The sequence below is a fragment of the Eubalaena glacialis genome, chromosome 7, assembly GCF_028564815.1.
Source record: "Eubalaena glacialis isolate mEubGla1 chromosome 7, mEubGla1.1.hap2.+ XY, whole genome shotgun sequence".
NCBI classification, from domain to species: Eukaryota; Metazoa; Chordata; class Mammalia; order Artiodactyla; family Balaenidae; genus Eubalaena; species Eubalaena glacialis.
The window spans coordinates 61,419,400-61,563,578 of record NC_083722.1 but is presented as its reverse complement, the minus strand read 5'-3'; the positions used below and the strand labels follow the sequence as shown (position 1 = coordinate 61,563,578).

Genomic DNA, 144,179 nt, shown 5'->3' with positions numbered 1-144,179 from the left:
TATTAAATGTTAATAACTAAATTAAGAGGATTATTAAAAGAAAGATTTAGAGTTTCCAGACTTCTGGTTCAAGACATGTGGAACATCTGAAAGGTCAATCTAGTTTATTTTACAAATCTTCCAGATTTGTTTTGGTTTTTTTTAACATCTTTATTGGAGTATAATTGCTTTATAATGGTGTGTTAGTTTCTGCTGTATAACAAAGTGAGTCAGCTATATGTATACAAATATCCCCATATCCCCTCCCTCTTGCATCTCCCTCCCACCCTCCCTATCCCACCCCTCTAAGTGGTCACAAAGCACCGAGCTGATCTCCCTGTGCTACGCAGCTGCTTCCCACTAGCTATCTATTTTACATTTGGTAGTGTATATATGTCCATGCCACTCTCTCACTTTGCCCCAGCTTACCCTTCCCCCTCCCCGTGTCCTCAAGTCCATTCTCTACGTCTTTATTCCTGTCCTGCCCCTAGGTTTTTCAGAACACTTTTTTTTTTTTTTTAGATTCCATATATATGTTAGCGTACGGTATTTGTTTTTCTCTTTCTGACTTACTTCACTCTGTATGACAGTCTCTAGGTCCATCCACCTCACTACAAATAACTCAGTTTCGTTCCCTTTTATGGCTGAGTAATATTCCATTGTATATATGTGCCACATCTTCTTTCTCCATTCATCTGTTGATGGACACTTCGGTTGCTTCCATGTCCTGGCTCTTGTAAATAGAGCTGCAGTGAACACTTTAGTACATGACTCTTTTTGAATTATGGTTTTCTCAGGGTATATGCCCAGTAGTGGGATTGCTGGGTCGTATGGTAGTTCTATTTTTAGTTTTTTAAGGAACCTCCATACTGTTCTCCATAGTGGCTGTATCAATTTACATTCCCACCAACAGTGCAAGAGGGTTCCCTTTTCTCCACACCCTCTCCAGCATTTATTGTTTCTAGATTTTTTGATGATGGCCATTCTGACCGGTGTGAGGTGATACCTCCTTGTAGTTTTGATTTGCATTTCTCTAATGATTAGTGATGTTGAGCATCCTTTCATGTGTTTCTTAGCAATCTGTATATCTTCTTTGGAGAAATGTTTATTTAGGTCTTCTGCCCATTTTTGGATTGGATTGTTTGTGTTTTTTGATATTGAGATGCATGAGCTGCTTGTATATTTTGGAGATTAATCCTTTGTCAGTTGCTTCATTTGCAAATATTTTCTCCCATTCTGAAGGTTGTCTTTTCATCTTGTTTATGGTTTCCTTTGCTGTGCAAAAGCTTTTAAGTTTCATTAGGTCCCATTTGTTTATTTTTGTTTTTATTTCCATTTCTCTAGGAGGTGGGTCAAAAAGGATCTTGCTGTGATTTATGTCATAGAGTGTTCTGCCTATGTTTTCCTCTAAGAGTTTTATAGTGTCTGGCCTTACATTTAGGTCTTTAATCTGCTTTGAGTTTATTTCTGTGTATGGTGTTAGGGAGTGTTCTAGTCTCATTCTTTTACATGTAGCTGTCCAGTTTTCCCACCATCACTTATTGAAGATGACGTCTTTTCTCCACTGTATATTCTTGCCTCCTTTATCAAAGATAAGGTGACCATATGTGTGTGGGTTTATCTCTGGGCTTTCTATCCTGTTCCATTGATCTATAGTTCCGTTTTTGTGCCAGTACCATACTGTCTTGATTACTGTAGCTTTGTAGTATAGTCTGAAGTCCTGGAGCCTGATTCCTCCAGCTCCATTTTTCTTTCTCAAGATTGCTTTGGCTATTCGGGGTCTTTTGTGTTTCCATACAAATTGTGGAATTTTTTGTTCTAGTTCTGTGAAAAAGGCCATTGGTAGTTTGATAGGGGTTGCATTGAATCTGTAGATTGCTTTGGGTAGTATAGTCATTTTCACAGTGTTGATTCTTCCAATCCAAGAACATGGTATATATCTCCATCTGTTTGTATCATCTTTAATCTCCAGATTTGTTTTGATTCTACAGAGACCCACTGGCCATCTACTCAGTTCCTCTTTGGGAAGCTAGGAGGAGGTGAGAACATGTCCCAGAATGCACCTGTCATGTACATTCAGCCCCATCATCTGGGGTGGGGGGTAGGAGCTGCTCTTCCCATTGGCTGCCCTGAGGAGCCCCAATTGCAGTGGGAGGGAAGGACAAGAGGACTCAAGGTGGGGATGGCATGAGAATATTACCAGTGTCAGGAAGATCATCAAGGCAGGCTGAGGAGGTCTTACCCAAACCCAGTCAGAAACTACAGGGGGTAGGGTTTTTGACCCACATGTCTTCAGCTGAAACAACCTTCACATTTCGCCTTTATCATCACAGAGCATCCTGCAGTTTTTCAAGCATCATCCAGGACTGCTGTCCATCTATCCTCCTGAGGTATTGCTGGTCCTGCCACCAGACTGTCTATCTGTTTCCATCAGACATTGGCCTTTTGGCTATAATAGCTAGTGAAAGCCAAGCATTGATTTTCTGAGCCAGTTATTAGCTCTGTCTCACCGAAAGCCATATCGTAAGCCCTGTATCTGATAAGCACCGTTTTTTTCAGTGAGAAATTGGAGACTGTCATTATCTCTGAGTATACAGAGGAGCCTCTGCCCCCACTGAAGCCATCCAAAAGCCAGAAAAAAGCTGGAGAAGCACCATTCTGGCTGCCATTATCCTAGCATGTTCAGTGGACTAACCTACTCTTCAAATCCACCAGTGGAGATTTCAAACCTGGGTCCCACTTATGTAATGAGAAGGTCCTTTGTAACAGATGGACTCCCTCTAGCCCTCTCCCACTCAGGCATTGAACCCCACAACTGGGGAATACAACCTGAACCGGCCAAACTATCATCTGACCTTTGGCATTTCGTCTTCACATTTCTGTCTGAATCCCAAATCTAACTGAGGGTGGGGGGAGAAGCAAGCATTAGATTAATAAGATTCATGGGGAAATAATGATTACCTAATTTAGCAGTGAAGAGAGGATGGGAACAACCTTCAAATGTCATCATCCAAGGCACTGTTGAAATGCCTCCTTTCTCTGACACAGTTCTGTCAATTAGCTGAGCACAGCAATTACCATTCCTTTCTCTTTTTTATTTGCAAAGAACCAAAACTTTGTAAGGATGATAAATGACTCCCTGGAAAATTCAATGCTGGTTCTGCTAAATTTGCACTTTCCATATTGTAAGGGTTTTGGTGGATTTTTTTTCCAGTTATTTCTCATAATCAATAGGGTGAGCAGCTAGGGGAAAAAAAAAAACAAAAAACCACCTTGTGTAGAATTCAGAGATGGGGGCCTTACAAGAAATCAGACACACTCAGATCTGTCCAAATGACCAGCAAATGAATACCTATCTCAGTGTAATTAGTACAGTCGAGGACATTGTTAGCCAAATGATGAAGTAAATCTCATTTTAATTGTTTTGAATCCTATTCCCATTCCCCTAAAAAGAAGAAAAGGAAATGTATTCAGATTATGACCTTTGAGAATTCTGGACTCATTAGCGTTTCATGTAACACAGCACAGAATTAAAGCGGGAGCGAATCCACAGTGTTCCCCTCACTGCAGCGTGTACCTCGTTAATGGCACATAATTAAGGAGGTGTCAGTGTTGGTCCCGGGTCTCAGTTGACAATGTCTCACAAACAGCATCTTCAGTCCAATGCAACAGCCAGCTTACAGTGGTTAAACCTGTTCGTTAAAAAGAAGACAAAGGAGACCTAATTTTGCTCCAGTGCTAGGACAGGGGACAGAAAGAATAGGGAGGTGGACACTGAGACATATCCTGAACCGGGTTTCAGAAGTTTCTGTAGCCTTGGGGGCTCCCCACAGCAATAGAAGAGGAGGAGGCAAGAAGGAAGTGAGGAAAACCAGGCACAGATAGAGACCAGGGAAGGAATGGTGAAGGAGAAAACTGGAGAGAAGAGAGAGACAAGGAGACAGAGGCCATTCCGTCTGTCATTGCCCTCTCGTGCCAAGACAGACTGCCCTCCACAGGCTACAACTAATGTCACAGTAAAGGAAGAGATAACAGGAGAAACTGGGCAGGCAGAGCAGCCTAGAGATGTCTGTTTCAGAGACTCTCCACCCAGAAGAGCCCAGCAGCAGTCCAACTCCCCACATCATCTGGCTGAAGAGGTCTTTTCCATTGTCCACTGCTGTATCACAAACCACCCAAAACCAGTGGCTTAGAACAATGACGATCTATTCTTCTTCATGATTTTGTTGGAGGGATGAGTTCTGCTCCAGGGGGTGTACCTGTGGTCACTCCTCTGGCTGTGTTCAGGCAGACTCTGGGCTGGGGCTGGGACTTCCAAGATGGTCCCTGAGCATGAAGGGTGTTGGTCCACATGGCATCTCATCATCTCATCAGGTGGTCATCTGGAGCCTCTTTACAGCATGGTGGCCAACTGCCAAGAGAGGCTTCTAAGAGGACAAGCCCCCAAAGTGCGAGCACTTATCTAGCCCCTTCCTGCTTTATGTTGACCAATGACCCATTGGCCAGAGCAAGTCACAAGGCCAAGTCCCAGGTTAGTGCGGGAGGGGATGCCCAAGGGTGTGCGTTCCAAGATCCATGGTTCACTGGAGAACACCAGTCTACCACAAGGGCACAAGCCTTCTCAGAATCAAAGCCCTTTCTGAGGCTTCACCTCCTTTCCACTGATGCTGCTGGAAGGCATGTGACACAGCAATGCTGTAGAAACTGCCATGGATTTGAGGTTTGCTCACACACACACACACACACACACACGCACGCACCTCCAGTGTTTCTTTGCTCTGTAAATGGTACCACAATCCATTCCACTGTGCATATCAGATCCTCTCTTGATATCACCCTCTCCTCCTCACACCCTAACTCAGTCCATTACCAAATCCCCTTCAGGGAAGGACATCAATTTAGGGAGGACACTATTCCACCCAATACAATTTGCACTAAGCATGTGGCAGCACTGAATGAGTAAATGGACAAACAGACCAATGCAGGAGTGGATGGTCAACCAGGGGAAACCAGCTACCACCGCATGCCAAGGCCACCAGATGGGCCTTTGTGAGTCCCCGCTGGACACTGATCTGTGAAGGGGAAAGCTACCTTGGGCCTCTGGCCTCTCTTTTGGGATGGATGTTCAAAATACAGTGTTTTTTAAACACTGCAGAAAGCGCAAAGACACCTCTCAAAGTGAAAAGGCAACGACGCTCAGAGTAGTAAGCCTCCAGGCTTCATGGAGGGGGATCTTCGGAGCACACAATGTGTCTGACAGGCGGCCACCCCCCGGTCTCTCACACCCCCGAGCTCAGTTCTCCCAGACTATCATTTTTCTTAATGAGGCCTGAATTTGGGTGCATCCAACATATGACAAGTGCCCAGAGAGCGCCCATCTTATTTCCATGCTCAGCCCTCATTAGAAGTCTCAGCTAAGAAGCTGCTAAGCCCTGACACTGCACATTTATTTAGAACTGCAAGCACCTGTGCACTAGCAAACCAGGCCAGCAGAAAGTCTGGCCTCCTAGTCACCACTCCCGTCCCCAGCAGCCTCTATTCTCAGGGTCAGCCTGTCCTTCCTCGCCCCCATCTCAGCCCAGCCCGAAGCCAGAAGTCACAGTGATTCATGCACTTGATGAAGGCAGAGCACCCCCCGCCCCACACATGAGCACCTGGACAGACAGCCTTATCAGTGCAGTCCCTCCCATGCTAAGGTGCTTCCCACCAAGGCTTAAAGAAGAAATCATTATTGTAGGGCTGGGAGACATAGGAAATAGCATTAGCCTAAGGAGGAAGCAGATTTCCTGAGCCCAGCTGAGAAATACAATTAAGGTGTAATATTTTGTCAAGGCTTGTCCTCCTCCTGACTGCTTATCAGTATTAAGAGACAATTTATACTTTGCAATTCTCTGGGGTGGTAAGTATACCTCACAGCAGGCAGGTGAGATTAAACTGTCCGTCATGAGGCGCTGGCCTTCCCATGTTGCTACACACACACAGCCGGGGAGATGCCAGCCCCTGGCCCTCGGTGGAGCTGCTGACCTGGAGCCCTAACAACCGTAAGCAGGACGCACCATCTCCCCCTTGACCTTAACTATTGCTGGGAAACTGGAATCAGGACCAACAGGAAGATACAGGACCCTCCTTACACATGGGGCATGGGGGGGTTCCCCTCTTCAACACACAAGATAAGATGTCTTAGCTTTACTCTCAAGGGTCTCTGGTCCCCCAACAAGTTGAAAGTGGGGTCCATTGGGGGCCCCCCTTCCCGCAGGGAACTCTGTCACTAAGCTGAAGGCACCCTGATTAGCTCACTTCCTCATACAAGTTCATGTGATGAACACATTCAAATAAGTTCATGCATCTCCGAGGGGACACATTTAGCCTGTCTTGAAATCCAGTCATCCTGGATTTCTCTCTCTGTTATAAAGGGTTTCAGCACATTGAATAGCTGAAAATCTGTTGACTCTCCTTATCTTCCTAAGTTTTAGTCACTTGAAAATGAATGCTCATGTCCACAAAAAGACCTGCACAGGAATGTTCATTGCAGCTTTATTCAAAATAGCCCCAAACTAGAAACAACCCAAGTGTCCGTCAACAGAAGGGATAAACAAGCTATGGTGTGTTCATACAATGGAATACTGCTCCTCAATGAAATATGACAAGCTGCTGACACATGCAACAACGTGGATGAACCTCACAGACATTATGTGGAGTGAAAAAAGTCAGACCCCAAAAAGTACAGACTGTATGATACCCTTTCTATGAAGTATAAGATCAGTCAAAACTGATTTTGGTAACATGTCAGGATAGTGGTTATCTCTGAAGGGGGGTATTGACTGGACGGGTATTTTCTGGGGTGATGGAAATGTTCTAGTGGTCACACGGGTGTATTCCTTGTAAAAAGTCATCAAGTTGGACATTTAAGATTTGTTCATTTTACTGTATGTAAATTAAACCTCAGTTTTAAAAAACTTCTAAAATTGACTCATGGTGCCATTTAACTTGAATTATATCTTCCCCTCCAACCTACCAGACTGTCCCAACCTTCCAGCAGTTTGCTGAAAATAAACTTCTCAGCACTCTGGGACTGTTGGCTCCTCCACCAGACCATGAACTCCCAGCTCTTTATGCGGCCCTCTGATGGCTGCTGGATGAATGGGTGAATGGGTGGATGGATGCTGGGAGATGACCAGTCAGTGTTAGGCTATGTGATCAGATGACAGACTTAAGTTAATGGGTCCACAAGACGATGAAACCATAACTTATCCCATTCATCTGAGCTACTGGAAACCATGTTTAAAAACTGTGATGGAGGAAAAGCACTAACTTGGATAATCCAAACTTAGTCCAAAAAATGACTTGTATGTGTCTCAAAAATTGTTACTGTTGCCTAATTGTTTAGTTCAAAATTGTCTTACTTGCTAAAAGGCTACAATAGGCAGGAAGCAAACCAAATTAGCTATGGAGATGGCAGGCTGGGAAAAATCTTTTATAGGCAATTAACATCTGAGAATCCAGTTCCAGTGCAAATGCAGTTAATCTTTGGGTCTCCATTATTGGGAGTATCTTGTTTAGACTGAAAACTGTCCATCAGGATCCATGTTTCTGCTTTGAACCAGATTTTGGAGTCTTTTTCCTTTTAACTCTGAATGTGTGCACAGGATTCTTTCCTCAGAGGGACAAGAAAAAAAATCTTGGCTATAAAATGCATTCTCAATTACTTTACACACACACAGAGAAAAAGAGAGAGAGAGAGAGAGAGAGAGAGAGAGAGAGATCAGATCCCAAGGGAAGGGATGAAGGGGAGAAGAGGAGGGCTGTCTTGCTTCAAAGAGGGGTTCTTTTAACCTTTTGGGGTGAAGCTGATTCAAATACCTGAACGGGAGAAAGGTTACACATGTGAAAATGTTAAAAGATTGACAGTTAATTGTTTAAAGTGCTAAAGTAATAAAGGGCAAATTTGCCACCATTTCTCTCTGAGTACGGGGTCTGGGATATTCAGATACAACTGGCTAGGCTTTCAAAAACGAAGATGATGTTGTTCTTTAAACCAACAGAGCATGCAGCCGTCATGGATTAGACAACCGCCAGAAATCTGGCCCTGGCGAGTCCCTGCCTGTATTTACAAAGCCACCGATGCTGATGCAGGGCATTGTCCTCCGATAGCCAGGGGCTTGCGGCCTGCAGGTTCTGAAGTCAGTCAGGAGACTAACTTTAGCAATCCCCTTAGACAAGAGCGCGCGCGCACACACACACACACACACACACACTCACACTCACAAACCGTCCAGCCCCGCCAGCATCTCATCACCAGGATCCAGAAAGCAACACCTCTAGCAGTTGCCCTTGGTCCGAGTTCCCGCAGGCAGTTTAGGTGAAGACCTCTGAAGCTTGTACCCATAGCTCCAATCCACAAACCCAGTTTCCCACAAAGCCTTCCTCCCCTGATCCTGGAGAAGCCCCATATCTGGCTTGTCCGGACCACACCCTGGGGCTCTCAGTGGGAGGGTGGCCACGAGTGGGCCTCCCCCAATTCTTTTTCCAAGTTTCACAAGTCTCTGATGAGCACAGCTACAGAAGGCTGGCACAGCCTGCTTCACATTTGTCTCCTTAAAAAATCCCACCCTCCCCCATGTGTCATATTCCCACAGGAATATGAGGACGTGACCCACAACCGTGGATGACACAACCACAGTTTTGTTTCACAAGCTGGTGTGATGAAGGGACTGAGCCAAACTGAAATTTGGGGACAGCCAATCTGGTCTGAGAAGAGGGGCTTACCTCCAGAATGAACTGAGGAATCGGGGGACCACAGAGCAGGGGCAACAGGAAAGAGGAAAAAAACCAGAGGCCACACTGGCATCCGCAGTCTTGACTCTCAGCTTTAATCCCAGCTTCCCGCCCGTTCTAGACCTGGCCCAGGCTTCAAAAGAGGGATGGTGATGAGAGCTGCTCCAGATGCTGGGTCCAGAAGCTCGACTCTCAGCTCTGACACTCGGCACTTGGGTAACACTTAGGAGACAGTGCAGCTGTGGGCCTGGGTTTACCCATCTGTAAAGTACAGGTTATCGTGGTCCCCACCACAGGGGAGGACCTGTGTGGAGGACTAAATGGGTCATGTATGTAAGGCCTAGAGCATCACGCCCAGCACATGAGGACTACTCAGAAGTATATTACACCCTAGTGCTAACAGTTGCATGATATCGGACAATGTACATAACTTGTAAGGGTCTTGATTTCTGAGCTGTAAACTAAGGAAGTAAGATGAGCTTTGTATTCAATAAAGAAATTTAAATACTAAAAAAAATAAAGCAGTCCACGACAGGTTAACATGAAGATAAATAAGGAGTTCAAAGGATTTGGAGGGCCGCTCTAGGCCCAGAATCCCCACCACCAATATTGCCTCCCAGAGAGAAGGCACTAACCCCATGCCTGGCTCTTTTGCTATCACCTTCTGAGGGCAGCATGGGGACCCGCCTCAGTCTCAGGGCTGGGTCAGGATGTCCCTAGGTCTTCATTATCAAGATCCATTTTTCCTCCATGTGAGAGGACTAGGAACAGGAAGGAAGGAGAAAAGGGGGCATTGCTGTGACCTTCCTACTTTGTGCTGTTACCACGTCCTCACTCAGAGGCTCCTACTGGCCCGCCACTCAGAATCCAAGCCTCACTGCCCTTCCCACAGAAGGCCTGAGGCCAGGCCTGCTCTCAGACGTGGACGGCTCCCTCAGCTGCGTTCTCGACCCGCTCCCCACCTCCACCACCACAAGCCCATCCTTGGAGCCCAGGAAAGTGGACGCCTCTGTAGTCAGGACACCCGGTGGTTTCCAGGCCCTGTGTCAGCACCTTTCGACGAGCTCGATTCTATTTTTAGTCAAGATGGAGCTGAAAGAGCCAAGAAATCTCCCGCCTACATCTTTCTCCTGCACAAGGTCCTACCTAGAAAAAATCCTCTTGTTCTCAACCTGAAAAACAGAGTGTTGGAACCTGAAAGTTTATGGGCCGGATGAGAGCTAAAGAAGATGGAGACAGGGAAAGAGCGACACAGAGCAGACTTGTTATAGGAGGCTGAGTCCAGCGTGGGAGGGAGAAGTCTGCAGAGTGATGGATAAAAGGAAAGTAGTTAGGTGGGGTTGGGGGCGGGGGGTAGTGTTCAGGCAGGGTAAGAAGTCTGGGGGCCCAGGGTAGGCCAGGGAAGGAAGACACAAAGGTAAACATTAGGATGGGAGAAGCCCAGACCAAACTCCTGAATCTCTCCCACACACTCCTCACCCAACTGCCACCCCATCCCAATGTGACAGAAAGCACTTCATAAACCTGCATCCATAGAGATGTTTGTTATGATCCTAGCTTCATCTTTTGCCAGGACTCCCCCTCCACTGGCTCCTTTCCCCATGAATGGCAGCTGATTCCATAAACTAAGGGTGGTTTCATTCCCCAGAAAAACCCATCCAAGAGCTCTCCATGCCCAAGGGTTGATGGCATGCCTTCAGGTTTTCCTCTTGAAAGAAAGGCTTTTGCCAAACATTTGTGAAAGGCAGATAACATAAAAAGGGAAAACGCTGAAGGCAGAGATTAAGAGGAAATAATAAAGAAAAGATGGGTGAGGAAAGCAGCTTCTGCATCCTAGTGTCTTCCATTAAAGATGGGCAAAACATCTCCCAAATGGCCAGAATGCTCACACCTTTGGATGCACAAACTTGCTTTCCACACATTCTAGGGAGTGACACCTGTGCAGAGGGTGCTGGAAGGTTGGAGTAGCCCCTGTTGACTGCAAGGCACCAAGAGTTTCTGGAGGACCCTCAAGCTTTCTACTTCCCATCTTCAAGACCCCACTTTATTGAACTACCCCACTACTCCCCTTAAACCTGTTTGCACCTTCATCCTCAGAGCCTGTCACTGGGGACACACCTCTGAGCTCAGAAAGTTCTCATGTACTTTTTTTTGCAAAGGGGGGTTTAGGGATTCAATTTCACACACACTGATAGGCTGCTGATGTAACAGGTGTGGCTATCTGGCTGACCCAGCAACCTTCAGTTCCCTGCTATGTTATACATGAAGAAGCACTGCAAACAGCGGCGACAGTGAGCAAACAAGTAATCTAAAAAGACAGCACCATTTACAGCAACATGGACGGACCTAGAGACTGTCATACTGAGTGAAGTAAGTCAGACAGAGAAGGGTAAATATCATATGATATCGCTTATATGTGGAATCTAAAAAAATGGTCCAAATGAACTTATCTACAAAACAGAAATAGAGTCAAAGATGTAGAAAACGATCTTATGGTTACCAGGCAGTAAGGGGGGGGGAGAGATAAATTGGGAGATTGGGATTGACATATACACACTACTATATATAAAATAGATAACTAATAAGCACCTACTGTATAGCACAGGGAACTCTACTCAATACTCTGTAATGGCCTATATGGAAAAAGAATCTAAAAAGAGTGGATATATGTATATGTATAACTGATTCACTTTGCTGTACAGCAGAAAGTAACACAGCATTGTAAATCAACTACTCCCCAATAAAAATCTTTTTAAATAAATAAATAAGTAAAAAGACACCAAACAGGGAGCGGATGAGAACTCTCCCTTCGGTGGGAGAAAACACAACAGTTTGGAGGCATTTGGTGCAAAACTGAGTGCAATTCCTCAAAATGGCTCCCGAGCAAAGCCACAGGAGATGGTGCTGAAGGTCAAAATCAGACAAGCTTCATGATATTCATGCAACAAATGATGTATTGCATATATTTGGAATTCCTCATTATGTCTCAAAATCTTTCTCGAAAATAAGTATTTTTCCATTTCTTTGTATCTGTTAATAATGACTTCATTTTCAAAGAAAAAAAAAAAAGAGCACTAGGGCAGCACAATGAAACACTCGCCTTTTTAAGAGATGAAAAGTCCTAACCCTCACCCTCCAGAAGCAGCCTGTGAACGTCCAAGATAAACCCAGTACTGAAATTCAGGTAGGAAAGGCTCTCTCAAATCCTATGTGCTCTTACTGAACATGGAATTTTAACTCCCTTGGCTCTATTCATTTCCAGACCCATAGGAGCCAAACTAGAGAGAGTCCTCGTAAAGGCAAGGAAACAGACATGAGAAATACATGGAAGGGAATGTGTGCTGCAAGTACCACAAAATGCTGTCCTAATGATGACCTGAGGTCAGCATAAACAGGGTGAATATAAATAATCTGGGGTAGAGGGAAGTGGGGAGTATAGACAAAATAAAAGGTGGTCATGAATTGATCATTGCTGAGGCTGGCTGTGGGGTATATACAGTTTATTATATTATTCTCTCATTTTTGTATATGCTTGAATTTTTCCATAATAAAAAAAAAGATATTTTATGGGGAGTTCCCTGGTGGCCTAGGGGTCCAGATTCTGGGCTTTCATTGCTGTGGCCCAGGTTCAGTCCCTGGTCGGGGAACTGAGATCTTGTAAGCCACGTGGCGCAGCCAAAAAAAAAAAAAAAAATTATTTTAAGGCTGAATTGATCTTAGGGTACTCTGCTTTTAAAAGGTGGAAATCACATCATATGTTATAAAACCATTCTTTTCAAAAAACAATCCAACAACATAAGAAGGTACTTTAAAGGATATACTCTAGAAGATATACATTTATCTGAAAATACCTCATTTCTTGGCAGTAATTTCTTTATGCACAGGGAAGGAAGTGTGTGTATGTCAAACTCTCTTGCCTCTGCTAGGGCCCAAATCTATTCTTTCCGCACTGATAACCTCTCTCTCCACATAGACCAGCCAGCCTTAAAATGTGCAGCCCAAGGCACGAGTAGCTATGGCCATGGGAGGCAAAAATGCTGGGCCTCCTGCCAGATCCTGCCAGAGGAGAGGCGCCCTCCCAGGCTGCCCACAGGTGCCTGGAACCAGGATCTCTATCCTCTGCTGGCTGCCGGGGTAGCCTGGCCATGGCCGAGCTGGATCCAGGCTCTGAGATTTGGGCTCAGGCACACATGCATCACCACTGGCCTCTTCCTGGAGCCTGAAGGGTTTCACCTCACCCCCTGGGTGTCAGCCATTAGGGAAGATTGGTGCTGCAGAGCAATGCACTCTCTCAGACCAAAATTAAATTGAATTTTCAGGAAACACAAGCACTCGAGTCTGAGGGGGGATCCAATCACTCATTCCAAAGCAAGTTAATTTATTCTTCATTTGTTCACATCAATGATGTCTCAATGGCTTGAGCTCAAGAGCCGTGGGTAGGAGACAGCAGCCAGCCTTGGCATTCCAGTGGGCTTCCTTTGGAGGCTCCAAATTATTTCCTGTTTTTGAATACTTAGAGGTGCCAGCCTTCTCTGCATGTTCCTGTCAAGGACCATTTGATATGATTATCCTTGAGGGAACAGTGCATCGAGATAGTTAATGACTTATGAACAGACAGTCACTCAAGGCACTAGTGGCCATCCACTATTTTTACAGAAGCCCCCATCTCACAAAATGGTACCATCACCCATCTTATTACTCAAAACAAACCTGGGCACCAGCCCAAAAAGTACCCTCTCCAACACATCCAAGCCAATACAGTCCATTTTCATTCCTAAATTTCTCTCAAATCCACCCAGCTCTCCATTCCTACCTCCAATACCCTCATCCACTCTAATTTCCTTGAGCTTACTGATATCTGTGAGAAAGTTCTAAATGAGGCCAAGCAACAGAGGACACACCTCTGAACCCCAAGAAGGAAGATGTGCCTTCCCTGCAGGGGAAACTTGGCATCGTAGAATATCAAATTCTCCCCTAGTCTCAGCATCTGTCTCAACCCATCCCCAAAATTGGAGCCAATCAGGCCAGCATCGATGAGGGGGATTTGCTTGAGGGGTTGTCCCTGAAAGCCACTCTGAGCAGCAAGCAGAAAATCAAAAGCCCTATCCCAAGAAGAATGAGAAAGGAGTTTGGGGACCCAGTTAAGAATTTCCCATGGGGTTACTAGCATAAAAAATTGACGGTTGAGTCGTCAGGCTGGTTTCATGTGAAACTCATTCTAATTCTTGAGGGACTCAAAGAGGCAGCCTGTTGACATGACCAAGAGCAGGTTTTGCTCGAGGTGTTTAGTATTGGACTTAAAGGCCTTTAGCTGGAATTTTCCATCTGCATTTCGCCCCAGGTCCTACCACACCTGACAGTATGACATCTGGCCAATTTACATATTTCCGCAACCTTCTGAACCCTCAAGGCATTTAATTGCTTCACCCCCATAACATGAGCATAAATGGCAACAGAAAGCCCCAAAGGAGCACACTGTAAAGTGTGTGACACTTCTCTCCCTGACCCAGCGTCTCTGGAGAAGGAGGGAGCCGGGAGCTGCTCCAGGACCTCTCGCCAAATCCAGGGAGGGAGGTAAACCAAGTGTCCATCAGGTATTCACAGACCGCTCAACTAGAAGGGGAAGCCGAGAGTGCTGGAAGCAGACAGGTGAGAGGCAGGTTGTGTCTCGAGCTTCCACGGCCAGGCAGAGGGGAAGTGGGGGGTCAGAGCCATCGTCCAGCTGAGGGCTGCGCTCTGGGGCCGGCTGGTGTTCAGCCTCCCTGGTTACCAGCGCATGAACAGTTGAAATGGAAGCAGCACTATGGAGACCACCACGTGGATGGCTGCAGTCTCCTCCATGGACCCTGCTCAGGCCTGTGCCTTCCTGCCAAGAGCAGAGCAGCCCTGGGTAAAAAGGCAGCTGGATAGCACAGGGAGATCAGCTCGGTGGTTTGTGACCACCTAGAGGGGTGGGATAGGGAGGGTGGGAGGGAGGGAGACACAAGAGGGAAGAGATATGAGGACATATGTATATGTATAACTGATTCACTTTGTTATAAAGCAGAAACTAACACACCATTGTAAAGCAATTATACACCAATAAAGATGTTAAAAAAAAAAAAAAGGCAGCTGGAGGGTTTGGGCTGCAGCTGAACATCCTCTGCAGTGTTCACTCCAGAGGAGACGCCACTACCTGTGGGTCTCATGGAGCAGGAGGCCACGGTCAAGTCCTTCCTATCCTCAGTGGAGCTCCTCTTGGCCAGCAAGGCCCTGGCATTTCTATCTCCTGCCCTTACAAAGAAGGGGTTCAATCCAACTCTTTACGTTTGAAGCCCTTTTTAGAAATCCAAACTATCCAGAAGTCCAGATGGAGCACACCTCTTCTGGGGTGGCCCTGGAGGAGGTAACAACCCCTCCCCAGGCAGACGTGATGCTCCAGGAAGCCCAGAGGAACCACCCTAGACGGGAGCACCAGCTCAGTTCACCATGAGCTGAGCCTGTCACAGAACAATTCAGGGTTTGCTCTTCTCTGAGTTTCAAATCCCAGACGACATGTCATGTCCATGGCGATGGCTGCTCACTCTACCCGTTAGGAACCATTTAAAAGCTCCAACTGAAAGACACAGACTGGATGAATGGATACAAAAACAAGACCCATAAATATGCTGTCTACAAGAGATCCACCTCAGACCTAGGGACAAATACAGACTGAAAGTGAGGGGATGGAAAAAGATATTCCATGCAAATGGAAATCAAAAGAAAGCTGGAGTAGCAATTTTCATATCAGACAAAATAGACTTTAAAATAAAGACTATTACAAGAGACAAAGAAGGACACTGTATAATGATCAAGGGATCGATCCAAGAGGAAGGTATAACAATTGTAAATATTTATGCACCCAACATAGGAGCACCTCAATACATAAGGCAAACACTAACAGCCATAAAAGGGGAAATCGACAGTAACACAATCATAGTAGGGGACTTTAACACCCCACTTTCACCAATGGACAGATCATCCAAAATGAAAATAAATAAGGAAACACAAGCTTTAAATGATACATTAAACAAGATGGACTTAATTGATATTTATAGGACATTCCACCCAAAAACAACAGAATACACATTTTTCTCAAGTGCTCATGGAACATTCTCCAGGATAGATCATATCTTGGGTCACAAATCAAGCCTTGGTAAATTTTAAAAAATTGAAATCGTATCAAGTATCTTTTCCGACCACAACGCTATGAGACTAGATATCAATTACAGGAAAAGATCTGTAAAAAATACAAACACATGGAGGCTACACAATACACTACTTAATAACGAAGTGATCACTGAAGAAATCAAAGGGGAAATCAAAAAATACCTAGAAACAAATGACAATGGAGACACGACGATCCAAAACCTATGGGATGCAGCAAAAGCAGTTCTAAGAGGGAAGTTTATAGCAATACAAGCCTACATCAAGAAACAGGAAACATCTCAAATAAACAACCTAACCTTGCACCTAAAGCAATTAGAGAAAGAAGAACAAAAAAACCCCAAAGCTAGCAGAAGGAAAGAAATCATAAAGATCAGGTCAGAAATACATGAAAAAGAAATGAAGGAAACAATAGCAAAAATCAATGAAACTAAAAGCTGGTTCTTTGAGAAGATAAACAAAATTGATAAACCATTAGCCAGACTCATCAAGAGAAAAAGGGAGAAGACTCAAATCAATTGAATTAGAAATGAAAAAGGAGAAGTAACCACTGACACTGCAGAAATACAAACGATCATGAGAGATTACTACAAGCAACTCTATGCCAATAAAATGGACAACCTGGAAGAAATGGACAGATTCTTAGAAATGCACAACCTGCCGAGACTGAACCAGGAAGAAATAGAAAATATGAACAGACCAATCACAAGCACTGAAATTGAAACTGTGATTAAAAATCTTCCAACACACAAAAGCCCAGGACCAGATGGCTTCACAGGCGAATTCTATCAAACATTTAGAGAAGAGCTAACACCTATCCTTCTCAAACTCTTCCAAAATATTGCAGAGGGAGGAACACTCCCCAACTCATTCTACGAGGCCACCATCACCCTGATACCAAAACCAGACAAAGATGTCACAAAGAAAGAAAACTACAGGCCAATATCACTGATGAACATAGATGCAAAAATCCTCAACAAAATACTAGCAAACAGAATCCAACAGCACATTAAAAGGATTATACACCATGATCAAGTGGGGTTTATTCCAGGAATGCAAGGATTCTTCAATATACGCAAATCAATCAACGTGATACATCATATTAACAAATTGAAGGAGAAAAACCATATGATCATCTCAATAGATGCAGAGAAAGCTTTCGACAAAATTCAACACCCATTTATGATAAAAGCCCTGCAGAAAGTAGGCATAGAGGGAACTTTCCTCAACATAATAAAGGCCATATATGACAAACCCACAGCCAACATTGTCCTCAATGGTGAAAAACTGAAACCATTTCCACTAAGATCAGGAACAAGACAAGGTTGCCCACTCTCACCACTATTATTCAACATAGTTTTGGAAGTGTTAGCCACAGCAATCAGAGAAGAAAAAGAAATAAAAGGAATCCAAATCGGAAAAGAAGAAGTAAAGCTGTCACTGTTTGCAGATAACATGATACTATACATAGAAAATCCTAAAGATGCTACCAGAAAACTACTAGAGCTAATCAATGAATTTGGTAAAGTAGCAGGAAACAAAATTAATGCACAGAAATCTCTTGCATTCCTGTATACTAATGATGAAAAATCTGAAAGTGAAATTAAGAAAACACTCCCGTTTACCATTGCAACAAAAAGAATAAAATATCTAGGAATAAACCTACCTAAGGAGACAAAAGACCTGTATGCAGAAAATTATAGGACACTGATGAAAGAAATTAAAGATGATACAAATAGATGGAGAGATATACCATGTTCTTGGATTGGAAGAATCAACATTGTGAAAATGACTCTGCTACCCAAAGCAATCTACAGATTCAATGCAATCCCTATCAAACTACCACTGGCATTTTTCACAGAACTAGAACAAAAAATTTCACAATTTGTATGGAAACACAAAAGACCCCGAATAGCCAAAGCAATCTTGAGAACGAAAAATGGAGCTGGAGGAATCAGGCTCCCTGACTTCAGACTATATTACAAAGCTACAGTAATCAAGACAGTTTGGCACTGGCACAAAAACAGAAATATAGATCAATGGAACAGGATAGAAAGCCCAGAGATAAGCCCACGCACATATGGTCACCTTATCTTTGATAAAGGAGGCAAGCATATACAGTGGAGAAAAGACAGCCTCTTCAATAAGTGGTGCTGGGAAAATTGGACAGGTACATGTAAAAGTATGAAATTAGAACACTCCCTGACACCATACACAAAAATAAACTCAAAATGGATTAAAGACTTAAGTGTAAGGCCAGACACTATAAAACTCTTAGAGGAAAACATAGGCAGAACACTCTATGACATAAATCACAGCAAGATCCTTTTTGACCCACCTCCTAGAGAAATGGAAATAAAAACACAAATAAACAAATGGGACCTAATGAAACTTAAAAGCTTTTGCACAGCAAAGGAAACCATAAACAAGACCAAAAGACAACCCTCAGAATGGGAGAAAATATTTGCAAATGAAGCAACTGACAAAGGATTAATCTCCAAGATTTACAAGCAGCTCATGCAGCTCAATAACAAAAAAACAAACAACCCAATCCAAAAATGGGCAGAAGACCTAAATAGACATTTCTCCAAAGAAGATATACAGAGTGCCAACAGACACATGAAAGAATGCTCAACATCATTAATCATTAGAGAAATGCAAACCAAAACTACAATGAGGTATCATCTCACACCGGTCAGAATGGCCATCATCAAAAAATCTAGAAACAATAAATGCTGGAGAGGGTGTGGAGAAAAGGGAACCCTCTTGCACTGTTGGTGGGAATGTAAATTGATACAGCCACTATGGAGAACGGTATGGAGGTTCCTTAAAAAACTAAAAATAGAACTACCATACGACCCAGCAATCCCACTACTGGGCATATACCCTGAGAAAACCATAATTCAAAAAGAGTCATGTACCACCATGTTCATTGCAGCTCTATTTACAATAGCCAGGGCATGGAAGCAACCTAAGTGTCCATCGACAGATGAATGGATAAAGAAGATGTGGCACATATATACAATGGAATATTACTCAGCCATAAAAAGAAACGAAATTGAGTTTTTTGTAGTGAGGTGGACGGAGTTAGAGTCTGTCATACAGAGTGAAGTAAGTCAGAAAGAGAAAAACGAATACCGTATGCTAACACATATATATGGAATCTAAAAAAAAAATGGTCATGAAGAACCTAGGGACAAGACGGGAATAAAGACTCAGACCTACTAGAGAATGGACTTGAGGACACGGGGAGGGGGAAGGGTAAGCTGGGACAAAGTGAGAGAGTGGCATAGACATATGTACACTACCAAATGTAAAACCGATAGCTAGTGGGAAGCAGCTGCATAGCACAGGGAGAGCAGTTCGGTGCTTTGTGACCACCTCGAGGGGTGGCATAGGGAGGGTGGGAGGGAGGGAGACACAAGAGGGAAGAGATATGGGGATATATGTATATATATATGTATAGCTGATTCACTTTGTTATAAAGCAGAAACTAACACATCATTGTAAAGCAATTATACTCTAATAAAGATGTTAAAAAAATTTTTTTTAAAATAAGGGAGTCAACAGAATCCATCCTTCCAATAACTAGTTATTGAGCATCTTCTAAGTGCCAAGCACCATGCTGGACCCTGGAGATATACTGGGTAAGCCAAACAAGTCCTGGTCCTGAATTCCTGTAGCTGATGGGTTAGCAGGGAATTTCCCTAATTGTATTATGTGACGACTTAGAGCAGGAAGAGAGGCTATCTTAGAATGACCAGAAAACTCCCCTGGATGTCAAATCCACACCCTTGAACCCAAAGTCAACCTTTGACAAACCCAAAGGCTGAACCGGCTACAACACAGCCCCGCCATTCCTCCAGCTGGATGTCTTCTGGCCCCAGAATTCCTTGAGGAAGCAGCAGCTGCTTTGTCCTGTGGAGAGTTGGATGCTTTTTTGGGGGGGTTGGAGTGTAGTACAGAGGTGAGGGGACCAAGTCAGGAAGATCACTGAATTATGTTAAAACTCAAATCACGGACTTGTGGTGGGATTAACATCTGTTCCCAGGCAAATTTACCGATGATAATTCAGAACTTTACGTTTTCTGGGCAACGAGACTCATTTACGCAGAGCTTTTGAAAATTCTGTTGTTCTGTCTCCCCAGCCTGTGAAGGGCGCAGAACGCAATCTGCACTTGCTTATTTTGTATCTAAGCAACTGTCAGATTCCATATCCACTAATAAGAAAGGGTATAATTATACCATGATACTTTAATTAGTAGCAGATGCCTGTGTTTGTGAATAAAATGTAAGATTTTGAGAGACCCGGAAGCTCAATTATATGCAAACTTCAGGTGCCTGATGTTTAAGACTCTAAACCTTCCTCTTGGTCAGCGAGGACACAGATGCCCAGACAGTGGCCTTTACCAGATTTGGCCGCAGTGAGGAAGGTTAGGGGCCTATCTGCATGCAATTTTCATATTATTGAATATCACTGTGTAATAGGAACAGACTTTCTCTAGCACTTTTCTGGTTATGGATGGTAATGTCTTTATTTTTAATTCACCACCTCTTTCTACCCACAAAACCTATTCAACTAATAAACCCTAAAAGAGAAAGAGAGGTGAGAGCCTGGAGAATTCGGGCAGACTACCATAAACTGGATTACAGTTTGGACAGCATCACCCAGACAGTATTTTTGAGTTTATCTATTGCAGAAGGTGTATTTCGTCGGGCCAAAAAAAAAAAAGTCTTGAAGTTGACTAGCTTGATTTATTTTCATCCTCTCAGAATTCAAGGCAAGTTCCTACAAATAAAAAAATAAAATTTGCTTCCTCAGGTCTGAAAGCACTACGTCTTGTATCCAGGCCTATAGGGAGGACAGAAGTGATCAAACATGTCCTTGGAATTGCTAATACTGCTGCTTACTTACTTCCACCTGGTAAATGCAAAGCCCCCGAGGGCTTAAAAAAAAATCATCAAAATTCAAAAAAAAAGAAAAAAAAGAGGAAGAGAGAAAGAGAAAGGGAAACTAATATAATAAGAAAAAAAAGGGGGGTGGGGGCAGGAAGCCATTCTTCCATACCTGTATCCACCACTCACCATAAGGCACCTGGGCCATAAGCTGATCCATAAACTGATAGAGACTGTATTTCAGTCTCTTTGTTTGGCCTCGGTCCCTGGCACAGAGTGGGCCCTCATTTAAGGTTGCCAAAACAAACTGAATGGAACTCTCTGAGCCTCAGTTTTCCCATCTGAACAAGACAGGCTGGGGACAGGACAATCTCTAACATCTATTCTGTAATTCTACAACCCTACAACCAGTAGGCTTGCAGACTTCTGCAGGGGTCAGCTGTCCAGCCAAGCCTAAATTTTGGTTAGAGATAGAGAATAACTTGAAAAAGTCCAGACCCTGACCTTAAACACTGAAATCTCTAAGAATAATGTGTCTCCACCCACCTGAAAACAACTTCAAGGTGTTTTCAGATGGCACTTCCACCAAATAGTCAGGAAAACATGACTGTCTCTGAGCGGATTTCCAACGAAGTGCTCCAACTTTGGGGTCCACTGACCAAATGAGAAAGTCTCTGGAACAAACCACTATAGGATAAAAGAAGCTGGACTCTATATGGTGACCTCACAATCTGGGGAATTTCAGGAGACCTCCCTTTGCCCTTGTTTTCTTAGAAACCAAAGATGGACTCCAGTCCCTCAAACATGGGGGGCCACAGGGCTCCACCCTAGAGTTTAGTCCCAGGGAATCTATGGAGGATGAAGAAGAGAGAACCTTAGGAGCCAAGATAACCATGTATATTCTTTTCCCCAGTCTGAATTCAGCCAAACAGCTGGACACAGGAGGAAAGCAGATCTGCGCTCTGTCCCCTACAGAGCTGGAGGGTGTTAGCAGAGCCTCTGGGCAGCGGGTGGGCCTATCCTGCAAGCCCATTGCATGGTGGGAAAGGATGCTCTCATTCCCTGCCGGCCAGCTTTGACCAACCCACACTGCAGACTGGCTGCCGCTGCCTCCCTGACCTCAGGGAGCAGAACAAAGTGCATTGGGAACTTTTTCCCACTCTTAATTCCCTTCAGCTTCGCTGTACCCAGCTGCTGACATCCCTCCCGGCGGGAAGACTGTGTGTGTTTAACATAGCTCGAGGCAAAAAAAGAAGCAATTACTCTTGCCCAAATCTCTGATTCCACAAAACAGCCTTCCCAGACTTGCTGGTGAAGTCTCAGTTTCTTTAATATCATCCCAACAATCTCCTTTCACGACCCAACCGTGCTCAGCCACCCCTACCCACGCCTTTATCATTTTGTCTTGACCCTTGGCAGTGACAGCGCGGTGCCTGCTTTCTGCCGATGCCTGTCCATCCACTGCCACCTAGCGTTCGCACGCTGTCAGATCCGCCCGACTCTCAGGCAGTTCTGTTGAGAGCATTTCCTTGAGCAATTCTGTTCGTTCCCCTGGAAAGAAATACTAGGAGTGGGTTTGGCTTTGTCCCCTACTCACAGGGGAATTTCTGACAGTGGGGACACACGGCATGGAGCCTGTTGGTGTCACCGCTGTCCCAGGCCTCGTTTGGAAGAAGCCACCTGGACATCTCTAGAGCAGGGCTTCTCAAATTTTCACATGCATTCCTATCACAGGAGGATCTTGTTAAAATGCAGATTCTGATGCATCAGCTCTGGAGTGGGGCCCGAGACTCTGCATTTCTAACAAGCTCCCAGGTGATGCGGACGCCGTTGGTCCAGAGACCACGCTGAATATCAAGGTACTAGAGAGGCAGGAGGGACTCATCGGCATTAATTAGCAGCTACGTACGTCCTCAGCTCTGTCTATGAATTGCCCAGCGCTGCTTGTACATCCCCCCCCCCAACCCTTGCCACAGTCCCCAGGACCCCCTGCTCCAGGGCGGGGTTGAAATCCGACTCTACCACTTATAGTGTGGCCTCGGGAAAGATGCTGACCCTCTCTCATCCTCAGTTTTCTCCTCTATCAAATGAGGACAATGATACTCCTCAGGGATAATACTCATAAAGCAATCATTCGTCCCATGGTTGGTGCTGAATGACTCCATCTTATTCTCATTCATTGTCAGGAAAGCTCCAAGGTCCCTATCCTGCCGCCCCTGGACAGTTACTTGTTCTCTAAGAGATGATGAGTATTCGAATAGGCAGGGGCTTCCGGAGGCCAAAAGAGCAGACCCTGATATTAAGAAAAGCGGGGAGGTGGGGAGGAGGGGTGTCAGAGGCAGCCAAGGTAATAACTGCTGCTGCCTTTTGATTTCTGCTGAAGCCTCTGGAACCTGCTTTGTCACTTGTGAATGGCTCTCCAGGGAACGCGACGAGTGATGGCCCAGCTCAGGGGCTGTCATCAGGCCATGCACACGCACCTCCTCCCCACCCTGCTTCTTGGTGCCGAAGGCTTTTATTTCTGCACAACTGGCCTTGCTCCCACCCCATGGGCACGAGGCAAGGGAGAGGCAGGCAGCCAGCACCCAGCCCTGGGAGGCTTTGTGCCATCCGGGGGACAGCAGCAGGTGGGGAGGGGGTGCACTAGGACAGAGGTGGGCGGCGGGCAATCTTGCTCTGTTCCCAGGCTGAGGCCCCAAAGGGCTGACAGTGAGGAGTTAGGAAGGGCAGGAGTTATTTGTGCTTATTCCAGATGATTGTTTTGACCAGGCTAACCTGCATCACAGTTCCCACACAAAGGAATAAAAATCACAAACTTTTTTTAAAAAATGTATTCCGAATTCCAGCTTCCTCAATCTGATGGCTAGAAAGTGTTTTCTGCCTAGTACATCCCTTTGTTATTTGAAGCCATAATCAGCCATGAGAAACAGCCATAAACCGAAGTGTTAGAAGCAGAGAGGTAATACATTTGCATTGTTTTGATTCTTCCCGAGGACTTTTCCATTCTATTTTTCTATATTTGAATGGCAATCCTAGATAAAATAATCTTATTTAAAAAAAAAAAAAAAAAAAAAAAAAAAGGCTGGGACTTCCCCAGTGGTCCAGTGGTTAAGACTCCGCGCTCCCAAAGCAGAGGGCCCAGGTTTGATCCCTGTTCGGGGAACTAAGATCCCACATGCCACAACTACAGAGCCAATGCACTGCAACTACTGAGCCCATGCACTCTAGGGCCCACGCACCACAACTAGAGAAGCCCGTGCACCACAATGAAGAGCCTGCAACGAAGACCCGATGCAGCCAAAATTTAAAAAAAAAAAGGCTGCAAATCTTTGGCAGGCCTGGAGCATTTTATAATAAATCTCCAGAAAAGCCTTAGGAAAAATGACTTTGGGGTTACACAGAGGGGACACTGAGGCAAGCCCTTCAAAGCCCTGGTGTGAGAACTTCTCCTTGGGGTGAGCTCAGAGCAGGCTAGTCTTATCTGCCTTCGAGAAGATGCCAATGGGTGGTCCCCTGCTGAGGATCTTTGGAGATACCCCAAGCTTCCCCAGCATTTCCTCCCTACATGCCTTTCTGTTCTTGAACTTAAACCATGTTCCTACTGACTCGAAGACAGCTTCCTCCATCGTTACCACTGACAACCTTCTGAAGTCATTGCACGGAAGACACTGCCAACTGTCTCTCCAGAAGCAGCCTCATCCTGAGGCCTGAGGGGTAAGAGCAGCTCAAACTCCAGGGAGGGAAGGGTTAGGTCAGAGGAGCACTGCTTACCTTGAAGCCCTTCTGGCAAGAGGGGAAGAAAAGAGGTTGCAGAGGTGCACGCCCTCCCCCATGCAGGAGGGCAGCGTGGCTGGCATGCAGAGAACCAGGTGAGTGGTAGGGTAGGTGAGGTCACAGAGACTAGAAGCAATATAATCTATCCAGAGACTGGTGGGCCAGAGCTGGGATTATTGAACACTCCTGGCACGCCTGCCTCAGGGCCTTTGCATGTGCTGTGTGCTCAGCTCTCAAAACTCTTCCCTCGAGATATATAAGGCTCCCTCCTTCACCTTCTCGGTCCTCACCCAGAAGTCTCCCTGACCACCCCCACAACACCCTTTATCCACCTTTGCTCCTGTATTGTTCCTTCCTAGCACTTATCGTTACCTGCTATATGATATATTTCCTGATTTGCCTTGTTTATTGTCTGTCTCCTCTACCTGATTTCAGCTCTAAGAGTGCAGAGACTATTCAGTCCCCCGTGCTTAGAACAGTGCTTGGCACTTAGTAGATGCTCAATAAGTTTGTGTGGAATGAATGAATGAATCAGTGAGCCTGGGTTCACGATCAAGTCTAAACCCTCAAATCACATCAAGGAGTCACGGAGTGCTCACTGTGGGCAAAGCCCTGTGCCTCGTGCCACAAGGAAGTCAGTGAGCAATAATGCAACATCCCTGCTTCAAAACTCACACAGCCTATTTGGAAGACAAGTCATAAATGTCAGGAAAGGTAAACAATAACAGAGAATTTCACCTTTTGTGACCTATTGAGATTTTTCAGTCTCTAAGACAAAATCCCTGTGCTGTAGAGTGCTGGGCTTTGGTATTACGGAATTAGTGATTCCCTACTTGATGAAGAGTCCTCCATCCTCACCAAATGACACAAGCCTCTTAATATGTATCCAAGGCTGTCTTACACACATGATAGGACTAGTGCATCAGTCAAGCGGCCGAAAACAGTGCAAGGAAGATACATAAAAGTTCAGTGTATTAAGAGTTAAACAGAGGACAGACAGCAGAAGCAAGAAGAACTACAATCCTGCAGCCTGTGGAACAAAAACCACATTCACAGAAAGATAGACAAGATGAAAAGGCAGAGGGCTATGTACCAGATGAAGAAACAAGATAAAACCCCAGAAAAACAACTAAATGAAGTGGAGATAGGCAACTTTCCAGAAAAAGAATTCAGAATAATGATAGTGAAGATGATCCAGGACCTCGGAAAAAGAATGGAGGCAAAGATCAAGAAGATGCAAGAAATGTTTAACAAAGACCTAGAAGAATTAAAGAACAAACAAACAGAGATGAACAATACAATAACTGAAATGAAAACTACACTAGAAGGAATCAATAGCAGAATAACTGAGGCAGAAGAACGGATAAGTGACCTAGAAGACAGAATGGTGGAATTCACTGCTGCGGAACAGACTAAAGAAAAAAGAATGAAAAGAAATGAAGACAGCCTAAGAGACCTCTGGGACAACATTAAACACAACAACATTCGCATTATAGGGGTCCCAGAAGGAGAAGAGAGAAAGAAAGGACCAGAAAAAATATTTGAAGAGATTATAGTCGAAATCTTCCCTAATATGGGAAAGGAAATAGCCACCCAAGTCCAGGAAGCACAGCGAGTCCCATACAGGATAAACCCAAGGAGAAACATGTCAAGACACATAGTAATCAAACTGGCAAAAATTAAAGACAAAGAAAAATTATTGAAAGCAGCAAGGGAAAAACGACAAATAACATACAAGGGAACTCCCATAAGGTTAACAGCTGATTTCTCAGCAGAAACTCTACAAGCCAGAAGGGAGTGGCATGATATACTTAAAGGGATGAAAGGGAAGAACCTAACAACCAAGATTACTCTACCCGGCAAGGATCTCATTCAGATTCCATGGAGAAATCAAAAGCTTTACAGACAAGCAAAAGCTAAGAAAATTCAGCACCACCAAACCAGCTCTACAACAAATGCTAAAGGAACTTCTCTAAGTGGGAAACACAAGAGAAGAAAAGGACCTACAAAAACAAACCCAAAACAATTAAGAAAAAGGTCATAGGAACATACATATTGATAATTACCTTAAATGTGAATGGATTAAATGCTCCAACCAAAAGACACAGGCTTGCTGAATGGATACAAAAACAAGACCCGTATATATGCTGTCTACAGGAGACCCACTTCAGACCTAGAGACACATACAGACTGAAAGTGAGGGGATGGAAAAATATATTCCATGCAAATGGAAATCAAAAGAAAGCTGGAGTAGCAATACTCATATCAGATAAAATAGACTTTAAAATAAAGAATGGGGGGTTTCCCTGGTGGCACAGTGGTTGAGAGTCTGCCTGCCAATGCAGGGGACACGGGTTCGAGCCCTGGTCTGGGAGGATCCCATGTGCCGCGGAGCAACTAGGCCCGTGAGCCACAACTGCTGAGCCTGCGTGTCTGGAGCCTGTGCTCCACAATGGGAGAGGCCGCAATAGTGAGAGGCCTGCGCACTGTGATGAAGAGTGGCCCCCGCATGCCGCAACTAGAGGAAGCCCTCGCACAGAGATGAAAACCCAACACAGCCGAAAATAAAGAAAGAAAGAAATAAAATTTTAAAAAAATAAATAAATAAAATAAAATAAAATAAAGAATGTTACAAGAGACAAGGAAGGACACTACATAATGATCAAGGGATCAATCCAAGAAGAAGATATAACAATTATAAATATATACGCACCCAACATAGGAGCACCTCAATACATAAGGCAACTGCTAACAGCTATACAAGAGGAAATCGACAGTAACACAATAATAGTGGGGGACTTTAACACCTCACTTACACCAATGGACAGATCATGCAAAATGAAAATAAATAAGGAAACAGAAGCTTTAAATAACACAATAGAACAGATAGATTTAATTGATATTTATAGGACATTCCATCCAAAAAAAGCAGATTACACTTTCTTCTCAAGTGCGCACGGAACATTCTCCAGGTTAGATCACATCTTGGGTCACAAATCAAGCCTCAGTAAATTTAAGAAAATTGAAATCATATCAAGCATCTTTTCTGACCACAACGCTATGAGATTAGAAATGAATTACAGGGGAAAAAACGTAAAAAACACAAACACATGGAGGCTAAACAATACATTACTAAATAACCAAGAGGTCACTGAAGAAATCAAAGAGGAAATCAAAAAATACCTAGAATTCAGAAAGAGTCATGTACCAAAATATTCATTGCAGCTCTGTTTACAATAGCCAGGACATGGAAGCAACCTAGGTGTCCATCATCGGATGAATGGATAAAGAAGATGTGGCACATATATACAATGGAATATTACTCAGCCATAAAAAGAAATGAAATGGAGGTGTTTGTAATGAGGTGGATGGAGTTAGAGTCTGTCATACAGAGTGAAGTAAGTCAGAAAGAGAAAAAGAAATACAGTATGCTAACACATATATATGGAATCTAAGGAAAAAAAAAAAAAGGGTCATGAAGAACCTAGTGGCAAGATGGGAATAAAGACACAGACCTACTAGAGAATGGACTTGAGGATATGGGGAGGGGGAGGGGTGAGATGTGACAGGGTGAGAGAGTGTAATGGACATATATACACTACCAAATGTAAAATAGATAGCTAGTGGGAAGCAGCCGCATAGCACAGGGAGATCAGCTCGGTGCTTTGTGACCACCTAGAGGGGTGGGATAGGGAGGGTGGGAAGGAGGGAGATGCAAGAGGGAAGAGATATGGGAACATATGTATATGTATAACTGATTCACTTTGTTATAAAGCAGAAGCTAACACACCATTGTAAAGCAATTATACTTCAATAAAGATGTTTAAAAAAAAAAAAATACCTAGAGACAAATGACAATGAAAACACGATGATCCAAAACCTGTGGGATGCAGCAAAAGCAGTTCTAAGAGGGAAGTTTATAGCTATATAAGCCTACCTCAAGAAACAAGAAAAATCTCAAATAAACAATCTAACCTTACACCTAAAGGAACTAGAGAAAGAAGAACAAACAAAACCCAAAGTTAGCAGAAGGAAAGAAATCATAAAGATCAGAGCAGAAATAAATGAAATAGAAACAAAGAAAGCAATAGCAAAGATTAATAAAACTAAAAGCTGGTTCTTTGAGAAGATAAACAAAATTGATAAGCAATTAGCCAGACTCATCAAGAAAAAGAGGGAGAGGACTCAAATCAATAAAATTAGAAATGAAAAAGGAGAAGTTACAACAGACACTGCAGAAATACAAAGCATCCTAAGAGACTACTACAAGCAACTCTATGCCAATAAAATGGACAACCTGGAAGAAATGGACAAATTCTTAGAAAGGTATAACCTTCCAAGACTGAACCAGGAAGAAATAGAAAATATGAACAGACCAATCACAAGTAATGAAATTGAAACTGTCATTAAAAATCTTCCAAAAAACAAAAGTCCAGGACCAGATGGCTTCACAGGTGAATTCTATCAAACATTTAGAGAACAGCTAACACCCATCCTTCTCAAACTCTTCCAAACATTGCAGAGGAAGGAACACTCCCAAACTCATTCTATGAGGCCACCATCACCCTGATACCAAAACCAGACAAAGATACTACAAAAAAAGAAAATTACAGACCAATATCACTGATGAATATAGATGCAAAAATCCTCAACAAAATACAAGCAAACAGAATCCAACAACACATTAAAAGGATCATACACCATGATCAAGTGGGATTTATCCCAGGAATGCAAGGATTCTTCAATAGATGCAAATCAATCAATGTGATACACCATATTAACAAATTGAAGGATAAAAACCATATGATCATCTCAACAGATGTAGAAAAAGCTTCTGACAAAATTCAACACCCATTTATGATAAAAACCCTCCAGAAAGTGGGCATAGAGGGAACCTACCTCAACCTAATAAAGGCCATATATGACAAACCCACAGCAAACATCATTCTCAATGGTGAAAAACTGAAAGCATTTCCTCTATGATCAGGAACAAGACAAGGATGTCCACTCTCACCACTATTATTCAACATAGTTTTGGAAGTCCTAGCCATGGCAATCAGAGAAGAAAAAGAAATAAAAGGAATACAAATTGGAAAAGAAGAAGTAAAACTGTCACTGTTTGCAGATGACATGATACTATACATAGAGCATCCTAAAGATGCCACCAGAAAACTACAAGAGCTAATCAATGAATTTGATAAAGTTGCAGGATACAAAATTAATGCACAGAAATCTCTTGCATTCCTATACACTAATGATGAAAAATCTGAAAGAGAAATTAAGGAAACACTCCCATTTACCATTGCAACAAAAAGAATAAAATACCTAGGAATAAACCTACCTAGGGAGAAAAAAGACCTGTATGCAGAAAACTATAAGACACTGATGAAAGAAATTAAAGATGATATCAACAGATGGAGAGATATACCATGTTCTTGGATTGGAAGAATCAATATTGTGAAAATGACTATACTACCCAAAGCAATCTACAGATTCAACGCAATCCCTATCAAATTACCAATGGCATTTTTTACGGAACTAGAACAAAAAATCTTAAAATCTGTATGGAGACACAAAAGATCCCGAATAGCCAAAGCAGTCTTGAGGGAAAAAAACAGAGCGGGAGGAATCAGACGCCCTGACTTCAGACTATACTACAAAGCTACAGTAATCAAGACAATATGGTACTGGCACAAAAACAGAAACGCAGATCAATGGGACAAGATAGAAAGCCCAGAGATAAACCCACGCACCTATGGTGAACTAATCTATGACAAAGGAGGCAAGGATACACAATGGAGAAAAGACAGTCTCTCCAATAAATGGTGCTGGGAAAACTGGACAGCTACATGTAAAAGAATGAAATTAGAACACTCCCTAACACCATACACAAAAATAAACTCAAAATGGATTCGAGACCTAAATGTAAGACTGGACACTATAAAACTCTTAGAGGAAAACAAAGGAAGAACACTCTTTGACATAAATCACAGCAAGATCTTTTTTGATCCACCTCCTAGAGTAATGGAAATAAAAACAAAAATAAACAAATGGGACCTAATGAAACTTCAAAGCTTTTGCACAGCAAAGGAAACCATAAAAGAGACAAAAAGACAACTCTCAGAATGGGAGAAAATATTTGCAAATGAATCAATGGACAAAGGATTAATCTCCAAAATATATAAACAGCTCATGCAGCTCAATATTAAAGAAACAAACAACCCAATCCAAAAATGGGCAGAAGACTTAAATAGACATTTCTCCAAAGAAGACATACAGATGGCCAAGAAGCACATGAAAAGCTGCTCAACATCACTAATTATTAGAGAAATGCAAATCAAAACTACAATGAGGTATCACCTCACACCAGTTAGAATGGGCATCATCAGAAAATCTACAAACAACAAATGCTGGAGAGGGTGTGGAGAAAAGGGAAGCATCTTGCACTGTTGCTGGGAATGTAAATTGATACAGCCACTATGGAGAACAGTATGGAGGTTCCTTGAAAAACTAAAAATAGAATTACCATATGAGCCAGCAATCCCACTAGTGGGCATATACCCAGAGAAAACCATAATTCAAAAAGACACATGCACCTCAATGTTCATTGCAGCACTATTTACAATAGCCAGGTCATGGAAGCAACCTAAATGCCCATCGACAGATGAATGGATAAAGAAGATGTGGTACATATATACAATGGAATATCACTCAGCCATAAAAAGGAATGAAATTGGGTCATTTGTTGAGATGTGGATGGATCTAGAGACTGTCATACAGAGTGAAGTAAGTCAGAAAGAGAAAAACAAATATCGTATATTAACACATGTATGTGGAACCTAGAAAAATGGTAGGGATGAACCGGTTTGTAGGGCAGAAGTTGAGACACAGATGTAGAGAACAAACATATGGACATCAAGGGGGGAAAGCCGCGGTGGGGTGGGGATGGTGGTGTGATGAATTGGGTGATTGGGATTGACATGTATACACTGATGTGTATAAAATTGATGACTAATAAGAACCTGCAGTATAAAAAAATAAATAAAATAAAATTCAAAAATTAAAAAAAAAAGAGTTAACTACCGTACAGCGCAGGGAACTATATTCAGTACCTTGTAATAACCTATAATCAAAAGGAATCTGAAAAAGAATAGATACATATGTGTAACTGAATCATTCTGCTGTATACCTGAAACTAACATTCCATTGTAAATCAAGTATACTTCAATAAAAGAAAAAAAAGAATTTTAAATCATCATGAAAGATATACCATGAGCAGATATGTTTAAAGTTACCTTGTGGCCTCTAGAGAAGATTATTACAAGAGAGTCGGGGGCAGCAGGGGTCACTTGGGGTCACTTAGTGTCACTTAAAGCAGGATGGGTCAGAAAGGAAGCACGTTTGAGCCAGAATCTCGGTTTACCAAGCCCACTTGAACACGGCCTATTGAGAGACCTGGGCTCCCTCAGAAGAAACGAGGGGATTTCCCAGAAAGGATAGGAACCCTCTTTCCCATTAAGAGGAAAATCCCAGAACACCATGCTCTGCAAGTTTCCCTCAGAAGCCCCCTCTCTCTCAGGAGAATTTCAACACTCGGAGCACCCACGCAGAGCTTGGTTTCAGGGGAGCAGCCTTCACTCCCAGGCAGTTTCCCTCTTGTCCTCATGAATAAGAAGAGGTGAGCCTCGGGGTGACGTCGGGACTGACTTACAGCTCCCAGCTGGGGGAGCAGGCCTGTCTTGTCACCCACTGTGTCACTTTCCTCCTTCATTCATAATTACTCTCACTCCCACCACCAGGCTCAGGGAGCCGCTGCCTGGCAAGGCGCTGTCGTTCTGGAAGTCTCCAAATGTGAGCAGGTGTGGTGGTCAGGGGGAGGGGAAGGCAGTTATCTCCTGAAATGTACAGCCACCAAAATAGCAAAGTGGTAAGTCACCAAAAACTGCCAACCATGAAGATCATGACAGTGATGTCATCACAAAGAGGAGGAAATAGGAGGAAATACTCTCGAATTCATCTTCTGAAAAGAGGTGGAATATGAAATGGGGGTGAGAGGGCAAGAAATCGCTCTCAGCAATGAGCACGACACCTCCCCACTTCCTACCAGCCCTTCTACACCCTCTCCTGGAAAAGGGGTCCTTGCTGCCCTAAGGGACTGTCTTGAGATGATTCATTCAGCAGACACTGTTCTGCACCTACTATGTGCTCAGATGAATCAAGTGAGCATCCAAAACAGTCTTTGCAAGGCACTCGCTCGAGTCCGATTTCAAAATTCCTCACAATCTCATCTCTTGACCGTTTTTATCTTAAACCTGCCTGAGAAAGAGCTGCCACCTAAAAATCAATGCCATTCAACTCAGTTTCCAAAGAGTACAGCCTAATCTGCCTCTTGGAAGAATTTGTTACATCCTGTACATGACAACACAGAGCTATAAGGGGAAGCGAGGGCTCCTTTAAAAATCTAACAACAGAATAGCTGGGTGCCGGCAGCTCTCTGCACCCTGGAGATGGGGGGATGCTGCCTCATCCAGCTGTCCCCTCCTCAGGGGTCAAGACAGCAAAAGACAAAAGCTGCGGCCACACTGCGGGGCCTCGTAGAGCCAAGGAGGGCCCTTGCCCGGGAAGAGTTAGACCTCAAGGTCACCACCCTCTCTTGGGAACATCCTTAACATCCTTCGGTTCCCTCAATAATTAATAAGTTTAACAAATCTTTGACACAGTTTCATTCTATATTTGTTTGAGTGGCATTTTTAGCATTTTGAAAATTATATATTTGACAAATCCAATAGCATTAGACAGCATAGAAGTTCCAGTTTGGGTTTGAACCCATTCACGTGAAGGTTTGGGAATATTTCTTGGTGGAGGAGGAGGCGGTAGGGATGCAGCTGAAATGCATGGTTAGGCTTTGGGGGACGGGAACTTGACCGTAGCAGCTATTCACGATAGTTTGGGATTCACTCGTCAGGCACTACCAAGCTCCTTTTATTTACAATCCTCCTTTAATTCCTTCCTACCCTCCAAACATCTCAATCCATCCTCTTTCACAAAGAAACTTACTGTAAGGTCCTGCCCTCTTTTCACGGAGGAGAAAGGAAAAAAATCATATTATTTCCTGCTTGGAGATTTATCGGAAATCCTAGAAGACAAAATTACATCCAAGATCAGTCAAAACCTCAAACAAAGCGAAGAAGCAGATTGCAGGGCTGAGGCCTGGAGGGAGCCCTGCTTGCCGTCTGGGGAACAGAGGGGACTCAAAGGCCAGGAAGCCCCACCAGGGCCCCCATCCCTGGTTCTGAAGGGGCTGTACATTCTGTCCAGGGCCGCCTCTCTGTGACACTGTTAATTTTCTTCACCTTGCTGTGATTCATGGTTTCTGATGTGTTTCTGTGGTCTTTTCTCACCACCTCTCCCTCAGCAGTGATGTCAGTGATAGAAATGAGGAGTTAAGAACATGCCTATTTGAAATAAGCTGAGGATGGTCTTGGTGGGTTGTCAAAGAATGGCAATTAGCAGCTAAGTGCCGTGTCCTTCCTCTGTCATTTTCCTTAACTCGGTAATGAATAAATTAGGCTGCTTTGGGATTTTCTCTTTTCATTTTCAATTACAAGTAGCTGAAGCCTAAAATGTCACAAATACAAAAATAACATCTCTTTACATTTTGCCACTGAAAGGCATTTCAGAGGGAGAACTCTATGTTCTGTTTATCTACACGTGTTTAGCTTACATCATTCTTTCCCACCCATGTCCTGCTGGTATAATCCCTGATTTCTTTCCGGTCCCTCTGGTTTTGCTCGCTTTTCCATCTTCTGCAGGATTTTTCCTCTCTCAACTTCCCTCTCTCCTCTGGTTCTAAACCTGCCCACCAGTCTCCCAGCACCACAGCCTTTAACCCAGGAGTGCCCACCACCTTGTGCACGGGACCCAGGTTCCTTAGCTTATGAGATCTTCTAGCTCTCAAACCTGCCCTGTCAATCTCTGGGCTGATGCCTGGCCTACAGTTGCTAGAGCTGGGGCTCGGGTGACTGAGGACCTGGGCCCAGCTCCAACGCCATCATTTATCCGTGAGCGGACAGGAGCACATCAATGGCTTTGATCCTGTTGCCTTGTCTACACAATGTGAGTGACACATCTCAGGGGTGTAGAGGGGACCAACAAGATGATTTGTGAGAAAGCACATCAAAGGGTCTGGAAAGCACTAAACAGATGCTAACTCTGGTTTTCTTTCACCAAATGCCTGGCCATGATTTCTCTCACTCAGAGATTTCCTGCAAGGTTTTCTAAGACAATCCAACAGGACACCTGCTTCTAGAATAAGGCTCTGGCTGATGCCTAGAGGACTTAACCCTGGCCTCTCAGCAACTGTGTGGCTCTGAGGAAGCACTGATTCTCCCAGGGCCTCAGCTTCCTCATCCATACAGTATGGGTAACAAACACCTCCCAGTCTTTCTCGCAAGTTATCAGGAGGATCAAATGAACATTTTTTGAAATCATAAACGTTATAGAAATGAAAGGCATTATTGTTTCTTTTTTTTAAGATTTTTTTGATGTGGACCATTTTTAAAGTCTTTATTGACTTTGTTACAATATTGCTTCTGTTTTATGTTTTTTGGTTTTTTGGCCACTAGGCATGTGGGATCTTAGCTCTCCGACCAGGGATCAAACCCCCCCTGCATTGGAAGGTGAAGTCTTAACCACTGGACCACCACGGAAGTCCCCATTATTGTTTCTTAATTTGTAAAAAGGAAGCAGCGCTTGGCTTCAGCTCAAAAATTTTTCCCATGATCTCCTACCTCTCCTTATGGAAAATCTGACTCTTAGAAGATTTCTCCTAAGAAATCTCACTCATTCATTCACTCATTCAGTCATTCATTCATTCAGTCAATCAATCCATCAACAAAAATTTCCTGGGACTTCCCTGGTAGCGCAGTGGTTAAGAATCCGCCTGCCAATGCAGGGGACACAGGTTGGAGCCCTGCTCCAGGAAGATCCCACATGCCACAGAGCAACTAAGCCCGTGCACCACAACTACTGAGTCTGCGCTCTAGAGCCCGCGAGCCACAACTACTGAAGCCCGCACACCTAGAGCCTGTGCTCCACAACAAGAGAAGCCACAGCAATGAGAAGCCCGCGCACCACAACGAAGAGTAGCCCCCCTTGCCATAAGTAGAGAAAGCCCGCGTGCAGCAACGAAGACCCAACGCGGCCAAAAATTAATTAATTAATTAAAAACAAAAACAAAAATTTCCTGAACACCTCCAATGTCCCAAGACCCTCCGCCAGGCACTGGGCATCAAAGTTGAATGAGACAGAGTGCCCACTATCAAGACTCGTGGGAGACAGACAGGTACCAGCTGAGATGGGCTTTGATGGAGCAGGACAGGAATCTACAGAAGCACAGAGGAAGGGGGCCAACTCCATAAGCCCTCTCTGGTCCAGAGGGTCCTGGTGTGAAAAATAAGGGGCCTGAACAAGACAAGCCCTAGGCTCATGAAGATTAAAAATAATAGGGTTCTAAGACTCAGGACGCCTGTATGCTCTAGTCCAACTGAGATACCACACACATTGAAACATTCTCGCTCTCTCTCTTTCACACACACACACACACACACACACACACACAGGCACAGCCCCCTTGCTTTGGGAAGGGATTTGGCACATAATTCATAACAAGGCACATTCCATCTAGCTCCCCCCACTCTTTTGCTCATGGCTGAGGGCACTGCAGGGGTTTTCTGGATGTAGCTTGAAGAAATCCAGGTTGGGCCAGCCTGGCACAAAGCGGCTGAAGTTAGTATGGAGGCTATCCAGGTTCAGGAGGTGGCTCCAGAGCTACTTTTAGACTTTTCAATATGCAGAGCTGTTGCTTCACAATTTCCATTAACCCCTCTGAGGTTTTAGCTGTCAGATTAATTTCCCAGGTCTCCAAGGAATGCTGGACCTTTATTAACCCCGCTGGACCATTTTCTTTGGGGGTTCTTTTCTCTGTATGTGGAAAACACTCGACATCTTCATAGATCTGCTCAATTTACCTTGTGCTTCTTCAGCCAGAAAAGTCAAAAAGAGCTTCCAGATTTTAAGACTCCTAAGCACCCTTCCCCAAACACCTTTCAGAGCAAACAAACTCACCATGGGGGCATGCAGTTAGGAGAAATGATGCATGATCCATGTATAAGCATGGTGTCTACATACACAAATAAATGGTAATACGTATGACTTCATAAGTATTTATGCAATCAAACCACAAAAAAGACTATCTGTATATATGTGCCACATCTTCTTTATCCATTCATCTATCGATGGACACCTAGCACAGGGAGATCAGTTCTGTGCCTTGTGACCACCTAGAGGGGTGGGATAGGGAGGGTGGGAGGGAGGGAGACACAAGAGGGAGGAGATATGGGGATGTATGTATATGTATAGCTGATTCACTTTGTTATAAAGCAGAAACTAACACACCACTGTAAAGCAATTATACTCCAATAAAGATGTTAAAAAAAAAAAAAAAAAGAAGACTATCTGTGTGACCTGAGTTCCAGTTCTAGCTCTGCTGCCAAGTATCTACATGACCTTGGGCTCAGCTTTCTATCTCTTTGGGCTTAAGTCGCCTTTTGTATCAAATAAGGGAGTTGGACTAAATCAGTGATTTTCAAAATTTTGAGCAGCAGAATTCTTTCTTGAGACCAATGAGATTGTAGAGGTGCTCAGTGCATAAAAGAGATGTTCCAATACATAAGGGAGATGCTCCAGTGGGTCGTGCAGGTCCTGAGTCCCACCTGGTGGGCCTCTCTTATCCCCATCCTGGAGCCCTTTGGGATCGCTGGAGCACAGTTTGAAACCCCTGAACTGAATGAGTGTTAAATCCTTACCAAATCCCAAGCTGTGTTATTCTCATTGCCAAGTTCTTGCCTCCACTGGCCCAGCCACCATCTTAGGCTGGTCCGCTGTTTTAAACAGTTCAGATCTACAAGCAAAACCTTCCTGACAGAAACTCATAACGGCCACTTCACTTACGGTGACGCTGCATGACTCAGTGAGGTTCCCTCACCCCATAGCACTGGAGCAGAAGTGACCCACTTCACAGGAAGATGCCGTCGAGTGGGGAGACTGGACAAATGGCTTGAGATCTGCAGTGATAATCCAGACCTCCCAGCACACACAGAGCACCTCTCAAAAACAGGGGTTCACCCCGTGGCCACCAGGCACTAGCAGAGAACGCAGAGACGAAGGTGAGTCCTCAGAGGAAGTCACCTCCACTGGGAGACATCCAGCTCTGAGTATCAGTAACTTGATGGGAGAACCTGGCAGCTGTGGGCAGGGCAGAGTGAGTGCCATCCTGAGGGCCAGGGCCTGAAACCCAACCATCCTAGATGGGGAGGGGCCACTTTACCTTCCATCCCAAGGGCGTGGCTCACAGATGAGAGTCTCCAAAATTCTGGGAGTTCATTGATCCCTGTAGACAGTACCCTTGGTCAGGAAATCGATTTCAGGAAGTGTCTGCAGGCTCCACTGACTGTTCCACCAGGCAGACAAGTTCCCACAGGACCTGATGAGGAGAGATAGCAACTCATCCTCTCCTTCAACAAATACTAAATGCCCACCATGAGCCCTGAAATGCACCAGGAATTAAGCAATATGCAAGACAAATATTCCCTGCAAAGCCACCAAATCCAACAGACGTTTATCAGTCTTTATGTCGTGGAACTTTCAGCATTTGACATAACTGACCACCCCCTTCATGGATCACTGGTTTTCCATGGATTTTACAGACAAAACTCACTTTCCCACCTACCTGCCAGGCTTCCCTTCCAGCCCTTCTTAGCCTTATCCTCCTCTGCTTGGCCCAAGACCCTATCCTAGCATCCTAAGCACTCTCTTCCTCTTGATTTAGACCAAGGGTCTTAACCTGGGGTCCCCAGGCCCCTAGGGGGTCAGTGAACTTGGATGTGAAAAAAACTGCATCTTCATTTTCACTTTCCTCTTACTGACATTTAGCAATTCCTTCAATTATGAATGCAAACAACAAACCACAGCAGTATTAGCAGGACCTGTCACCTCGTCCCCAAGAAAAATTCCAGGGATCTTCATCCCACACAACAGCTGTAGCAGACTTCTCGAAATCTGTATTCATCACTACTTTACAATTATAGTAATTATTAGAACTGCCACTGGGTATTGTTATTTAATGAGTTAATAAAGAAGCATCTATACTTCTATGTCACAAATTTATTTTTAGTATTTTGATAACTGTATTTCAACATAATTGGTTTCCATTGTTATCTTATACATTTTATCTCACACATTTAAAATCATAGGCATTCCCAGACTACCAAAGGAATCCAAGGCACACAAAAAACGAAGAGCTGCCACCCTTCATATGCCACCCCACAGAGGGTCATATGTATGACTGCAGCTTTAGTTATGACCACCCCACATCTTCAGCTCAGACCCCTCCTCTGAACTCCAAACCTGTAAAGCTGCCTGCTCAAGAGAAACTTTTGAATATCTCCAAGTTACCCTAAACTCATCATGTTCAAAGCCAAGTTCATGGTATCCCCCAACCCAGCAGAGAACACCCAGTCTAACTCCCCAGGCTTGTGCTGTAACAGTGTCCGGCCCTCTGTCTCTGCCCTCCAGCCTCCCTTGTCAGTCCTTTGTACCCCACATTCTCCCTCCCACCAGAAGTGGGGTCACAGCTGTCTCACTCCACCCCCTCCACCCTCCACCTCTGCCTAATTGACACTTACTTTCCACATCTCAGACCACAGCAAAACCTTCCCTGCCCTCCTACCTGTCAAATTGCCCCATGGCATCATGTAACCCTTCTTTGTAGAACTACCTCCACTGCAATTTTACTTTTGCTTTGGTAATTACTTCTTAATGTTGGTGTCCCCATCTGATTACAAATTCCCTGAGAAAGGAACTGGGTCTATTTTTATCACCACCCATATCCCCAGCACCTTAGCACAATGCCTAGCACAGAACCAGCATTCAATAAACATTTGGTAAATAGATGAGTTAAATAATTAAAGTCCATGGAGTCTACAGTCTAGGAGAAAACAGATATGACACAAACATTCAAAATAATAATTATTTAATTCCAACTGTTGAAAGTGCTACTGAGAAAAGAATAATGTGCACTGCGAATTTATAACTGGAGAACCTGATCTACTTAGTCCAGATTAGTCAACGAAGATTTTCCCAAAAAAGCAACATGTGAGCTGAGACCTGAAAGATGACGACCAATTGTCCAGCTGAATGAAGGAACAGCATTTCAGGCAAAAGGATCAGCACGTGTGTAGTCTCGGGAGTGGGAAGAGCTGGGCAGATTCAAGGGACTGAAAGGAGGCCTTTGGAGCTGGAATGCCAAGAAGGAGAGGACAGGGACCAAATCACAAAGAATTATATAGGCCAGGGTAAGGGTTTGGGGCTGTGGTGGGTTGCAAAAGTGGCTACAGTTATTCCCCTACCAGGGTCTAGCCCCTTTGCAATGTGATTTTGCAGCTCCTCCCATCAAGAAGTGGAATCCACCTCCCCATCCCTTGAATCTGACCTGGACTTTTCTCTTGATTGAGCCAAAAGAATGCAGAGGAAGCGATATGCCAGTTCTGAGCCTGGGCCTCTAGATGCCTTGAGCCTCTACTCTCTCTTTCTCTTAGAACACTTCCCAGATGCTGAAGCATGAGAGATTATGTGGAACAAAGCCCAGCCATCCAAGCTGAGTCCCTCCTAGACCAGCCAGTTCCCAGCTGACCCTAGAATCAGGAGTCAGCCCAGACAAGCCCAGAAGAAACACCCCGACGAGTCCAGACCAAGTTACCAATCATAAGCCATAAATGCCTGTTAGTATCTATGTTTGGCATCATTTGTTAGGCAGCAAAGCCTAACTGATATCACAGCTTTATCCTGAGATCCATGGGACGCCTTTGAAGGGATTTAACAGCTGAGTGACAGGGTGAGATGTGCCTTTGTAAGAACTACTCTGGCTGCTGTGTGAACATTGGGTGGAGAAGGGGCAGGACTAACTCAGAGACCAATTAATGAGTGCTGCTGCCACCGAGGGGGAGGGGATGCCGCCCTGGCCTAGGAGGTGTCAGTGATGTGATGAGAAGTGGACGGGCAAGGGAGCGCTTTGAGAAGTGATAGCCACAGGACTTGGTGACTGATTCAGTGCTGTAGGTAATGAGAGGGGATGACGCCTCTGTTTCTGCTTGAGCAGCTGGGAGGACAATTGTATTAGTCAGGCTTCTCTAGAGAGACAGAATTCATAGAATGTGTATAGAGAGAGAGAGAGAGAGAAAGAGATTTATTTTAAGGAACTGGCTCATGCAATTATGGGGGCTGCAGTACAGGTCTGCAGTGTGGGTGGGCAGGCTTGGGACCCGGGAGAGCCGACGGTGCAGATAAAGCCCAAAGCAGTCAGCTGGAGAATTTTTTTTACTTAGGGAAGGGTCCGTCCTTTTGTTCTACTCAGGCCTTCAGCTGGTTGGATGGGGCCCACCCACACTACAGAGGGCAATCTGCTTTACTCTACCAATTAAAATGTTAATCTCAGCCAAAAACACCCTTGGAGAAACATCCAGAATAATGATTGACCAAATATCTGGGCACCCTGTGGCCCAGTCAAGTTGGTACATAAAATTAACCATCACACTGGTGCTGCCAGTTACTGAAATGGGGAGGCTGCAGGAGCAGGCTTGTGAGCTAAGGTGCAGAGCTCAGGAAGCACGAGGCTTGACGGACAGAGGCTGTTCTGGCCGGGACCAAGGCAACCCAGGGAAGCCTGAGCAGTGAGGCTGGTTGCTTCCGTCCTTGCAGTCATTCCATCACTAGATCCTGATGTGACCCTAACGGCTGAGCAGCCATTGAAGAGACCACGGCGAAGCAGACGGCACAGCCCGCACCCCGGCAGATCTTGACAGTCTAGTTAGAGGAGAAAAGTGGAACTCAAGGACACTGGACCCCAGCTGGACTCATGGAAGAGATCCTGGGGCCGCCCTTCCAAAGCAGGCCCCCACTGCAGCCGTGGGCCCTGCAGCGGGCAGCCCGACTCCATGACTGCCCTGCCTCGTGGCCTGTGGGCCTGTGTGCTGCACACAAGGCCCTCCAGGGTCTGGGGCCTATCAGCCTGCCTCTCCAGACTCGCCTCCCCTCACTCTGCCCTTCCAGGAAAAGACACCCAGAAAAGGGCAGTGGTTAGGAGCACGGGCTTTGCTTTAAGGCTGTCTGGGAGCAAACCTTCACCCACTGGTAAACGGCTTCAATCCCTTAACCATTCCCCAGCGTCCTCTTCTGTGAGGTGGGGATAAAACAGGACAGACTTGCACGTGTTGAGAATTAGGTGAAATAACGCTTAGCACGGTATCTGGCGCTTAGTGAGTATGCAGTGAGTGTTAACTACTATTGTTAGATTCTTGCTGTCATCACTATCATCACTATGGGCCTTAAGGTCCAACAAGCCTGGCCCACTCCTTACTAACTACTAATTAATGATGAATCCTGGCTACGTCACTTAACCTCCGTGTGCCCCAGGCCCTGAACTGTGAGATGGGACAATGGTTCTTCCTTCTCAGGGATACTGTGAGGACTAAAAGAGATGGAGCATTGAAAGCACTGAGAACCTTCCCCTCCCTGGTGCTTGGTAAGTGAGGAGTACACTTTAACCTGCAGCAGCACGGGGTATGGTAGTTCTCAAAGTGCGCCATGCTGCTTGGCTCCCCTGTGGCTTTTCTGTTCGGACACCCCTGTCCATCGGCCAAGCATCATTCATCTCGTGAAGCCTGCTCAAGCCCCTACTCCCCTAGAAGCTTCCCGGACATCTGCCTCGGCCCAAGCATCTTCTCCTGGGTATACCTGCTGTCAAGGATATGCCTCTATCACTTCCCATGTCTCTTCACATCGACGGCACCTGCTTACATGTCTGCTTACATGCCTGGACACTGCGGGACCTCCGGAGCCCAACACAGGGCCTGGTACGCAGCAGAAGTTCTGTAAATGCTGGTAACACTGAACCAACTTGGCAAGAGAACATTCTGCATTCATAAGAGGTCTGCAGCTGCAGGTCCACAGCCCCTCAGACCTGTGGGTCTCTGAGAAAGGCAGGGAGACACCGAGACTTCAGGGAGGTAGCCTCTGTGCCATCTTCTCCCTACCACCCCACACTCTCTCTTTCCTCCAGCCTCCCCTGGAGCTCCCCCCCACCCAAGAGAGCAAGAGGGAAGCCACAAAGAAGGGAGAGGATGGGCAGGTGAGGAAAGGCCTCAGGCCTTCGCTCCTGCTAAGAGGCCTGAGTTTGCAGGTTCCCTGCGGCCCCAGCCCAATCCTTAATGAGTTGGCAAGAAAAGATGCCTCGCCCAGTTTGCTGGTCCTGCTAGAGTCAAAAAATGCTAACTGGCATCGCTCTGCTCCACAAAGTAGGAGGGTCACGCTGGGCCTGCCACGTTAGATGACACGCCAGCAGCCTGGGACTCGTGTGAACCTGGCCACACCTTCCTGCCACCTGCACTCCCGGTAATTGGACAGGGCTCTCCAGCAGGCCCTGTCCCCAGGGCTAATGGCCTCACAGCCTGGCCCCGCCGAAGGCTCTGTGCACTCTCCCCAGAATTGTCTGCAAAAGCTCTCAGGGCTCCCCTTCACCGTTAATTCAAAGCTCCTTATGTCCACACAGATCCTGGGAGGTGGGCCTGGAAGCTGCAGCCTTCACACCAGAAGCCACCCACCTGTCCTATTAACTGTCTCGTCAGAGCTACTGCACGCGGGAAGGAGCCGTGGGCTGGATGGCACGGGGCAGAGAGATATTCGCTGTTTACCTGAGAAACCTCACACAAAACGGGAACTGTTCATTCACTCATGTATTCTTTGGAAATTTACCAAGCGCCCACTATATGCGGGGTTCTGTGTTAGATGCTAGACTCCCAGTGGTGAGCAAAGCAAACACGATTCCTTTTCTCCCTGGTGGGGTCCGCATGCTGCTGCTGGGGCCAGATTTGAATCAAGGAATCACAAAAACAAAAGCTTGATTCTACTCTGCGAAGCTGCTACGGACTTCAGAGTGACAGCCTGTGTTCTACACTACAGGACAAGGGACCCCAGACTGAGTCGGGGGCTCGGGATTAATCATCTCCAGAGATGCTTAAAAGGCATGTAATGAAATTACATACATTCTTAGGATGATTTCATTCTTAATAAAAAGAGGAATTTTTTGAGAATTCCCTGGCAGTCCCGTGGTTAGGACTCCATGCTTCCGCTGACAAGGGTCCGTGTTCAATCCCTGGTCGGGGAACTAAGATCCCATAAGCCGCATGGCATGGGCACCCCCTGCCCACAAAAGAAGAGGAACTTTTTTACAGATTATCTTACAAACCTTTAGAAACAGTTAGTTCTCCCCAGGTTTCATCCTTTCTTTCTACGGTAATCAAACACCTGAATATTAGCTGGGTACTTGGCTACCTAGAATAAAATTACATTCTCCCAGCTAAGTGTGACTATGTAACTAAGTTCCACACAATGGGATATAAAGCAGAAATGGTCTGAGCAACTTCCTGGACATATACTTACAGGGAAAGAGAATGTCCCTTTTATTCCCTTCTCTCCTTCCTGCTGCTGGAAAAGTGGTCATGACTCCTGGAGCTGGAGCAGCTGCCTCGGACCACAAGTGGAAAAGGAACATTGTAGATGACAGAACAACAACAGTTCATTCTAATTTAAACAGAATTTGGTACCTGCAGGTGGGGAGCCTCAGATAGCAAAGCATAAATGAGACGCTGTCCAAGTGGAGCCGCTGGGACAGCCGATGGCAAAGGTGCAGACGTGATATCTCATCATATCTAAGGTGCACATTTTAACATTTCTGAAATTGATTTGCATCTTATAATTGAGGGCACATTACAATCGCCACGGGCCATTTTTTACATTTTAACATTGTTGAGTAAGAGGTACCCAGCAATTACTAACATCTCACATAAAATATGGCATCACAAGCTGGTCATATGATGACTTGTTATTCCACACAGAGCTCTTGGTTAAACCATCACTCATGGTACCTTGGAAGACAGACAACCTTCCAATGAAGGTGAAGCATTGGGGAAAATTCCAAATTTTGATGGACTTTAGCTGTCTTTTTCTTTCCTTCCACCCAACATTACAAGAGAGATTAACTCAGTCTAAAGCCAGCCAGTCACAAACACAGATGGAAGAGGACATAATTCTGCTAGGAGAGGTACTTTCTGTCTGTGGCTAGCAATCTAAGTTGACTGGAAGTCAGTACATTTATGGCCTTGAACAATAAAAGACAAGGAAGAAAGTTGCCCACAGGCAGAGCTGGGGATTTCAGAGGACAATGACTTTTTCCCAGAGAGCAGAAAGAGGTGGTCCAAATGGACTAACCAGTGAAATGTGTTCTATAGCCAGAAAAGGGAATATTTGTCATAGCCCAGTGTAATTTCTGCCATGGACCAATGTCTATCATATCTCCCATTTTCCCTTTTCAACATGGAGTTCCTGTTGTGATTAATCTGTGTCCACTGAGTTACTACATATTGGCCATGCTGTGATTAGATCATTTCCCTTTTAAAGAGCACCAGATCAAGGGAAGACTATCTTTTTGGGAGGATGGGTGGGAGATGCTCTGAGGAAACAGCCTGCTTTCTGTTGGCCCTCAGATATCTCCACCTAATGAGTCTGTATGATTTGTGCTGTGACATTCAGAGCCAAACCTCTTCAATAAAGAGTTGAATATTTTATATATTTGTAAAAAGTTTAAATTTTTAAATTATTTTGGTTCCTAGCATATATTGTTCCCTCCATGACACAATTAACCTCAATAATGAATTTTATTTTTTTAAAAACAAAACAACTCAACAAAATAAATTATGATTCTAAATTTGATCTTCTCATACTGTGGACTGAAAAAAAACTTAATCTCTTATAAAATAAAGATAGGACCAGCTGACAATTTCTGAAAAACAAATCAAGGGAAGACTATCCTGATCTGATGGACAGGACTAAGCATCACCCACAGATCCTGGCTGTTCACCCAGAAGCTGACCCAAGTGGGACTCTGTTCCCATTAGGGGGTGGGGATGTGCTACACAGGGAAAAGGTACACACACAGATACTTGGCTAGCCCAAAGAATTGGCTATACCGAAGGTTACTAATGATGGATGCTTACCTAATGTAATAGCTATATATCTGTATCTATTTTTTAAACCAGCCTTCCCAGTTTAATGGGAAAACACAAGAAGCACTCCCATTAAAGCCAGGAACAAAATAAGAACGTCCACTATCACCCTTATTATTTACAATGGTTCTGGAAATACTAATCAAAGCAATCAACAATAAGCAGAAATATAAAGTATAAAAAAATTTAAAAGTGAAGGCAAAGTTATTTGTAGTTGGTATGATTATCAACCAATAAAAGTCCAAGACAATAAAAAAATTTTGTAGGCTGGATGGATACAAAATTAATATAAAGAATTTAATAGCCAGTTAGAGTTATCAAGGAAGAAAATATCTTTTATAGTAACCAAGAAGGATAAAATATACAGAAATAACCTAAGATGTGCAAAATTGATGTGAAGAAAATTTAAATTACCCCTGAGGGATGCACACCAAAAAACGACTTGCATTAATGGGAAGATGTGCCATATTCTTAAATAGGAAATACCTCATATGCAAAAAACAAAACAAACAAAAAACTCAAGCAAACTTTTTTAAGAAAAGTCTCCTTTTAAAAGCAACGTGCAGGGGCTTCCGTGGTGGCGCAGTGGTTAAGAATCTGCCTGCCAATGCAGGGAACAAGGGTTCGAGCCCTGGTCCAGGAAGATCCCACATGCCGCAGAGCAAGTAAGCCCGTGCGACACAACTACTGAGCCTGCGCTCTAAAGCCCACAAGCCACAACTACTGAAGCCCGCGCGCCTAGATCCCGTGCTCCGCAACAAGAGAAGCCACCTCAAGGAGAAGCCCGCGCACCGCAACAAAGAGTAGCCCCAGCTCGCGGCAGCTCGCGGCAACTAGAGAAAACCCAAGCACAGCAACGAAGACCCAACGCAGCCAAAAATAAATAAATAAAATAAATAAATTCTTTTAAAACTTTAAAAATTAAAAAATAAATAAAAGCAATGTGAGGGCGTGGAGGCGAGCACTGAGGCCTGGCCTATCTCCCCTCCTGCCCCGGCCGCCATGTGGCCCTTCCTCAGCCGCGCTCGCTTCCCTCACACCACCGAGGCCTGACCCCGGAGGGCTTCCAGACCCCGAGGCCCAGGGCGGGGGGCCTGGTGCCGGGCCTGGAAGACCCCTCTGGGCCCCAGGGCTGGAGACAGGGAGGAGGAGGAGACAGGGGAAGCGGGGGAAGAGGACGAGGAAGACGCGGGCTTCCTGCCGTCTCTCTTGGAGAGGGAGGACCTGGCCGAGTGCCCGGTACCGGACCGGGAGCTGGAGGCCATGCAACTGAAGCTGTGGGCCATGGAGCAGGCCCAGGGCCCAGAGGGGGAAGAGGAAGACGCCGGGGCCCTGCTGGCCGGGCAGCTGCTGAGCCCCGAGCCAGACACCCCAATGGAGACGGTGGAGGCCGACCACAGATCCATCTACATGGGTAGTGGGGGCTACCGGGGCACGGCCCAGGAGCTGGAGGCCTGTTTCAACCACTGCGGGGAGATACACCAGGTGGCCATCCTGTGCGACAAGCTCTCCCGACACCCCAAGGGCTATGCCTGCATAGAGTTTGCCACCAAGAGCTCGGCCCAAGCCGCCGTGGAGCTGAACAAGAGCGTCTTTCGAGGCCGGGTCACCAAGGTGCTGCCCAAAAGAAACAACTTACCAGGGATCAGCTCCACGGACCGCGGGGCCTTCAGGGACACCCAGGCGCCAGGGGGGGACCCTCCGCCCACAGCAGCCTCCAGGGTGGGGCCCGTGTCGGACCAGGAGGGTGGAACCTGGGGCGTGGAAGATTCTCCCCGTGGTATTCACCGTACTGAAGGGAGGACCCGATTTTGAGAGTGAGGCTGCAGCTGGGTCAAGTGTAAACACCTGTACTCCTCGTAGGACCATTTACTCTGCGCAGAATCACTGCCCCACCCCCCTTCGCTCCGCGCGAGGACGGCTCAGAACGCAGGGCCGAAGCCCCCGGTCACGAAACAGCGCACGGGGTGGGCCTGGCACCGGGCAAAGCTGCGGCCAGGTGAGGCCCAGGCGGCGCTGGGTGTGCTCCCGGTCGGCATACTCAGGGCTGTTCGACCAACGCCTTTTATAGAAAAGTAGAATCGTGTGTCTTAATGGTTATTTTTTTAAAACAAGCAATGTGAAAATGGAAATAGACCCACAGACACAGAAAATGAACTTATGGTTACCAAAGGGGAAAGGGGGGTAGGGATAAATTAGGTGGTTGGGATTAACATACACTACTATATATAAAATAGATAACCAACAAGGACCTGCTGTATAGCACTGGGAACTATACCCAATATTTTGTAATAACCTATAATGGAAAAGAATCTGAAAAAGTATATATATGTGTGTGTGTATGTATATATATCTGTGTAACTGAATCACTGCTGTACACCTGAAACTAACACAACACTAAATCAACGATACTTCAATAAAAAAATAAAATAAAATAAAAGCAATGTGAGAGGACTGCCAGATATTAAGATATATTACAATACTACAGTAATTAAGTTAATATGGTGCTGTCACATGAAAGGACAGACAGATGAAAGGAACAGAATTTAAAGCCCCCAAAGATATCCATCAATAAATGTGTGTATAAATAAACATTTAACATATGATAAAGATGATATTTTGAATCAGTAAGAAAAAGATTTTTTTCAACAAAATAAAATAATGTTAGGAAAACTAAATAGCCAGATAGCAAGGCTGCCACACATTGCAAATATTTTTTCCTAATTTGTTGTTGGTTTTTTTACTTTGTATGTGGTGTTTTTTTGCAGTGCAGGTGTTTTTTATTTCTATTTTGCTTTATGTAGTCAAATACATCAATCTCTTTTACTATGACTTCTGGGAAAGTCTTGCCCATTTTGAGATTAAAACTATTTTCATATTTTCTACTAATACTTTATGACCTTATTTTTTTAATACTTAAATCTTTGCTCCATCTAGATCTTATCTTAATGGAGGATGTGACATGAGGCCAAGCTTATTTCTCCTAGTATGATTTCTCAGAGAACCAAGGTGTGTTCAGAAAAGAAAAGTGATTCTTCCTCTGCTTCTAGGACAAGAACCTGCTCCCAACTGCAGAGAATCAAACAGCCTGCACTGGTCAAAGCCACCTCTTCAGCTCTAATCCTGAGAATCTTCACAATAAAACCAGTGGCTGCACTGCCTCCAAGATAAAGGTCAAAGGCAGGCTGAAAGCACTTCGACCTTGCCCTGCTTTTCAGTGCAATCTCCCTCTGGCTGGCTCCCTGCCCCAGAGCACCCTCATTCATTATCTGGATGAAATGCCTTGTGCATACTGGGGTTCACTCTTCACCACATTCTTTGTCTGGCTAACTCAATTTTCAAATCTAAAGTCAGTCATTACAGGGAATTCCCTGGCAGTCGGCGCTTCTGCTGCAGGGGGCACGGGTTCAATCCCTGGTTGGGGAACTAAGATCCCACAAGCTTTGCGGCGTGGCCAATAAATAAAATGTAAAAAAAAAGTCAGTCATTACCTACCCCTGAGCTGCCTTGCCTTACATAAGACACACACACACACACACACACACACACACACACACACGTATTCCCCACCCACATCTCTCCCTCTGGGCCACAGGCACATGCCCCAGACCCCTCCACACACATCACTACCAAAGCAGAAGCCACATACCACATTGTGCTGTCCACTACTGTGTATCTTCCCTGCTGGACTCCAGACAAATGTGCCCGCTGCTTCTGCCCTCCCCCCACCTAGTGCAGAGGGACGCTGAATGAATGACTCCAGAATGAGTGAAGATCTTCCCACCCTGCTCCCTTAGTATTTTTCTAATGCCGAGAATGGTAAAATCATCAGGAAGAATGTGATGTTCATAGCAGTGATATATGTAATGTCCAGAGTAATGCACACTATAAATGCTTCATTTCTAACAGAGTGATACTCAGTCCGCCATTCTGGTATACAACAGCATGGTAGTTTTTGCAAAAATGGCCCAAATTATGCTCTTCCCTGTATCCATACCTGTTTTCAGTGTGATTTTACAGCATCTTCCATACAGAGGTGGAGTCCTTGAGGCTGACCTTGGAACTTGCTTTAGCCAATTAAGCGTGGCAGAAGCCACACTGTTCCCATTCCAAGCCCAGACCTCAGGAGTCCTTGCATGTTTTTTGCTTGTTTTCTTGGAACTCCATCCAGCCATGTGAAAAGTTCCATCTAGCCTTCTGGAAGATGAAATACGTATGGTCAAGTCATCTCCATCACACCAGGTGACCCTGCAGCACCCAGTAGCAGACTGTCTAACTGACCAGCAGCAACCCACAGGCATACAACTAACCCTAGTCAGGACCAGTAGAATCACCCAAACCCCAGCACAAATCGCTGACCCACAGAATCATGAGCTAAGCATACTGCTTTTTTTTAAGTCACTAAGTTTTGGAATGGCTTACTATAGCAAAAGCTAATTTACAACTGGTTATTGAATTGTTGCAGTCCTTCCATATCAGTTAGTAAGTATCCACTACCAAATTCGCCACCACCAACAAATGGACCCTTGACCACTCTACACCCAGCTACAAGAGCTAATGCCAGGTCCAGCAGGGGCCTTCAGTACATGCTCTGTTTCTATAGCCTGGTCTCTTCTGACTAATCGATGTTAATGAGGTATCAGTTGTTAAATATTTTTCAAATAACCTCTGATCAAAGGGGAATGACTAAGTGAGCTATAGCATATCAGAATATTACACTGTCACTAAAAATAACCATATGAACTGTCAGTCCATAAAACCCTGTCTATAAAATACTGTTAAATGGAAAAGAGCAGATCACTACCAATTGGTATGCACCCACTGTAATAACATCAAATGTCTATGTACACAATGACAAAAATGAGAATTGAAATTATAGTACCAAGAGCTTGGTGTTTTTGTTCTCTGTAATTATTTTATTCTAGTGCATAATAAGACAAAAACAACTCTAATCTTTCTAAGTAGAATGCATTTGGAAACTTGTCTTCTTGGAATTGAATTTTCTCAGAGCAAAGTCCTGACATTCAGTAGAATGCATTAAAAAAAAACTATTTCGTTTCCTATAGGCAATATATCCTAAATGTCTACTTAGATTTCTAACTTACTTTTAAAAGCTAAAAAGTCACAAAATGAAAACAAGGTCAATGTGTTCTAGAATAGCTCTTGCTTATTTAAGCAAATACTAATTCACGTGTGGATAACTTTGCTCCATCAGCTTCTGTCCCCCATCCCAACATGGACAACAGCCCTGTTTTTACCAAATCAGCCCTCAAAATTCTTGTGATGGAAAATCTAGAGGATGAGTATACCAGACATTGCCAACTTCTTACCCAATATCTCTTCTTCCCGTCTTTATTAACAGGACCCTGATTTTTTTCCCCAGGGTTGCAAGGTGACAGTTATACTTACTTCCCCAGGATCCCTTGCAGCTAGTGATGACCATGTGATCATTTCTGGCCAATGGGATGTAAGTATCAATCTACTGGATGAGACTTCAGGGAAAGTAATTGTTTTCCCAATATAAAGAAACCATTCAGATAAAGAGACAAAGAAGATGTGGTACATATATACAATGGAATACTACTCAGCCATCAAAAAGAATGAAGTAATGTCATCTGCAGCAACATGGATGGACCTAGAGATTACCATACTAAGTGAAGTAAGTCAGACAGAGAAAGACAGATATCATATGATAACACAGGTGGAATCTGAAGTATGACACAATGAACTTATTTACAAAACAGAAACAGACTCACTGACATAGAAAACAAGCTTAGGGTTACCAAATGGGAAAGGGGGTGGGGGAGGGGTAAAATAGGAGTTTGGAACTAGCAGGTACCAACTACTATATATAAAGTACATAAACAACAAGGTCCTACTGTATAGCACAGGGAACTTTATTCAATAGCCTGTAATAAACCATACTGGAAAAGAATATATATATTCATATATATATTCATATATATATATGAACAACTTTGCTGTACACCAGAAACTAATGCACCATTGTAACCAACTATACTTCAATTAAAAAAAAATTTTTTTTTAAATAAAGAAACTATTCATCAGGCACATGTCTTCTGCCTTTGTCCATTTCCCCTCTTCTGGCCTGGAATGCAAACACGATGCCTACAGACGCAGCAGCCACCTGTGAGAATGAAGAAAGCTACACAGCATAAATGGCAGAGCAGAAAAGCAGAAGGACCTACTGGACCAGCTGTGGAGCACCTTGCTATGGACTTTTTTGGGGGGAGAAAAAGAAACCTCTTACTTGTTTTAGCAACCATAGTGAGGTTTCTGTAACATGTAACCAGACACAACCCTGACTGATATAAAGGTGGGATGGGCACTGAGAAAAAGGAGGATGGAACAGAGGGTATGGACAGAGAGGCCAGGCCAATCCATTTATGAAAGAAGTAGACGAGAGGAAGGAAGGAGCAAGAGAAGATCCAGCCCCAGTCTGTGGTTAGGGAGCCGTGTAGGTGTTGGCACAGAGGCCACCTGGAGAAGCTGAGAGGGGAGAGGAGGAAAGGCCTTTGGAAGTGTTACTAGAGCTCAGGAATCACATCCCCTTAAAGGTCTTCAACAGAGTCCTGTAACAATGGAATTCCTTCTCAATTACCTCTGGCTGCTTCATTTTATTTTTGTGAATGGGGGGGGGGGCGGGGGGGTTGTCTCTGCAGTGACCCAGCCATGTGGAGCCCCAGGATTTACTAGGGTTATGTAAGCATCAATTCAGGGAAGTTTTGAAAGAGCAGAGACAAGGCAGCCGGAGATGTGAGGTCAAGTCCTCATCCTTTCATGATTTGCTGTGGAATCTCAAGCCAGTACATTTCCAAGTGTGGCTTCAGGTCCCCCTTTGTGAAAGAGGGGAGCAGATCAAACGTGCCAGAAGAAGCCTTCCAGCTCGGTTCCTATAGTAGTCCAAGCGTTACTGCAAGAGAAGCATATCTGGACTCCTAGAAGGATATCCCTCCTTTGGGTAGCCTTCCTTTTTGGCTTTGATGGCAATACATGGTGTGAAGAAAAGAAGCACATGCAGCGAAAATGAAGGCCATCCCAAGTCAATAAACATCTGTTGACCAGCTGCTCTGAATTGAGCACTCCGATGAAGATGGCTAAAGGATACAGCCTAAGCTCCGTAGCCAGGGGCAAAGCCCTCCCCACCCAGCCCCCTCTAATCCAGGGCCTTTCTCCCCCTGTCTCCCACACACATCCTCACTTTTGGCACTCAAGCTGCTCACAGCATCCTCAGCCTCTTGCGATACTCCACGCCTCCCTCAATCTCCTCCAGCTATACCCTCTCTCCACGGGAGATGCCTTCCCTTTTTGACCTGGAAAAATCTTACTCATCCTTCAGTGCCCAGACCAAGCATTTTGAGAAAAATAAAAGCAGCTAGTCATTGGCCCAGGTGCTACCAGCTAGGCTGTGATGTTCCCCTGATGAAATTAACAATTTCATAGACTATCAACACCAGTCGAGAACTCCAACAAGACACAAATGATACCACTCGGGAATCATACCTGAATAGAAATTGAAAACAAAGACACTGTGCAACAAGGAGAAGGACCACACCTCCCCTCCTGAGGCTGACGTGAGCTGCCACGGCTTCTTTTCCAAGGACATCTCCATCCCCACTCCATTCATCCCACCTCCTAGACTAAAGGTATTAAGATGCCCAGTCACCAAATTGCCCCTCTTTCTAACAAGACTGACCCAGAAGAGACCTCACTTCCTTGTACTCGAATCAGCAAACAGAAGCCCAAACCTCTATGAAGCCCCTCCGAACCGCTCTTACCCAGACACTTCATGGTTCCGTGGGGTGCATGTTCTCTTTTCACGTAGCAGGTTACAAACCCAAGTTCAACTACATGTGTATTCCTGGTGCCCTTGGCAGGTGGTCAGTGACAATCTCTTCCTCTCTGACCTGCTCCAATCCAGCAGAGCAAACCTCCTCTCCCATGGACATCTACATCCGCTGTGCACACCTCTAGCTGCTGGAACACTCTGCTGTAACATCTCTCCTCAGTTCCACTGTCTCACTACCTCTCTCCCCAAAGCCTGTTCATCCCCTCATGACAGGGTTCACCTCTTCCTCTGCACTGAGCAGGTCCCTCGGGTGTCTGTGGAACAAATGTCCCAAGACCCCACACCACAAATCAGCATGGCTAGGCCCCTGAGAGTCTCAACCCCAAGCACCAAAATGTTCATAACTCTTCCTCCTTCCCGGACCACATATCACGTGGAACCACAGGACGGGAATATTAGAAAGTCTGTCTTCATCAGCACTTCCCATACTGCATCTCATTTTTGCCGTGTGCGCTGTTCTTAAATTTGCAAATTTGCCATCACTGCTGATCTCCCATCGAGGCCACCTCTGTGACTTGAACCTCCCCTGACAGTGCAATGCCACGTTATTGCAAGCAGAGGATTGCAACAGCAGGCAAATAACAGGAACATAAGTTAATGAGTTGAGAGCACCAAGCTCCTTCACCAGAGGGAAGAAAGGAAGAGTCCTGAGGTTTAAATGACGTCCATAAAACATCTGCAAAGAGGAGTCAGAGGGGCTGCTGGCAGCCTAGCAAACAGCAATTCTAGGAAGCAGCCTTTTAGAGATCAGTATGTCCTGAAGTGTACCTTTCTATTTCTTTTTCAGTTAAAACACATCGACGTGGAGGCCAGCTGCATTTGTCCTGGCTCTGGTACGACAGGACACCACCAGGAACGGCGGCAGCAGCCCATCTTCAAAGGCTCTCTGCGAGAAACTGCATCTGCTTTCACCAAGGAAAATGTGATTTTGCTCAGCCTTATGGAATGTGGAACAAATACTTTTTTAAAAAAATGACAGGTTTGGTTGGGGTTTTTCTCCCTCTCCAAAATGGTTCCCTAGATGACATGGGTAGTGCAAACACCACTCACTCACCAAAGCTTAAAATAAAAACTTCTTAAGTCAGACAGAGAGAGACAAATATATGATATCGCTTATATGTGGGACCTAAAAAAAATGATACAAATGAACTTATATACAAAACAGAAAGAGACTCACAGGTATAGAAAACAAACTATGGTTACCAAAGGGGAAAGGGAGTGGGGGAGGGATAAATTAGGAGGTTGGGATTAACAGATACACACTACTATATATAAAATAGATAATCAACAAGGACCTACTGTACAGCACCGGGAACTCTACTCAAGATCTTGTAATAACCTATAATGGAAAAGAATCTGAAAAAGAATATGTATATATACGTATAACTGAATCACTTTGCTGTACACCTGAAACTAACGCAACATTGTAAATCAACTCTACTCCAATACATTTTTTTTAAAAAAGAAAATTTCTTGTCTGCTCCCATTTCCCCACTCACTCCTGCAGTACCAGCCCCCATACTCCAGTACCTCATCAGAAAGGAAATAGGGTCACAGACACACACACCGGAGAGAAGGGGCCCAGGATGACTCTCTGAAAAAGAAGAGAGTTTTTCTTGTTGTCTCTTTTGCCATTGTTGAGGGGAAGTTGAAATATAACAAAATGGCCTCTTTTCTTTTTTTTTCAACAAAAATTAATTCTGCAGCCACAGGAAGGGTTGTAAACCAGATGCCACCTCTCAATAGTTTAAGAAACATGTGACCTGGAGAATCATCTCAGTTTTGTCACCCGTAAAGCTGGGTTCTTTTATCTGACCCCAACATCAAAGGGATGTTATAAGAAACATTGGTACAATATCTTTAAAGTGCTTGTGATTTCTCAGAGAAAAAAAAAAATTGAATATGAGGTGAGACTGTAAAATAAAGCGTAGGCCTGTCCAAAAGCGAATGAAACAAGTTCTTAGACCACATGCCACACTGGCCTTGCTGCTCAGAATGCCAGCCTGGCCACAGCTGGGGGAACACCTGGGCTCCTGGGGAGCACTGCCCAGCGTCCTGCAGAGCTCTGCACCTGAACTGCACTGGAATCGGAGACAAACCTGGTTCCTGAACACGGGTCTGCTTTGTAGTCACAGCATGGAGGGCCTCCAGGGAGTCAGAGGGGAGGGTCCGTCCTCCCACCTCACCACTGAGTCCTCCTGGTGCCTGAGCACCACTGCTGCTGACTCATCGCTTCACCGTCAGCACCAGCTACTCATCATCATCCCCCGCCTAGACTACCAGCGAAGACCCACCATCACTCCACCCACACCCCTCATCACCCACCATCACCTCCCCACCAGCACATGCTGGTTCGCAAACTAACCCTACACACGGAGGGCAGAGAAAGATCAAGGATAGAGGCAGCCACTCCAGATGGGGAGGCGGCAGGTGTGACAAGCCAGGGAACTTGCACACGAGGCTGGTCTTGGGCATCACACATCAAGGGGATCTCCCGCCCGCCTGCCAGAATCTTACAAGTTTATACAGAGGTCTTAACTGGGTTCAGTCACATATACTGTCCAGATGGTTCCAACACCTTACTCTCTCAAGGCTGTGTCCTTGAAACCGGCTCCACTGGGGGACAGCGAGTGGAAGGTACATTCCAAGGACAGGGGAGGTAGGGGAGGGGGTGCAGCTCTCATGTCAACCTCAGAGGAAACAGGGTCCAGGGACCTGAGACCACTGGTCCAGACTGTCTAGTAGATTCACACAAACCTTTACATTTGTCATCAGAGAACATTTAACAAGTTGCCTAGGGCAATAATAATAATAATAGCTCATAATTTTGAGTGCTTACTATGTGTCAGAGACCATTCTAAGAGCTTTTCATGCATTAGCTCATAATAACTTCAGGCAGAAAGTGCCATTACTGCGCCTATTTTGGATCTGGGGAAGCACAGAGGCAAAGTCATTTGCTTCAAGTCCTGCAGCTAATAAAGTGTCAGACTCCCAGCCCCAGAGCCCATGCCTTTGACCACTTTGTCACACTGTCATCTCACAGAATAAATCTAGGGCATGTTAGTGAAGAGCATTTGTTAAGTTCCCCGGGTTATTGGGGTACCCGTGCCAGAAAGCCAAGCAGAAGTTGCAGCCGCTCACACTCTGGCCTACTGGTATTTGCATGCCCCAAGTACACCACACGCTCAAGCACAAAGCTACGATCCTCAATGATAACAGCCAAGCATGGCGCTAACCGTGTACACACTTGGTTTTCTTTATTCTCACAATAATCTCGTGAGGTAGGTGATATTGTTCCCACTTTATACAAGAGGAAACTAGGCTCAGAGCAGATCAACAACTTGCCTGATGGGCATGCAATAGACACACTTGGAAAGATCCTGTTCAGAGTGGTCACCTGGCCCCAACCTGTGCTGAGTTCTATAAGGAGCTAGAAGCCACAGCCTTTGGGTCTGGTCTGTGCTGTGGCCTCAGAAACCAGGACAGAGCCTGAAAGGTCAGCTCCTGTGGATGAAGGCATGCATGCTTGCAGGAAGGAATGAATGACTGAATGAAACAGTGTTGCTCATAATTAAAATAAGAGCCAAATATACCTGGAGAAAACCATAGTTAGAAAAGACACACGCACCCCCAACGTTCATTGCAGCACTATTTACAATAGCCAGGACATGGAATCAACCTAAATGTCCATCGACAGATGAATGGATAAAGAAGATGTGGTACATATATACAATGGAATAAAAAAAGAATGAAATAATGCCACTTGCAGCAACATGGATGGACCTAGAGATTGTCATACTGAGTGAAGTAAGTCAGATGGAGAAGGACAAATATGATATCGCTTATACGTGGAATCTAAAAAAATGGTACAAATGAACTTATTTACAAAACAGAAATAGAGTTACAGATGTAGAAAGTTATCATGATTACCGGGGGGGAAACAGAGGAGAGATAAATTGGGAGATTGGGATTGATATGTACACACTACTATATATAAAATAGATAACTAATAAAGACCTACTGTATAGCACAAGGAACTCTACTCAATACTCTGTAACCTATATGGGGAAAAAAGTCCCAAAAAAGGGGCTATATGTATATGCATAACTGACTCACTTTGCTGTACAGCAGAAAGTAACACAACACTGTAAATCAACTATACGCCAATAAAAAATTTTTTAAAAAAAGAAAAAGAAATGAAAAATTCGAGCTTATATTGAACCAAAAAGTACAGAGTACCCATATCCTAGAGATTATTTAACGTTGTGATATTAAATAAAGCTAGTATTTTATAATTTAAAAAATAAGATAATAGCCAACAATCCTTAAAGGTCAGAAGAGCAGGAAGTGTAACAGAGGTTAATTTTAGAGTCACTGCGGGAGGTGGGAACACAGAACCACCCCGCCCACCAAGTCATTTTCCTCCAGGCCGACCTACTTCGGGGGCGAGTGAGGGTTTGCAGAGCTGTTCCTCTGTCCCAGGCTGACTTGTAAAAGTGGCTGCTGCCCTTTGCAATTAGACACTCTCAGACCTCCATTCTGAGCCCTTAAATATATACAGTGACCTATGCGCTCATGTGGCCAAAGAAGGAGGAACATGTGAAATTGTTCCCATTAAAATCAGCCCTGGGGCAACCACCGCGTCACCAAGTGGCAGGCCTGGCTGGGTCCTCGGTTTGTAGTATAGGATCGCGGTCTCTCTGCGCCTGTAAAGTTCCGGTTTTATAAAGTCCCTCTCTCCTACCGCATCTCCCGCCTCTGCCCCTTCCCCTCCCCCACACAAGTGCAGCCACTTCCAACAGCCGCTGACTTAATGAAAACCCTTCAGCTTTGTTTCTGCACTAACAGCGGATCTGTTCCTACCAGAATAACAAACCAAGTATGCTCTCTGCTTCACAAGTTTGGGTGTTTTTTGTTTGTTTGTTTTTTGTTTTTCTTTGGGCGGGGGGAGACAGCAAATGAGGTGTGGGCACTAAACTAGTTCTCATCTGGTGCCTGGGAGACTCACTTTTTCGCATCACGTCTTCCTGGACTCACAATAAAGGATGCTTCATCTCTTGGCGGGGTATCAGCTTCAGAGCCTCATCACAGGACCCCAATTACGTTGTTAACAGTAAAGAAGAAAGCTTGAACCAATTTTAGAACAAGAGTTAAGAAGAATAAAAATCCCCGCTGTGCTCTTTTAAAGCATTAGTTGGGAAATAGTTCCCTCCTGTGGTGTAAGTGGAAATTGCCGCTCTTACCCATTGGAAAGTTTTCCAATGTCTAGAGGTTAATAAATTTTGTGTGCTGCTATGAACCATATGGGCAATCAGGTAAAGCCTATGGACCTCTTCCCAAATGCATAAAGTAAAATACATAAAATTACAAAGGAAACCAATTATACTTAGATTTATTTATCCAATTATTAAACAAGTGGGGTCTATACTAATATATGTGCTTTTTTGACAGTAAATAACAAGACCTAGTGGCAGGTCTATTTACCATAAATGAAAAGTAGTGATAAGTATAAATGACGTTTTGAGAAATCAGTGGCAACTGTAATGTGATATACAAATAGCTAGGATTTCGAGACGGGACAAAATCACAGGTTCTAGTAATACCGCAAAGGTCAGTTTTTGTCACCATTTATAATTGAAGGAATTCTATATTTCAGTTAGAGCTTAGTAAACACAAAGCCTCAGTTTTTTCCCATTCTAGTAGAGGAGGAAACCTCCTGAATTCCATCCCCTTGGGGACCCCTTTGGGGTTGGTGGAACCCAGCTAGTCTCTCCACCTTAATCTATTCATGGAGCAGTTTCCCCACATGAGGCAAGGAGGTTACCAATTTTGTAGTATTTCAGGGGGAAAATGCTATTGTTACCTCCAGGGTGTGAGAACTGGGGAATCTGAATGAAATGGCCATTCCAACACTTCACGTAACTGAAACAACACTGCTCTGAAAACCAGGACACCAGCTTCTCTTCCATCCTGGCTAAACTGGCAGAAATGGAAGGGAATTTCAGCAAGATAAAATACATATAAGCCTGAAGTCAGAGAAGGGCCAACAATCTCACCAAATTCTCCCCAAGTTATGGGGAGTTTGCAGGTGCTGAGAACAATGATAAAGCCAGCAGCTCTGAGCACCTACCCGGGTCGGTCTTTCAGGCGCTGCTCCTTTGCTGCCGCACCATCAGGGAGATGGAGGCTTACAGCCCAGAATCACAAAGGACCCAGCCCAGGTCAGGCTGCTTCTAACAACCAGCCTTTAGCCTTCGCACAGCGCTGCTGGTGGTTTGTAAATTTGGGACTTTCAGGGGTGAAATCTGAAACTAGCCCCGAACTTGAGGGCAGGGGAAGAGCAAACAAAGCGGCAGCCAGTCCAGATCGTAGGCGGCGTGTTAACAAGCGGAGGAGCTTACCTGCGAGGTCGGTCTTGGGCGCCGCAGGGTGAGTGGGTCTCCACATCCACCCACCCACCAGAATCTTACACGTTTCTGTAGAGGCATACTGGGTTCGATCATGTATACCGTCTAGAGGGTCTCAACACCGCGTACCCTCTCAAGGCTGCATCCTTGAAACCCTCTCCACTGCGGGAACCACAGGTGGCGCGTGCATTTCAAGGACTGGAGGGGGCGAGGAGCCTCCTATTGCCTGGCTCAACTGCAGGTCCCGGTCGCTCGATGACCTCCCCCAACAGCTGCTTCAGTGGGAGGGACTCTGACCCCAGGAGACCCCAGTGATACCCACAACTTGGAATGAGAAGTTGAAGGGGAAGTGTGTCCTCTGGGAAAGGCAGCACGTGAGCAGAACCCGGCGTTCAGCGGAGGGCCTCCCAGCCGTGGAGAACGAGACAACAACACGGGCAACCAAGGACCCCTTGGCTGGAGTGTCTGGCCCACTTTCCACAAGCCTCTCATCCACCAAGCAATTCCACAGCCCATCCAAATGTGCCCCTTCTCCCTGCTGGACTCCCCAGACCTCACCTGACTGCTCCCCTCTCCTGCCCAAACCTTCTTGGGGCCTCTTGCCAACGGAGCTCTCTCACTGCTGCCCTTTCTCACCCCTGGACTCCTCACACATTGCCTTTGTCCAAACACTGCCCAACCAGCCCACCACCGCCTCCCTGCTACACACACACACACACACACACATACACACACACACACACACACACACACACACACGGTGAGGGGGCTCTCCCTTGGCCATCTAGACACGGTGGGAAGGGATGGAGATGAGATGGCGGAGTTGCAGGACTTGAGCTCATCTCCTCTCACGAAAACCCCCAAATCACAACTAACTGGTGAACAACCATCAACGAAAAAAGACTTGGAACCCACCAAAAAAAGATATCCTACCTCCAAAGACAAAGAAGAAGCCACAACGAGATGGTAGGAGGAGGACAATTGCAATATAGTCAAATCCCACAAACTGGAAAATAATTCTGTTGCAGAGGTTCTCCCACAGGAGTGGGAATTCTGAGCCCCACGTCTGGCTTCCCAGCCTGGGGGTCTGGCAGTGGGAGGAGGAGCCCCGGGAGCACTTGGCTTTGAAGGCCAGCAGGGCTTGAGTGCAGGAGCTGCACAGGACTGGGGGAAACAGAGACGCCACGCTTCCTTTTTTTTGTTTGTTTTTTGGCCGTGCCGCACAGCTTGCGGGATCTTAGTTCCTTGACCAGGGATCGAACCCGTGCCCCCTGCAGTGGAAGCGTGGAGTCTTAATCACTGGACCGCCAAGGAATTCCCCTTAAACTGCACTCTTGGGGGGCACACACAAGGTGTCACGTGCACTGGGATCCAGGGCAAAGCAGCGACTCCGAAGGACCCTGGGCCAGACCTACCTGCTGGTCTTGGAGGGTCTCCTGGGGAGGCGGGGGTGGCTGTGGCTCACTGTGGGGACAAAGACACTAGTGGCAGAAGCCCCAGAGAATATTCCTCCACGTGAGCTCTCCTGGAGGCTGCCATTTTCTCACCAAGACCTGGCTCCACCCAACAGCCTGGGACGCCTCAGGCCGAACAACCAACAGGGCAGGAACAGAGCCCCACCCATCAGCAGACAGGCTGCCTAAAGCCGTCCTGACCCCAAGGCCGCCTCTAAACAAATCCACCCTTTGACACAGCCCTGCCCACCAGAGGGACAAGACCCAGCTCCCCACAAGAGTAGACAGGCACTGGCCGCTCCCACAAGGAAGCCTGCACAAGCCCCTGGACCAACCCCACCCACCATGGGGCAGACACCAGAAGCCAGAGGAGCTACGATCCTGCAGCCTGCGGGACCAAGACCACAAACACAGAGAGTTAGAAAAACACCACAGAGAAATATGTTCCAGACGAAGGAACAAGATAAAACCCCAGAAGAACAACTACGTTAAGTGGCGATAAGCAATCTACCTGATAAAGAATTCAGGGTAATGATAGTAAAAATGAGCCAAGATCTCAGATAAGCACGGTGGGAAGTAACAGCAGTGGTGTCCCACAGCCTACGCTCTGCATGCACCCCCCTGGATTCCTGATGCACCCCAAGTCCTCCTCAGCCAGCTCACCAACTGCAAGCTCTATGGCTGAAACCCCGTGAAATGCCCCAGGCCTCCCCACAGGCACACGGTTGCCTCCTTAGGACACCCTTTCTGAAGCAGGGTGTCCCTTACCTGCCTCACCCCGCTGTCTGTCCTAAGCAGGTATCTCCCCAGAGTGCCCAGGCCACCCCATGAGGACGGGCTGAGGGTTGCCCTCACACTTGGGATGCAGGCTCCACACCCATTTCCTGAGTCTGAGACATATCCCCATGTGTTGGCCTCAGTGGCAGGGCCTGGCTCCCCCCACCCACTAGTACCGGCCTTTATGGCATCAGTGGTTGGAGAAGGTGTGAGGGTGAGGGTCGGTCAGATAGAGCTTGGGATGGGAGGTGCCACTCAGGTTGGTCAACACCTGTTCTGAGTGTCCAGGCCTTGCCTGTGAAGTCCAGAGCTCTGGGGAAGAAGGCCTTCTGACCTCCTCTCCTGACCAGTGGGTGCAGACACGTTCCAGCAGACTGCTGTGTGCTCACAAGGGGTACAGCCCCTGAAAGACTGCTGGGGAGTCCGCATCACCCACTGAGCCTCCTTTGCTCCGAGAGCCCCGGAGGCCCAGGGCGTCGCCCCTGGGATTTCATTCAACTCTACAGTTTCTCAGCTACCAACCTGCTGCATCTCAGGAATGAGCCCCAAAGAGAGGCAGACTCTTCTCCTGGGACCAAGTTGGAGCTTCATCCCCCAGCACCCACAGCTTCTAGTGGGCTCATCTCTACCATAGCAAAACAGGCTTCCCCACAACTGGGGCAACCCCTTGGCCTGGGCCTTACGTAGCATGACCAGGCTGGGGCCATTTTAGGATTCAGGCAGCTCCCTCTGAGGTACAGGGCACTTTCTGCTGGGAATGAGAAACATGAATCTCCTCAGCACTGTCTAATGAGTGATTTACCTTCTCTCCATCCTGCCAACCCCCATATCTGACCAGCAGGTGAAAGCATTCAGATCACTCTTAAACATCAGCAGAGGCTTCCAGGAGCCCCGCTATTTCTGCTCACCAGTTCTCCAGGGGGGGGGGGTCTCAGCCAATCCAACCAAACGAATGCAGTGCTATTGTCAGAGCACGGCATGGCATGCATGGCATGAACATTCTTTGCCCTCCCAGAGATGGCCTGAATGCCATAGGCAGCTATGAATTGAAGCTAATCAGCCCAGGTACATAAGAAATATCTATTTATTGATTGATTCAATTCTGACTCTGAAGCCCATCCCACAGGGTGATGAGCAATTCAGTCTCAGTCATTACTGGCTCCCCACACAAACACCCAATGTGGTGCCAGGTCCTGGGTCACCATTCCATGCTGCCCAGGCTCATGGTCCCTTCAGTTACGGAAGCTCCACCTCATTTGGAGTGTGACACCCACTGGGCCTGCCGTGATCCCTCTAAAAAAGCTATCCCCTCTGAGATGTTGCTGTTTCCTTTAACTCCTGGCCCCAGAGACTCCAGCTTGCTGGGTGGAGAGCTTCTGCTCTCCACCCAGCAAACGACCCCTGGAACAGGAACATGCAAGGGGTTTAGCTACCTGGTTGGCATTGAAAGGAGGGAGAAGGAAATGGAGAACTCCCACAAATTCACACTTAAACCTATCGTTGTTCCCAGTTCAATTTCACTCTTCCTTGGAATATAAATTCCTTGAGGGCACAGTTGTATTCACAGCACCTAGAATAATCAATAATCTCTCAATATATAATTTTGAATTATTGGGGAGAAAAAAAATGAATAGGTGAATGGACAGATGGATGTGAGGAATGAGAGCACATGCCCTACTATAAAACAAATACTCCAAGAGACAGGAGAAACTTTAGAAAGCCTTTAACTTTTCATCTCAGTGAGATCCCAGCTCCATCACTCAACTCCTCTGTCCTGCAAAATGGGATGAAGTCACTGGCCATCTCACTAGTGACTGCTCAGCTAAAATAAGTTAATGGAATTTAAATGCTTAGAAGAGGACCTGGAACGTGGCAGGCACCCAGTAGATGTTAGCTACTTTTAGCAGTAACAACAGCACCCAAGAGGAAGCTGTTTGTCATTGTAGATGTTCAGATCAGAGACGGCCGCTGAAAGATCCCCAGCTCAGCCACTCGGCAGCCGTGCGACCATGGACAAGTTGATCAACTTCTCTCCAACAAGTTGACTCCTCCGTGTAGAGTATGAATAAAAATATCAATTTCATAGGGTTCTTCTGCAACAAATGAATTATTATTTAAAGACTCAGTACAGTCCTTAGAACCAGTAAGTACATAGCTGATGTTGAGCAAGTTATTATATGAAATAAGAGTAGGCAACCATGCTATCAGTGGAACACAGCAGCAGTTGACTAGAGAGAGAAAGGTGAGATCAGTACGGAGTGCATCAGAATGTAAAGATGAGACGTGAAGTCATTAGGGGCAAAACTCCCAAAACTGGAGACACAGACAAAAACAGAGAATCACAGGTTACTGGGAGCAGAAGCCACTGGAGCCAGAATCTTGGAGGAAAACACAAACCTGAGCACAAAACAGTTTTATTCATAATCGCCAAAAACTAGAAGCAACCAAGCTGACATTCCAAAAGTCATAATGTAAGAAAATAATACATTAACAATATAAGTCCAAACCCTGTTTACAGAAATATATATAAAAAAGACAAGATTTAGCTGAGGATGGGAGGGAAGAAAATAAGAGTATTAGTGTTCCAAATAACTAGATAAAAAGAAAACATAATCCAAGCAATGAAACACAGGAAAAGGAAATAGAAAGGACAAAAATATTCCAAACAGACAAAACGTCAAAAGATCATCATATGATTATAATTTTAACAAAGTGGTAAATTATTTTAAACTTTCCTATTAGATTACAAAACAAAAACAAAAAACAAAACAAAAAACACTAATGTATCCAGATAGAAAAAACAGTGGAGATATTAATAATATATATTAAAAAGTGAAAAAGGGTCACTTCATGTTCACAATAATTGGCTTGAATATGAATCACGTGGCTTCAAAATGTGTAGAGACTAGAAGAGTTACAAATACAGGAAAACTTAAAAAGAAACACAAAGGTAATAGACTTGAACATATCCACCTGTATCACTTGGCGTCACTAGTTGAAAAGGATGTAACCAGCTTTTAAGCAAAAAGGAAGGCTATCAGGAGCCACAGAGCTGACACGAACCAGGATCCCTTGCAGACAGAGTACTAAGGCAAAAAACTTGGATGTGCCCCAGATGAATTTACAAAGGCAAGAGCGGTCAGTGGATGGGGACCCTGGTTAGCAGGGGCCGGCGGCTCTCTGGTACACAGGTTCTAGGCAAGTTCCTGTCTGCTCACAGGCAGTGCCCAGGCCAACCCCACCCACCCTGCGGTCATACACTGAAGCAGCCCCAGCAGCAGAGCTGCTCAAGTCACTGTCCTAGATTTAGGTTGCCGCTGAACTCCAGTTCCAGGAAGGGTCCCTTAGTTCCCCATGTCCTCCCACCCCACATGCCTAGATTCCCAAGCCCCTCCATGAGAACTCTACTCTCCAACCCAGATGCCAGATAAGTGAAAACAAACAAAAAAGATTTAACTATACCCAATAGTTATGTATTTTAAATGTATATAATAGGGATTCAGACTATAGATTCATTCCTGGAGGTAGCTTGTTCAACTTCAACATACTTGAAAGACAAAGTCAACACATTCTGTGATAAATTGTGTATCCTGAGCTACGTAGGAAAACAGCTGCATCTGACCTTAAAACATGGGAGAAGTAGGAAGAAAATAAGAAAATATAAATGTTTTAAAAGACGAACACATTTCACCATCCCCCTTTCCCTGATCAATTGACTGTGGTAATATCACCAAACATTTCCAAAAATTAACCCCAAAAATGACACCTGAAGAAGAGATTACTCATCTGAAAGATCTGAGTCAAATCGTAAGTGATGAAAATCATGGTCCATCCATGATCAATTATAGGGTTGACAGCTGTAAGAAAACATTTAAACACCACCGTCTTCTTGTCTCATGCAGTTAGTCAAAGTGGGTATTTTTTAATTTCCCAACCCACTGTTTGTCAAAGAAATTAGAGAAATATAAAAGCTGAAGGATAAACATTTTAAATAAGAATTCATACTACAAGGAAGTAAGAATCTTTCAACTTTTATTTCTAGGATACATTTCATCCGGAACCTTTTGTTTTCTTTACAATTTCCCTCTAAGAGAAATGAATACAATAAAAATATCATCCAACTACCAGCAATGTTTGTAAGCAGAAAAGAATCTAAAATCTCTGGTGTGATAATATAGGATTTCTTAAAAAATATAAACTTCATACCAGAAATAAAGCCTGAATATTCTCTTTTTCTCTAAAAATATAATTTTTCCTTCTTTGCTCTTCCACGTAAATCTTATAATCAACCATTTAATTCTAAAGTCTATTTTTAAACTAGTAATTATGTTATAGCACTGTTTTTCTCCTACTTTGTATCCTGTTCTGTACTGTGAATCAACTAATAATTGCAGAAGTGTTAAAAAAAAAAAAAGATGCTGCTAGGTTGTAGCAAGATTTTCCAAGATATACTACTGATCATCCAAAAAAAAAAATTCCCCATTAGCAAACTGAAGCCTACTTAACAAATTGCATTTTGCCATGTTTATGAAATTAGAAAATGTGTACAAAAAAGCACTTTTGCAAACTGTAAAGCTCTAATGGAAAATATCTTTTTAATCTTTTTTGACTAGATAGGCTGCTGACTGGTACAGAAAATCAGGGACAGAGGCTCTGTGAAAATTTTTTTTGTAACTACTTAAATTTGGGGAGAGATTATAAATTGCAAAGAAGTTGGGTGCACAGATCTCACAAAGATTGACTGGTTTGCAGTGACATATGACTACTTTTCTTAAATGAGAATAAAGACCAAGAGGCACAGGAGTAGACCAATACTTTACACCAGACTGAGAAGTCAAGCCATCTGTCTCCAACTAGGAATAAGTAGTTTTTCCCCACTTCAGACCAGCTCCTTTATGAAGAGCTTCATTACTTATAGTCCATTTTAAAGTAGTATTCCAAAGCCTGACATAAATAAATAAAACAGAAATAGTGTCCTTTCTTTAGTTTAGGAAGATAATCAAAAAGCCTAATTATAAACATAGGTACAACATACCTGAACCAGAGCGATACTCTCCTACCTCTAAATAAAAAGCATTATCCACAACAACTTTTTAGGGTATTTTGTGGAATACAGGAAGTTAAGCAAAGGATAAAAAAGTTTGGTAACAAAAATAATCCCAGTGAGGGCTTGCTTGCTAGAATGCAAAACGGACATAAGAGAAACTTCTTTCCATGAGCCACCTTAATGAAACTAGACAGTCCTATGAAGACACACCCAGCAATGAAGGGCTGCAGAAATTTGGTCATCTGTACCTAAGACACTAGGTGACCAAAGGAAAGCATCCTCAATCATCTAAAGGATGAGTGAACCAACAAGAGGGAATGGGCCTGGGTTTGCTAACAGAACTAAGCGAGCTGGGTATGCTGGGGAGGCTGCCACGAGGGGCTGTGGAGCCTCCTTCCCTAAAGTTTCTGAACCATCTTCCTGAGCCCTCTGAGGGCACAGAGGAGGCCTAGTCTAGCACAGGGAATGGGCTAAATGGCCTTATAACTTCTCTTGTGGCCCTCCGATGCATTTACTCTTTTCTTTAGTGCCTTCTTTCCCCAAGAGAATATTCAGGCCAATTTTGTTTTGTTTTTGTTCTTTCTTCATTAGTGAGAATTATAAACTAGCAATTTGGAATACCCCTAATCTCACTGAGTATCTTACGATAGTAATGATAACTTGAGTTAATAAGAAGGAGGAACTTAAGTGCCATTTACACAAGAGTCAAACAAGCCCATGTCATATTCTGATGATTCCACATTAATAAAACTTAGCTATGATATGTAAAAAACTATTTTTGCCAAAGTTTTAACTACTGAACTTTAAACCAATTTCAGTATTCCATGTAAAGGTCATTTATATTGAAGTAACATGCCTTCATGTTTTCTACATACAACAACAAAGTAAGATTTTTTAAAATATACATATATTTTAAACCAATTCACTCCCTTTACAATCACACCTTCAGTCCCACATTTAAAATATAAACCCAAACTGTCAAATGAAAACAACAGTGGACCAACTGATAGTATCATTTAAATGAAACAATAATTCAAGAGAAGGTTAGCATTAAAACTTAGAAAATAAACATAAACAGATCCATTGGACATCTACTCATATGCCTGGTGTGTTCTGAAATGAACCTCACACAGAACAGACCCCAATGGGATATCAGACAACCCATTCCTTTCTCACTTTCTCATTCCATGAGGCATGTCTATGCATTCCACTAGGCAAGTCTCTCTGAGGTTTATACAGTGATTAGTTTATCCTAACAGCAGAGACTAATATTAAATACACAGCCTATTCCAGAATTGGCATATGCTCCCAACAACTGTTTTGTGCACTCCTGAATTATAAAATAGTCCAATCTTTTAGGAGCATAAAAATGAAAGGGCTTAGATCTATTCATATACATTGTGCATCAAATGTTAGTAGGTTAAGACAGTAAGGTGAAAAAAAGGAATGGAAGGGTACAGTAAATTTTCTTTAAACAATTCCATTACATTAGACAGCATTGTTAATGACATGTATTTATTTTAACCAGATTATGAAAAAAAGAAAAAGAATTATTACCAGAATTTGTATCAATTTCTTGGAGAAGCTAATAATAAAACATTAAATATACATATTTACTTGTATATTTATTTGAAGAATCTTTGGTAGCAATTGTGTTTCCTCCACATTATAGGATTTTTCAAAATAAATGTCAAAATTAATTTACTAATCAGCATATGAAAGATAAATTATGGTTATTATTCTTTTGGTTTTCTTTTGAACCTATTAACTTGCATTAATCATGCACTTAACTCATGATCTGTTTAACTTGTGTACATATAAAATGAGAGACTAATACCAGAAAGAAATTAGACAGGAATGAGAATCAATGACAAAACATAACAATGACAACTGTTCTTAAGGAATTTATTTTTAAATTATAAGATTTACAATGTTTTGATTATGCAAAATAGCATAATGAAAATTAAACCAAATCAATAAACCAAAAGAGAAAGATAACTTAGTTTTCTTGAATATCAGTACTGAAACCATCATTGTAAGCCTCTGATGTTCCAATCATGTCTTATGTAGAACTAAGTATAATAATTTCAAACGTTTCACTTGTGGGTTTAATTTCTCATTTTCAACTTTTATGAACTGTAATGTAATTTATTTCAAATCCTATTACACTCAGTCTTTATACTGCAACAGCAGCAAATGGCCCATGTGCAATCAAATGTGGAACTGGGGCACAGCTTCTAGCCGCAGACAGAAATTACACACTGCATTCAGTACATCAGAGTACGTTATATTAACCAGAGCGTAGGGTTTAGTACACTTATTGCAGGGTTGGTATTTCTTTCCCTCTGAGCTGAACCAGCTGAGCTTCTGAGCTGATACACTACTGTTGTGGATAGTAAGGCTGCTGTGGGGGCTGAGGGAAGGGGTATGAAGGCTGCTGGGGTCCTGGGTATGGAGCCTGTCCAGGGCTCTGGTGATACACTGGCGGATATGGCATATTATACTGGCCATACGCGTAAGGATTATAGCCCATGGGCATGGGCATTTGGCAATACCTGATGGGAAGAAGAACACAAGAAAGCTGGATTGGTAAATCAAACACTAGAAAATGAAACATATAATAATTATTCTAAAATGAAGTTTTTTCAAGAAAGCCATTCAATGGCGAGAAAAAACAGCTGTTTCAAGGTACTTGCTAGAGAAAAGTGTTCTATCCTGTTATTAATTGAAATCAAAGAAAAAAGTGTTGAATACTACCCAAAAAATAAGATTGTTGAAGGAAATAAGACTAAATATTCAACTATGAACAAGGAATAAAAACGGAGACCCTTCAATCTAATGTGGCAACCTAAGTACACTTCTGTTTCACAAGATTCAATGTTCACTGTAAGGCTCATAAATTTACTATTTACAAAGTTTTAACATTTGGAAGATACAATGTACTTACTAAGTAAAGTCTGGAAGACATCTTAGAAGGTAGTTAAATGTCTGGATTTTTAAGACTAAAAAAACTATCACAAAGGCAGCTGATCTTTAAGAAAACACATGCCATAATTAGATAGATTTCTATTTAAGAGTTGATCAGAATGCCAAGACGTCAAAGTACAGGTATGTAAAGAAGGCCTTATCAACCTTGCTATGCTAAGCTCAGAAAAGGCACCTACCTGTTTATCACCTAAATAAAGAAGACCAAGGAAACATTCTGAATTCCATACAAAAGAGATATATTTAATATAAACCCAATATGTAAAAACTAAAAACAAATTAAATAAGCCTGGGAAATGGCTATTCAACAACTCAAAGTGACTATAACTTACTTTTATTTCTATGTGAGCTGACAATGTAGCTTACTCATTCATGACACCTCCATTCAGAGAAGGGGTGAGCTTGTTTTTAAAAGACTAACCAGAGCTAGAAACATTAGCCAATTCATTGGGATACACAAAGTTTCAGCCTTACCCGGGATACCCTGGATAGGTGGGGTATGGGGGTCCCTGGGCCTGCAGAGGGGGAGCTGAACCAGGAGTTTGTGATGGAGCTGGTGCAGTGGTCCCAGTGCTTGCTGGAGCTGGAGCAGTAGCAGGAGGAGTTCGATTTGCTGGAAGCACAGGAGGTGGAGGCCGGGCTGGGGGCTGGGGCTTAGTAGGCTGTAAGAAAAAGTCAGCACTGACAAAATGTATCAGGTTTCTGTCAAATTGCTATCAATCAAAATAAAAGGGCATATGAGAAACCCTGGAATCCAACCAAATATATTTCTAATTCCCATTCTTAAATGTGGGCTTATAACTCCAGAAATGTACTGTAGTTGAAAACTAATTCTCCAATTTGTGGATACTCCATAGCCACTGCTCTTTCCCTGATGCCTAATATTTAATCATTTACTGTTCATTGCTGCTCCCATCAATGGTTAGACATTTGAGGTGGGAAGAAGGAGCAGGTCAGGTACAGTTTATTACTGTTATCTCTTCCTGGCCCCATGAATTTTCATATGAAAATTTTTAAACACCAGAAAACTTAAAAGAATACTATATTATAAACAATCACATGTTTACCAATTAAATTAATTATTAACATTTGGCCATCTTTGCTTTATCTATAGCTATATCCATGTATTTATCTATCTATATATTTGCAGAACCATTTGAAAGTTAAGTTGCAAACTTCAGGACACCAGCCCGAAAGACTTCAGCATACAACAAGTCCTAATATTCTCCTACATAATCACAATACCATTTCACCTGAGAAAATTAATAATTATTTCCTAATATCATTGAGTATCCACTCCACATTCAAGTTTCCCTATTTATCACAAAAGCTCTTCTAGACGTTTTTATGAACCAAGATCCAGCTGAGGTTCATGTATTGCATTTGATTATTATGAATCGTTCCTCTCTTTTAATCTGGAATATGCCCCCCGTCTATTTTTTTCTATGACATATGCTTTTAGAAAAGACCAAGCCAGGTGTCTCACAGAATGTTCCAGTTCTAGACTGTCCAACTGTTCCTAACAGCACAATTTAATTTCTTGTTTTATCACTGTATTTGCTATAAACTGAAAGTTGGTTCTAAAGACTTCATTAGATTTAGTTAAACATTTTTAGGCAAGAATCCATGAGTGATGCTGTATTCTTTATACTGCAAAACATCAGAAAGTTGAGGTTGGTCACCTGATCAAAGTGGTGACCACCAGACCTCTACAATGTAAAGTCTGTGTTATCCTTTACAGCAAGCAAGCTGTCAAGAACACGTAAAACTTGCATTTTAAAAATGTGGTTGCTTACTGACCGGCATGGTTCTTGGCGCTGGAGTTGGAGGCGTTGGCGTGTGTCCCCCTGCTGGAGAGGACTGATACGCAGGTGTAGGAATTGAAGGAGCACTAGGTTCTCTGGCAATGCTTTGTTGCAAGTCCCTTATTAAAGACAGAAGTGTTAGAAATTAACACAATTTTGAAAACCAACACATACAAAACACCAGATCTTTTTCTTACTTTCATACTTCACGTATGAAACACAGACAATATACTCAAAACAATGATGGTATTTTAAAATATACTACATTTCTGTTCTTGACTAGAACTAACTGAAATCTTCTTTCTTCCTACTATTGAATAAAATAAAGATAATTCTTATTCTGTTTCTGAAGACCAGGGAAAAAGGTAAACTTTTTCAGAGATCATAGTTAGAGCCAGACTAAGGAACATGTCAAACTGAGCAAGTGAGCCTAAGAAATTGCCCTCTCTCTAACAGGAGGTCGTCCCCTAGATGAGAAACTCATAACATAATAATCTAAAAATTATCGGAAAACTACAACTGTACATAGTTACCTAGCTAATATTTTAATCGCTGTATTGTATCAGTGTTTACAAAAAACAACCACCTATTTGAAACCACTGAGCAAATTTCTTGATGTAAACTTTAAAACCATTGTGCAAATTTCTTGATGAAAACTTTCTGACAGATATTCGAAATGTGGCACTGAGATAGTTTATGTTAAAAGATACCTCATAATCTATTATTAAGGTAAATTCATTAAAGATAGAGGTTGAAAGGACCATTAAAATACAGTATTAAAAATTTTGTTAATATTTTAAAGTCTCCTCTAACAGTAAATTGGAATCTCACTAAACAAAACCCTGAAGTAAAATACACTCTATGAAGTACTTGGTATTGACCAACTTCTCACTGTGCTCATTCACATGCACAGAGCAGTAAACGTGATGTGTCCTGAAATGTCTGCAACAGGACCTATTGTCTTGATGTAACAATTAACAGCAACTCCGAGTCCCCCAGACCACACTTTCACTGTCAAAAACAATCCCAGTTGTAAGATAAATTAGACACTCCACATAGAAAGAAAACTTACACACATTCATCAAGAAATCAAAACTACTTCTTAATGTTTGTAAATTTGTAATAAATGTTTCCAATATAAACTATAAGTTTTTAGTCAATATTAAAATTTGAAAAAGGTCAAACTTTGAAACATCTAATATATATGTGTGTATATATATATATATAACTCAATATAGTAAATATAACATAATTATATTTAATATTTTAAATATTTTACTTATTTATTATAATTATCTTTACAATTATTTAATTAGATTTTGAGTATATTTAATCATAAACACAATATCTAACATGTATAATTATAACATATTATAAAGCATATAAGACATAATATTTTTTCCTTTGATAAACTCCAGAGATGGTTGCAGTAAATAACACATTTATAGGACAAATGAGAATTTCCTAGCCACTTATTAATTATATAAATCAAAGCCATTAAATCACAGAGCCATTTCTGTTTGTTTCACAAACTGGGCTTCTCTGCAAGACTGAGTCTGAACAAAGGGTTCTATGGCTAAAAAAAAAAAAAAGGCCAGGGGTACAGATACAATGTCAAAAATAAAGTTAGACTAGTTGGTGGTACTATAAAAAACATGAAATCCCTATAATTATTTAGATTAATTTAATATAATTTTCTGAAAAGGTAATATATTTCACTTGATTCAAAAACTAAAAAGTGACAGGCCACTATCTACAAATTCTCATTCCACCATTCACTACCACAAGCAGACAGCCACTATTTTTTATTTCTTATGAATCTGACCAGAGCTTCCTTATCAGAAATAAACCAATTCAAACGTGTATTTTTATCTTCTCCCTTTTTACATAAGAAGCATACTTTACACTGTCTGTAACCTTGTTTTTTTTTACCATTATTTATCTCAGAGATTTTTCTACATGGGTAAATAGAAAACATCCTTTTTTTTTTTTTTTTTTTTTAATAAATAGCTGCATAGTATTTCACTGTACAGATGTAGCTTTATTTCACCAGCCCTGGACATTTGCTTTGTTTCTATTCTTTTACTGGTACAAGCAACTTAGAAATGAATTCATTGATAAGTATGTCATTTCTAGCATACACCCTCAGAATAAATTCTCAAAAGCAGACCTTTCCAGGTCCCACACAAGTGCCCCACACAAGGACTGCCCGAATGTGCCTTCTCACAGCAACGGATGAGACCTGCTCCCCTACGTGTGCCAATAAAGCATGTTATCAAATTTCCAAATTTTTGCCAATCTGAAAAATGTTCTTTCTTTTCTTTTGGCCATGCCACATGGCATGCAGGATCTTAGTTCCCCAACCAGGGATCGAACTCGTGCCCCCTGCAGTGGAAGCACGGAGTCTTAACCACTGGACCACCAGGGAAATCCCTGAAAAATGTTATTTCAGGGTAATTTTAATTCATATTTATTTTATATTGAGCGAGGGTAGGTATTTTTTCATATGCTTAAGAACCACTCATATTTCATCTGCAGAATTTCTGTTCACATCCTTTCCCAATTTTTCTACTGAGTTTTTTCCTCCTCATTAGTATCTAGGAGTTCTTTATAAATTACGTAAATTTGCCTTTTGCCCATGAATAAGTGTCAAATATTTTTCCCCAGTTCATTACATTTTGACTCTTCTTATCATGTTACGATGAACTTTTTTTTTTTAATGGCTTCTGGGTTTTAAGTCAGAATTAAAAAGACCCTTCCTATTTCAGCTTTACTAAGAAATTCTCTCATATTCTCTTTTCATTTCATTTTATACATTTCAATTATGATCCTTTTGGAACTTATTCTGAGGTAAAAATAATTTTTGTTTTCTAAATGGCTAGGCACTTGTCTCTAACTTCTTCTGACTGACTTAGGATCTTTTTTTACACTAAATTCACATATGTATTTGAATCTACTCCTATTTTCTGTCTTTGGTCTAATCATGTGCCAGTATCACTGTGTTTTAATTAGAGACAATATTACATATTTTAATATCTGGCAAATTAGTTTCCCCTTACTGTTATTATAATTCAGTTTTCCTGGCTAATCTTGTTTAACGGTTTTTCTACTTGAGCTTTAGGATCAACTTGTCTAGTTTTACATGAAAATCTGTTGATTCTTTTTTTAATCAAAATTATGTTGAGGGACTTCCCTGGTGGTCCAGTGGTAAAGAATCCGCCTTCCAATGCAGGGGACGCGGGTTTGATCCCTGGTCAGGGAACTAAGATGCCACGTGCCACGCGGCAACTAAGCCCGCGCGCCACAACTACTGAGCTTGTGTGCCTCAACAAGACAGCCTGCATGCCGCAAACTACAGAGCCCACACGCCCTGGAGCCCCCGCGCCACAAATACAGAGCCCATGCGCCCTAGAGCCCACACGCCACAAGTAGAGAGACGCCCAAGCACTGCAACGAAGAGACCACGTGCCGCAATGAAAGATCCCGCGTGCCGCAACTAAGGCCCGATGCAGCCAAAAAAATAAAAAAGAAAAAAATAAATATTTTTAAAAATTATGTTGACTACGTAAGTTTATTTAGAACTGACATCTTCATGAAGCTGTCTCATCCTATCTAAGGACATGATACGTCTTTCAGCTTGCTCAAGTCCTCTTTTGTGTCCTTGAATAGTGTTTCAAAGTTTTCTTCATACAGGTCTAATAAATGACAAATTTATTCCTACGTATTTTATCTTTCTTATTGCTATTTTAAGTGAAGTCTTTTCCTCCATTATATCTTCTATGTGTTTATTTGTATGAAGGCTATTGATTTTTTTTTTTAATATTTATTTATTTATTTATTTGGCTGCACTGTGGGACCTTTCTTTAGTTGCCTTTCTTTAGTTGCTGCATGTGGGATTCAGCTCCCTGACCAGGGATCGAACCCAGGCCCCCTGCATTGGGAGTGCAGAGTCTTAGTCACTGGACCACCAGGGAAGTCCCAAGGCTATTGATTTCTACAAATTATTTTTATAATCACCTATCTTCAGTTAACAATTCCTTTATTATTTGCAGAGTTTGAGGGTTGATTCTTTTGGGTTTTCAAGATGTATAATCATAAAGTCTGTAAGTAGTGATAGTTTTACCTCCTCCTTTCCAATTTTTCTATCTCTAATTTCCTTTTCTTTTCTAATGGTGTAGGCTGGTACTGCCAATATAATATTAAATAACAGCATTGATAATGGGCATTTGTCTTTAGGGGGAATGTTTATAGCGTTTCTCCATTAACCATGAAGCTGAGTTTTGTGCAGATATAAACAGATAAATAGATCTATTGTATATATACACGCATACACATATATTTTCATGTTAAGGAAGTCAATTAATTCCTATTTTGAGTACCAGAATAGTTATTTTCTCATGCTTCTTCCTCATCTATGAAGAGAATCTTTTTCTCCTTAGATGTAAAAATACTGAACCAATCACTGCATTACTGGAATAACTACCCACTCCCCCTTGGTCATGGTTCTTTATTAATATACTGGAGAATATCACTGGCAAGTATTTTATTTAGAAATTTCGCATCCATATTCATAAATGAAACTGGTCTGAAGACTTTTATTTTAATCTTTGTCAGATTTACTTATCAGTAAAACTAATTAGGAGGTTTTTTTTTTTTTAACCTCTAGAACCATTTAAAAAGCATGCTAATTATTTGCTTTTTAAAGGTTTAGTAGAAAAACTGAAAACAACTGGCCCTGCTCTTTCTTGGGGGGGTGGAAGAAAGTAGCTCTTAACTTCGCCCACTTCTTCAATGGGAAACTGTTTAAACATGGACAGAGACAAGCATAACGGTCAGGTCATCTGAAGGGCTCAAGAATAGCTCATGAGTATAACAGTCTCTGGGTCCTTTACATTCATTACTAATGAGCACGTGGCTCTGTATACACCTGAAGGACAGGTTGACTGGATATAAAATCTTTGCCTCACATTTGCTTCCTTTGAGTTCCAACAAGCAATCACTCCACTCTCTTCTAGCATGCAGTGCTGCCAGCCTGAATTTTTTTCATCTTTTTATAAACTGACCTGATCTTTTTGCCTGACTGCCTTAATAGGATTCTGCCATTATCTTTTAAGACTAATAATTTATATGCTGGGGTGTTGACAGTTCTTGTTCATTTCTCCTGACCATATGATATATCCTTTCAACAAGACTTATTTTAGGAAAATGTTCTTGAGTCATAACACTAAATATTTGTTCTGTTCACTGTTTTGGTTTTTCTTCTTTGAAGGGAATTCAATTTTACATATATTGGATCTTCTCTGCCTACTTTCTCTAATCCTTTTTCATCCTTTCCTTACTTTGGTTTCATTTTCTTTGATTTCTTCTTTTCTACTTTGTGCTCCTGTGTTTTCTTCATCGTCTATTCTCCGTTTTGCTCCTTCCCATTTCGTCTTATACCTGTGATGGCTTTCTTCTTCTCTTCCACTTGTTTCCTGAATCCCGACACCTCACGTTTTAGCGCCTCCTGTTTTCTTACCATTTTCCTTGAGTTCTGGTACTTGTTTGTCGTGATCCTTAATGACTGTTTCCTAGCCTTTTCTTTTTTATTTTTTTAAATTCACGGTAAATTTTTCATCTGTTCTGTGACATTATTCTGGTGAATGTTCTTCATCTATTAAGTTTAGAAAAATTTTGTTCTCTTTCTCACCTCAATGTATATAGTATCTTTGTATCGATGCTGCGTCAACTCTCTATTCATTACTCCACATGGAATGAGTCCTATGTTACTCGCCCAGCTTTCCCAGTAGGCCCCTGCAGAAAGTGACTTTGCTGACATTTTCTGAGCTATAAACCCTCTCTCCCTCATGTTCTGTGCCTCTAGTTTCATGTAAGGAATCTATTTGCCACTTCAAAGTAAACTGCTTATGTTTATTGGCATTTCCTAAGATCTGTTACCCTGAGCTGTTCTGCTATCACTTCTGTGACATCACTGTTCTTCCTACATCTAGAGTTTCCACTCCTTTTCAGCCTTTTGTTCTCAGATCATGCAGTTGTTTGCTTGTCGCTTTGTAAAACACCATGGAGGGGACTTCCCTGGCAGTGCAGTGGTTAAGAATCCGCCTGCCAATGCAGGGGACACGGGTTTGATCCCTGGTCCAGGAAGATCCCACCTGCCACGGAGCAACTAAGCCCGTGCGCCACAACTACTGAGCCTGCGCTCTAGAGCCTGCAAGCCACAACTACTGAGCCCGCATGCCACAACTACTGAAGCCCACATGCCAAGAACCCATGCTCCACAACAAGAGAAGCCACCGCTCGCCACAACTAGAGAAAGCCCGCGTGCAGCAACAAAGACCCAACACAGCCAAAAATAAAAAATAAATAAATAAATTTATAAAAAAGCAAACAAACAAAGAAACACCATGGAGGAAAGGAAGGAAATTGCCAACTCACACTGCCAACTCACCACAAAAGTCTCCACATATGATTTTTTTAAAAGAGGTAGCAAGAATATTATTTTTTTAAAGAAAAATACTTCAAAAGTACAATTTAATACACAAAATAAACTTACTTTAAGAGTTCATCCCTCTCTGTCTTCCGTGCAAACACTATATCACTGCATTTGTTCTGGAACCTGATGAGTATTTCAGTCAGCTCATTGTAAAACTATGAGCAAAGAACAAACACAAGTGATAACCAGAACAATTTTTAATCTAAGAGGAACACAATCTAAAGCTCCTTTGTCAGTAACAGTTAAAGCTAAAGAGCTAAAATCCTCTGCATGAGAGACAGTCATACCACTTAAGTCCAGTAACTTAATATTAAATATGACCTAAGATTCCCTAAGAAAATAAAAATAATAAAATCATCGTTAGAAAGCACTGTCACCAAAAATTAAGTGGCAACAAGTTAAAAGTTTCATGATCGTGAACAAGTTCCCAATTCCTAGAGAAAAGTCAACTTCTTAATAAAGACTCTAAACCTATTTAAGTGGAAGTATTAGATTTGCACATTCACTTCAGAAATGCAGGCATCATTTCAGAAACCCTCAGAAGAATTTCCAAAGACACTCTGGTGAGTTTTCTCAGCTTATCTATTTCAACAAAGCATTTTAAACTGAATTAAAATGGCATTTTACTATCCTCTCTCTTTGGAAGGCTTTGGCAGTATATCTATGCTCTCTTCAGAGGGTTTGACATTATATCTACCGTATTTACATCAAGATAACTTTATTAAGTGATCATTATGGAGTTAAAGTACCAAAAGGAATTATGTATTTGAAAAACTTAAAAATCACTTGTTCCCTCAAAAGCAAAGTAATTGGTAAAAACAAATATAAGCATTTCCCTAAAATATTTAAAGGAAAGGCAAGAAAATACTTAAACATATTAGTAAGCACTCTGAGTCATAAGCAGATCACAAATCTATCATAATCCAAACCACCAGCACAGAATATAAAAGCCATACACACCCCCTTCCCCACCACATATCGGCTTTGACTACTACTCCTGTTCCCTCAGATTGGCCAACTTTCTATCCCCCAACAAAGTGTCACTGACCTTTTGACCTCTCTGTGCTAATTCCTGCTACCTGAAACGAATGCCTACACACCCTCTTTCTGCCTGGTGAAATATAAAATTCATTCCGCAAAGTTCCCATGAAATACTCCCACCTTCATTAAGCTTTCTCCCATTTATACCAAAGTTCTCAGGGGCCAAAGTCATTAAAGCTAAGAAATTCAAGACAGAATGATTTGGTCCAACTGGAAATACCAATTAACTTCTCAAACTATATCCTCACATCCACACTGGTTAGTTAGCTCTTGTTTCTTTTGTGCTTCATACCTTTGTGCCCTCCTTCAAATTAGCTACAAGTTCAACAAAGTTGTCATATGCAGCAGCTAAATTCTTCAAAACTTCTTCTCTTAAATTAGCTTCATTGTTAGACTGTTTCATTTTTGAAAATTCCTGGTGTGAGACCTTGTTAAAAGAAAGATTTATGCAGTTACACTTATTTATCAAGTTAATATAGCTCATAACATTTGTACTGATACTTTCCCAACTATGAAAATCATATATGATTTCATGCATTACTAGATATTTACCTAATATATTCCTTTTGGAGTAACACAGTACTTTACAGCTTTCCTTAAGTAAAAAATACCACAAATTCAGTGGGTATGAAAATATAACCAATAATGTTTACAGATATCTATTAATATGTAACATTTGCAAAAAACACAATCCTAAATGGATACAGATTTAGTCCAGGTTTATCCTTCCTGTAATTTTTTTAATAACAATCTTATTAAAGTATATAAACTTTACCTGAATATTTTTAAGAAGTCCTTCTTGTTTCTTTAGAGATTCTTGGACTTTAGCTGTAAGACCCCCATAGATTCGATCCAGTTCAGTAACAGAAATAGCTTCTTCATTTATCACACCATCTTGAGCCAGAGCAGTCAAAAATTTGCTCGTCATGTCAAAATTCACTGATTTCAGGTCATTCTCCAGCCCCTCTCTTTCCTTCTTTACTTCATCAAGATTTGTCAGTAAGGATTTTAAGACATTTACAACCTAAACAATTTAAAAAACTTAGTTTAACTGCCCAAAAAACAGAAGCCAATTTCAAGAAAGGAACTATATACAAAGGTTCACCAGGGTCAGGGAGAGACGATCTCTCAGAGAGCCAAGTATAAATTGTACATCAGGTTTATTTAGATACAGACATTGCTGTACCTTTAGTGGATTCAGATTACAATAGCAGCAGCAATAATGATAACAGATCTACTGAACATCTATTATGTGCCAGGCACTGTCCTAAACACTTTACAAATATAATTTAATGTATTCCTTACAATACCCCATAGGGTATATATTTATTACCTCTATTCCACAGATGGAGAAATTGCGTCCCAGAAAAATTAAGTTAACATGCCTAAGGTTACACAGCTACTAAAAGGAGCAGAGGTGAAATCTGAGACCTAAGTCTGCCTAACTCCAAACCAATCTCTTAACCTCGCTACACTATACTGCATCCTTGTCACGAGGTAGAGGAAGGTATATATATTTTTTAATATTTATTTTATTTTATTTATTTATTTATTTTTTGGCTGCGTCAGGTCTTAGTTGCAGCATGTGGGATCTTCACTGCAGCACACAGGATTCTCTCTAGTTGTGGCGTGTGGGTTTTCTCTCTCTAGTTCTGGCACGTGGGCTCCAGAGTGCATGGGCTCTGTAGTTTGCGGCACATGGGCGCTCTAGTTGAAGCGCGCGGGCTTAGTTGCCCCGCGGCATGTGCGATCTTAGTTCCCTGACCAGGGATTGAACCCATGTCCTCTGCATTGGAAGGCGGATTCTTTACCACTGGACTACTAGGGAAGTCCCCAGAAGGTATGTTTTTGTCAAGTAAAGAGATATCCTATTTTGCCGACCTAGCGAGACTGAGAGAGAGACATGGAGACAGAAACAGAGATACGGATATATACGGAGAGAGCACTCGAGAGAGACAGACAGACAGACAGAAAGCTATAAGCCGTATGTTTCTTTTATATCCTGGGAGAGAAAGAGCAGGCGGGTTCTGTATCTCTCTTCGCATCATGAGTTCTGCCTCTTACTCGGTCCAGGCAGTCTCTGACTAACACCCACATGATTCATAAACACCCCATTGTAGTAATAGTGTTAGAGCGTTCAAGCGCCCTCTAAGGCCACACATGAGCTGCCCCCTTTCACTCACATCTCTTCACACTTCTGCTAGGACCAGCAGGGAGAACAGCAACCCCAAGCCCCCTATTCTGCTTGCCCCAGGGATGCTCATAGAAAGAAAGTGGGGAAAGACAAAGGAAGAAGGGGCCGTCCATGAACCCCATCCACACCCCTGTCTGTCTTCTTACCAGCAGCACTTCCAGCTCCAAAGGATCTGCTCACCTACTGCCTGTTTCTAAGAAGCTCTGTCCGGCTCTTCAGTCCACGGCCTTAGTTAGCTCCCTGACAAGAGGGTCCAGGGCGACCTTCCCATGTGAAAACCAAAGACCTGAGGAAAAGTCTCAAGTTCCTTCTACATTTTGGCCTCTGTTACCACCATATCTCCTAAGTGTCCTATCTTAAATTCACTCTCTTAACATGCAGAGCAGTGCAAAGAAATGGTCTTAGAGGTCCAAGAAGCATCAAACCACAGACACTCTAAAAGGAAGGAAGAGGAGAAAGAATCATACCTGGATGGACATCGCAAAGTCTATTAAAGGGATCTAGTGGAATTTGATGTTAGACAAAGTGGAGCAAAGTCTTGCTTCCAAATGACTTCCAGGACATATTGTTAAATGAAAAAAGGTATGTCGCATTTTGAGTGAGAAGGGAAATCAGAATACAAAGCTATACACACACATAATATATGATATGTAACTGTGTGCATATGTATTTTTCACAAAAATAAAAGCACTAAGCACAAACCAAAAACTAATGAATATTGTTACTTACATAGAGCAGATGGGAACAAGGTAGAAAGAAAAGGGGTGAGATTTCTCTGCATGAACCTTTTGAATCATGAACATCCTTTTACACATCCAAAACACAAAATTAAATCAAAACGTGAATACAGAAACAAATGAAACTAGTTGTCTAGCAAAGTGAAATATGATGACATAGAAAAAAATACTTCAACTCTGACTACACTCCCTTAGTGAATATAATGGGCTTAGTTACTGTGTAACCAAGGGCAGTTTACCTGGAAAACTCAATTTTCTCACCTGCAAAACAAGAATAATAATAGTACCTATATGTCAGGACTGTTGTAAAGATTGAAATAATCCATATAAAGTGCTCAATGTAATTTCTAACATAGGCTAAGTGTTCAGTCAGTAGTAGCCATTATTATCAACTGTTAGTTAGGTTTCATGGTTTAACTCTATACTTCATGTGCATTGTGGACTAAAGAGGCTTAGGCATCTAAGCACTTAGACAAGAAAACAGAGTAACAACAAGGAACAGACCAAGAATTAAGTATCCCTTATTTTGCTGAATTATAACTATTTCTGTAACTATGTGACACATTTTGCATTGGGGGGGATATAACAGCATATAAATTTGAAAAGGCTGTGATAGTTTTATCTGTTGGCATATTTAAACTGATAATGGAACCTCAACCATGACTATGACCCTATGTGAAGGTTGCTTGGCTATTAGGAGAGTAAGAAATGTCATTTTCCTCTATATATAAGTTATGTCTAACAAAAGTTAGAAAATGTTTAAGTAGCCAAGTGAAATAAAGCAGGGGGAGAAATAGGAATATGCAGAATTGGTCTTAAAAAATAGTCTAGTAAACAAAGCTGAAAGTCAGGAACACTATTATCTTGAAATAGACTGACTGTCTCTTACATAGTATAAAAACTAAGATCCTCTAAGTACCTAAAACCAGATGCCCAAACAGAACAAAGACAAATAACTAGTTAGTTGGCCTGTTCATAATGAGAGAAAAAAACAGCCCTACCTGTTATACTTGGACCTCTTAATAAAACATGTACTTTGTATCACTTTAATAATCAGCAAATCAAATGGTTGAGTTTTTCTCATAAAAACTCTGGCTAATGTGTCACCAACTACGATGACAACTATCTGAAATAGCTTTAATAAACACATGATGTTTGCCTTTTCTGATAAAGGCACATGATGAATGAATATTAAGAACACTGAAAATTGTTGATTACCTCTCTGCAGAAAATCTAGTTTCAGTAAAATCACTTCATATTGACTATAAAAGTTTTCTTCCCCTATGTAATACCACTGTGAATTAACAAAGCAGCTACTACTGAATAAAATAACATATCAGTACATGCTCATTCTGATTTTGCTTAGCAAAGACCATTTTTGCTTTTCTATAGAAAGCAGGAGAATAAAAGGACAAAAGCCATATAAGTTCTGAGTCATGCATGTGACACTAAAAAGAAAAAACGAGGATACTAAACAGAGATGTTTTTTCTAAAATAAAAAGGGGCCAGAACGTGTTGCTGTTCTATGGGTCTGCAGGCTCTGTTCTTCACAAGTTAATCTTCTAACCACCTTCCTTTTCTCCCCCACGTCCTCAAAGCATCTAACTGGCAGTCACTGTTCCCTCAGGCACCTCTGCCTTGAGACGCAGGCTCTGTGCCCACCCACCAGCGCCGTCTTCTCCTCACTTCGGGGGCTGCTTCCACAGAACCTCAGGAGCCATTCTGGACACACCCACTCACTCAATCTTCTCAGATCCTACATATGTCCACTTTTCTGCCTGTCTACTGTTCTCATAAAGTGCCAATTTCTTAAGCCTCCTAAGCAAGGAGCTCCAAATGCTGGAACATAAGTACTTCATCACCTAAATTCTCACAGTATAGTTGCGACACTTTTCAATTTCTACCCTGTATTACAGTAATCCTTGTATATGTCTCATCTTCCACACTGGATTGCGAATTGAGGGTAAAGGCTAGATATTATGTGCATCTAGCACAGTGCCTTAAACAGTAGCTATTCATTAAGTCTTAGCTGAGTAAATACATGAAATGCTTCTGTGCAAAGACAAATAAGGAATGACAATGATAACTTCTGAGAACTACTATCCCAGGAAGTTCACCCTTTTCAAGAAGTCTTCAGCACTATCTCTTGCCCTTTGGCTTATTTTCCTGTGTGCTTCGGGTCTCCTCTTATCCTCCTACATTACTTCACAGTGATCAGCCCACACTCTCCCCTTTTGGAACTTAGCGAATCACACGCCCCACTACTGATTTTCTCCTTCCTGTCACCAGTAGAAATGTCATGATGACGTTATCCATTTATTAGATTAACAAGTACACCTTGACAACTTTCCCTTCAGAGGTACTCCCAGTGGAATATGGTGGAAGGTGGTATAGAATGATGTAAGAAACAAAGAATCTGTGGTCAGAAGAGTATCTGGCCAATCCAGTCCTTCCACTTCAAGGAAGTTCCTATACTTCCAAGCCTCTCCCTTTTATAAAATTTGAATTAAACCTGTGAACATATGAGGTACCTAGAATACAGTACCCAGTTCATAGGAGGCATTCAATACATGGAAATTATTACTACAGGATAGTAGTATTATTAATATAATTACTTTTTACACGGTGTATATATCATGCTACTCTAAAAACAACCACCTCAATGTACATCAGCATTTTTAGAAAGATGCCAGTAAGAAAAAAAATTGGTAATTCATTGTATATAATGGCTTGAACATAGTTTACATAAGCAAATGATCACCCACATCAAAATGCATGTCCTCACCTCGCTGCCCTGCATGGTCTTCGCTGGGTTAGCAGACGGGATGGCAGCATTCAGCTCCAGCTCCGGCTTACACAGAAGTGCAATGGTGTCCCGGTGAGCCTGGTAACGCTCTTTCACCTGTCCATCTGCTTGCATAGCTTTATCCAAAACAGTTCTGAAGTTGCTTCCCTCTGTGGAGGGGAAAAAAAAAAATGTTACCAGAGCACAGTACTGATTTTAACAGTAATGTATATGAGCTGGTTGTACTTTTAATTCTCTTCTCCAACTTTACTTGTTTCCCCCTTCTATAAGTCCCAATTCACTAGATAATAGAAACTGAGCTATTAGTCTTTGCATTTTTGGTTTTGGAAAAATGACAAAATCAATTATAAAGCAAAAGCACAGTTATACCTTAAAATACATTTGCGGTTACTGTCCACCAAATAAAAGCCAATCGACATTAGTCTAATCTTTTCCTACAACTTGTGAATATAGAAAGATAACATTCACTCCAAAAATTGTTACATCTTATTTCAAAAGTATTCCTCTCTCAAAGGATCACTCCTTAAATCTGACTTAAAAGAAAAGCGGATATATTTTTATTTTATTTATTTATTTTTTTTTTTTCAAAGAATAATGCCTTATGACCATTATCATAGAATTATCTCAGTTTAATATAAGAAAATTTATTAACATAATTACATAAACAGATTAAAGAACAATTATGATCGCCTCAATAAATCTTGCAAAAGAAGTTGATAAAGCACAACATTTATTCTTTACTAAAAAAGAAAACTCTTAGCAAACTAGGAAGAAAATTTCCTTGATTTATAAGCTATTCAACAGAAATCTCCAGCATGTGTCATTTTAATTAAGATACATTATAAGTATTACCATTCAATGCAGTAACAAGATAGGACTTCTCACTTTAAAGTTACTCTTTGAGACTGTACTAAAGGGTTTAGCCCACGCAGTAAGAGAGGTTAAAGAAATCAGATGTATAATACTCAGAATGATGTGACTGTCATTATTATAGATTATAAGATTACTTGGAAAATCCAAGAAAGTCATCTTTAAAAACCTATTATAATTAATAGAAATTTAAGGAAAAAACTACAATCTACCAAAAAATCTAATACGAGCTATACCCAAAATAAAATTTTACCCTATTCACAACACCCTAGTTTTCTCTTTATTCACCTAATCATTTTTAAAAAGATTAATTTGTAAGTAATAATAATAATGTTTATTTTCCAGATTTTATGGGTTTTGTGAGTAGTAAGAAATTGTTTGTGCATATTAATTGATTAGGAGATAATGCCAGTAATGAATTGGTTTTTTTTTTTTTTTTTTTGCCTTGGAAATAGTTTTTTTTTAAATTTTTTTTATTTTATTATTTTTTTTTATTTTTATTTTTTAAACATCGTTATTGGAGTATAATTGCTTTACAATGGTGTGTTAGTTTCTGCTTTATAACAAAATATACTTATTTCAAAAGTATTCCTCTCTCAAAGGATCACTCCTTAAATCTGACTTAAAAGAAAAGCGGATATATTTTTAGAAAAATCTCAATAGTATTAATTACTTTTACAGAGAAATAAAACAAGTCTAGACATCATTTACCTTAACAAGCACAAAATCTTAATATTCAAAGTCTTAAAAATAATAATTTGGTTCCAGGTTAACTGTTAAAACTCATCTTTTACTACCCACTACTAAGTGAAATGAAATTACAAAACCATATATATAATACAATCTCATTTATGTTTTTAAAATATGCATAGAGCTTGGAATAGGAAATGAGAGTTATTACAGGATCATTTTAATTTTTACTTTCTTAAGAATTTGAACTTCTCATAATGAACGTGGATTACCCTTGTTATTTTTTGTCTTACACGGAACTGAAGAAAAACACCTGGATTTTCATAATAGCACAGTTTCAATAAAAACACGTTTACATCAGAGCCTACTTCAATCAAGCAAAAAACGTGGATCCAAACTGAGAACTTACTCAAGTCAAAGTCTTATGCACTTATGCACATTCTTACCTGCTCTTAAAGGCTTATAGAGTTCATTGGATGGCGTCCTTTGCCAGCGTTCCTTGAATTTTGCTCTTAAATCATTGTCAGTTGTTTCTTCTTCATCCAACAGTCTTAGTGACTTTTAAAAAGAAGGTAAAGCAACAATGAAATATTTCTGGTGTAAAAAATTTAAAACATTTTTTAAATGATCATACGCAATACAGGTGAGGATTAGTGAGCTCCTACAGTACGGGTTAGAATATAAATTAGTACAATAATTTCTGTTGCAGAAACCCAAGTTACATTTAACAAAAAAATCTTGTAAAAATTTAAGACTAGGTTAGCCATTACCTTACTCAGTAAAATTAAGAAAGAAGACTAAGAGATTATGCACATCCATGTACCAAGACTACTTTAAACAAGGATGTTTTTAAGATTAAAACAAATAGAAAGCCTTTAGACCACTGAAGCCATAAACAAAACACAGAGAAAACTGATTAATTCATGAAAATAAAAGATTTAGACTTAACTCCCAATACAACAAACTGAAAATTAACATATAAAAAAAATGCCTTTCTAATGCATAGCTGAGAAGACAGGATAGTAGAGGGCCTGAAACACAAGTGCTAATCCACCAATGGACACAAGTGCTAGAGTCAATGGTATCTGCTAATTCCTGATAGCTTAGAGCAGAGGTCTGCAAACTTTTGTGTCAAACATTAGGGTAAATATTTTAGGCTCTGTGGACTATAGTCTCTGTCACATATTCTTCTTCTCTTTCTTTTTTTTAATAATTCTCTAGAAGTGGTAAAAATCATCCTTAACTAGTGAACCATATAAAAACAGGCCACAAGGTAGAACTGGCCTACTGTCCATAGTTCACCTACTACACATTCTCTAATGGCTTAGAGTGTGAATTCAACAGAACATGAATAGGAGACAAGAAACACAGGTGGAGTTAATAAGAGGAGGAGGTTAGATCAACGGCATGATCTTCCCTCAAACTGGGTCACTTCCAAATGGGTGACACTCGGTGCACAAATTTTTAAAGAGGAAAACTGCCTGAGAGAAGGGAACTTACCTGTCTGAATCTTGGCTCTAAATAGAAAAGAAGGATCACCTTAAGATTCCTAATCAAAAGCCTGAACTTAGAACTGGAAATCATAATACCTGTGTGACACAAACTCCTAAGATGAATTTCAGAGTAAAAGATTAACCACAAAGAAAAAAAAAAAAAAAGAAAAAACCCTCCAAATTAACAGTCTTAAAATACAGGAACACACCAAAACAAAACAAAAACAAAGAACAAAAAACACTGAAATAAGAGGAAACAAACCACAATTAGCAAAAAATCAGCAAAAATAACAAATCATGAAACCAAACCACAAAGACCACAGATACTAAGATGATAAAATAAAGAATATAAAATAAATATATTTACTATGTTTAGAATAAGAGATAAAAGTATGACAGGAGAAAGAGAATGAGAAGAATTGAAAAACAACCAAATAAAATTTCTGGAAATGAAAAAAATAAAATGAAAAAGTTAGGAAGTTAATGGATAGTTAAAAACTGCTGAGATATAACTGAAGAGAACCAGTGAACTGGAAGACAGACCAGAAGAAATCACGCAAAATGAAGCACAAAGCAACAGAAAATACAAGTGGTTAAAAGACCCAGAAAATAAAGGGAGAAGATTCAACATCAGAGATCCAGAAAGAGATAATAATGAGAACAGGGAAAAAGTAATATTGAAAGAAGTGAAAACTAAGAACTGTCCGGGATGGATGAAAGACACAACTCCTCAAATTCACCAGATCCAACAGAATATCAAGCAATTTAAATGAAAATAAACCCACACCCAGACACATCATAATGAACTTTAAAGAAGAAAAATAAGTGTACAACTTCCATGCTGTTAAAAAGAAAAGAAAAAAAAAAAGAAAGAAATGGAGGAAACTCAATAAAACCAGGAAAAAGTGAGGGTGAGGAGGGACAAAAAAAGAAGGAAATCAAAAGAGTGAGACAAGTAGAAAATACAAAATATAGAAGAACATGATTCCAAATATATGAATAATCACAGCTAATATATATGGATTTAACCCTCTACAAATAGAGATGAAGATTGTCAAACTAAAAGAAAAGGAAAAACCTTACTATGCGCTATTTACAAAAGACACAATCATAAGGACACACAAGTTGAAAGTCAGACACAACAAGAAAACTACAGACCAATATCCTTTACGAATATAAATGCAAAATGCTCAACAAAATACTACCAAACCAAATCCAGCAGCACACTAAAAGGATTCTACACCATGACAAAGTGCGATATACTAGGAATACAAGGGTGGTTCACATCAAAGAATCAATTAATGTAATACTCTGTATTAGTAAAATGAAGTGGAAAAAACCCATATAATCATCTTGAGATACAGAAAAAATATTTGACAAAATCCAACACCCTTTTATGACAAAAACACTCAAAAGACATGATTCCGTTTATCTGAAATGTCCAGCCAATTAATAAGCTGGATGGCTAGCCTGAGACAATCTCCCAGAAAGAACAAGAGCACAAAGAGAAAAAGTAATAGAAACTTTAAGAGATGTGGGACTTCCCTGGTGGTCCAGTGGTTAAGTCTCCATGCTCCCAATGCAGGGGGCCCGGGTTCGATCCCTGGTCAGGGAACCAGATCCTGCATGCTGCATTGAAGATCTCGCAGGTGGCAACAAAGATCCCGAGTGCCGCAGCTAAGACCCAGCGCAGTCAAATTAATTAATTAATTATTATTATTTTTTTTTTAAAGAGAGAGAGAGATGTGACGAACTGACCCAGAAGCACCACCATCAATCTAACAGAAATTCATTAGGAGAGAATGGAGGAAAAAAGAGTAACTGAAGAAACAGAATCCATGAATCTAAGATGGAAAGGGCCCAATAGCTCCCAAGCAAGATAAATTTATCATTTAAAAAATTAGTGGACACTTTAAATTTTCTCAAAATCAAGACTAAAATTAAATTTGCTACCACAGAGATAAACACTCAAAAACAGTATCAGCTTCACAACTTACAACTTACTTAAAATGAGACTCTCCAAGTACAACTGACAGAATAACAGTGACTCTGACTCATAAGGCTGTTAGGAACACCAAATAAAATAAATAAAAATACTTCATATTATGATAGGCAGACAATAGACATATCATATACACTAATAAAGCCAGTTTTTCCTTAATTATGAGATGAGCTTTTTTCCACATTAATATTTCTGTCTTATTTTAGTTAATCCTTTAAATAACCCTGGAAGGTATACAGTCTCATCCCCAAGGTTCACACTGTCATAAGTACTTAAGTACTCCGTCTTTGCCCCAAAGTACTTGGATATGATGTAAATACAACATCCTCTGATAGTTAACTGAAAGATCAAAACATGAATTAAAGCATTGAGAAAAGAAGTCACCTAAAAAAGATGTGACTCCTAAACTGACAAAAGCCAAAATAACCAGCCTGAATATATTTATAGCTAAAGAAACAAATGTATCAATAAAGAAACAAATGTATCAATTAGGTGAAAGCACAGTAAAAGGAGAAAAACATTGGCAAATAGCTGTCTTTAGCCAAAAAACGTTAGTGTTCCATTCTTATTGATAAAATCTCCTTTCTACTAAAAGATAGGTATAGTGGGCTTATAAAACATTTGATAGCCTAACTTCCTTAGTCTGATTCGTTGTTCACCAGAGACCTAATCTTTCAAAGGAAAAAAAAAAAATCATTAATTATGAAAAGCTTGAACAGTTGGTGTGATAGTAATTTCTCACAGTATACTAGTTTTACACAATGGTCGTACGAGTTTCAGTAATGTGCATTTATATACCCTTAAGACACATATGACCCCATTTTCACTCAATCAGAATTCCTCTTGAGGCTGAAGAGCAGACTCTGTCTGGGCCACAGCAAAGTCACCTAAATGATGAGTGCTACCTTGTGAAACCCAATAGGAAGAAGCCTTGAGTCCTAATCCCTGCTGGACACCAAGGGGCTGAAAAGTTTTTACCTGAAAAGCAAATCTCTTAAAACATACCTCATCTAGGATTTCTCTATTTCTTTGTAGAAGTTCAGGTAGCTCTTTGATCAACTGATCAACAGTCTGGATGCCTCCCTGTTCAATCACAGATGTGGACTTAGTCAGTATAGACTGAGGTACAGTATCTCCAGATATATCTTCAATTGCTGCTGGAAGATTAAGTGAAGCTAACACCCTGAAAAAATGAGATACTATGTCATCTAGAGGTCTAATCCTCCTTTAAAACACTGATCTCCTATATCCAAATCAATAGCAGCAGAGTTAGCACTCCAAAAAAGTGGGTAAGCCCTGTCAATGGAAACATAAAGCAAACGTAGAGGAAAAACAGAAAATCAGTGATTGATAAAATTAAAACAAAATCATTAAAGTGTTAAGTTAGGTTCACAGTTCAGAACTGAAAGCTAAAAGGTAAGAAATATGCATTAAAATATACTAGATACCTTTGGCTCACAGGTAAACTTAACTTCTTTCAGTCTAAGCAATTAAACGTCAAAAATTCTATTTTAAAAATGCAATCTTTTATCACACTCCTGATTGTTATACTGTCAGTGACAAAACAGAAATAATACACAAAATGGTTATAATTTCATATCATCTAAGCAAAATTTCAAGAGTACATAGTTGATCTATGTATTAATACAGCATCTTCATCTGTTCTGTTTTGTGGCACAATAACTATTATTCTATTATTTCATTTACATAATGAAGGGGATGTTAGAGTAAACTTATGTTGCTTTCTCACTGGAAAAAGTAAAATGAGGTCAAAACCTATGCGTTCATCAAAATTAAAAACATGAAAAAGCAAACAAGACTAGGAAAAAACATTCTCAGTAACATTTCTGATAAAGGCTTGCCTATAAAATATGTAAAGAACTCTTTAAAAATGATTAAGAAGAAAAACTCAGTTTCTAAAAACGAGCAAAAAGATTTCAACAGACACTTCACAAAGACATATGAATGGCTAATAAGCACATGAAGAGTTGCTCAACATCGTTAGTCATCAGGGGAATGAAAATTAAACCACTATGAGATACTGCTACACAACCACTAAAATGGCTAAAATTAAAGAGACTGACAATCCTAAGTTCTGATGAGGATGCAGAGCAAGTGCATTTCTCAAACACTGCAGGAACAATGACTTTGGAAAACCATCTGGACATTTCATGTGAAGTTAAACATACACTAACCATACAACTCAGCAATTCTAATCCTAGGTTACTTACCCAAGAGAAATAAAACATGTCCACACAAAGATCTGTACATCAGTGTTCATAACAACTGAAACGTCCATCAAAAGGTGAAAGAATTAACAAACTATTTAACCATAAAAAGGAATACTGCTCAGTAATAAAAAGAATCAAACTGATACATAAAACATAGATTATGCTAAGTGAAAGAAGCCCAACACATTTTTAATATATACTGTTACATGCTGTGCATACTGCAAGTATTGCATATTATACATACTGTAGCAATACTATACACTGTGTATAATGCACTATCAATATATATCATATATAATGTACTATATACTGTCATGTACATATTGCACATGCTATAATGATGACATTTATATTAAATTGTATAAAAGGTAAAACTAACCTACGGTGACAGGGAGCAGATCAGTAGTGGCTAGAGGGTAGAGGAGGAGGAATTGAACAGAAAGGCATGAGGGAATTTTTTAGGGTGATGGATATGTTCTCTATCTTGATCATGGTGGTGGTAGTTACATGGGTATACATATTTATCAAAAAGAATTGAACTATACACTTAAAATGGGTGTATTTTATTGTGTGAAAATTATACTTAATATATTTTTTAAAACAATGTATTATTTTCTTAGTCTTCAATCCACCAAAAACAAAAACTGTTTCAGAATACTGAATGTACATGTATCTTAACCTTGAAAGTTCATTTCTACTTCGTATTTCCCTCAAATAAATATCTCCTAAAATACAAATTAGTGGTCAAATATTTTCACTTTGTTTCAGTAATTAAATTTCTTCCAACTATAATACATTTGCCAGGGTTCAGTAAATACAGTGTCCCCAAGAAATGTGTGTGTGTGTCTATATTTGTTATTTCAAATATCTTTGACATTCAGCTCTGAGCTCAGAAAACTACAACGTTCATAAATAATCAATCAGAAAACATCAGAACTTTAGAGATAAATTTATGAAAGTTAAGCTCTACTTACCCATTTGCCAAAGTGGTGGCTTCTCTCATTTGAGCAATTGATCTGTTAACTAAATCAGCTTTCCTCTGACCACAGGCAGCCAAAGACTGCTGCACTGACACAGGAACCATCTTCTCAAACAGATCTAAAATTAGAAATCAAAATTTCCACAAAACTTTAAGACAAAAACTCGAACTGTAAAGTGACTACTCATATTTCCTTTCCAATATTCACATTAAAAGTCTACACATATTTAAAGAACAAAACTAAATCACTATTAAAAATACAATGATGAAGAGAATTTTTAGATCACCATATTCGTGGACAATGATAACGAAAGCTTTTTCTTTGAACTTAACTTTCTTAGCTTTTAAAGATGTGTTAGTCATTAAGTTTAAAGGATCTTTGGTGAAGAAGATCTACACAGGAGAAAACAATGCTTATTTGTTGATGAAACTGATTGAGTGGGCCACAGTGCTATGGTTTCCAGCTCTACCACTTCCTGGCTCTGCAACCTTGGGCAAATGACTTAACCACTCTGCATCAGTATCCTCATCAGTCAAATGGGGATAATAATAGTACCTGTCTCATGGAGTTGTTCTGAGAAATAAATGAGCTAATATTTGTAAAGTGCTAAAAAGAGTTTCTGGTACATGGTAGACACTTTGTGTTTGTTAAATAGAAATAAGTACAGTTGTCCCTTGGTATCTGCAGGAGATTGGTTCCAGGATCCCTGGCGGATATCAAATCCGTGGATGCCCAAGTCCCTTATAAAAAATGGCACAGTATTTGCATATAACCTACACATATCCTCCCAAATACTTTAAATCATTTCTAGCTTACTTATGATACTTAATACAATGTAAATGCTATGTAAATAGTTGCCAGAGGATGGCAAATTCAAATTTTGCTTTTTGGAACTTTCTGGAAATTTTTTTATGTGAATATTTTTCAATCAGCAGTTGCTTGCATTCATGGCTGTGGAACCACAGATACAGATGGCCAACTGTAAAATAACCACCCAATAACTTAGAATATTATCCTTGGCATCTCAGCTAGAGGCTACCATAATATTGCATATACCTACAATATTCAAGGATATTAAAACATTTGATACAACCATGACTCCAGAAGTTTATATGTTTAAAGTCATATTTATGTATGTTTATTTTATTAGCAGAATCTTAAATAACAAATGTTAACAAAAAGACAAATGCTCACTGAAGTCGTTATCATTACTCAGACACACAGTTTCAAGTTTTCTGACTCTGTTGTATATATACTTCATGCTTTACTACCATTTACTTTCCATCTTAAAATTTCACTGTAATTTTTATTCTCATATTCACTTTGAACAACATGAATGCAAATTATATTCAAAGCATACAATCGCAATTATGTGATTTTAGCTACAAAAAGTAGATTAAACTGCAGAAAAAATAAATAAGATTAAAGTGCCTCTGAACAGTTGACATACCGGTGAATTTCTGGCTGATGGGTACACTGACTGGCGTAGATTTCACAAGTGTGGCTTTGCCAATAGCGTCTAGATCTTTAAGGTCTGGAACTCGATCATGATAAATGAAGTCATTATCCTTCTTTGCTGCAGTAAGGGCACGGTTGATTTTGTCAGAAAATTCCTTCACGTTGACGTATTCATCATAGCGAGATGCCACTGTTTTAATCAATTCTGCCGCATGCTAGTTAAGAAAATGTAAAAAAAAAAAAAAGAATATTTTCTTTCTTTTTTTCAACCAGGTATCCAAGCACTGGTTTTTTTAAAAAATCTTTGAGGACTGGCATTACTAGAAATGTGGTCAACAGAACAGCCTAGAAATTCTCCCATCACAAAATACCAAAATATCAAAAAATGAAGAATAATACAGAGCAGATATCCCTTTAAAGACATGAATGAATTACCAAGAAAATAAAAGAAATCAAAACTATAAGCTGACATTGAGGAAAGCTGGCTCTGACTGTTGGGTATTTCTGTACCCAAAGGATGAGCTATTAAAATGCATTAAAAGCCCTCAGGGAGACTTAAGACAGGGGTCTTGAAACTACATAAGACAGAAAACTAAGAAACATCCCTTTCACCCTCCACATGAAGGCAGGAACCTCAAAGGGCTATACCCGTGATGAAAAGGGTGAGTCAGAAAAAAATTATGCAACATAGGAAATCAACAAGGAAGCATGCTGTGTCGGCACCAATAGGAATTTTTTCTTTAAAGGCTGCCCTTGTGATACATAAGATGAACACATGCCTCACATAAAGTTAGGGTTCAAATTACTTAGGTGGTGTTAGGTATAGTAACACCAGATAAAATAGACAATAAAGTCAAAAGCATTACTAGGGATAAATTCAGTATAAAACACTTTCCAATTTGCTAGAAAGATATAAAACCTCTTAAATATTGTATTTAAAAGCCTTTATCTATATAAACAATTATAATGAAAAATTGCTAAATCTACCCAGCATTAGAGTGGAAGATTTTAACATTCCTGTCTCAGAAATAAATGGAGTAAACAAAAAATGTGTTAAGATTACAGAAGATCTGAACAACACAATTAATGAGTTTGATTTACCAGACAGAGAGAACCCTGGCCTCCACAGTTAGAGAATACATAATATTCTCAGGTATATAAAGACCATCTATATAAAGCGACCACATGAAGAGATAAAGCGACCACATGAAGAGATAAAGCAAGTATAAAACACCAAAATTACAAGATTACAAGAATGGTTTAATATTAGAAAACCTACTTAGGTAATTCTCCACATAATAAATTTAAGTTTAAAAAATCAAATTATCTCCAAAGACGTTGAAAAATCATTTGATAAAATATTCACTCTTGACTTTTTAAAATTTTAGTAAAATAAAAATAGATATCCAGTTCCTTAACATGTTAAAATCTTAACCTCCAAAGCTAATCTCATGCTTAGCAGAAAAATAAAAGAAACATTCCTAGAGTCAAAATAAAACAAAGATCACCAGTATTGTCATGAACATAGAACACAGAACATGTCAAAATAACCAGACAAAAGGGTAAAATTAGAGGTATAAAATTTAGGAAACGAACAATTATTATTTACCAGCTTTTGCTGGTATATATTTGTATACCAGCAAAAGCTAAGAGAATTAACTATTCTAAATAAGAGATAGCTTAGATTCAAAATCAACAGAGCGAATACAGATAAACAACCACCAATTTGAAAAGATAACTAAAGAAAAAATCCATTGTTACTAGCAACAGGAAGACAAAATATCGAGGAATAAATTTTAAAATATATGTGCAAGATTAACATGAAATAGAAACAAGGATAACCAAAACAAAGAAAACAAAAGCTATACCTTTAGTGTAAACCAAGAGATGGGAAAATGCACAAATTTAAATCACTTTTTAAAGTGATCTGTACATCAAATTTGATTTGTAAATGTGGTCAAACGTTCCCCCAAATTGAAAAATTATTAGGAGCATAAGAAATGCTGAATACAGCAGGAGAAACAGGGGAAGGGCCCCACCCTGAGGGGAAAGTGTTTAATTAAGCAAATCTAAAAACAATGAAACGCAATGAGGTGACAACTGCCAGCTCAAAGATAAAGGTAAAGCCAAATGGCCTGCCTGGAGCCATCCAGGGGTCACAGGAAAAATGGAATACTGAGGAGCCTTGTCCCAAGGACCGGCTGAGCACAGAGGCAGATAATTACAAGGGCAGGGATGCTGGGGGAAGCAGAACAGAGGACTGAAAGTGGGGAGAAGGTGGAAAGGGGATGAGCACTCAGAAAATGTCAACAAAATACAAACTCTGAGAGTAGATGCATCACCTGGAAAAGCAAAGGCTGTGAGGAACTCAGGGAAATACAGGCACAGAAGTGGAATCCTTCCTACACCAGGCTTTGAGAAGCAGAGAGGAGGAGAGGAGGAAGGGCCCTACACAAGTAGGCTTGGAAAGATACCCTGTGGTTCCCCCACCCAGGAACCTCTTGCTAGTCCCCGACTAAAATCAAGCTCATTCAAACACAAGTGACTGAAAAGGCATCCCATCTGCCTCAACACTAAGAAACCATAAGGAAAAGGATGAAAAAGAGCAGTGTAACTTTCCAACAGATAATGAAAATTCACTGAAGAAACGTTGCCACAGGGAGTTCCCTGGCAGTCCAGTGGTTAGGACTCGCACTTTCACTGCTGTGGCCTCGGGTTCAATCCCTGGTCGGGAAACTAAAATCCCGCAAGCCTCGCAGCACAGCCAAAAAGAAAGAAATATTGCCACAAAGCAAAGAACACAGCATACTAAAAAAACTAAAATAAGCTAAAAACTTAAGGATGCAATCACAGTACCAAAGACACACAAAATATGAACAGAGGACCAGATGGCCCAGATAACACGGGGTGATAGATAGCAAGAGAATGTGAAACGGGACCTGCGGAACTCAGGAAAGAAAGTGAAGAAAAATACGAAAATAGTTTAAGGAAGACTGTAATATTTATGCAAGGAACATGAAAGAGATAACAGACATCACAGAAATCAGTGTAAGAAACATACAAAACAAGAAAAAGTGAGGACAATTCAACATGGCAGTTGGGGAGCAGAGGCCATTACAAATTAAAAATTCATGAGACACATCAATCAAATGCAACATGAGGACCATGTATGAATCCTCATTTGAACAAACCAACTGTAAAAACACATTTTAGAAAAAATCAGAGAAAGCTAAACTATGTTTGGATACTATTAGATTACTAGAATTAATTATTAATTAGTATTAATTGTGCTAGATAGGATGACATTGTGGTTTTAATTTTTTTAAGACTTACATATACTGAAGTAACTTAAGGATGAAATGATACATAAGACAGCTGAAAATACTCCAAAAAAATAAGAGGGGAAGGGGAAACATGAAACGCAAAGCAAAATATTGATAATCACTGAAGCTGGGTAATGGATATTTGATGATTCTTACTTTTATATATATATTTTTGAAATTTTCCATAGTAAATACTTAAATAAAATTCATACAGAAGCATAAACAATCTCCTTAATATCTACAAGCTACTATCATAACAAAGAAAAAAACAATACTTTCACAAAATCAGTTTTATCATCTCATTAGGTCCCTCATTAATGAATTAAGTAAATTCTGATATGTATTCACTCTATCTGAGTCACATTTTTTTTATCTATAAAGAGTCATCCCTCAGTATCCGTGGGGGATTGGTTCCAGGATCTGCCACAGACACCAAAATCCAAATCCTCAAGTCCCACCGTTGGCCCTCCGTACCCACAGACTCTGCATCTGCAGATTAAACATAGTACACGACCAGCATTTGGTTGAATCCATAAATTCAGAACCTGAAACTACGGAGAGCCAAATATTTATTCATTGAAATAAACCTGCATATAAGTGGACTTGGACAGTTCAAGCCTGTGTTGTTCAAGGGTCAACTGTATTTTTATGTCTTTTTGAAGATCGTACCTTGGCAGTTTTAGACACTCCACCAGGATGATCAAGTGGACCCACCTTCTGGAGCCAAGTGAACTGCACTGTCCAATAAGCGCACTTCATGAGCTGTGTAAGTCCAGGTACAACTTTTCTTGGCCCCAGAAGTGAATCACAAGCAGCAATTTTCCCTTTGTTATTTTACCTACTGTTGTGATATTCCTGACTCTTGTGATTTTGTTTTTATTTCTGGTTTGCTCGTGACTAATAAGTTTTTCCCCATTATTGTTAACAATGATTGCAAAGCTGATTGAATGGTGCAACCATCAGGTACATGGGGCAGAAGGAGAGACTACGGAGACTATGACTTACTGGTCATCTTTTTTGTCTGTTTTGTTCTGTTTGCCTATTTCTCAGCTCAAATCAAGTAGAAAAATATCTCATACTTAATGGAAAGAGGAACAGCCCTTGGAGATATGAATCAGTAAGTATTTGTGTTCTATATGTTAACTTCTGACCTATGACTAAAGGTGTAAAACTGAAGTTATAAACTCTTGTGTGTCTATAACTGAAAAAAGTCTTTATCTCTTGTTGTGTGAGTTTGAAATAGTTTCCTTTTTCCAGAGGGGTTTTAAAAATTAGATTAAAATTTCAAAAGGAGCTCTTATATAACTGGTTTATAGAGAATAAAGGCTTATTTGAATATAACAGTCCCAGAATTCCCCCAAAATAAAAAAGCTAAACTTCTGTAAAACAAACAGCAGTGCTCATCACCCAGTCATTATCCACTGCAGTGGCTGACCAACACTGCTCCCTGAGAGAGGAATTCAGGATGAAAAACAAGATGAGGCACTCCGTGCTTTCGAAAAACAGGCCCCTTAGACAGTTAGATGCATATCTCAGGAAGAATTTTAATGAACTCAGATTCCCACATCTTCCCATACATAGAAAAGCACTAAAATCATTAACTTGAGATATCTGTTCTTTGTGACTAGCAGTAATGTTACTGAGACGTAAGCCTGACCGACTGTACATATGCCTTAGCCAAAATCATATATAAGCTGGTTTCTCCCCTACCTCTTCAGAGTGGTTCCCCAGAGCTACTGAGAGGCTGTCTCCCAGGCCACAGTCCTCAGTAAAGTCCCTGAATAAAACTTAAACTCCAACTCTTATGTTGTGTGTTCTTCTTTCAGTCAAAACTCCTAATACTCCTAATACTGTAAATATGCTACCCTGAAAAAAATCCCTCCCCCAGAAACCCCATTCTCAGAAGCATTTTCATATCATGCTTTCATATGATGCTAAGTTATTACAAAGTGAATCCCTGGAAAAATAAAATATGTTTGATAATCTTGAGTGTGCCCGTCTCTGATTTTGTCAGTGTGGAGGTGTGGAGTATAATACAAGCATACATTTTATTTTTTATAAAACTTGGGTTTCGGGCTTCCCTGGTGGCGCAGTGGTTGAGAATCTGCCTGCCAATGCAGGGGACACGGGTTCGAGCCCTGGTCTGGGAAGACCCCACATGCCGCGGAGCAACTAGGCCCGTGAGCCACAACTACTGAGCCTGCGTGTCTGGAGCCTGTGCTCCGCAACGAGAGGCCGCGATAGTGAGAGGCCCGCGCACCGCAATGAAGAGTGGCCCCCACTTGCCGCAACTAGAGAAAGCCCTCGCACAGAAACGAAGACCCAACACAGCCAAAAATAAATAAATTAATTAATTAATAGAATGTTTTCTTAAAAAAAAAAAAATTGAATACCGCTAGAGGCTTCTATGCCCCTAGTAATAAAAATGCATTAAAAAAAAAAAAACCAAAAAACTTGTGTTTCTTTTCTCATGAAAAGACTAATTAAACTGAACTTCCTAAATAAGACTTGAATAGTATCTTCTAATACCAGTCCATATTTAAATTTCCTTAACAGTTCTCTTCCTACCCTCTGCTTACCAACCCTCAAAATACAAACAACTCATGTTAACAGCCCTTGCCCCTTCTGCGAAGTTGCCCCAGATGTCATATCAAGTTTCTCACACACCCAGTGCTGATACAACAGCATAGAAGGTACTCTGTTGATTACCAAATCTATTTATGTATCTATTACCACTGTCCTTTTCAAGCTGTGGAATTGTATGACTCAATTTAGACCAAGGCTAGGCCACAAGTTAAGTACTCCACATCCTTTCTGGAGCATATAATTAATTTAGAATATTTTATATTAAAATAAACATGGATAAATAAAAGAAAACTGAATGCAAATTTTGCATGAAATTTTTAGATAAAATGTGAGACTTCAAAAAGCACACAGTAGGTATAGCCTAGAAAATAAAAACAATCACCTGACTCTGTTGACAGGGGAAATGAGTGGGAAAGATTTTTACGAGCAAACTTGGGAATCTCACCAAAAATAAAGAGAAATCCGGGCTTCCCTGGTGGAGCAGTGGTTGGGAATCTGCCTGCCAATGCAGGGGACATGGGTTTGAGCCCTGGTCTGGGAAGATTCCACATGCCGCGGAGCAACGAAGCCCGTGAGCCACAACTACTGAGCCTGCGCGTCTGGAGCCTGTGCTCCGCAACGGGAGAGGCCGCGACAGTGAGAGGCCCGCGCACCGCGATGAAGAGTGGCCCCCACTCGCTGCAACTGGATAAAGCCCTCGCACAGAAACGAAGACCCAACACAGCCAAAAATAAATAAATAAATTTATTTTTAAAAAAAACGAGAAATCCAAGTTACTTAAATATTTATTTCTGAGAAACTCACCTGTAACCTTGCAATCTCTTCTCCAAATTTCTTCTGCTGTTTTGCCAGGATAGACTGGTGGTACTCAGCATAGGCCTGCATGATACAGTGCTTTGCAGCCAAGACAGGGAACACCTCCTGGAAATAAAAATACTGACCAGGGGAGAGTCCAACCACACAAACCACCACAGACAACATGGGATGCAGGAAGAAAAAGGAAAAGGAGACAGAAATTAGAATCACCCCATTAATGGTTTAGAGATAGGTTAGTCAGGTGTAAACAGAGAAGACCACATGATTTTGCACGGACTGGATTCAATGAATTCAGTTTTTTTCTTCCAATTAGAATTAAGGTTTGGGTTCTTTTCTTTTTTAACTGTTAAATGAAGCCAATTAAGCTTTTACAATTCACTTTAATTGAGCCATGAAGTCAACATTTTGTTTACAAAGAAGAAAGGAAAGCATGCATTAGAAAGAGAAGTAGAATGGACATTCACAGAGGAACACCAAGCACAGGGCTTTAGAAGCTTTCTTGTGAGCCCTTACCCAGCCCTTAAGTGTTAACTAAACCACCATTACTCACATATACTAATGAAATTGCTCTATAGGACTGTTTCAACGTGTTTAAAAGACAAAAGACAGTAAAGTAAGTTCCCACTTAAATTCATGTCCTAAGAGACTTTTTAAATAAAGATGATTTTTAGCCATATAAAAATTACTCAGTATCACATACTCAAAAACACATAGCAAACAGACAAATGCACTAAGCTAATGACTAATATGATAAAGTGCTATTTTGCCCTAATTTGTTTTGAAAAAAATTCCAGTCAAAATTAATTTTAGAAGATCCAACAACATGAACCAAAAAAGCAGTAGAGGATCTTCTAAAATGTCAAATCCTAGCCTATAACCTCATTGTTTTTAGGAAGTACATGCCATATAATATCCAAGAAATATACTAGACAATCACTGTCTAGACAAAAAAATAAGAGAATCAAAAACTGAATTACTACCTTGTGAGCTTTCCTGTCTCCCAGTGAATAATTTCCTAGCTTCCTGGGTCACTACTTGCAGATATTCCAGTTTTATAACTAGAATATGAAAATACCTTATGAGCTTTATTAGTAAAAAGGCAAAAAATAAAAGACATCTAAATCTCAAACTGCACTCATGCCAGTTCTCAAGGTAAGTCTGGAGCAACTTGGTACTTAAACAGGAGATTTTCAAGGAATACCAGGATTGGTGCAGAGGTAGTTTCCAAGTCTTTGTAGGTGACATTCTTCTCTCCGGGACAGGACTGAACTAATGGCCCAACAGGATGTAACGGTACACTGTGCAGCTGATCATGAGGTCTTCCAGATGAAAAAAAGGTGAGAGGAGATCCCAAGTCTCTTTTTAAGAGCAACACTATTACTACCCAAGAGTCCTGGGCAAATTTCTACTGATCTCTTGGTGAATTTTACATCTCCAGGAATCTTCAAATTCCCTAGTGCTCATATTCTGACTAATGTGTTGATATACTTACATGCTTTTTTATTTCACCACAAAATTGTCTGTAATTTCATAATTTATAAAGATTCCTGAATGACTTATAAATCAATAAATTTCCCTACAAAAGAGCATGTAACAAATACCATTTGCTATCATACAAAACTAATTCCTTGAACATTTCTGAGAGAAAGCAGTTGAATCATACTACATTTCAGTCTGTAAGTTTCCATTTTTAAGCATTCTGAATTTACTTCTTAGTCTAATCATCTGCTTTGTCATTTACAAATGATCATCACTGACTAGTCTCTTCAAATGCCACTTCAGAAAGGTTTATATTAAAACAATTAATACTTCCTGTGATATATGGTTTTAGATGGTTGTTTTCCTTAGCTGTCCAATAGCAGCCCAATTTTCTAGCCCTGTTGGCAAAACTTAATTCTAATCAAAGTACTGGATGAATTTGTTAAGTTTCCTTTTCCTTTTGTCTTTATGTCTGTTTTTGCGCTTTAAGATTCATCTTTAAGAAAACAGGACAATAATTAAAAGGGTGAATAATCAACATGCTCAAGTACTCATGCTGTACCAAATAACCAATGATTCAAAACTACACAATGCCCTTATCTGATAAAATTACTGGAGACAGGTGTTCAAAATTTTCCAGCAAGAGTTTTAGCTTGGAAAAACAAGTTTAGTAAAGAGTGGAAGCAAAGGCATCCCCTAAATATGAAAGAGAATTTGTCATGCATCTTAAATAAAAAACTGTTTCTACAAATATACTCTTCAAATGCCTCTCCTTAAATTTCAAATTTCTTTATAAAACATAATTTTTAATTTGCTTCTTATACACAAAAATGTCCAAATATTTCCACATGCAAAACAACCAAGTATTTACAAAAACAATAACTGACCTTGGGGAGAGTATCTTTGTACTGACACTGTTTAAAAGCATCACCAAAATAATCTGCAGCCTGATTAGCCAATTTAGCTATGATAGCATCTTTCATTTTATCTGGAATAAAATATTAAATTGACCATTATAATGAAAATAAATATAAAATAATCTGATATATCATAATAACTCAGTATAGACATTGAGATCACAAGTTTGTACATTTGTCTTAAAAAATTCTTATTGATGAAATCAATTCTTCTGCATACAACTTAATTATTCCACAGGCAGATCCAAAGAGTCAGAATAGATCAGCAGTTGCTAGAAGCTGGGGGAAAGGGGGAATGGAGAGTGACTGACAGTGGGTATGGGGTTTCTTTTGGGGGTAATGATAACGTTCTAAAATAAGATAATGGTGATTGTTGCAAAACTCTGAATACACTGAAAACTAATGAATTGTATACTTTAAAAGGGTAAATTTTATTGTTTATGAATTCTACCTCAATATAAGCTGTTATTTTAAAAGAAAAACTTTTCCAGTTCATTTAGCTTCCACCTGATGGACTGCTCCCTTATTTTCAATTTCTCTGTACTTACATATTCAGGCTTATGCTAATCTCTCATACTAACTCACATGCCTTATAAGAATTGTTCTTATTCCCTCATTCACAGGGCCAGGGACTCTGCCTGGATGGCTCCTTCTTATCAGTTAAGTCTGGTTTAAACAAGACCTCCTCAAAGAAACTCTTCTTGAATGATGAATCTAAAATACCATGACTCCCCCTACATCCTTACCCAATTGCCAGACCACCAGTCATTATCACATCTTATTTTCTTCATAGCAATTCTCTCTCTCTAAAATTACCTTGGCCACTTAATTTCTTGTTTACCACCTCCCCCACAATAAATTGTAAGCTTCCAGAAAACAGAAATCTTGTTTGTCTGCTAACTCTATCTAGAGCCTATCACAGGGATTGGCACACAGTTGAACCCAATACTTATTTGCTGAATGAACGAATTTTTGACATATTACAAACCTATATAAATACTATTCCAGAGTTCAGTGTTTTAAGACAGTAACTATATATTTCATAAAAGACTTCAAACACAGCCTACATTCTTAAATGTGCATTTGTACCACCTTAAGGTCAGAAAAGGAAAGCAGAAAATTTTCAATAATCCGTGGGTCAAATTCAAAGAGGAAAGTTCTATGTTGAACATATTACAATCACCTTATTTTAAAAGCCTGTCACTTCTTTTCACATGCAACAAAATAGAGGACAAACTGGAATTACCTCTCGTGGCTTTTAAAAAGAATACTTCTTGGGCCTGTGCCAGCATGATAAGACTGAGAGTCCCAACGGTATCTGGAGATATGTCCACAGTAGGCTCTCTATTCAAGGCAGATAAAACTGTCTCTTTAATATGCAAAAAGGCACCACTAGCAAACTAGAGGAAAGAAAAGAATTTCTTTTAAATCTGTAAGAATTCAGCAAGACAATTTTCTACTGTTACACACAAACCACTTACATCTGACCTATAGACAATAAGGACAGTTTTCTAAAACACTATAGAATAACAAGAGATTTAACATACATTAAAGTCAAGTGCAGTAAAAAACAAAGTAAACTGATGGGACAAATTGATTAAACTTTTTAGAAATACTTCCTCAAAACTAACATGAGAACAAAGGCAGGGAAAAAAACATTATTAAAATGTTTTTAGTCCTGAAATGCTCTTGCTTTGGTCCCAAATTCATCTCTCAAATAATTAAACATGCCATACTTAGGGGAAACCTTAAATAGTACTGATACCTAGTCCTCTGGGGAACAGCATGACTATCCATTGCTGCGGATTTTTTATTTGGCTTTCAGAGCTCCCTGCTGAAATGTTCCCCATCAGATTTTTCTTCTCAATTATATTTCGCTGAGGTTAACACTAAAATAACTTCACTTTTATGAAATAAATAACCCTGGGAAAAAGAAAGGTGGCAGTCTGGGATTAAAAAGTGCTGGGGGGCACTTCCCTGGTACTGCAGTGGATAAGACTCTGCACTCCCAATGCAGGGGGCCTGGGTTCGATCCCTAGTCAGGGAACTAGATCCCACATGCATGCCGTAACTAAGAGTTCGCATGCCACAACTAAGGAGCCCATGTGCCACAACTAAGGAGCCCTGGAGCCGCAACTAAGGAGCTGGTGAGCCACAACTAACACCCAGTGCAACCAAATTTTTTTTTTTTTTTAAATGTGCTGGGGGTTATGCAGCTACGCTACACAGAGCTAACTCAAGGTTAACTGTACTGAAGTAAACATCAATGATTGCTGCAGTCATGAAGTATCATAAAACTAGAATGTCTCCAAGGAGTGATCAGCTGACTTGCTTAGTAAACTCACAGAATCACAGACTAGAACTGCAAGGGATCCAGTCTCTCATTCACAAATATGGACTGGAGACCTACAGAGTTTAAAGCACTTAGCCAAGGGCACAGAGCTTCTTGGCAGCAAACAGCCTAGACAGGGATCTAGGATCTCTTTCCATCACACTAGGGGACCCTGCTGTGAATCACAGAGGTGACTCACAGAATGGAACATATCCTCAGTAATTCAGAATGCCCTCTAAGATTTCACATGCCAACTAATGGAGTTACAATGAATGGAAAATTAAATAAAATTTTACTTCACTTTCACATTTTAAAATATTTGCCATTTATAGCCTCACAAAGGAAAGGTATATGCACCATGCTTGTCATCTGTGCCCATCTAAAATTGGGAGCATGTTGTGTGCTTAAAGTACATTTTCCTCTCACTTTCTTAGAACAGCATTCTTCACCTCTCTTCTAAACTTAAACAATGGGAAAGATCAAACTCCACCTCTGAGACAAGCAAATTCCAGAGCCATGAGGGACAGTATAAGAAGCATTTGGAATTCCATAAAATTTGGAATCAGAACACCTGAAACCCCAATCGACCACTTTATTAACACTTCTGCCCTTTAGTCTCCTTGTCTGTAAAATGAAAATGGCATTATATAACATGCATCAAAAAGTTTATGTGAACATCAACATACTCTGTAAATTATAAAGGAATATAAAACATGAAAACATAATTATAGATATCACTTAACAATAATCACTTACTGTTTTTTAAATTGAAACAAAAAAGAAAAGCTGAGTAAATAACATACTGCCCCCAAATAATATGCCATATTAGTAAATGATTGTATCTAAAATCTAAATTTAGCTAACTTAAGAACATTACACATCTGACCACATTTAACTATGACCGCTCCACAAGCTCAGAGTTAAAATTTTCTTGCCAAGAGGTCTTAATTTTTGTGACACTGGTAAAATTTTTAGTGTGTCTCTCTAAGAAAAATTATGTAAAACTAACGTACAAATATTTTAAATGAGGTCATTTATTTAAAAGGGACTTGCCAAGGATTTCACCTCAAAACATTTAATCATTTGTTCTCCCAACATCTACTGAGCCTTTATTATGTGCCAGGCACTGTGCTAGGTGCTGGGTATACAATGGTGAGGAAAAACAGAGCTGGGTCCACAAGTAAGTAGTTTATCTAAGGGCTTCAAAAATATGTATCAAAAAAAAAAAAAGAAAAAAAAATATGTATCAATCCATTAAAAAGTACATTATTTTTCAAGAAAGCATCTGTGTGTAAAGAAACATTTATAAACCTAAATGCAAATTATTTTCAATTTAATCCAACTTAGTGTTGATGGTTATGTAGTAACTACTGTTCTGCATACCTGATAATGCTTAGCAGCGATTTTCAATCCTTCATCATTATCCAGGTTCTGTTCCGCTGCAATCTGGCTAGCTAAGGCTGCACAATTGAACAACACACAGCTCTTTTCATATCCTAGGCTTGCAAGAGCTGTAAAAAATTGAGAAGGAAAAATTTATCAGATGATTTTTGTTCTAAAGAAAATGAATATTTCAAAGAGAAATACTATGACCTCTATCCCACTGGCTTGCACAAAAACAAGTTTCCAGACCTGTTTTCTGACCCATAATACCACTCCCATATTCCTAGCTGCCCTGCCAGGCATCTATTTCCACAACAATATTCTCATCACCTAAAACTCAAGGATCAATAAATTAATCTTTCCTTCCCTTTACGTCCACACTGCTATTAGTCAGATTCAAAATGAGAAGTCATTCAAGTCATTTCAAATTCAATTAGAATAAATTCTTTCCATTTTTCCATCACCTCTCTCAAAATGATATCTTCCCATGACATTCAAACCAGTTCCTCACTACTACAAACCTATGCCAATGCAAGCACCTCCTAGCGTAAAGGAGTGACACATGGAAGGCCAGCTAATACATCTCTCAGAGGTATAGAAGATTATATGGTTAAAATACAATTCTGACCAAGAATCTACACACCTCACATCCACTGGGATAGCTACTATCAAACAAAATGGAAAATAACAGTTGTTGGCAGGCATGTGGAGAAATTAGGACCACTGTGTACTGTTGGTGGGAATGTAAAATGTTGCAGCCATGTAGAAAACAGTATGGAAGTCCCTCAAAAAATTAGAACTAAAATTACTAGATAATCCAACAATTCCACTTCCAGGCATAAACCCAAAAGAACTGAAAGCAGGGTCTCAGTCTCAGAGATATTTGTACACCCATGTTTGTAGCAGAATTATTCATAATAGCCAAAAGGTGGAAGTAACTCAAGTGTCCACTGATTCATGAACAGAAACAAAATGTGGTGTGCACTTATAATGGAATATTAGCCTTAAAAAGGAAGGAAATCAGGTCTCATGCTGCAACATGGATGAACCTTGAGGACATTATACTAAGGGAAGCAAGCTAGTCACAAAAAGACACTCTATGATCCCACCTATATGAGGTGTCTAAAGTAGGCACAGAAAGTAGAATGGTGGTTACCAAGTACTGGGGAAAGGGTGAAAAGGGGAGTTGTTGTTTAAAGGGTAGAGAGTTTCAGATTTGCAAGATCAAAAAGTTCTGGAGATCTGTTTCACAACAATGTGAATATACTTAACACCTCTGAACTGTACACTTAATATTGGTTAAGACAGGGAATTCTCTGGCGGTCCAGTGATTAGGACTGGAGCTTTCACTGCTGGGGCTCAGGTTCGATCCCTGGTTGGGGAACTAAGATCCCGCAAACCATGTGGTGCGGCCAAAAAAAAAAATAAAGAATTTTAAAAATTGGTTAAGATAGTAAATTTTATATTACGGGTTTTTTTAACCACAAAAAAATTTTAAAAAAAGAACAAATTCAATCATAGTGCCATTCAAGGTCTTACATAATGCGCCAGGTATTGAACACCAAGCAAAATAATCAGAAGGCTTCTTACAAAAAATACTGAACAAACCATCTAGGAAAATCAGAACAACACTACAGCTGTGTGTTTGTGCCACACAATAGTGCCATAAAGTAAAACCCTCCTTGTTATGTAGCATTTTAGTAGTCTCCCTTGTAATTATGGTCAACTTTTAGCTTGCCTCCAACCTAATTCTAGCCTCCTCACCATAAAGTAAAGCAGACATACACACCAGCTACTCTAACCTACTTTCTTAAATAAATGTATTAAAAATCTAGAATAACCAGGATATGAGTAGAACATGCAGCAAAATAAAGATCAAGGTGAACTGAAAATTTGAGCCCAGAGTAAACAATTCCAATAATAGAAAACATTTCAAAGATCCACATTAACATCCTTAAAGAGATTCAAAGACGGTACATCCATAAACAAGTACAGGATATTATTTAAAAAAGAACAATCCATGAATAAGAAAAAGCCCCTGGAAATTAAAAACTTGATGGCTAAAAGTTTTTCAAAAGAAAGGTTAGAAAATATCTAGGCAGCCCATAAAGAGAAAACAAAATGAAACGTGTAAAAGTTGTGAGTGAGTAGCTCAGAACAATCAACGTCGGTTAATACAGCATTCTGAACAGAAGAGAGGAAAAAATGAAGAAGAAATTATCGAAGAAATGTATGAAAATTTCCCAGGGCTGAAGGGAGATAATGAGTCTTCAAACTGAAAGGGCCAACAATAAAATGCCATACCCCAAATGAAAGCCAATTAGATCTTTTGAGGTTTCTAACCATGAAGTACAAAGAGAAAACTGTAAAAAATCTTCCCAAGAAAAAAGAAACAGGTCACCTACAAAAGAATACTCAGCAGACTTTTCATCAGTAACACTGGATAGTAAAAGGCAAGGGAACAATGCCTTCAGGTTCTGAAGAAACATGATTCTAATTAATTCAACATATATTAAAGCCAGTATGGCTAAAAAAAGGGGAAGAAGGGACTAAATGGGAAGCAATGATGTCAGGGAGGAAAGGGAGCCAACTCTGTTGTAAAGCTTTAGCTTTTACTCTGAGTGAGGCAAGAAGTCAACAGAGTTTTGAACAGAGACACATTCAGCCCGCCCGGTGGACAACAGACTGTGGGGAAGCAGCAGTGGTGGAGGCCAGAGATTAGGACAGGTAGCTGCTGCAGTAAGTGCGAGGGGTGATGGTGGCTCTGACCAGAACGGCACAAGCAGAGGTGCTGAGAAGTGACTGGATTTTTAGTATCTTTCAAAAGAAAATCTGATAGGATTTGCTGATGAATTCACTGACTGTGGGGAATGAAGTGAAACAATGTCAAGAGTGACTCCAAGGTTTTTGACCTAAGCAGAATTTCAAACCAAATTCATGTGAGGGCAAAATACAGACATTTCCACAAAGAAGAGATTCAGAAATTTGACCTTTTCTGAGAAAGTTACTTAAGAGTATATTCCAGCAAAACAGGAAGACACAATATCCAGAAAAAAATGGCTCTAAACTAAAGGATAATAGTTATACAACAGCTTTAGATAGCAAACAGTCCAGATTCAAGCAAGAAAACAGACGAGGCCAAAGGGAACAGAAGAGTCACTCAGGAAAAGGTGAGTCCAGAGAGATAAATAATAAGACCAAGAGTTTGGAAAGTCTTGAGAATATCATAAAAGCACAGAATGTGTGTGGTGGTGGAGCAATTAAAACTTCTAAAAACACACACACACGCACACAGAGCCATACAAGAAAGTCATAGTCTAAATATGAAGCAATTCATCCAGCATATATGACAGAGAGTCAGTGGACTTAAAGAAGAATGAAATATATTCCAAGCAACAGATAAAAGTAAACTTTTTATATACAAGATATATATGCCAGCCTATTATATTTCCTATAAACATTATCATCCCAGGCTGTTGTCTGTCATTTTATTTTGACAATTTCTCATGTATAAGAGATTTTGTGAAAACTTTTTCTTGTAATTAAATCTTTTTTCCTTTATGATTTCTTCTATCACATCTAAACTTAAATCAGGGTTTTTTTAAAATAAATGTTCAACTCTCCTTTCTTCAAAGAGCTCTTTTTTCTTAATATTGAACTTCATTCTTGTTTTTTTACCTGAGCTCTTCTTTTTCATTAAGCTTTTCAAAATGACAACAGCTTGATTATAAATAAAAATAGTTGTTCTAAAATTCAAACAATTGTTTAAACACACACGCACACAAAAGAAAATAAATTAAAAATCACTCAATATCCTCCCATAGTTACCCACTAATTTTTGGTGAATATCTTGACAAATAAGTACATACATGTTCACATACCCAATTTTTCACAAATAGTACACTATATCATATTCAGGGTGCCTGGAATGCACAACTCCAGGAAGCAGCAATCACCCTGGTTTCTATACAAAAGGTGTTCCAAAGAGACCAGCTCTGGGGCCCCGAGTTACATGAATTCAAGGCAGCAGCTCTCACCTGTAACAGGCCTTTTATTGGATATTCAATGGACACAGATGTACATGTCAACAAATATGTATTTGCATTATCATTCTTAATATTCTAAATTACACAATATTCTAATGAATGGGCAGCCTGTGTTTTATTTAACCAAAACATTAGTGATGGACATTTAATTCCCAATATTTGCTACTAGAAATGCCTTGATGATCCACCTCCTGCTTTACTTACGCTCTCAATTTTTTGTGTGTCCCAATTCCTCTAGGACCTCAGTTCATCAACTTAACCTATCTCACTTAAGTGTCTCCTGGTTCTCCTGCTACCTGCTCCTTATTCTCAGCCAAACAACTTGCTTGCCACAGCAGCACTAGAAGTCCTTTTCTTGACCTTGCCTCCCTCTCAGCGTAACGCTCCCTTTGTCCCCAACTCTTCACTGTATATTTTCTGAAGTGAGCAACCCACACACGCTGCTTGCACTTCCTCACTTCCAGTCCACACCTTGACGTGACGCAATCTGACTTCAGCATGCCCCTAGTGACACTTCTTTCTCTGCCAAATCCAGTGAATTCTACAACCTTCTATTTCTTGACCTCCGCCACAATGACTCTGTCAATGACATTTCGACATCAGAGTCACCTGAAGGTATTTTCAAAGATATCAATTCCAGTGGCCCACCCTGAAATGTCCTCCTATCACATCTGGCATCCTGTATCTTTGTCTGTAAAGATATAATCTGTATTTCTAACATTTTCCCCAGGTAACTGTAATATGCAGCCAGGTTTGGGAACCACTGGACACAATCTCTGAAACTCTTCTGGCATTCAATCCCATTGTCTCTATTTTACCCTGGTTCCTCTGAGATCTGAAAGTCTTTTCTCAACCTCATTCCCAGGAACCTCTTCTTCTCGTTCCCCTGAACGTTGTATTCCCTAGCTTGGCTTTCATATTTTTCCCAATCTACAATCTAACAGAGGAGATAAATTTATTATCATTTAATGAAAATTGTTCCCAAATCTACATCTCGACCTCTTTTGAGCTTTAAATATATTATTTCTAAATGCCAAAGAGAAACTTCTACCCAGATATAACACAGAAAAGTCAAACTCAACCTGTCCATTGAAAGGAATAATTAGCCACAGGTCAAACCAAGTTACAAACCTTAGAGTCAAACATCAACTCCTACTCTTTCTTCTGACAGCCAGCCAGCAGATCCATCAGTTTCATCTCTGAATCCTCTCTCAAACCCATCCCTTCCTTGACCCACATACACTACACCTAGTCAAATCTCTTCATCTCTCACCAGTCTAACTGGTCTGTTTCTCTCTAGTCTCTGGACTTAGGCTTTCTGGAGTTATACCTGGCTTCATTAAATCTTTGCCATATGATCTTAGAAAGTCACTTAATCTTTCTAAACCAGTTTGTGCAACTGGTGATAACAGTGCCTTTCCTCATTGGGCTGAGAAGGAATTTAGTAAGATAATATGTGTAAAGCCCCTTCCACAGTGCCCGGGTAGAATAAGCTATAAACATATAAGAGGGAAGAGTACAAATTCACAGTACACTTGCAGCTCTTCACAATCTACTCTCCAATGTCTTCACCCTCCATAATCCCCAGTTCACCTAAGGTTTCAAGCCTTAACAATAATTATATCAATATGTATTACATATAGTAACATATTATATGACATTATTATATAATATTATATAGTATATATTCTATGATGCATACACATTATATATATGTATTTCATATGTAATATAATACTCATATTATTGATTGTAGCTAATAGTTATTGAGCCTTGTTCTAAGGACTTTACACTCATTTAATCCACAGAAGAACCCAATGAAATAAACAGTACTTCACAGTACTATTCCCCACTTCACAGAGGAGAAAGTTAACACACAGAAAGGTTCACGTGATGAGCTGGTAGATCAAAAAGCCTTGTGACTTTCAGTTATAATATTCTACCTGTAATGTTATTTTCTACCTGGAAAAACCAAATTCATCCTTCAAGGCCTCACTCAAACATCACTTGCATTCAAACAGGCAGAATTAACTACTTCCCCATCTATGCTCCCGTAAGTTTGTTCACAGGCTAATATACTCTCTACAGTATTTTAGAATGATAGCTACCTTCCCAACCTGACTGAGTACAACTATCTTATTCATTTTTAAAACTAGGACAGTGCCTGGCAAGGTGTAGGCTCTCTACAAATATTTGGAAGTTTCATTAAAAGTTGAAGTTAAAAAGAAAACATAAAAATTTTTATTATTTACAAAGAGTCGTTAGGAGAGCAATTTTAGAAACCTAAAACAATACAAAGTATTTAGAACAAATTTCCTATCATTTTTTATTTAAAAATTACATACCCAATTTTACAGATCCTCCAAAAAGTGAACCTTTATCAAAAGCATCCTTCCAGGTAAATGTCAAGCAGATCTTGATAACAAGAGAAAAAAAAGAAAAGAAATTCATGTTACCTTCCTGGATCTCATTAAATATTAAGTCTCTTTCAAAGAAAAATCCACAGTGAAGAAAAGGACAAAAGCTTCAACCCATCTAAAATACTATCTTCTCTAACCAACCAATTCCTTTTCCTTTTTGTGGACCATAAAATTTTCTTTTTTGAAAGTAAGATACTGGCACTAGGATATTTCAAATGGTCATTCTGCCTCAGTAACTGAATACATACTGTCTTCTTCAGAAAACACAATCTTACTCATCTTTACAAACACACAATGGCTTGAACAGAACAGATACTTAATAACGATCATCAAATAAGCCAAGAGAAGTAAAGGCAACAAAGTAAGCTCTACAGGTTTCCTAGAAGATAAAATTTAAAACTATTCCATGATGACAAAAGTAGGAGAATGGTTACCTTTCCAGGATAAAATGAGACAACATTTTATTTCTTGATTTGGGTGGTGGTTATACACATATATTCACTTTCTGAAGATTCAAGCTATACACATAATACTGTTCACTTTTATGTATGTATGTTGTGCACGAATAAAAAGTTTACTTAATTAAAAACTGCATCTCACTCTACTCTAAAATATTCCACACATGAAGGTTAAAAAGAACTTAGCCTCTTTTAAATTATGTATTGCAATCCAATACAAAATTTTTCAATTCTAGATTAGAGAAATTTTCAGTACACACAAAACTATAGAGAATAACACAAGGAACTCCCATACACCCATCAGCAGTTTTAGCCTTTTGCCCTTCTTGGTTCATCTACCCTCACTTCCCAACCCCAACCCCAACCCCAATACACACATACTTTTTCTCCTGGAGTATTTTAAAGCAAATCTTACCATATTATTTGACTGGTAAAAACTTTAGTACAAGAATGTTTAAAGTATTTTGTATAAACTATTTTAAAATTTAGAAATGCCACACAAATTAAAAACTTTTAACAAGTCTCCCAAATAAAACTGTTAAGAAATCATCAGCATTTTCAATATCTAGCCTTTAAGAGAAAGTAAGATTGACATTCTTATAGTGTAACATCTAATCATAGTATTTGCAAATTCATATGCAAATATAACTTGTGCAAATAATTTTTAAAGCACATAAAATGAGATTAGTACTTCCTGAATCATACAGTTTCCTTCTTTATTCTGTAAAAACCAAAGGAAAGGGCACCACAGATTATATTAGTCAAAAGAGCCTACTGATTAAAAACTACAAGAAAAAAAATGCAGTCCAATGCACTAAATGAGCCCAGAAGTGACTGAGGAATGGCACGAATAGAATTTCCAAGAGACTCTTTACAATGGGCTTAAAAGTTTCTAATTTGTATTTTAAAAGTCTCATAAAAACCTAGGGATAGTGAAGAGGCACGATTTATTTTAATAAAATACCATGGGTAGGAGGAAATGAGTGATTTACCATTATCATATAACTTCAAAAACAAATTAAAATTAATGACTTACCTGGTTTTCAGAAAATGGGAATTTGGGTTCAATGGAACAGATCTGATCATAGTATCTAAAAAACAGAGCAAATTCGTTTATTTTTGTTTTTGTTTCCCTTGACTGAGGAGACATATTCAAAAAAATATTACAAAGGCTCATGTCAAACAGCGTACTATGTTTTCTTGTAGAAGTTTTATGGTTTCAAGTCTTACATTTAAAAGTCTTTAATCCATTTTGAATTTATTTTTGTGCATGGTGTGAGAAAGTAGTCCAGTTTTCCCAACACCATTTATTGAAGAGGCTGTCTTTTCCTTACTGCATAGGAGATTAAGAGGTATAAATGTCCTGTTGCAAAATAAATGAGTTACGAATATGGAATGTACAATGTGGGGAATATGGTCAATAATTATGTAATATCTTTGTATGGTGATAGATGGCATCTAGACTTGTGGTGATTATTTTGAAATGTACCAAAATATCAAATCACTATGTTGTGTGACAGAAACTAACATAGTATTGTAGGTCAATTATATTCCAAAAACAAACAAACAAACAAAACATAGAAACAGAGATCAGATGTGTGGTTACCAGAGGTGGGGGGCTGAGGGGACTGGGAACTGGATGAAAGCAGTCAACAGGTACAAACTTCCAGTTACAAGATAAGTAAGTACTAGGGATTGTCAAGTACAACATGATAAATATAATGAACACTGCTGTGCGTTCTATATGAAAGTTAAGAGAGTAAATCCTAAGAGTTCTCATCACAAGGAAAAGAAAATTTTTTTCTATTTCTTTAATATTGTATCTATATGAGATGATGGATACTCACTAAACTTATTGTGGTCATCATTTCATGATGCATATAAGTCAAATCATTATGCTGTACACCTTAAACTTATACAGTGCTATGTGCCAATTATATCTCAATAAAACAGGAAGAAAAAAAGAACCATAAAAATTAATTAATTAATTAAATATAAAAACCGGTCAAAATTTAAAATTACCAAAGCTAAATATTACACACATTTATGTAAATACAACTGGAGTATACTAAAATTATGCGTGCTAACTTTGAATGGCCCACAAATCAATTTCAATCAGCCATTTTAAAGTTAATTAACGTAGTCTTTTTTTTTTTTAATTTATTTATTTGGTTGCACCGGGTCTTAGTTGCGGCATGCATGTGGGATCTAGTTCCCTGACCAGGGATCGAACCCAGGCCCCCTGCACTGGGAGCGCAGCACCTTATCCACTGCGCCACCAGGGAAGTCCCACGCAGTCTTTTAATGTGTAAACCTGTATCTAAAATGCATGCAATGAAAAAACTGTCAACAAAAAACTCTTACCACCAAAGAAAAATACTTATCAACTATTACTGGCTAAAAGCAAACTAATATCTGCCTAGGTAACCAATGTATATCTTAAAATACTATTTCTGGGGCTTCCCTGGTGGCGCAGTGGTTGAGAGTCTGCCTGCTAATGCAGGGGACACGGGTTCGAACCCTGGCCTGGGAGGATCCCACATGCCGCGGAGCAGCTAGGCCCATGAGCCACAACTACTGAGCCTGCGCGTCTGGAGCCTGTGCTCCGCAACAAGAGAGGCCGCGACAGTGAGAAGCCCGCGCACCGCGATGAAGAGTGGCCCCCGCTTGCCGCAACTAGAGAAAGCCCTCGCACAGAAACGAAGACCCAACACAGCCAAAAATAAATAAATAAATTAATTTAAAAAAAAAAAAAAACCCAAATGAGTTTAAAAAAAAATACTATTTCTTATTAAGATAACTTTATATCCATTGGGCAGATTAACACCTCTGGTAAACTACTAATTAAAAACAGGTTTACCAACTTTCCCATATGATTTGGGTATGTCCTCTCCTGTCCATCTCCACCACTGCTACACAGTCAACACTTCCACTCTCCCTTGAAAGTAAACTAATCCAAAAGTTCCCTAGCCAATCGCCCTGTCTCCTCTTCTCCTTTCTCATTCTCTTCAATGTGTTCTCCACACAGCAGCCAGAATGATTATCAAACATGAGGCAGTCTTCCCCTATCAGGCTGACCTCTGAGCTAGCCAGGGGTTTGGGGGGGTGTCCAAGGCCAAGCTTTCTAACTGGCCTGTAATCTTTCTTCCTTCCCTTATCACCTCCCTGCTCCTGCACCCCCATCACCACGGTTCTTTGCAATTGTTATTTCTGAGGCCAAGTTTTCCAGAGGGGTGGGAGCAACATGTCAGAGATCAAGTTTGGGGCTGCCACGGCCACAGGTTTGGTTACACAGAGGAAGAATTGAGCAATTAGGCAAATACAATGAAGATAATGGGAGTCAGGCTTCTTACTACCAGAGAAAGGAGTTACAAACATGGGAAGGTAGACAGCTAGAAGAAACGCTGGCTTTGGATTGGAACTGGAGGTAACAGTGTGAACTCATTTTTTAATACAATGTAATACAGATACAAAAAGAGGTATAAATGTGTGTGTATTTCCTAAGTGTATATGCTGAGAGGTCCTAGAAGCAATAATACCTAAGTAGCAATAAGCACACCTAGAGGCCAGATAAATAATACTATGCATTAAACGGAGCCAGTCCTTAGAGAAATTGCTGGCTCCATGGCTGCAACTGAGAAAATTCAAGCGCCAAGCCTAAAACAACTAGCTATGCTAGGAAGTTAAGGACTCAAAAAATGATGAGGATATGTCAGAAGAACACAGGAACTAGCTTTAAGCAGTTTCTACTAGCCAAGTCCAGAATAATTCAAATAAGTAACAAATCATAACCCATGGAGGAAAATAAGAACACCATTCTAAAGTAAACAAAACAAACAGGTGAATAGGGAAAGCTCTACTCTACTGTACAATGCCAACTAATAAATCTAGAAGAAACGATGAAGTGAGAAAAGTCACCATTTGGCATCTTTCATAATATAATATCTGATTCAGGTAAAATCATTAATGGAATCTAAAACACGAAAGTTTGATGGAAACAGGATATTACAAAGTCTCAAAGTACCTCCCCACAAAATACTAAGTAGTATAACTTATTAACTGTAAGGCCAAAAAATCTGGCAGACAGCATCTTAACAAAGTGATAAAAGTTAAACATTATCAGCAATGGGACAAATCAACCTCGTGTTTTTCCTAATATGCACTAAAAAGAACACAGCATCACTTGGGTGGTACTAGAGCCCCAAAATGCATAAAACACAAGAAAATATGAGGCAAGCCCTTATTAAGGGACATTCTACAAAGTAAGTAGCCTGTACTCTTCAAAAATGCCAACATCATGAACGACAAGGAAAAACTGAGGAACTATTCCAGAATGAAGGAGACTAAAAAGGCAATTAAATGCAATGCAAGATCTGGGATTAGATCCTGGACCTGTAAACAACATTACTGGGAAAATCAGCAAAATCTGAATAAGTTTTGTAGATTAAATGGTAATATTCAATCAATGTTAATTTCCTTATTTTGAAAGCTGTACTGTGGTTATGTACGAGAGTATTCTTGGATTCCCATTATACTTATAATTACATCCAAAACATTTGACATAATTCATCATTCAACTCTCCAGCCTCAACTCAGAATATTCACTACACATTCTATGCACTAAAATTCTATGCTCTCTCCTGGCTAAGGGCCTTCACCCATTTTTTTCCCCCATACCTGGAAATTTTCCCATCACAATTTCCCATTTTTCTTGTCCTCATTCATTCACTCATTCAACAAACATAAACTACAGGTTTACTATGCACCAAACACAGTTCTAGGACATAGGAATTCAGCAGAACATAAGCATTTAAAAATTTGCACCCTTGTAAAGCTTACTTTTTGAGGGGGAGACAAAACAAGATAAAGTAAAAATGTACTAAAGTAGATAGTGCTAAGTGCAATGGCACTTAAAGAAGTGAGAGAGATACGGTATGTGTATGGGGTGAGGTGAGAAGGCTGTAGTTTTTTCAGATAACATGGTCATTTGACTACATAAAAGTAAAAAATAAAAAATTTTAAAACATCATGGGGGCTTCCCTGGTGGCGCAGTGCTTAAGAATCCACCTGTCAATGCAGGGGACACGGGTTCAAGCCCTGGTGCGGGAAGATCCCACATGCCGCGGAGCAACTAAGCCCATGTGTCACAACTACTGAGCCTGCACTCTAGAGCCCACGAGCCACAACTACTGAGCCCATGTGCCACAACTACTGAAGCCCGTGCGCCTAGACCCCACGCTCCACAACAAGACAAGCCACCACAATGAGAAGCCCGCGCACCGCAACGAAGAGTAGCCCCCGCTCACCACAACTGGAGAAAGCCCATGCACAGCAACGAAGACCCAAGGCAGCCAAAAGTAAATAAATAAAATAAATAATTTTTTTTTAACAATCATGAATAATAGAGAGGGCATGAAGGAAGTGATGGGATGTGAGGGAAAAGCATTACCAGTCAAGGGAAGAGCAAGTGCCAAAAACCTGAGACCAGAGTATGCCTGAAAAGATCTCTGCCATGATAAGGAGGCATATGGCCAGAGAGCGAGCACTGGAGAAAATAGTGGGAGATTAAATCAAGGAAGTAATGATGCCTTGAGTACAACTTGTAAGACTTTTGGCTTCTACTATAGAGTAAGAGGAGGAACCATCCAGAGGGTTTGGACAAGAGTAACACGAGCTAATCCATTTTCACAGAGTCACCCTGGCTGCTATGTAGAAAACTGACTCGCAGGTGTGCCAGGGCAGAAGTAGAGACAAGTCAGGAAGCTATTGCAGTAATCCAGTAAACAGATGATCCACGGTGGTGGCAGAAATGATAGAGCCACTCAATCTCACTCCTTTTCTAAATTAGTTCCTCTCTCCATTTATAATCTTAGGCCCCTGAATTTTTCCTTCACAGAACTTACCACAGTTGGTAATATATTTATTTGCGGGACTTTGTTTAATGTCTTTTCTCTCAAAGGATTGTAACAGAAACTGGGTCAATTTGCTCAGTTTCATTGCTAGCTCCAAACAAATGAATCAGTAAAATACAAAGTTTTTAAAAAGCAACTTTTTTTAATCTCTGAAAAGTAACACCTGAGATTCTCTGTTTTGGGAATAAACAGGAGCTACCAAAAAACGTGTCCATAAGGAGAGACTAGCAAGTACCAAGACCCTGAGGCAACAATGTGCAAGGAGGCCGACAGGGTTATAGAGCAGGGACTGGCACACTTTTTCTGAAAAGGGCTATTCTAGGCTTTGCCAAAAAAAAGGCAAAATTAAGGATAAAATGTAGGTACTTGTTATAACAAGAGAGAAAACTCCTGCCCTGCCCTGTGCGCTTGTTACCTGGGTTGGGCCATCTCAGATCGTGGGTACACTAAGTACACAGTTATCTAATTGCCATTAGCTGGAGACGTTCTCCGGGGGAAGAGGATCCAGTCTGGTGGCAAGAAGCCCAGGGGAGGGAGGTGAGTAGTGGCTAATACAGTCCGTTTCACTCTCTGCCCCAGTGACACTCAAATATCGGCACGCCCTTCTCTCCTGCCAGAGAGTCCAGCCATCTCAACTTGGGCGGCTGGTACAGCTGGCAGGAGAGAGGGCAATTTGCTGCGTCACCAAGTCCCGGTGTGAGATTACACCATTCACTGCCAAGCAGAAAACCCAACGTGTAGGGCACTTGAGCAAGCCCTGGCAGCAGTGAGGCATGGCTATTGGCCAGAGAGGCAAACACTTGGAATAAAGGGGAGGATGGGGCAGAGGGGAGCACCCCAGCTAGCTCTCCAAGGCTCACAACGCTAGAGTGGTGCCCTGGACCATACGAAAACAGGCAGCTGGGCAGGCCTTAGTTTGCCGACCTCTGCTCTACAGACAGCAAGGAAGGAAGTAGGAGGAAATGAAGCTACTTGCTCTGCAAGTGAATCAGGCAAAAAAGAAACGCTAAATAGAATGTACTAAAATTTTATACCTACCCTATTTATTCCAAAGCTTTTGGGGTCAACTCTCAAAACTTATGTGGGGTAGCAGTGCGTGTATATCCTACATTTAAATGACTAGAAGATACGCAATGGAATCTTCAAAGTAAAATAGCTGTCTTAAGGCAGGTTAAATAATATGAAATATAAGTATGAAAAAATGAAATATAAGTACTGTACAACAGTCACTGGAAATCAATAATATCTGACTTCATAATATGGAGTAAACTCCAACAAAGAGACCAACTAATGCTTTTCAAAAGAAAATAGCCATTGCTAACTGCAGGTACCACAGGGAAAATGCTGTTCCTACAGTACGAAGTACAGTAAGCAATTCCACCACATACGACCCTCATAGTTCAGCCTAATTCTCAGTTATCAAAGCTCTCTAGAGAGGGAACAACAGTAGATCAAGAGAATCTACCACACCCCTCTCTTTATCATTTAAATATGCTATACTCAATCAGCAGATTCTATCCCAGTGTATACCTCTAACAAATTAGACCTAGGCGCAGTGGTTGAGAGTCTGCCTGCCAATGCAGGGGACACGGGTTCGAGCCCTGGTCTAGGAGGATCCCACATGCTGCGGAGCAACTGGGCCCGTGAGCCACAATTACTGAGCCTGCGCGTCTGGAGCCTATGCTCCGCAAGAAGAGAGGCCGCGATGGTGAGAGGCCCGCGCACCGCGATGAAGAGTGGCCCCCACTTGCCACAACTGGAGAAAGCCCTCACACAGAAATGAAGACCCAACACAGCCATAAATAAATAAATAAATAAATAAAAATTAAAAAAAAAAAAAAGAATTATTGAGGTAGCCCAAATGATTTCATTTAAAAAAAAAAAAAAAAAAAAAAATTAGACCTAGGCTGCAAGTTTTCCACAAGTGGGGAGAGGGAAAGCCAGTATGCTACACCAGAGTACTGGCGTAGCAAAAAAAAAAAGAAGAATCTGTACCGTTAAAGATTTTATTTTAAAAATAAGTAAAAAAAAAAAAAAAAATTAATTAACTATAACATCCTAAACATAAAAAGGTAAGTCAGACAGCCCTGAGTTTGAATCCCAACTCCACCAACTCTTAGCTGTGTGACTGCATGCAAGTTACTCAACCTCTCTAAAGCCTTCCTAAAGTGAGGGCAAAACCTCATTTAATTTAAGCATGAGGGACAAATGATACAATACATACTCAAAGCTTAAAATACTGCCTGGACACACTGCACATGTTGGAAAAACGGTAGCTACAGATTCTTATTTTACAACTATTCAAAAGTATTTTACATGTTCTCCAGTATTTCATAAAACTCAATCACTTTAGAGCACATATCTAAGAACTCAACGTTTAAAATCTCACGGGGAAATAAAAAGGAAATGAATATATTTCTTTTAATATACCAATGATAGGTACAGGACAAATTCCCATTAGAAATTCTAGTTTTAAAGTTTTTTTTAGGGGGAAGGTGTGAAGACGGAGAACAACCAATCCACGTTAGGCAAAGTGATACTGCAACGCAAATTCACGTAACCCATCCAGCTCCAGCCAGTATTGAGGGCTGGGCAACTCCCAGCCCACCAACCAGAGACAGAAACAAGAGAGCTGGGCCAGATATTGATCACAGTTAACAGATGCCTCCTGAACCTTATTTTCACACTTCTTTCTTTGCCCAATGTACCTCATGAAGAATCACTAATGAAGTACTACTGCAGCAGATTATGGCAGAAAGTAAATAGTCAGGGAGTCAAGAAGTCAAGATCTTAGTCTAACTCCACCACAAAGCTAGCTGCGTGGCTTAAACCTCCTGTGTGCAGAAGATTCTGAGAGAAGATTCTCTCTAGGGTTACAAAGAATGAAAAAAGTCCTGACAAGCTATTTTATTTATTAAACATTAGAAAAGTCAGAACACAGAAAAGCAGAGATTTTCAATTTTCCTTTAAATTTTCAAGTTCATTCATTTATGCAGAATAAAATTACTGAGCCAATTTAAGGTCTGGCTACTACAGATACTCCTTGAGACCAAGGGTCAGGTATTATATATCTTTATATTCCCCACACTATTTTATTAACAAATTGTAGCAACGTCTTTAGGGCTAATATTATCTCAATATCTTAAGCAACAATCAGAATGTAAGCAACAGCTTGAGAAGTAAAACGGAACAGCAATATTTTCTTTCTTGATCTGTAAAACACTAGTGCTGGGATAAAATTTCAGAAATTATGAAACTAATTCCATCAACTTTATTTTACAAATGAAAAAGATACTACCATAATGCAGCAAACTAAATATTAGCCCACAAAAAAGTGACACACAAATCTATTTAGAAATTTTACAAAATCTACATAAAGGACTCGAGTTAAAGAAAACTAAAATTACAAACTATGAAAAAATATCAACAAGAATACTATATACCAGGGACTTCCCTGGTGGCACAGTGGTTAAGAATACACCTGCCAATGCAGGGTACACAGGTTCGAGCCCTGCTCCGGGAAGATCCCACATGCCACGGAGCAACTAAGCCCATGCGCCACAACTACTGAGCCTATGCTCTAGAGCCCACAAGTCACAACTACTGAAGCCTGTGTGCCACAACTACTGAGCCCGCGTGCCTAGAGCCCGTGCTCTGCAACAAGAGAAGCCACTGCAATGAGAAGCCCACGCACTGCAACGAAGAGTAGCCCCGCTTGACGCAACTAGAGAAAGCCCGGGCACAGCAACAAAGACCCAACGCAGCGAAAAATAAAATAAATAAATTTATTAAAAAAAAAAAAAAGACACATACACCCCAATGTTCATTGCAGCACTATTTACAATAGCCAGGACATGGAAGCAACCTAAATATCCATCAACAGAGGAATGGATAAAGAAGATGTGGTATAATATATATATATATATACACACACACACACACACACACACACACACACACCACACACAATGGAATACTACTCAGCCATAAAAAGGAACGAAATTGGGTCATCTGTAGAGACGTGGATGGACCTAGAGATAGTCATACAGAGTGAAGTAAGTCAGAAAGAGCAAAACAAATATTGTATATTAACGCATATATGTGCAATTTAAAAAAATGGTATAGATGATCTTATTTGCAAAGCAGAGACACAGACACAGAGAACAAACATATGGATACGGGGAGGGGGATGAATTGGGAGACGGGGAGTGACATATATACACTATTGATACTATGTATAAAATAGATAACTAATGAGAACCTACTGTATAGCACAGGGAACTACTCAATGCTCTGTGGTGACCTAAATGGGAAGGAAATCCAAAAAAGAGGGGATATATGTATACGTACAGCTGATTCGCTTTGCTGTACAGTAGAAACTAACACAACGCTGTAAAGCGAGAATACTCTGATAAAAATTTTTTTAAAAAAATTCCTTTACCTATCCTACCCTTCTATTAGATGTGGACACACATAATGGCCAATAACGTATGAGCAGGGTATTCCGGGGCAGTTTCCAGGAAACATCCTGGAGGCTGAGCCCTCTGCCTCCTTTCTCCCCCCCTCCATCCTCCTAAAACTTGGGTATGACTGCTATCTGGACCTTGAGAGCAAGGACTCTAGGTTTTACAGAGCAGATCACTGCAGGAGCCAGAGCCTGAGCCTGATGAACTTCACAGAACCACTACACCAGCCCTAGGCTACCAGAACTACCCATCCACCAACTTTCCACACGGAGTAAAATCATAATTTTTTTTTAATTTATTTTTTGGCTGTGTTGGGTCTTCATTGCTGCACACAGGCTTTCTCTAGTTGCAACGAGCGTGGGCTACTCTTCGTTGCGGTGCACAAGCTTCTCATTGCAGTGGTTTCTCTTGTTGCGGAGCACTGGGCTCTAGGCATGCAGGCTTCAGTAGTTGCAGCATGTGGGCTCAGTAATTCAGGCACGTGGGCCCTAGAGCACATGGGCTTCACTAGTTGTGGCGTGCGGGCTCAGTAGTTGTGGTGCATGGGCTTAGTTGCTCCACAACATGTGGGATCTTCCCAGACCGGGGATCGAACCCATGTCCCCTGCACTGGCAGGCAGATTCTTAACCACTGAGCCACGAGGGAAGCCCTAAAATCATAATTTAACTCACTGATAATTTGAGATCTACCACACACAGATGACTTCACCCCTAACACAGCAACATAAATAATATAAAACTAAAACAGATAATATAAAAAACTGCATACATGACTGTTGAGATCCTCAACTTCCATTCCCCCTGACCAAATTTCAGAAAGCTGACAACCAGGCTTTTTCATGGAAGGAGACTGGAAGCTTTCTCTCTAAAGAAACTAATCACAACAAAAGACATGGAAGCTGGTATCTGGAGCTTCCCCCTTCCCCCCAAAAAACCCAGCAGGGTTCCCATCTGATCACCCAGTGTAAAATTCACTATTTACCAAGGCTCTCCTAATCAATTTGTAGTTAAAGTCACTTTACAAAGGATGACACTCACTCTTAATATTATAACTCATAAATGTATATTTTAGGAAATTTTAATAGGTCATCTAGAAGTTAGTAACAATAAAAAGGCAAGTCACTGTACCTATATGTAGAGCTGTGTATCAGTACTTACCAAGCTAGCTTCTATTCTTTAGGAATTAGATTAAACCCTCTTTTTTTAAAATTTTATTTAAAAGTTCATTAAGTTTAAAATATGTAAATTGATGTTCAGTTTACACAATTATCACAATATAATTATTAAAAGTAAGATAATCTGCTTGATTGGATGAACACCCCACAATTGTTTGATTTTTACATCACGTATACCAAAGGTACTTTTGTACACACCTCCATTTATTAGACTGTACTAATATCTATTAGTTTACTCTAACTCTCCTAGAACAACAAGAAGTAAAAAAAGGGTAGTTGTTGAACAAATGTGCTAACAGCATAATACAGATGACTAAAGAAACACAGTTTCAAAGAGACTATCTCCTCAACAGCCCTAGAACCTAGGAACAGTTCTCACATTTACACCTTGGAAAAGACTAAAGGAATGAACAAATGAATGAAGTTTTAAACTTCACAGAACCACTACTCACTATTCTCTCATCTTTTAGTCTCTGAAGACTACACACCCTTAAGGGCTGAGACCAAACCTAATGTATTCATGTGTACACTATACCACAACCCATGCTTTTTTAATACTACTAATGAAAAATCGTCACTGAATGCTACTCATGTCTACATAAGAATTGTATTGGAGATTTTTTTTAAGTATGTTAATTCTAAAGAATGGCTAAGTATTCATACGTTAAAATTTTTTTCATATGTTTCTTTTTTTTTAATTTTTAAATTTTATTTATTTATTTTTGGCTGCGTTGGGTCTTTGTTGCTGCGCGTGGGCTTTCTCTAGTTGCGGCGAGTGGGAGCTACTCTTTGCTGTGGTGTGCGGGCTTCTTATTGCAGTGGTTGCTCTTGCTGCGGAGGATGGGCTCTAGGCGCATGGGCTTCAGTAGTTGTGGCACGCAGGCTCAGTAGTTGTGGCTCATGGGCTCTAGAACACAAGCTCTGTAGTTGTGGCGCACGGGCTTAGTTGCTCCGTGGCATGTGGGATCTTCCCGGACTAGGGCTCGAACCCGTGTCCCCTGTATTGGCAGGCAGATTCTTAACCACTGCACCACCAGGGAAGCCCTAGCTTTTTAAAAAGCTTATACTAAGTATCAAGCTAGTGATCTTTGCAACCCAACAGTCTTATCTTTAAAACTGACACCAAGGGGCCATCATCTCTCTAAGCGATCTATTCAGTATCCTCCTTCTGGAGAACCAGCTCTTCCCCAGTCCATACTAATATTATTTTAATCCATGCTGGGCTTCCCTGGTGGCGCAGTGGTTGAGAATCTGCCTGCCAATGCAGGGGACACAGGTTCGAGCCCTGGTCTGGGAAGATCCCACATGCCGCGGAGCAACTAGGCCCGTGAGCCACAATTACTGAGCCTGCGCGTCTGGAGCCTGTGCTCCGCAACAAGAGAGGCCGCGATAATGAGAGGCCCGCGCACCGCGATGAAGAGTGGCCCCCACTTGCTGCAACTAGAGAAAGCCCTCGCACAGAAAACGAAGACCCAACATAGCCATAAATAAATAAATAAATTTTTTAAAAAGGTTTGAATCCATGATGCATGGAGAAATTAAACCAGCAGAATGACTCAGACAAGGGCAATTAAATTAGGCCATTTCCCACCATCATACATGGGCACAAGCCAACCCAATCAGAGGCCTCCATGGACTTTCACCAGGGTGTAGGAGAAAAGCACTCTTACCTAAGATCCTGAAGGTTAAGACCACTGTAATTACAGGAGTGCCAAGATCCTGAGTGTTAAGACCACTGTAATTACAGGAGAGCCAGTGGCCATCTCTCCCAATAGAGAAACAAAGCTCTCCTAAGAGGTAATCATTATGGAGGCAGGATGATCTCCTGGAATGCCTAAAGATAAGGAAGCAATATTCCTTGACTTTTCAGTTACTAAGCTAGTTTAACCTGAGCTGCTCCTACCTGCATCCTAATACAGCTGTGTCTTTTCTGTGAAACAAGGAGAATATGTTACACATAGGAAATCAGATCATTAACAAGATGGGCCAAAGAAATTTTTTTAACTATAAAGTGCTATAAAAATGTTCTGCCATCCTAACTAGAAAGAACTACAAAAGGAACTCTCCTTAAATACAGCCTGAGCTCAATAAACATTTGCTAAGATAACAAATTTACTCCAATATCTGCATACCTGTTTGTGAACAAACTGATTAAAAGCAACCTATCTTGAACGTTAATGTCACTCAAGTTTAATTTCAAACAATGGCAGCTCCTAACCTATGGAGTTCTCCATTTGTCGTTCGGTTACGATGAACCTAGGAAGATGGCTCATTCCGAAGTGGACAGTGTAGTAAGTAATAAACATGGGTTCCAGTGTTCCAATTCTGCCACTTCCCTCAAGCAAGTACGATTACGAAATCCAAACCTGGCCAAGAAAGTTTTGCAGTGATGCAAAAACGGGGGAAGGGAGGAGTCTCAGAGACCCCCTCCCCCCACCAAAAAGTGAAGAAAACCAGTTCTGGGTAAATGTGGCACGAGAGAGCAGTACGTGGCAGACCGACCGAGCCTCGGTGGACCAAGGGCTAGGGCGGGCAGCTAGGGGAAGCGGGTCGGGTCCCCGCGGCCTTCAAGGCCGCTCCTGTTCAGCAGGAAGGAATGCAGACCACACCTACGCGCCCGGCCAAGCAGGGGCAGGGCGGCCGGCCCGGGCCGTGGGTGTGAAGTAGGGAGGCAGGAAGAGCGGAGGAAGCAAGAAGAGCTGCAGGCCGCCGACGGCCTCCCCCCGCCCGGCCCCAGGCCCACCTCAGCAGCGTCTCGAGCGCGCCCTCGTGCTTGTCCAACGGGCGGCCGAGCGCGGCGCGGCGCAGCTTGCTGAGCTCCTCCGCCGCGCGGCAGTACTGGGCCTGCTCCTCCCCGCCGCTCGGGTACGTCTGCTGGATGAACTTCACCAGCGGCTTGGCCAGGTCCACCTCCGAGGTCTTCTTCAGCTGCACTGAGACGAACGTCGCCATGGCGAGCGCCTCGGCCGCCCTTCGGGCCAAAGGGACCGCGGGACGGCGACGAAGGCCGAGGCGCGCGGGGTACCGGACGAGCGGACTGACTGGCTGACAGAGCTCCGCTCAGCCTGCGTTTCGGATCCGGCCACTTCCGGGAGCTCTCGCGCAGGCGCAGTCGGCGCGCCGCCTGCGGTCACGTGAGGGAGTCCGGGCGCCGGCGCTGCTCACCTGGGCCCCCACTCTGCCTGCGCCCAGACTTACGGCGCCGGCTTTCTCCACAGGCGGAATTTTCTCATTCCTCCGTACTTCCTCGGCAGGTGGGCAGAGTGCTTTCACGTAAAGATAACTCTTCCTCCGCTCTAACAATTTCCCGGGGAAGGACTCCTGTTACTGCCACGTGTGCGAGTTTGCAGCCACCTGTCCAAGACCTGGCAGCCTCAGGGTTATTGTGACCTATGGTAATTCATTCAGCGGGCTGCTGTGTATGAATACTGTGTGCACAGTGAGCCGAGTAGGCAAGGTCCTGGCTATTGTGCAGCTTAATGTCAGGTAAGGACACAGATATTAAGGTGGACCAAAAAAGTATCTTGGTACAAAAAGCAAGGTGCTTGGCATGTAGGGTATGAGGGTCCCTCGAAAGAACCTAGTTTAAACAATAATAATTATTAAATAATTAGTGAAGGCTTTTCTGAGGAGGTGAACTTTAAGAGACCTGCAGTTTGAGAAGATGCTTGACATTAGGAGAAGGGAAGAGTGGCCGGGAGAGTAGTGGCTGGGGAGAGCCTCCCAGACCAAGGAGCAACAGCCCTAGGAGGCAAGCACTTCCCATGTTCAGGGAGTGGAAGCAAACAGTGTGGCAAAAACTTAAAAAACAAGTAGAGAATGGGATGAAATAAAGTTGGAAGAGTAAACAGGCCTCAAATCGTTCAGAACCTTGTAAGCCAAGTTAAAGAATTTGTATTGTAGAATAAATGGAAAGGAAGCTATAAATGGCATTTAAGCAACGGTGACATGATACAATTTATCGATACATTTTTAAAAGGCCACCCTGTGCATCATTCTGATGGGATGTCATATGAAGTATACAATATCGTCATCTATGATCTATTCCAGGCAAAAATGTTTAACTTGAATCTGTCAATTCTTTGCATCTAACACACAATTTATAAAGAAATACAGGGGATAGAAGAGCAAACTAAATGATACCATGAAAAGTAACCAAACGAATCCAGAAGGTGGAACATTAGGCAGAATAACTGATCCCATCTCTTTAAAAATTATAGTTATGAAAAAAGCCACTGCTCTGTAAAAGAAATTTGAGGGACATAGAATCTGGATTGAATCCTGATTTGAACAGACCATCTATGAAATGCGTTTTCAGGGCAATTGAAGAAATTTGAACATAGATGGACTGAATATGAGATGAAAATGTATTGCCATGGAAAGGTGGAGATCATTAACTGAAAAGAGCAAGTCACAAAACAGTAGGTATGTTACAATATCTCATTTTGATATCTCATTTTGATTATAAAATGCACATATGTGTGTTTATGTACTATGAAAAAAGATCTAGAAGGATTATACCCTAAGGAATGAGCAGTTGTAATCTTTGGAAGTGGAAATATATTATTTTCTGTATTTGTTGCCTATCTTTTTGTGTAATTTTTTACAGAATATATTACTACTTTGTTACAAAAGTTTATTTGGCCACAGTTTTTAAAATTTTTAAGTTTATTTTAGTTAAAATGTTCCAGGTTAAAATAAATAAACTAGCCACTCTGGGTGCTATGTAGAGAATGTATTAGAGGAAGGCAGGGTAGAAGCACGGAGCCAAATCATGAAACCATTTCAGAAATCCAGGCAAGGGATCATGAAAGCTAGCATTAGCAGTAGTAAGCCAGACTCCCAGATTTGGGGCCTGAACATCTGAGCCATCAGTGGAATCATTTACTGACATATTAAAAAAAGAAAAAAAAAAAAAAAACTGATGGATAATCCACTGATGGGCCCAGAGCATGGGAAGTGTTTATACCAAGCATTCAAGTGGAGTCATTAAATTGACAATTGGGTATATGAGATTAGAGCTCCAAGAAGAGATCTTGTTTGGGAGTCAACAGTCAGCATACAAATTAATTTTAAGCCTCTGGGCCTAGAAAGGAACACAAAGAAATAGAAATAGATCAGAAGCTGTCAGGAAATATAATATCCGATTATGTGTTTTTTTAAGACAGAAGATAGTATTTTGTAGGTTGGCTGACAGGACTGATCCACTGGGGAGAGAATGAAGATTCAGAAGAGCTGAGAGTAACCAAAGGAGCCAAGTGCACGAAAAGAGGAGAGGAAAGGGTAACCAGAGTAGGGAGGGTACAAGAGAAGGGATTAACTGTCAGAAAGATGAGGGATGTGTCATTTGTTGAGGCAGATGGAGGGGAAAAAGGAAATGAACATAGATGTGGTTTAAGTGTGGCATTGATCAAGGAAAGATTAAGGTGATCTTATCTGATGAAACATGATCTGTCTCTGCATGTCTCTCCAACTTTATGTTTTGCCACTTGTTCCTCATGTATTACTGCCCAGTCACGTTGGTCTTATTTCAGTTTCTCAAACTCTCACTAAGATCTTTCTTTCCTCATATGACCTGAAACACTTTACCCCTTTCTTCATATCTCGGAAGAAATGTCTCCTCCCCAGCACACGGTCTAAAGTAGATTCCCCCCTTGTTAATGTCTAACTCAGCCATTGTTTATTTGCTTCAGAGCACGTATCCTAACTAGCAAGTTTTTTGTTACTTGATTAATTTTTTTCTGACTTTCTCACTAGAATGTAAACTCCTTAAGGACAAAAATTGTGTTTATTTTGTATACTGTTAAGTCTCTAGCACTTGGCACTTAGTAGGCAACTCAGTAAATATTTTTGAATGAGTCAATGAGTTTCACTGCTTGCAAAAAAATTAAAAGATTTCTACTATCAAAGTAACACAGCTTTCCCCTCAATAGCAGGTACCCTCATTAAATAGGCATTAGGCCAGTGGCCAAAGAAGGAGGGTATATAAGGGTAGGCTAGCTCATGTTCTGATAATAAACAATTTCAAAATCTCAGCATCTTAACATAATAAACATTTGTTCCTTGCTCATGCAAAGTCTTCTGTGGGACAAGCAACTGTCCAGGGTCGCTGTCCTCCAAGCAGTGTCTCAGTCATTCAGACGAGTTTGATCTTGTAGCTTAACTGTCTTAACATGAGACTCCAATTTCAAATGGGAAGAGGGAATCTGGAGCATCACACAGCAACTGTTCACTGCCTCCGCCCTCTCACTTTCATTACCTTTCATTGTCTAGAACTTCTCACATGGCTCCATCAGACTGGAATGGGATCAGGAAGGGTGGTCTTCTGTATGCCCAGGAGGGAAGGGAGAACTGGATGTTAGGGAGCCCTAGTGATGCTTTCCAAAGATACATTTCACTGTTTCCAAACTCGCTTACGGTAACATTGATTTTCCGTCTGTGTAATGAAACTTCATAAAATGTGTTCTTAGAGTGTATCCACAGTGTAACGTTTTGGGGAATATTAAATCAATAGATTTTTTCCTCCCTGATAATCCCTGGTTCTGGTGAGCCCATCATTACCCCCACTGATTGAACCAATGGAAATAAACCTCTCTGGATTGACAGAACCCTGCTGAAAACAGCTTTGATTTTCAAAATAGAGCTTTATAGTCCATGTTGAGACAGTAGCCTGAAAGTAAGCACTTGTGATTTTTGGGAGGAGCGAAGCCTTGTTGAAGAGAAAAGAAGTTTATCAAAACCAAGCCCAGAAGACTGTAACAAAGAGTTTTTACAGTAAATGAGAGGGTAAATAGTACAAGGATTTGATGTAAGGAAAGTCCCTACAATGCAAGAAAGAGGAAGCCCTTTTGGGTGCTAAGAGGAAGAGTCTAAGAGAGAGAAAGTGAAGGGCAAAAGGTAAATGAGGTGTCTTCACTCCCCTACTTCACTCTCTCGGGGTAAACTTAAGGGTGTTGGGGGGTCATGGGGGAGGACCTACAGGAAAGGAGGCAAGGAGTAGAAGAGTTTAAATAGACTTGCTGAAATCGATAACATTAAGGATGGAGAGGACTTCCCTGGCGGTCCAGTGCTTCCACTGCAGGGGGCGAAGGGTTCGATCTCTGGTCGGGGAACTAAGATCCCACTGCCACGTGTCACCTGGGAGACACATCATGTGTATAGAATGGAAAGGGGAATGGTGTGGGGCAGGGCACTGAGTTTTTTGCAACATATAACATGTTTGAGAACTATTTATCTCCTTAATCTATTTGCATATTTCTAAAAAATTTAAAATGCAAGAAGAGAAAATTACCCATTTTCCACTTATGGGTGTGTAAATTTTGAGGTCCACATGGCCTCAAATTTTTTTAAGAGAAATAGGGAAACTATTAAGCTTTTTATGTAGACGTATTCCCTGTGCAAGCCCATTCTCATCCCGTATACTAATGATCATATTTCCACCAGCTGCCAGTTCTCTAATACCATTCAGAGGTATTTAAATAACCTGCCCTTTGCCACCAGTGTCTCTTAGACAGGAGTTGTTTTACTTGGGTAAGATAACTTCTGAGAATAAATATCAGGATTATTTTGAAAGAATTGCTTTACAGAGTAGAAATAAATAATTCTGGACAGCTGTGCGTATTATCTTGTGCGTATCTCGACGTTTGAGGGCATGTTTCTCCTATTTTCACCAAAATCCAGTATGTGTTTAAGTAGTATCCAAAGTTGAAGAGGAGCTCCCTCACCCTCTCACCCTTGCTTTTGTTAATTTGCTTTTAGAGTTATATGAGGTTTCTTTAGTCTGTTCCCTCAGGCATACACTAGCTCTCTGTTTCAGATTCAGGGAGCAGTAAGTAAATGGTTATTGGTATTTCTTCATATTAAACATACTTGAGTTTCCTTGTAAGAAAATTATGCATGTACACAGACACATGTGATTTCATTTATCTTTACTTATTTAATATTTATGATCATATATTAAAAACCAAACCCTCCCCGTAAGCTTCATGGTACGAAGGAAAGTATCAATAACATGTGGATGGCCAAACTAAGTTATTCAGCAAGTATCTGTTCAGGTTCCACTGTGCCGAACAAAATTTAAATCAGGAGAATTCTGTAACCAATATATCAATCTATTGTATATATTTACAAAGTTCTTGGTTCCACACTCATAGAAGATAGTTCAGGAGATGGTTTATAGGATGGGGTCTAGGACAGGAGGTAAGCCCTACAATGGTAGCTGTGCAGCAGAGTAGCCAGACCAGATTAAAACAGGAAGATGAAGGGCTGCAGAAGGACGGTCCCATAGAGAAAAAAAGAAAGATTAGAGGGGGACTTCCCTGGCGGGCCAGTGGTTAAGACTCCACGCTTCCACTGCAGGGGGCACGGGTTCGATCCCTGGTTGGGGAACTAAAATACTGCATGCCACGCGGCTTGGCCAAAAAAATAAAAAAAGAAAGATTAGAGGGATTAGATAGAATACCTGATGTGATGGAGCTTGCAGAAAAAACTAAGAGTTATTACAAAGAAGAACAAAAGACTGTGACACTCTAAGAAAAAGGAAATAAAATCATTGTGCATCCCTTGGTGTTTACAGTCATAATAAACACTAATTGTTTAAGGTTGTGTCCACCAGGTTTCTTTCTAGAAAAATTCCTATTTCTAAAAATTTTTTATTGAGGTATAGTTGATTTACAATATTTTGTTAGTTTCAGGTGTACAACAAAGTAATTCGGATAGATAGATAGATAGATAGATAGATATTCTTTTTTTCAATTCTTTTCCATTATACAAGACATTGAATACCGTTATTACAAGACATTGAATATAGTTCCCTGTACTATAGAGTAAATCCTTGTTGTTTGAAAAATTACTATTTTCTCTTTGTAATTAATAAATAATTTGTGGGAATATACTTTGAGACTATATTAATGTGTTGTTCCTCATTAAACACTTCTTTTTTTACTAGTTTTAGCATCCTTTGATGATACTCACCTGACACTATTGCTATGATAGTGGCAAAATGGTGATTTTCTAATCCATCATTTCTCCTATATTTATTAGTAGGCATTATTCTATAAGGAAAACTTTTCCTTTCTCTCCCATTTATTAATTTATTCATTTACATATTTATTTATATCAGCACAGACTCATGGATTTTTATTCAGTAGGTTATAATCCACTGCTATCATTATTTATTTTGATGCTCTACCTTGTCCAGGAGTTGGCCAATGGAAGCACCTTTAGGCTGGCTCCTATGTTCTTTTTCTCCCAACATTTTAATTTTGTAAATTTCAAACACAGCATAGAATTTTACAGTGGACACCTACATACCCACCCACTTAGATTCTAACATTAACATTTTACTATCACACATATCTATCTTTATCACACCTCTGTCTATCTAATCATCCCTCTATCCATCCATCCATTAATCTGCCTTACTTTTTTGGATCCATTTCACAGTGCATTGCAAACATCAGACAGGAAAAGTAAAGTAAGTAACTTGATTGGTGAATAGGTAATAGATGGGAATCAAAAGATATTATCTAAATGATATCAACAAATATCATTTAAAGCTGACAAATCAAATAGCATAAGGAAGTAAAGAAAAAGGGGACCAAATAATTTTCTAAAAGGCATTACTATAAAGATAACCATTGAAGCAAAAATATAAACTTTCCTAATACCAAAAGAAAATTTAAAAGAGCAAACAGGCCACACAGGCAAAAACATAATAAAAATAGCAACACAATAAATACAGCACAGAATGATATAACAAATTGAGATCAAACCTAACAGTCATGTAATAAATGTAATTGGGTTTAAATCAACATTGAAAGAAAAAAGACTTTTAGATTGAATCAAAAAGGAAAACCCAAATGTGATAGATTGTAAAATTGGCTACAAATTCTTCTCCCTTCGTCTATGACTTTGCATTGTGATGTTGTAGATCCTCTCATCAAGAACTGGAGTCTGTTTGACCACCCTTAAGTCTGGGTTGTTGATGTAAATTGCTTCGGCCAATGGGGCATTAGCAGTCGTGATGCAAGCCGACACTTCAGCCATCAGAGCTTGTTCCTTCTTGCTGCACTTGAAACCTTGTGATCTCTCTGTACAGACTAGCCTGCTGGATTATGAAAGATGGCCCAGTCATCCCCCTATCCTCAGCCAATAGTCTACTAATTGGCAGACAGGAGAATTAGGCTATTGTAGATCATTCAGCCACCAGCCAACCCCCAGCTGATGTTAGTTACATGAGCAAGCCCATCAGAGTTTTGCTGAGCCAGCCTAGACCACAAATGCCCAACCAACCCACAGAATCATGAGCTAAATAAATGGCTCTTGTTTTAAACCACCAAGTTTTGTCACAGTTTGTTATGCAGCAAAAACTAACTGATACCCCAACATGGCACATATAAGCAGTACACCTAAAACAAAGTGATTCAGAAAGGATAAATAGAAATAGAGATATGCCAGGCACATAGAAACAATAAGAATGCAGAGGTTATCATCTTGATATCAGACAGTTCAAGCCAAAAAGACATAAATATGATTAAGAACACTTCATAATGCTAAAGGATAAAATTGTCCAGAAAAATAAAATGTAACTAAAGCTACAGTTATAGGTTTTTAATATCTATATGTTGGGTAACCCAAAATATCTATGTATCAACACAGCAACCACCATCACAAAAGAGAAACTACAAGATTAAATTTTGAACTAATAATTTCAAATCTTTTGGCCAAATGTTTGAGTAGCTAAGAGAATTAAAAGGAATATCACTCAGGGATGACGCAAAGAGGATACATCTGGAGGCAAGATAGATGAATAATGTCCTCTCTGAATAATGTGTAATACCTCATTATGAGAGATGTGGCCATGCAAATTATACGGCAGTTGAGAAAGTATATATTTTCCATATTCTCTGTGAAAAATAATATTTGTTTTTGGGAGATGATGATTCAACAGCCACCTGCAACACCTTTCGTAGAAACAAAAGGAATCTCATCTACAGCTCCCAGTAGCAGTGAGTTTGTTCACCTACCTTGTACTTTGTAGGATCTGAATAGTCGAAGTTCCCCACCCTAACTTGGGAGTATGAGAGGACTCCACTGCCCTTACCCACCACACTCCCTCCCAGGGTATTCGTCTAGCCCTGTGGTTCCAACTTCAGGTAATTTTGCCCCGCAGGAGACATTTAGCAATGAATGGAGACATTTTTGGTTGTCACAACTTGGGGGTTGGGGGGGGGTGCTACTGGTGTATAGTGGGTAAAGGCCAGGGATGTTACCTACAATACACAAGACAGTCCTACACAACAAAAATGCATCCTGCCCAAAATGTCAATTGTACTGAGAGTGAGAGTCACTCTTGAGAATCATGCAGTCATGCGGTCAGCCCTCTGTATCTACGCATTCCCCATCGATGGATTCAACCAATAGTAGACTGAAAATGTTTGGAAAAGAACTTCCAGAAAATTCCCAAAAGCAAAACTTGAATTTACTGTGATGGCAACTATTTACGTAGCATTTACATTGTATTAGGTATTATAAATAATCTAGAGATGATTTAAAGTATATGATAGGATGTGCATAGGATATATGTAAATACTACACCATTGTATATAAGGGACTTGAGCATCTGTGGATTTTGATATCCATGGGAGTCCTGCAACCAATCTTCCATGGATACCGAGGGACCACTGTACTCTGTCTGGTAGACTTTGAGGTGTTCCTACCTCCCATATACCTTCACCCATTCACCCTTCTCTGAGTATCCTAATCCTCATCTGGGTATCCTCACCTCTCTCTTTGTCCTTTTTTTTTCTTTGTCCTTTGTCTTAAACCTTAACGGATAAGGACGTGGCTCAGGCCTTAGATCATTAGTATAATCCCATCCTCAAGCCTCAGTAATTAAAAAAAAAAAAAAAAATGACCCAATTCTAGCTATTGAGGTATGAAAGAGGTTTGCCAATTCTAGCTATTGAGGTATGAAAGAGGTTTGCCAGAGGTCTCAGAGAAGGGAATTTCTTTGCTATTTTGAGAATTTCTGAAAGTGACCTTTCTTTCCCTAGATGTGGATGAGGAAACATGTTTCTGTATGTCAGAGTTCTTTCTTGTGCGCAATAGAAATGAACTGTGGATAGTTTAAGCAGCAAGAGAATTTATTAAAGGATATCAGGGACTTCACAGAATCTCTGGGAAAGCCAGAGAATTATAGGACACACGGCAGAATATATCCTGTTGCTCCAGGGAAAACACCACTGCTTCCCCACTGAGTGCAACTACCCCGCTAGCAGATAATGTGGGGCCCTTGGGGAGCCTGAACCCCCACCACTGCTGCTTCTGAAGGTAGTACTGTCACCTCTGCCAGAGAGTCTCTGCATGGTTTTTGCAACTTTGTGTCACCAAGAACCTTTTGAACATACTGGCAGAGCTACAGGAGAGTCTGGGAAACAATTTCTGAATTCCACGTTGGCAAAGTAAGGACTCATAAGATGGAGAACTTCCCCGCAACCCCAGGAAAAGTTTCAAAGGTGCCTTGCAGCCATTAAGCATGCATATGTCCACTATACCTTGGAAGTTGTTGACAACCATCTTATGACCTTGATGGAGAATTAGGCTTCGGATGAAATTGACATGCCGGAAGTCAGAGAGGAGAGCTAGAAAGAAACTGGGTCAACGAAGATATCACTGAGATGCTGAATCAAACCACAGCTAAGCCCACCTTGTGTCTGGGATCTAGGTCCAGGGCCTAGTAAACCCCCATTGTTGTTTAAATTGGATTTTCTGTTACTTACAAATAAATGCATCCAAAGCGATATGTAAACAAAAAATAATTGGAAAATATTCCTGAATTCTTAACTATGGAATTACTAGATTACAGGGTATGTGCATTTTAAATTTGGATATATGTTAGTCAATTACCTTCCAAAATTTTACATTATTGTTTATTTCCACTAACAGTTTGTGAGAGTTTCTTCACACCATCACTAACACTACACTTTATCCTACTTTTAAATATTTATTAACCTTAGATGTTAGATGAAAAGTAGCATCTCATTATGCTTTTAGTCTTAATATTTAATAAGTAAAATTAAAACTCTTTAAGTGTTTTTTTTTCTTCTGTTAGATACTTATTTTTATCCTTTGTCCATTTTTCTATTGGGTTACTCATCTTTTTCTTTATTGACTTAAAAGTATTCTTTGTTTATTAATAAAATCATTCTTTTGTCGTATATTTTGCATTACCATTTTGTCATTTGTCTTTTGGTATACATATCTATTTTTAACATTGAAATTAAACTGGTGTGTCTATGACCATACCACCCTGAGTGCACCTGATCTCAGAAGCTAAGCAGGGTTGGACCTGGTTAGTTCATGGGTGGGAATATCTGGTGCTGTAGGCTTTAATAATATACATGAAGAACAGGTGTACACAGTACATTATGTGTACTGTATGTTTGTGTCCTTCCATAGTAGACTCAGGAAGAGAGTCCAAAGTCTTAATCTTGCTTATAACTGGCTTTAATAATGAAAGATGGATGAATTCAGTAAAGTTGCAAAATACAAAATCAATATATAAAAATCAGTTGCATTCCTATACACTAACAATGAACTATGGGCTAAGAAAACAATCCCATTTTACAATAGAATCAAAAACAAATACTTAGTAAATAAATTTAATGAAGGAGATGAAAGCTCTGTACACTAAAAACTATTAAACATTGATAAAAGAAATTTAGGAAGACACAAATAAATGGAAAGATAACTCAGTGTTCATGGGTTAGAAGAATGAATATTGTTAAAATGTCCATACTGCCCAAAGTGAGCTATGCATTCAATGCAATTCCTATCAAAATTCCAATGGCATTTTTCACAGAAATAGAAAATAGAAATAGAAATAGAAAATCCTAAAATTTGTATGGAACCACAAAAGACCCTGAATAGCTAAGCAGTCTTGAGAAAGAAGAACAAAGCTGGAGGTATAACACACTTCCTGATTTCAAACTATATTGCAAAGCTATAGTAATCAAAATATTATGGTATTGGCATAAAAACATACATATAGATCAGTGGAACAGAATAGAGCCCAGAAATAAGCCCATGCATATATGGTCAATTAATCTGTGACAAAGGAGATGAGAATATACAATAGGGAAAGAATAGTCTTTTCAATAAGTGGTGTTGGGAAAACTGTATATCCACATGCAAAAGAACAAAACTGAATCCATGTTTTACACTGTACACAAACATCAACTCAAAAATGGATTAAAGTCTTGAGTGTAAGACATGAAACTATAAAACTCCTAGAATAAAACATAAGGAGTAATCTCCTTAACCTTGGTCTTGACAGTGATTTTTTTTTTTTTTTTTTAAATTGACACCTAAAGCAAAGGCAACAAAAGCAAAAGTAAACAAGTAGAGCTACATTATACTAAAAACTTCCACACAGGAAAGGAAACCATCAACCAAATGAAGAGGCAACCTATGGAGTGGGAGAAAATATTTGCAAACCACTCATCCAATAAGGGATTAAAATCCAAAGTATATAAGGAACTCAAACATAAAAACAAATAACCCAATTTTGAAATGGGCAAAGGACCTCAATAGACATTTTTTCCAAAGAAGACATACAAATGGCCAACAGGTGCCTGAAAATACGCTCACTAATCATCAGGAAAATGCAAATCAAAAAGACAATGAGATAGCACCTCACACTTGTTAGAATGGCCATTGTAAAAAAGACAAGAGATAACAAATGCTGGCAAGAATGTGGAGACAAGAAAACCTTTGTACACTGTTGATGGGAATGTAAACTGGTGTAGCCGCTTAGGAAAACAATATGGAGGTTCCTCAAGAAATTAAAAATAGAACTACCATCTGATCCAGCAATCCTACTTCTGGATATATATATTCAAAGTAAATGAGATCATCATCTCAAAGAGATATCTGTACTCCCATGTTCATTGCAACATTATTCACAAGAGTCAAGGTATGGAAACAAGCTAAGTTTCTGCTGATGGATGAATGGATAAAGAAAATATTATGTATAATATATACGAATAATATTCCATTTTATATATAGCATATATGTGTGTGTATATATATACACTAAGAAAGAAGGTAATTCTGCCATTTGCTACAACATGAATGAATCTGGAGGGCATTTTGCTAAGTGAAATAAGCCAGACAAAAACAAATACTGCATGGTACCACTTACATGTGGAATCTAAAAAAAATTTTAACAAGAGTTGAGCTCATAGAAACAGAGAGTAGAATGGTGGTTGCCAGGAGAGATGGGAACAATAGGGAGAGGTTGGTAAAGGGTACAAACTTTCAGTTATAAGGTGAATAAGGCCTAAGGATCTAATGTGCAGCACGGTGACTGTAGTTAATAATACAGTATTGTATGATTGTAATAGGCCAAGAGAGTAGAACTTAGGTGTTCACCCCCCCAAAAAAAGGATGACTGTGTTCATTAACTCGATGGTGAGAAACTTCTCACAGTGTATAGGTACACTTTTAAAATATTACAATTTTGGGCTTCCCTGGTGGTGCAGTGGTTAAGAATCTGCCTGCCAATGCAGGGGACACGGGTTCGAGCCCTGGTCTGGGAAGATCCCACATGCCGCGGAGCAACTAAGCCCGTGCGCCACAACTACTGAGCCTGTGCTCTAGAGCCCGTGAGCCACAACTACTGAGCCCGTATGCCACAACTACTGAAGCCCGCATGCCTAGAGCCCGTGCTCTGAAACAAGAGAAGCCACTGCCATGAGAAGCCCACGCACCACAACGAAGAGTATCCCCCGCTCCCTGCAACTAGAGAAAGCCCACGCGCAGCAATGAAGACCCAATACAGCCAAAAATAATAAACAAAAAATAAATTTAAAAAATATATATTACAATTTTATTTGTCATTATATTTCAATAAGGCTGGGAAAAAGTGAAAAAATGAGAGATGAAAAATGAAAGACTAAAAGATGGAAAACTGCTACAGTTCACACAGACCCCAGTCTCTCCTACCTCTGCCCCACAATGTGTCACTATTGAAACACAGAAGATTTGCTATATCAGGACTGTTCACAAGATGGAGCTATTAAAACTTGAGTGCTCTGATAGTCTGAGGTTACAAACTTGAAAGACTCTTTTTCCTAGGGCACACCTGTGGTGCTAGAGGGAAATTTATAAGGGCTGAGCTAGAAACCTGTTCTCACAACCAGCAATGTTAAGCACAGGTAAGCAGCCCAGGCTTCCCTCTCCTTCGTGGTGAATTTTTCCTGGGTTAGCCTTGGTGTCTTTTGCTGCCATCTCAGGTCAGGGATGCTTCAGTGCATCAGAGGTGATGTATTAACACTGATCCTCCCAAAGAAAGTGGTCAGGATCTCAATAACTTCCTTCCCAGAAGACTCTTTAGTCTTTGGTAAAATTTGCTGACCCTCTCCTATCAACCTTCAAACTCCTGTACTAAAGGACATGTTGTGAAGAGCAGCATTTAGATTCCACATATAAGTGGTACCATGTAGTATTTGTCTTTCTCAGTCTAATTTATTTCACTTAGCATAATGCCCTCAAGGTCCATCCATGTTGTCACAAATGATGGTGAAGTCACAATGTCCAGATAACAACTGCACAACAGTCCTGATTGGGGCAGTGTGACAGGCAGATCAACTGTGGTCCTCACCATGGTTCTGCCATTGTAACTTACCTTTTTTTTTTTTAATTTATTTTATTTTATATATTTTATTTTTGGCTGTGTTGGGTCTGTTGCTTCACACGGGCTTTTCTCTAGTTGCGGCGAGCAGGGACTACTCTTCGTTGTGGTGTGCGGGCTTCTCATGGCGGTGGCTTTTTTTGTTGCAGAGCACGGTCTCTAGGCACACAGGCTTCAGTAGTTGTGGCACGCGAGCTCAGTAGTTGTGGTTCGTGGGCTCTAGAGCACAGACTCAGTAATTGTGGCACACGGGTTTAGTTGCTCCACGGCATGTGGGATCTTCCCGGACCAGGGTTCGAACCCGTGTCCCCTGCATTGGCAGGCAGTTTCTTAGCCACTGTGCCACCAGGGAAGCCCTGTAACTTACTTTTAACCTGATGAAACTTCTAGAGGATCTGCTTCACCAAACAGGGAATAAATCTAAATGTAAAATACAGATCAAGGACCCAGGGAATCTAGCCCAGAAGAAAAACAAAGGGAATTCCAAGACTGACATCAGAAGAAAGTCCTAGGATTACGGTTGTACAGAACACCTAGAGAGCAACCAACAGAGACAAGAAAAGGAGATTTACAGAGGAAACATTTCCCAAAAGATTGGAACTAATACATTTCAAGGCAATTAACATATCCAAGAAAAAAACTAAGGAAACCAAATAAAGACTTAAGTGTCTGTTAATAGCAGAACTGGTTTATTCAGATCAACCCTACCACCAAAGACCAATAAAACATCTGCATAGAATATTTGAATTAAACTTCTTAAGGCACTAATGAGCTAACAACATTCTGAGGTAGTGTTACCCAACTAAATGTGGGTCCACTTGCCCTGGCACAGTAAAGCCAATCTACTGACACAGGGTTTTGGTGAAGGAGAGCATAGCTTTTATTGCAGGGCACCAAACAAGGAGTCCAGGGCAGCTAGTGCTTAAAAGACCTGAACTCCCCCAAGGCTTTCAGAAGAAGGTTTTTAAAGACAGGGTGAGGTAGGGGGTGTGGGGTGTATGATCAGCTCATGGACGTTCTTCTGATTGGTTGGTGGTGAGGTCAC

The 144,179-nt window shown here is 40.9% G+C and overlaps 1 protein-coding gene and 1 pseudogene across 1 annotated transcript; one reads left to right on the top strand and one right to left on the bottom strand.

Annotated features, from left to right (window-relative positions):
• Positions 1 to 46,787: 46,787 nt before the first annotated feature.
• LOC133094607 (embryonic polyadenylate-binding protein 2-like) lies at positions 46,788 to 47,581 on the top strand (annotated as a pseudogene).
• An 18,769-nt stretch (positions 47,582 to 66,350) lies between these two features.
• Positions 66,351 to 129,533, bottom strand: PDCD6IP (programmed cell death 6 interacting protein). Its single transcript, XM_061196476.1, has 18 exons — positions 129,182 to 129,533; positions 115,922 to 115,976; positions 114,353 to 114,422; positions 107,962 to 108,089; positions 105,493 to 105,646; positions 104,217 to 104,317; positions 101,839 to 101,955; positions 95,118 to 95,340; positions 93,662 to 93,785; positions 91,462 to 91,639; positions 87,408 to 87,519; positions 85,381 to 85,550; positions 80,440 to 80,688; positions 79,957 to 80,091; positions 78,684 to 78,778; positions 72,126 to 72,249; positions 70,800 to 70,987; positions 66,351 to 69,895 (listed from the first exon to the last, which is right to left on the bottom strand). The coding sequence occupies exons 1-18, from the start codon at positions 129,388 to 129,390 to the stop codon at positions 69,721 to 69,723; spliced, it is 2,607 nt and encodes an 868-aa protein (XP_061052459.1). The 5' UTR covers positions 129,391 to 129,533; the 3' UTR covers positions 66,351 to 69,720.
• Positions 129,534 to 144,179: the final 14,646 nt, after the last annotated feature.

Excerpts from the sequence above, each read along its gene's own strand:
- PDCD6IP (XM_061196476.1), bottom strand. The coding sequence starts at position 129,390 with ATGGCGACGTTCGTCTCAGTGCAGCTGAAGAAGACCTCGGAGGTGGAC. Across the intron at positions 114,423-115,921 it reads TCCCATTTTCTGAAAACCAG|ATCTGCTTGACATTTACCTG; the intron begins GTAAGTCATTAA and ends CTTGTTATCAAG. Across the intron at positions 93,786-95,117 it reads CATCAGCCAGAAATTCACCG|ATCTGTTTGAGAAGATGGTT; the intron begins GTATGTCAACTG and ends TTCTAATTTTAG.